This window comes from Gracilinanus agilis, chromosome 3, assembly GCF_016433145.1.
Source record: "Gracilinanus agilis isolate LMUSP501 chromosome 3, AgileGrace, whole genome shotgun sequence".
NCBI classification, from domain to species: Eukaryota; Metazoa; Chordata; class Mammalia; order Didelphimorphia; family Didelphidae; genus Gracilinanus; species Gracilinanus agilis.
The window spans coordinates 206302007-206419506 of NC_058132.1; the positions used below are offsets into that span (position 1 = coordinate 206302007).

General features: G+C 36.9%; 1 protein-coding gene across 1 annotated transcript; it reads left to right on the forward strand.

Moving 5' to 3' along the window:
• The first annotated feature begins 14722 nt into the window (after positions 1-14722).
• ARHGEF12 (Rho guanine nucleotide exchange factor 12) lies at positions 14723-85279 on the forward strand. The gene is made up of 36 exons (XM_044669644.1): positions 14723-14772; positions 15585-15642; positions 21241-21419; positions 21871-21948; positions 22085-22204; positions 25149-25289; positions 28063-28137; positions 36719-36811; positions 40650-40760; positions 41116-41214; positions 51684-51726; positions 52289-52394; positions 52824-52961; positions 53399-53431; positions 53739-53853; positions 55405-55510; positions 55815-56027; positions 56784-56916; positions 59103-59138; positions 59286-59440; positions 62106-62252; positions 63663-63748; positions 65315-65440; positions 66225-66339; positions 68403-68503; positions 68738-68815; positions 69881-69956; positions 70812-70979; positions 71420-71507; positions 72036-72122; positions 72232-72311; positions 72839-73072; positions 81428-81916; positions 82425-82711; positions 84228-84297; positions 84929-85279. Exons 1-36 carry the CDS (start codon positions 14734-14736, stop codon positions 84937-84939), a joined length of 4314 nt encoding a protein of 1437 aa, XP_044525579.1. The 5' UTR covers positions 14723-14733; the 3' UTR covers positions 84940-85279.
• The last annotated feature ends 32221 nt before the right edge of the window (positions 85280-117500 follow it).

Sequence of the window (117500 nt, forward strand, 5' to 3'; positions counted from 1 at the left end):
TGAATCCATCAGGCCCTGGCGATTTTTTCTTAGGGAGTTCTTTAATGGCTTGTTCAATTTCTATTTCTGATATGGGATTATTTAGGTATTCTATTTCTTCTGCTGTTAATCTAGGCAGTTTATATTTTTGTAAATATTCATCCATATCTCCTAAATTGTTATATTTGTTGCCATATAATTGGGCGAAATAGTTCTTAATGATTGCCTTAATTTCCCCTTCATTAGAGGTGAGGTCTCCCTTTTCATCTCTTATACTGTCAATTTGATTTTCTTCTTTCCTTTTTCTTATTAGATTGACTAGTACTTTGTCTATTTTATCTGTTTTTTCAAAGTACCAGCTTCTAGTCTTATAGTCTTATATTGAATTAATAAAATTCAATAGTTCTTTTACTTTCGATTTTATTAATTTCTCCCTTAATTTTTAGTATTTCTAATTTAGTTTTCATCTGGGGGTTTTTTATTTGTTCGCTTTCTAATTTTTTGAGTTGCATGCCCAATTCGTTAATCTCTGCCCTCCTTAATTTGTTAATATATGCACTCAAGGATATAAATTTCCCCCTGAGTACTGCCTTGGCTGCATCCCACATAGTTTGGTAGGATGTCTCATCATTGTCATTCTCTTCAATGAAATTGTTGATTGTTTCTATGATTTCTTCTTTGACAATTTGGTTTTGAAGAATCATATTGTTTAATTTCCAATTGGTTTTTGACTTGCCTGTCCAGGTGCCCTTACTGATTATTATTTTTATCGCATTATGATCTGAGAAGGTTACATTTATTATATCTGCTCTTTTGCATTTGTTTGCCATGATTCTATGCCCTATTACATGGTCAATCTTTGTAAATGTACCATGTGCAGCTGAAAAGAAGGTGTATTCCTTTTTGTCCCTATTTATTTTTCTCCACATATCAATTAGATCTAATTTTTCTAGGACTTCATTTATCTCTCTTACCTCTTTCTTATTTATTTTTTGGTTTGATTTATCTAGATCTGAAAGAGGAATGTTTAGATCTCCCACTATTATGGTTTTACTATCTATTTCCTTCTTGAGCTCTGCCAGTTTCTCCTTTAAGAATTTGGATGCTATACCACTTGGTGCATATATATTGAGCAGTGTTATTTCCTCATTGTTTATACTGCCTTTAATCAGGATGTAATGACCTTCCCTGTCTTTTTTAATCATACCTATTTTTACTTTGGCTTTGTCAGAGATCATGATAGCCACTCCTGCCTTCTTTTTCTCATTTGATGCCCAAAAGATTTTGCTCATACCCTTAACCTTGAACTTGTGTGTGTCTACCCGCCTCATATGTGTTTCTTGTAGACAACCTATGGTAGGATTTTGGTTTCTGAACCACTCTGCTATTTGCTTCCGTTTTATGAGTGAGTTCATCCCGTTCACATTCAGAGTTACAATTGTTAGTTGTGTATTCACTGACATTTTTTGTATCCTCCCCTAGACCCACTCCTTCTTATTGCACTATTTTCTTTTACACCAGTGGTTTGCTTTCAGCCAGTATCCCTTATCCCCTCCCTTGATTGACTTCCCTTTCTGTCCCCTCCCTTGTTGTTCCCTTATTTTTGTTTTTTTTTAAAAAGACCAAATGAATTCCCTCCCCCTTCTTCTTCCCTCCCTTTTTGGCCTCCCCACTCCCCTGCTCCCTTTGGTTTATCCCTTCTGACTTTCTCAGTAGGGTTAGATGGAGTTTTTTATCCAGATGGATAATAAAGCTACTCTTCCTTCTCCGGGTTGATTATACTGAGAGTAAGGTTTGATTATTACCTCTTAATGCTCTCTTCCTCTCCTTCTTATGGTAGTATTTATCCCCTCCCCTTCCCATGCCCTCTTTGTTTGTAATAGAATATCTTATTTTTCTTATTTACTCGGATTTTTCTTGGTGTCCCCTACTCTTCCTCCCCTCTTTCCCACCCCCCATGTCATCTTAGACCATTTAGTATCCTGTCCTCTCCCTATGCATTATTCTTCTGGTTGCTATAATAGTGAATATTATAATAGTGTATAGAGTTCACTACAGAGAATTATACATAGCATTTCTCCACCTAGTAATACAGATACTTAGATCTTATTAATGCCCTTAAAGAGTCAAGCTTAAAAGACTATGAGTTTTCTTTCTTTTCCCTCTGTTTCTTATTTACCTTTTCATCATCTTTCTCTTGATATCTGTGTTTGAGTGTCAAACTTTCCAATTAGTCCCGGTCTCTTTTGTGCAAAAACTTGGAATTCTTCAATTTTGTTGAATGCCCATACTTTCCCCTGAAAGTATATGGTTAGTTTCACTGGGTAGTTGATCCGTGGTTGCAGGCCCAGCTCTCTTGCCTTTCTGAATATTGTATTCCAAGCCTTGCGTTCTTTTAGTGTTGAGGCTGCCAGATCCTGTGTGATCCTTATTGGTGCTCCTTGATATTTGAATTGTCTCTTTCTGGCTTCTTGTAAGATTTTTTCTTTGACTCGAAAGCTCTTCAATTTCGCTATTATATTTCTGGGTGTTGACTTTTCTGGGTCCAGTTTAGAGGGTGTTCTATGGATCCTTTCAATGTCTATATTGCCCTCTTGTTGTAGAACTTCAGGGCAATTTTGCTGAATAATTTCTTTGAGTATGGAGTCCATGTTTTTATTAATTTCTGCCTTTTCTGGAATACCAATGATTCTCAAGTTGTCTCTTCTAGACCGGTTTTCTTGGTCTGTCACTCTCTCCTTGAGATATTTCATGTTTCCTTCTATTTTATCAGTCTTTTGACTTTGTTTTATTTGTTCTTCTTGTCTTGAGAGATCATTGGTTTCTAAATGTTCGATTCTAGCCTTTAAGGACTGGTTTTCCTTTTCAATCTGGTCATTTTTGGTCTTCAGTTGTCTTGTCTCACTTTCCAATTGCGAAATTCTGCCTTTTAAACTGTTATTTTCTTGCCAGATTTCTTCCATCTTCCTCAGCATTTCATTTTTAAACTCTTCCATAACTTGTGACCAGCTTTCATTTTTTTGGGGAGGTTTGGATTTTTGTTTTCCCTCCTCTGTTGTCTGGATTTTCTCTGTGTAGAAGTTGTCCAGTGTTCCAGAGTGTCTCTTGATGGTCTTTTTCTTCTGGATTTCCTTATTGCTGGCCATTGTTAGCCCCGCCCCTTTTCCGCTTTGTCTTTGCACTCTGGGTCTGCCTGGGCCTTGCAAGCTTGGGGGGGGGGGCCTCCGGTCTCCTTGTCCTCGGGGTCAGGCCTCCTGGTAGTTCCCGGTCTGCCCCTCTGCCTGAGGTTCCTTCAGCAGTCTTTGGGGCTGCTTCCACAGCCATGCTCAGGTCTGCACTGGGTCCTCTCTGGAGGTCCAAGCCTGGGCTGGAGATCGTTATTCAAGCCTAGGGCACTGCCTTTGCCTGTGCTGATGCTCTTAGGGCCCTGCTTTCACCCCGGCAGAAGGTAGTGAAAGTCCGTGGGCTGGAGATCTTTATTCGCCCCTGAGGCGATGCCTTCAGAGCTTGGGAAAGGCTGAGTTTTAGGGGCCTTTGTCCCTGCGGGAGGCGGTGCCTTCACCCACGTGGGCGCTCAGGGAGAGTCCCAGCCACCTGGGGTCCCTTGTCTTGCAGCGCACAGGTACAGGCTCAGGGGCTGCCAGTGATTTTCTGGTTGCCCCAGTCCTGTTTACCCGCTTGTGCGGTGTGGGGGGTGGGGGAGGGGCTTCTTCCTCTCGTGTTTTAGTGAGAGCTGTTTCACCCCTTTAAAGTGTGGAAATGCCCCGATTCTGCGTACCTTCAATGCTGCGCCCTGTTGTGGGGTTCCTTCGTTCCTCTGGACTCGTTTTTATTTCCCCTTGAGGGGTCCTGTGTGGTTCGGTCAGGAGAGATCGAGCAGCTGCTCCTTACTCTGCCGCCATCTTAACCGCCATTCCATTTTTTGACAGCTATAATTATTAGTAAGTTTTTTACTGAGCCTAGATTTGTCTGTTTTGCAACTTCTCCCTATTCCTTTTGAGTGCTGCTTTCTGGCATCAAGCAGAAAATGTTTAATCCCTGATCCAGCTGGTAACCCCTTTAGATCCTTGAAGATCACTATCATAAATTTCTTATATATCTTCCTAAATCTCCCAAATGTGTGTTAAATACCTTCATTTCAAAATCTTTAGTATCTTTTAATTTCCTTAGAGAGCATAATTCAAAACTGTTAAGATTTACCCTTCTCTAAATGTTCTCTGATTTCATGTTATGTGATGTCCATAGCCAATTGAATACTACAGATGTGCTCTGATCATTGAACTAGATTGTGACTCTCAGCTCTGAGGACCTAGATTGTTCTTTTTTTATCCTAATGCAATATAATACAATACAATACAATACAATACAATACAATACAATACAATATAATATAATATAATATAATATAATATAATATAATATAATATAATATAAAACTTTTTTGATTGCTATATTGTACTGTTGATGCATAATGATTTTGAAGTTTACTAAAACCCCTTCAACTTTTTCAGACTAATACTGTCTTCCTCATATTAAACTTGTTGAATTTTTGAAACCAAATGTAAAAACTTACTTTAATCCTTTTAATTTCAGCGTATTAAATTTAACTTGGTCTTTTAGCCCATCATGATCTTTTTGAATCCTATTTCTGTTACCCAACATATTAGCTATCCTTCTTAGCCTTGTGTCCTCTGAAGAATTTCATAAACATTCTATGTCTTTATTCAAATCCTTTATTTAAAAAAAAGATAAAGGATCAGCTAGGTGACTGAGTGGATTGAGAGCCAGGCCCAGAGATAGGAGATCCTGGGTTCAGACGTAGCCTCAGATACTTCCTAGCTATGTAACCCTGGGCAAGCCACTTAACCTCCATTGCCTAACCCTTACAGCTCTTTTGCCTTGGAACCAATACACAGTATTGATTCTAAGATAGAAGGTAAGGATTAAAAAAAAATTTTTTTTAAACCATTGGATCTGTGACTGATCCCTGTGACATACTACTGAAGACCTCCTTCCAAGTTGATATAGAATCATTAATGACTAGGAACTGCATTGGACATCTGCTGATAGTGACACACACTTTTTATAAGCAAAGCATGCTTTGCTTCATTATGTATTACTTGATATTAGTATCTGAGGGTCATAAGAACTTAGCTTTTTTCTGTTTCTTTTTAAAATAACTTTTAAACATCTGGTAATTAATTTGATTACTTAAGACTTGATAATTACTTATTCATCTTTCTTTTGTATATGGCATGTGTATAAATGTACAAATACCTCTATTTTGGTTAATGCCTATACTTTTCATTGATGAGTAGGTTCAGATTTGTGAGCAATGTTGTTTTGGGTTGCAAAATGACACATGAGTTTAAACTCCTTTGGTTTTTAGAGTATTACAATTGTTACCAAAATTTTTAGAGCAATTAGCTTAAAATTGCACCAAGTCTTTTGGAACACCTTGTACTATTCCTTTCCACTTTATGCTTTTAAGTGGTTTCCAGGATACTCTTGTGCTACTTGACATTTTTTTCCTTTGTATTTGAAGGCCTCCTGTTTACTTGCAGAATTTGGTGTTTGTTAAATATAATCACTGTGAAAGCAATGTGTATTCTTTCAGTTGGTGCTTTCTTTTCTATATTAATGAGTTATGGATAGTTTCCATGTATTCTTGCATTATGATATTCACAGGGGCTTTTTTGGTCATGCTATTTTAAGAGAAGCATAATCTATAAATTGTTTCTATCCAACTTGTCTTTGAGATTTTGGTTTGTACAGTGATAATTAGTTCTAAAAAAGAACATTTTGTTTGTTTTCTTCCCATTTTAATTACACTTTGATATTTTATATTTTAAGCCAATTCATCTCTTTGTTGTTTCTTTGAAAAACTTTTTGAGACTGCTTATGGAATTTTAAAAAATGACTACATTTAGATCTTTATCTTATGAAATTTTCTACTTTAATTTTCTTCTTATGTATTTATTTTCCTTTTCAACTACTCTAGAATTTTTTTTTCTGTGCTCTCTTGGATTCTACAAGCTTGTTTAACCAGACATTAATACTTTCCTTTGTAATCTTTTGGATGGCTTAATGGTCATCCTTCTAATTTTATTAAGATCTTCTTTTATAAGTAATCTGCTGGTGCTCCTGGATTTTAGTTTTTTTTCTTCTTGAAAATTTTGGTGTTTCAGCATTTTTACCTTATATTGCCCAGTCACTTGTTTCTTTTGTCCCCTCTTTGCTAGTGGATAGACAGACCATGTGAATAGAAGTAGATAAGAGAGTTGGACTGCAAAGGTTGTTTATTTAGCCTCCTACCACATTGTGGAATTTAGATTTCATTAGCCCTTGGTCCTTAGTAAACTGGATAAAAGAAATAATATTGGTTCTAGCTGGGATTTGGTTTCCTTCCTAAATTCTTTTGTAGGTATTCAGACTAGATCCCTCTAGTTTGTCACCTGGTTCACTTCCTTTCCTTCTCTGGCTATACAAAATCAACATCAACCTTTTTTTTTTTTTTTTTTTTTTTTTTTGCTGGCTTACAAGAAAGAAGGGAGGGTATTTTATAAAGATCTCTATACCTAGCCTAGGGACTTCCCTGGGCAAAAGTTAGCATACTTCTCTGTTTTTCTTCTTCCTCACTCTTAGAATCAATGTCTCTTGATTTTTTGTAGGGACAAGGAATCAGTAGTTAGAGGTAAGTGTCAACAAAGCCGGCAGTTGGAAAGTATGGGCCTGGGTAGTAGGTCTGAGGTTATTTTCTTCACCCCCTGTGGGAGTATGGTGGGAGAGAAATGCTTTGTAAGGATTAATATTCTTCAGTGTTAATTCATAAGGATTTTCTCATATTTGGGTTCTCTCTTTTGTCCAGTATATACTGTTGTAATTGTTCTTTTTAATGCATCTGGTGGAGGGAGGGGATCAGTGTTTTGTGCTGAAAATGAATGAGAGTTGGGGAAAGTATCTAATATATTATCTAATGAATGACTTAGAAGTCCCAAATAATGTTATCTCAAAATGTTATATCTTTGAAAGAGATTTATAGTTTTCACTTCTGCATGAGGAATTGAAATATAAATGTATAGTAAGTGTCAAATTAAAAAATCTAACAGGAAGATATTTTTATTAATTAAAAAGATGACAGTTGAATTTCAGGGATTTAAGATTCGTTAGCCTTTTGAGACCACTTTTTGTTTCTTCCCTATTACTTTCAATGATACTTTTTGACTGATATTTATTTTTAATACTTAATTATTTATTTTTATATTATTTAATTCTTTCCCATGTGTTAGCTTTTCTAACAGTTCATATTGATTATAGAATTTTATCAGAAATCAGATAATAAATAAAATAATCAGATAATAAAATAAAATCAGAATTTTAGGGTTGGAAGGGACTCCAGCGTTCATCTATTCCTACTGATATCTGTCAAGTCAACAAGCATTTATTAAGCACTTATGCACCAAGAACCATGCTAAGGAATGTAACATTGTCATATAGTCTTTGCAGGAATACCTCCAAGGTAGGGAAACTCAGTACCTGATTAGGTACTCATTTTCAGGCTTAGACTGCTCTAATCATTAAGAAGTTCTTCCTGGCATCACACCTAAATTTACCTCTGCATCTTCTACCCTTTGGACCTGGTATTTGAAGACTGATTCCATATCTCTCTCCCCGCTTCCCTTCCCTGTTTCTTCTCTTCCCTTGGCTTAACATCCCTAATTCTTTCAACCAGTTTGTATATGACATGCTCAAGACTCTTTATTATCCTAGTTGTACTCCTCTGGAATTTCTCCAACCTTTTAATATCTTCCTTAATCCAAAGTGCTTGAACACAGTACACTCACTGAGGTCTGGCAAAACAGAATGTAGTGAGTCTAATCACTTCTATATTCCTGGTAGCTTTGCCTCTCAATATACCCTAAGATTGTAAAAGCTTTTTTGGCTGTCACAACATACTACTGAGTCATTGAATTTGCAATCCACTTAAAACTCCCAGCTCTTTTTCATAGCAACCAGTGTCTAACTTGTGAAATTCATTTTTTGTTTCCCCGAGGTAAGACTTTTACATTTATAGCTATTGAATTTCATTTTATTAAATATTCATCCTTATACTCTAGACTAAATTTAGATTCTTTTGGTCCTGTCTTTGCCATCTGCTCTGTTATCTATCCTTTCCAATATTATGTCCTATGTAAATTTGATTAATATGCCATGTATACCATTATCCAAGGTACTAATAAAAATATAAAATAACATAGGGCCAAGCACAGATCTCTGGAATACTGCATTGGAGATTCACCATATTGATAACAGAGCACTAACAACTGTTCTTTTAATCTGGCCATCTATCCAGTCCTGAATCCATTGTATTTGTTTAATCTATATCTCTCTTCTTCTTGAACATGGCATGAGGTACTTTATCAGAATCTAGATAAGATATCTATAACATTACTCTTATCTACTAATTAAAAAAATCCTGTCAAAAAGAGGAAGTATATTATTCTGGCATGACCCCTTCTTCCCTTCCTCTCTCCTTCCTTCTGTGTATTAGTTCTAAAGCAGAAGAGTGGTAAGGGTTAGGCAATGGGAGTTAAGTAGCTTAACCAGAGTCACACAGCTAGGAAGTATCTGAGAGCAGATTTGAACCCAGGACCTCCCATCTTTAGACCAGATTTTCAATCCACTAAGCCACTCACCTGCCCCTTGACCTATTCTTGATAAAGCCATTTGTAACACTTTCCCTTCCTAAGTTGTTCATCAACCTCTTCTTTAATGATGCATCCTAGAATTTTCAATTTTTAAAGTCAAGTTTACTGGCCTATAATTTACAGACTTTGATAAATTCTTTGACAGCAGTACCACACAAAACACTGCTTTTTTCTGTGTTATACAGCACCTACTGGCATAGTGGATTTAGTTTTTTTTGGGGGGGGGGCTGAACCTCTGTTTACATTGGTATAGGGCATTCCTAGTGAGAAAACAACCTCTACCAATGTAAATCAGTCTCTGCTCTGTGATCTTGGGACACTGAAAAGTGAAGGGATTTGCTCAGGGTCATATAAACAGTATAGGTGGTAGGCAAAAGTAAAATTCATGTCTTTCTGACTAAGAGAACAGCTTCTCTCCCTTACCATATTACCTCTTGGCATACTTAGTATAGTGTCGGCAATAAGTCAATAAAAACTGTTAAAAAAAGAAATGAAAATGATTATTTAGTTGAATTAAGTGGTACACTGGATTAGGAATCAAATGACCTGAATTCAGATCCATATTCCAACACTTTAGCAATGTAGTCTAGGGTCCATCAATTAATCCATCTATGCCTCAGTTTCCTTGTTTATGAAAAAGTTAGGCTATGTTAGATAATTTCATTAATTCCTTCTAGTGCTAACATTCTGAATTTTTAGGATTCAAAAAAGAACTTTTACATTTTAGAAAACAGTATTGGGATGTGAGAGAGGTAGGGCTAACAGAAGTAAATTGTCATCTTTTATATATTGAAGAATAATTAAGAATAACTTGATAGTTTATAAACCAATATGAAAACAGAAAGTTGCTTTTGAAGGAAAAGGAAAGATTTTTTACATTTTAAATGTTAAGGAACATAACATTTTTTAATCTGCAAGATGTATTTTCAGTTGTAAAAATGTGTTTTCAGGTAAAGTGTATGATAAAAAAATGACTTAATTTAGAAAAAGTGTAAATAATTCTAACAAATATATTTTGTATGTGCAACTATATATACATATTGTCCTCTTGATATAATTTTATTTTCTTAAGAGCAAGGACTATTTTTAACCCTTACTTTCCATCTTGGAATTAATACTGTGTAGTGATTTTAAGGCAGAAGAGTGGTAAGGGCTAAGCAGTGGGGGTTAAATGACTTGCCCAGGGTCACACAGTTAGGAAGTGTCTGAGGCAATATTTGAACCCAAGACCTCCCATCTCTGGGCCTGGTACTCAATCCACTGAGCTACCGAGGTGCCCCCTATTTAATTTTTGTCTTTTCATCCCAAATACCTAACACTTTCCTGTCATATAGCAGGTACCTTATTAGAACTTGTTAATTGGTGAAACCCTCACTAAAATTGAATCCCATAGAATTAGAAATTACTCTAAGACATGGCATAAAAATATTTCAAATGCTTAAAATATTATACTTTCCCAACTAGATGTAGCAATTTTTGAATTTTGAATTTTTGAGAATGTAGCTCACTGATTGGAGGATGAGAAGACTAATTAAATAATAAAAGGAAGACAGGATATAGGTGGGGAACATTTGAATACTCCTCTCTTGTTTTTCTTTTTGGTTTTCATTCCCAAGGTCACATAGAGTTAAGGATCTAGCTGGTTGAAATGAAAAATTAAACCAGGAAGGCTGAGCTAAGATTTAGACTAATAAAGACAGAGCTAAGAATAGATTTAGAATCTCCAGACTAGAAAGATGGAATTGAATTAGAGAAAGAAGAGGTTTAGAACATTCAAAATTAGTCTTGATGTCTTAGCTTAGACATACTAGAACGAATTGAAAAGTAGTTATTGTTTGTCTTTTGTTGTTCTACTTTCTTTTCTGAATATCTTTCCTAATTAGTCTCCTCTACCTAAACCTGATGTCTTGATTGTCTAAAGCCTATCCTTCAAGATTCTCTTCCTTTTTCATGAGTATTTCAATAAAATCCTGGTGCCATGCTACCCAATATTTTGATATTATTATCTAACTCAATTCATACCAATGTGTGACTGATTTAACTTTCTAAGGATTTTTTTTAGTTTGTTAATCTCAAATTTCTGAAATGCAAATCAAAACAACTTCAGGTACCACCTTACACCTAGCAGATTGACCAGTATGATAATAAAGGAAAATACTAAATGTTGGAGAGGATGTGGCAAAATTGGGATTGCTGATGGAGTTGTGAATTGATCCAACCATTCTGGAAGGCAATTTGGGATTATGCCCAAAGAGCTTTTAAAGAATGCATACTTTTTGATCCATTAATACCACTACTGGGTTTGTACCCCAAAGAGATAAAGAAAAATGGGGATGGACCTGTTTCTACAAAAACACTTTTAACTACACTTTTTGTGGTGGCAAAAAATTGAAAACCGAGGGGATGTTCTTTGATTAGGGAATGGCTGAAAAAATTGTGGCATATGATGGTGATGGAATACTATTATGCTGTAAGGAATGATGAACTGGATGATTTCAGAAAGAGCTGGAAAGACCTACATGAACTGATATGGAGTGAAGTGAGCAGAACTGGGAGAACATGATAAACAGTAACTGAAACATGTGGGACGATCAAATGTAATAGACTTTGCTACTAACAGCAATACAATGATCCAGGACAATCCTTTTTTTTATCTTTTAAATATAACCCTTGCCTTCTGTCTTGGAGTCACTACTGTGTATTGGTTCCAAGGCGGAAGAGTGGTAAGGGCGGCAATGGGGGTCAAGTGACTTGCCCAGGGTCACACAGCTGAGAAGTGGCTGAGACCAGATTTGAACCTAGGACCTCCTGTCTCTAGGCCTGACTCTCATTCCACTGACCTACCCAGCTGCCCCTGATCCAGGACAGTTCTGAGGGACTCATGAGAAAGAATGCAATCCATATCTAGAGAAAGAACTGTCAGGATAGAAATGCAGAAGAAAATATGATTTATTACTTGCTTATTGTGATAATTAGAATTAGTCTACACTGCCCATCTTTAGATTTAATCACCAAAGGTGAGAACACCTTCCAGTTCTGGGAGGTCCTAACCTATGGGTGCTAGAGTGAGTAACAAATCAGAATCAATGGACCACACCCGTTTGGTTTTAAAAGATTACTCTATTACAAAAATGAATAATATGGAAATAGATTTTGAGTGATAATGCATATATTACCCAGTGGAATGCTTACCATCTCTGAGAGTAGGGAGAGAGACAACATGTAACCATGGAAAACTTATGTGTAAATTTGTTACTGGAATAAAAGGAAGAAAAAATTTTAAAAATATGTAGAATGGAGATGAACAAGGGCCTTTGCATTATTCCTTACTGCACTTGTCTGCTCCCAACATCACAAACAAGCAAACAAACTAAGAACTCTTAAAACAGCAGTTTATTTTTATTGGAAAAGCATCCTTCCCACTTATCTTAGTTAGATACCTTGTACTTTACAGGGTTTAATAAAACAGAGTGGTTCCTTGGGTTAACAGTTGAGTTAGGAACATTGAATCAAAATTTATATTCATCATAATCTTTGCTCATAGTGATTTTAGGTTTGTAAAACATATTCTGTTTAACTCTTTAGGGTAGTATTCTTATATTATAAGGAAATCCTACTAGGGAAGGATTAATAATAATGTGACTTGCTCAAGGTCTTACACCTAGTTATTACAGCTAGGATTCTAACCTAGGCTTTCAGTTCCAAGTCTGGAATTTTTTCCATTGCTTCACAATTCCAGTTTTTTCCCCTTTAATTTTCCTCCTATTTTTTCCTCTTATTTTTCTTTATACTTTTCCTTTAATATTTTGTTACGCATGAACTTATTTTGAAATTTTTGTTACCTGATTTGACTTATTGGCACTTATCTCCATCTTTATCTTTGTGTGCTAAATTGTTAGAGTTGGAAGGAATCTTGAAGATAATTTTGCCCCACCTCCCTCATTTTATAGACAAGGATATTAAGATCTAAAGAAGGGATACTGAGATAGTGGCAGAGTAGGACTAAAACCCAGGTTTCTCCATTTATAGTCCAGTTCCCTTTCTAGAGTACCACATACTTTGAGCCAATGTTTGTTATCTTTGCTTTGGTTTTAGATCAGACTGAGTTGAAATGTTTCTCTTTTGAGCTTTAAAACTTAATTTAGAAAGAGATGCTTTCAACTTCCCACTCTCACCCCTACCCCCACCCCCATATGCTCCATTTTATTTGTGCTATTTTATGTGCTTGACTTTGGTGAGGTTTTTATACAAATATCCCTATCATAAAAGAGTATACAATGATAAGTAAAGATAATGATTGCTCTATTCATATTTTGTAGGTCCATTATTCTAGTTAATGGGTGTTATTTAAGTGTGTGCTCCCACCCCAATTTCTTCTCCTTAGCCATGGGTTATCTATATATATGACTCACCTTTCCTTGTTAGCTTTTCTTTGTTGCATTAAGGACCTAAACTGTCTCCCAAGATTCATTTAAATTTTGGATGAATGAGAAAGAGATTATAGCCCAGCCCTTAGCTTTTCTCCACCTTCTTTTATTAGCCTGTTTTATTTATGTTCTTGAATGTACTGTGGAAGCTTGGTCTTTCATATAATTTCAGTCCTTTCTCTCTGCACACCCCACCTCACCCCTACATATGTGTGTGTGCATATGTACACATATTCACACAGTACTTTACTCCAAAATTATGTTTTCCTCTAAAGTCCCTTAACCTCTCTAGGCTTTGGTTTCCTCCTCAGAAAATGAGAGAGTTAGAGTAGATCTTCTCTGAAGGCTGTTTTAGCCCTAGATCTTTTTTGCAGGACAGGAAGAATTTAACAATCTTTCTTTCCTAAAGTGTTTGATTTTGTTATTAAAAAATACATAAAGTTATAATGTAAGATAAAAAATGTTGGCATATTTTGTTAAGTCTGTCATTTTAAATACTTTATCTCAGTCAGGTTTCCACAATTGTTTTGTTTTTTAGAATCTATTCTGCTCTAACCTTGTATTGAGAAATGATCATTGTCTAGGTGTGATCCTTCTGTTTATTTTGGTTCCTACATTCCTCCCCCGCCATTTACATTGATTTTATATAACACTTTTCAGTTCTTTCAGGATATGATTTTTTACTGATATTTGATAACTATTTCTGTATTTTTCTTTTTTCTTATATTGTGTCTTCCTTTCCTCATTCCATATTTTGTATAGGTCTTGTTCAGCGCTGTGTGGTTATCCAGAAAGATGACAATGGATATGGGCTGACAGTCAGTGGAGACAATCCAGTCTTCGTACAGTCTGTTAAAGAAGGCAAGCAGTTCTTTGTACACATGTTGATAACAGCATTTTGCTTCTTAGGAAGTAAAAGGGTAAGATTAGAAAAGCTTGATTCATGACCCACACTTTCTCTTTTTTGTTTTTAAGTAGACTAGCTTGTATCTATTATAAGCTACATTATAAAGGTAAAGTATGGACTTACTTTGCTTTTATACATTTGATTGAAATTATCACATAGTGCTTGTTTAGTGTTTTATAGGAAATAAGTAGTTTTTATTTATTATAAAAATGTGTATGTACATTTAAATGTACATACATATATGTTTATATGTATATATGTATATCTATGTATATACATGTAATCTATGCATAAATGTATGCCTGTCCATTTCACATCTCAGAATGCAATGTATTTGTCATAGGCTACTTCAGTAAGAAAACTCTCTGGATCAACACAGATTAACACCTGTTTTGTAGCTTGTGATTCCTTGGGGTTATTAAGAGGTTAAATGACTTGCTCAGGGTTATACAGATAATATATGTGAGAGGCTGGACTTGAACTTCTTGATAGTGAGGTCTGCTCTCTGTCCACAGTGTGTGTATGTGTTTCCTGTGGCAGAAAAACTGGATTCCTGACATTTCATTTATTTGTAGCATTAGGGAGTTGTTTTTTACAAAGATCTTGAATAAAGCATAGGCTCAAGAATAACTAAGATAATTTTAATATTCATTGAAGCCAAAGAAACAAATTTAATTTTATGTAACCAAATTTTTCTTTAGATGGAGCAGCCATGCGGGCTGGAGTACAAACAGGTGATCGAATCATCAAGGTCAGGAAGAATTTTTTTCTTTCATTGATATTCTGTAGAATGATATTGATGTACTTCTTGACCAATGCTTTCTTAAATAGCAACCCAGTGGCATGTCATGCATATGTTATAAGTAAAAAAAAAAGATTGATTATATTTGAGTTCAGATTGACTAATGTTTGTCAAAATTTTACTCATAGAAAAGGACATTGTGTTAGGAGCTAATAATATGAAGATTAAACTAGACATTGTGCCTGTCGTCAAATAGTTTATATAACCTAGTTGGGATTTGTCAAAAAATGGTCTATTAGATAAAAATGTGAAGTCTCTTAAGTTTTAGAGGCCTGGTTAATACATACATTCATAATATTTGAAAATGAACTTGTTAAAATGTTTATAAATTAGACTGGGGGAATGTAATATTTTTCTAAAAACGTTAATTACTCCTTTATCTTTTTATTTGGGTATTCTACATCTTGGCTGCAGAGTTTGTTCATAAGAAAAAACAAAAATGTCTCATATTTCCAAGTACTCTTCACAGTGGAGGATTTGAAAGGTCATAGTGTGATAATGTCATCATTTGAATAGGATATAATGTGCTTCATTTCAAAAGACCATATCTTATGCTCATATACCTTATAGTGTTAAATGTACATTAATTACCAATATTAATAATGATGAAGAAGGAAAATGGGGTCAAATGTATACAAATTTTCTTATATCTCCAATATATCATATCATAGATATTTTGTATTGTTTGTACGAGTTTGTAGATTTGTATCCTTTACATTGTTATCATGAATCAGATAAAACCAATTCCCTTTGTCTTATAGGTAAATGGAACTCTAGTGACTCATTCAAACCATTTGGAAGTGGTAAAGCTTATCAAATGTAAGTGTTTATGACATTTTTAATTTGACATTTCCTGAAATATTTAAGAAATATCTGTGCCTGAATCAAAACTACTAATTCACTGATTTCTTTTTGTATTATGGACTCAATTTGTAGAGTTCTCTATATTCATAATATTGGAAACATCTGAAAGAAATACACTGTACTTTAGGGAATTTCTTAGGGATGGAGAGAGAGGGGATGAAAGGAAATGAAAGGTTGTACTGCATGATAAATTAGAAGGGATCTGAGAGATCATCTCATTTAGCTACAGTTTTCCCCAAATAGATCTAGGAATCATCAATGTAGAGATAACAGTTAAAGCAGATGGCAGTTGATGAGGTTACAAAGAGACTCTAAAGTATGGGTTCTTAACCTAGAATGGTCCGGGACTTCAAAGAGTATGTGGATAGATTTGGGGGGTGGGTCTTATGAACTAGGAACTTTTAATATTTTGATAATTGCATTTCAACATAATTGTTTTCCTTTGTAACTTTATGTACATACTTTGTTTTAATGTCACCACCCTGTTAAAGGGTCTATAACCCATGAAAAGTTAATCTTAGATATATATAGAGAAGACAAGGGCCCTGGAAGAATATTTGCAGTGAGAGGGGTTGATGTTTGGATATTGAGCCAGTAGAGGAGACTGGAAAAGAATAGTCAGACAGATGGGAGGTAAACTGGAAGAGTGTAATATGAAAACTCAGAGAGGAAAAAGTGTCCAGGAGGAAGAAAGTGGTCAACAGATTCATATATACAAGTCAAGAAGTGTCAGGACTGAGAAAAGACTATTAGATTTGATGGTTAAGCAATCATTGATAACTTCAGAGAGAGCCATTTCAGTTGTGTTCTTGGCTTAAAAGCCAAATTGAAAAGAGTTGAGTCAGTGAGGGGAAATAGACAAATTTTTCAAGGATTTCTTTTTTTCCTAATCCTTACCTTCTGCCTTGGAACCAATACTAAGTACTTGGAACTACTAAGTACTTGGAATACTAAGTATTGGTTCCTAGGCAGAAGAGTGGTAAGGGCTAAGCAGTGGAGGTTCAGTGATTTGCCCAGCATCACACAGCTAGGAAGTGTCTGAGGCCAGATTTGAACCCAGAACCTCCCATCTCTAGGCCTAATTCTCAATCCACTGACTACTTAGCTGCCCCTTTTTCAAGGATTTTGTCTGAGAAAAGGAAGAGAGATATAGAATGATATCTTGGAGATTTTTTTTAGGAAGAGAGAGATTTGGAAATGGTGGAAAACAGTAGGAAATTAACCAATTGACCAGAAGAGCTTGAAGAATCATTGGTGATGTAATCTGCTGGAGAAGTTGAGAAATATAATCAAGTATGCATTTTGAGGAGTTGACCGTAGCAAGGAGAAGAGCTACCTCATTGTCAAAGACTGTTTTGAAGATAACATCAAAGAGTTTTGAAGTAAAGAAAATGGGAAAAGAGGAGGCTCAAGTTGAATGATTACTAAAATAAGCTACAAGATATATGGGGAGCTGCAGGAGGGAAAAGAAGATATAAAATAGCTTTTATGGAGATTTAGATAGGAAATTATGTAGGATTAGGCACTGACTTGTTCCAATATTTTTTGTTCCAATGAGAGTCCAATTGAGGTTGGATAACATGAGATTATAATGTACCCAGTCTGCACAATTGTAGGATTTCTTCCAGGTTCATTTAGTAGCTACTAAATAGGAACAGAAATAGGTGGTGGGAGTTACCCAGGATTGAAGTTTTATAAAAGAGTGTAGCAGGACAAAGGGGTCAAGGGATTCAAGAGATGAAGACAGTGAAGGGTTGAAATGGCTATTCATTGAGTTGAAGTTGGAGATTGAAGGTGAGTAAAAATCAGATCAAGGTTAATGACTTGAAAGAACTGAGGAGTAAGGAGAGTAGAAGTCCTCCTTTCATTGAGATTGAAGAATAGATGTAGGGAGAGGGAAGAGGGATAGATGGATTGATAGTTGGTTGTTCAGATAGTAGAATGTCAGTTTCTAATTTGAGAAGTGGAATACTTGCAAGTAATGGCAATACATATTGTGTAATCCCATGGTATATGACTGAAGGAGGTTGAAGAAATGGGAGGTGAGAGAGTTTGAGGAAGCATTTATATCAGTATTAAAAGTTCATTAGTATAAAGGAGGGGGTTAGGGAGTATAGAAAAAGATGGAGAGTCAAGTGCTGAATTCCTTAAGAAAGGGGGAGAGGGGCAGCTAAGTAGCACAGTAGATAGAGCAGCACCAGACCTGGAATTGGGATGACCTGGGTTCAAATCTGGCCTCAGACACTTTCTAGTCATGTGATCCAAGGCATTGCTGTTCATCTGTCTTGGAATTGTGTTCATCTGTCTTGGAATTGATACTAAGACAGAAGGTAAGGGTTTTTTGGAAGAGAAAAAGAGAAAGAAAGGAGGGAGAATGAACTAGGCATCAATATTTTACAAATCCCATAATTTTGGCTGGGTGGAAAAATTTTTTTAAATTATGTCAACAGAGTTAGTCTAGAAGAGTTTAAGAAGAGCAAGGAGTATTCCAACTCCTCTCTTCTACCCTGGTCAGAAGTTAAGGGCTACAGTAGGAATGAGAGAAGGTACAGCCCCTACTAGAGAGAATAGCCTTGAATTCTGTGTTGTTACACAAAGAGAGGGCTTTGTGAGAGCTAATAGATGGAAAAAGTGTAAAAAGGAAGTCCAGGATGAAGGGGAGTTTGGTTCCTGTGGAACAGAAATTCCAGAATGCACCATGGAAGAGGCATGCCAGTTTGGGTTGGAACATGGATGGAGTTTGATTGAGGAGGATGAGGACAAAAGAACATGACAAGGGAGCAGGGCACAGTATTAATTATTAGAAGATAAGAGAAAATGAAGAGGCCATATGAGTAATAGTGACTATTAGATGGGGAAAGAAGCTGTCATTCTCCAAAGGGTGTTGCATAGATAGCTGGGACAGGTCTGGCTCTATATCTATAAGGAGGCTAGAAGAGTAGAAGCCTAAGTATTTTGTGGGAGATGGGAAGATGACCCTCAGGGCTAGCAGAAGATACTGGTCAGTAGTCAAACCTGAATTTGGGTTTGGCCAAGACTTACCTAGAATCCTTGCTTTTTTTCTGGGTGCCTGGTATAGAGGAATGGAGTGTGGCATTGGTTGGTAATAAGCCATGGTACCCCAACAGGCAACCACAACTACTTCAGTTTAATTCCATTTTTTCCTGTTAGTGGGCATGGTTAGCACTACCTATCTAACTGTAAGGCATAAATTGAAAATGTAGATTCTTCATCTGCTTATTTTCTCCTGTATGGAATATCACAAGAGGGCAGAAATATCTTTCAAGAAGCTCTATGTAATGATCCATGGCTTGATATAATTAATGCAATGTCATCTGTGAATGGGCAGTTAGGTGGCTCAGTGGATTAAGTATCAGGCGTGGAGTCAGAAAAACTGCTTCCTGAATTGAAATGTGGCCCCAGACTCTAGCTGTGTGATCCTGGGCAAATCACTTAACCCTTTTAGCCTCCATTTCCTCATCTGTAAAATGAGCTGGAGAAGGAAATGGCAAACCACTTCAGTATCTTTGCCAAGAAAACCCCAAAAGAGGTCTCAAAATGTCAAATACAACTGAAACAAACATCTGTGAATACTAGTATCTAGAGAACTGTTATATATAGAAAAGCTCTTGCATTTGGATTTTATATAGGACATTTTCCATGATAACAACTAATGATATTTATGGGCATATGTGTTTATAAGATAAGCACTATTTGATATTGAGAAACAGAATCATGCAGGATTGTTATATGCATAGGAGACAGTCTTTTTCAGGAAAGCCTTTAGGGCTGAATTTTATTCTACTAAGACAGTGTTTTTGGCAATCTGGTCTTGTATTCTGTACAGTAATTTGAGAGGCAGTGTTGAAAATGAAAAGAGTTCTGGCCTTGGAGTTAAGAGAAAACTAGCTTCTAATCCCTCCTCTAGCATTTAGTAGTGTGATCATGGGTAAGTCCCTTAACCTCTTGGAGCCTAATTCAAAGGAATTGAGAAGCAATGTAGTAGTAGAAATAATATTTGCTTTGGAGTCAGAGGACCTAAATTTGAATCCTAGCTTAGATTTTTATTACCAGTAAAACTTTAAGCAAGTTATTTAATCTCTCTAGTTCTCAGTTTCCTTTTCTGTAAAAGGGCAGATTTATACCACATAGGTCATTTCCAGTTCTAAATCTGTAGTCTTCACATCTCACAGATTTTAAAATTAACAGCTTTTTATCCAGTTCAAGATGTTGTAATTGCACACAGTACACATCTTTATTTTTTATTTTCTTAGTATACCACTTTGTATTTCTAATTTATTGTGTATCAGTTTTATAAGACCACTTTTTTACTTTTCTTCTGATTTGGTATTAATTTTGGCCATAGCTTAAGCCAGCTGATCTGATTGTAGACACAGTTGAATCTTAAATGACTCCTGCAGTGGTATCCAGGTATAAACTACCCATTAAGAAATAAATGACTTTTTTTGGGCAATATTTTAAAAGTGTAATATATTTATATCTGAAAGAGACCTCAGAGGGTCTCAGATGAGATAATTGAAGCCCAGAAAGTTATTAAGTGAATTGCCCAAAGTCCCATATAGTTAGTGTCAAAAATGGGATTTGAACACAAGTTCTCTGACTCCATCTTCAGTAATTTTTCTACCATACCAATAATTTAATGTTAAAAGAAGGCAAAAAAGCCAGATAGATGATCCTTGGTCTATTGTGTCCCCTTATCACTGATGTATTCACTCTAGAAACTGAAGAGGACTTTGTTTCCTTCATGGGTTCCCATGGTCAAATTTTTCATCAGCTTCTTGTTATCCTTCTGGTGAAAAGCCCCATACTTAGCTGGGCTGGTCCTCAGCACACAGTCCATTTCCAGGACTATTTTCAAAGTCTCTTTAGTTTGATTGAACCTGCTGAAGCTTCTGCTTTGATGACATAGCTTTCAAGAACCATAGCTTCCAAGAACCCAGAGAAACTTCTATAACCTAAAATATCAGAATAAGACTTTTGTGAAGTCTGAAGTTCTCTAATACCTTATTCTTTGAACAGAAAATAATATATTTGAAATTCCCTAACTACTATGTGTGATATTTATAGTCTCTTGATTTCAGCTGGTCTTAGTATTAAACTTATTGTCTAGAACATGCCATTATTCTTTAAGATCCTCCCTTTTTAGAGATGATTAATAAATGATAATATCTTCTGTAGTAGCCAGTTTTTTTTAGACCTGAGAAATAAAGATTTTAATTTTTCAGTTTAATTTTTTACTTAAAAATGTAATAAAATAAAGCACTAAACTGGGAGGCAAGAGTTCTAGATTTTAATTTCTGCATTGCCACTACTTAATTGTGTGATATTGGATCATTCACTTAATTTCAATAAGCTTCCTCAATGTTTTTCTCCTCTAGAAAATAAGAGATTTGGGCAAGATGACTTAAGCATTCCTTTCAGTTCTTAATTCTTTAAATGTAAAGCTTCTGTAACCATAAAATATCCATATCAGTGCTATTTTCTTCCTTTTCTTTCTCCTTTCCAACTTCTGTTCCCCTTTTTCCTCCTTAGCGGGTTCCTATGTAGCTCTCACTGTTCAGGGACGCCCACCTGGGTCGCCCCAGATTCCATTAGCTGATTCTGAAGTGGAGCCAGCAGCCTTTGGACATATGTCTCCCATCATGACATCCCCCCATTCACCTGGAACATCTGGAAATACAGAGAGAATCACCAGTCCAGTGTTGATGGGGGTAAGTATAGTTAAAAAGTCTTGGAAAGATCCTACCTATATAATTATGTCTAGAGTTGAAAGCATATGTGTACATTAAAAATTATATGATCTGTTTTATAGTCCAAGAAATGAGAAAATATTAGGGTAACAGGTGATTAAAATGTACCAGGCAAATTGAGTAAGGGAAATATTTTACATTCTCTGCCTAGATAGCTTCCTTTTTTCAGTCAGTGCTATTAATGTCTAATATTTCTAAGAACCAAATTTAGTATAAGTTACATTAACTCAGAAATCCCCTTCTAATCATTTTGCTTTAAAAGGGTCATAGCTATGGGTCCTTGTAAATGGCCATCCTTAAAACAGTCTAGAATAGAGGAAATTCTTATTACTTATAAATTGAACAGAGGCACAGAGTTGTCCTTTTTAAATTTGTTTTTTGCTAACTTTTCTTCTTTTACTTTGTTTTTCAGGAAGAAAACAATGTGGTTCACAGCCAGAAAGTAGAAATTCTGAGAAAGATGCTACAGAAAGAGCAGGAACGGCTACAGGTACCAAATTAGAAATGGGACCAGTCTCAGTCAGTACCATATTAATAGTGTTCACTAATATCCTCACAGGAACAATAAGTAGCCTTTGCTGTATTAGGCTTTGGTGATTGACAAAATATCTTTCATAATTCTTCAGTTGTTGCAAGAAGATTACAGCCGCACACCTGCTCAGCGATTGCTTAAGGAGATCCAGGAGGCCAAGAAACACATCCCTCAGTTGCAGGAGCAGTTATCCAAAGCAACAGGCTCTGCTCAGGTAATACCACTATTTGAATGCTTTTCAGTCTTTCAGGTTTCTCTTCAAGAAATTTTTCAAAGAAGCTGACAAATGACTAAAGAAAGTCATGTATTTCATGTGTGGGAAATTGCAGAAATTTTGATCAACTAAAAGAAACTATGTCTTTGGTTAACTTAAATACTTAGGATTTCCCATTTTTATGCCTTTTAAAAAATAATAATTAAAAAAAATAATGTGGGCAGCTGGGTTGCTCAGTGGATTGAGAGTCAGGCCTAGAGATGGGAGGTCCTAGGTTCAAATTTGGCCTCTGATACTTCCCAGCTGTGTGACCCTGGGCAAGTCACTCGACCCCCATTGCCCACCCTTACCACTCTTCCATCTAGGAGCCTATACCCAGAAGTTAAGGGTCTTAAAAAATAATAATAATAATAATTTTCAAAGAAGTTATGTAAGTTTGATCTTATTTGATATATTATTATTATTTTTTTAACCCTTACCTTCTGTCAATACTGTGTATTGGTTCCAAGGCAGAAGAGTGGTATGGGTAGGCAATGGGGATCAAGTGACTTGCCCAGGGTCACACAGCTGAGAAGTGTCTGAGGCTAGATTTGAACCTAGGACTTCCCGTCTCTAGGCCTGACTCTCAATCCACTGAGCTACCTAGCTGCCCCCAATTTGATATATTATTAAAGAGTACTAAGAAATGCTACTCTGTGTTCATTGTGCCCCCTCAAAACAAGATGATATATCTTCTGTGGTTTTAATGGATTCCATTTAAAGGTTATATTATTGGTAGAAGTGATAGAGATAATGTCTTACTGGAAAAAATGACTATGCATTTGCTGTGGCAAAATTTTTTAAGTAAGTTCTACAGGATTAAAATCTAAACAATAATAGTTAACATTTATATTATACTTATTATGTGCCAGGCACTGTGGTAAGTGCTTTACCATTATTATCTCATTTTGTCTTCCCAGCAACTCTGAGAGATAGATGCCATTATTATCCCATTTTAGAAGTGGAGAAATTGAGTCAGACAGAAGTTAAGTTACTTGCCCAGGTTATACAGAAAAATCAGTGTTTGAGTCCAGATTTGAGCTCAGGTTTTCTTGACTCAAGGCCTGGCATTCTATCCACACTGCACCACTTTGCTGCCTATTTCAAGCTTCCATCTTAAAGCAGACCATTGTATGTAACATTTACATGAGGTTTAAAAAACAAAAACAAAAAACCTGTTCCTATGTCCATATTAGCTTATTTGTGATGGTTATCACTTGACACTGAATATTTCTATGTCGAAATCTCTGTCAGAGTTAGGATAGAGCATCTAGTTTAACAACTGTATTTTACAGATAGATAAAATAAGGCCTGAAGGAGCTATTCCTTGTTCAAGGTCAAACAACTGCTTAACAAAGGTTTAGATCCTCTGGTAGTGTGAATTGAATGAATTCCCCAAATCATAGAATTTCAAATTAGAAGGAATCTTCAAATTCCAACTCACTTATGTTATATATAGGGAAACTGAGGTCTAGAGAGGTTAAATGATGTGCCCAAGTTCACACAGGTAATAAGTGGATGATCCAAGATTTGTACCCAAGTCTACTGATTCCAATTCCATTGTTCTTTCTCCAAATTTCTCCAAAGCCTTGAGAATTTAATCAATCAAGCAATTAATTAATTTAAAATTCTATTTTTTATTGTTCTGTAAAAAATGCCTCCATACTGGTCATTGTTGTAATTGCACACTCATACATAACCAAAACCCCAAAATAAAAACATAAATACACTAATGCGAAAGATGACTCCAACAGTTCTTCTCTGGAGGTGGATAGCATTCCCCATCATAAGTCTTTCAGGATTGTTCCAGATCACTGCATTGCTGAGAGGAGCCAAGTTTTCAGTTGATCACTGTTCAGTATTGCTATTACTGTGTACAGTATTCCTCCTAGTTCTGCTTATTTCACTCTGCATCAGTTCTTCCAGATCTTTCTAAAATCATCTTGCTTATCATTTCTTAAAGCACAATACTATTCCATCACCAACATGTACCATATTTAGTTCAGTCATCCCCCAGTTGATGAACATGCCCTCCTCTTGAGAATGTTACCTCAATTCTATTGATAACATTATATTTTCTGTAATTTAGAGGTAATAGACAACATATGTTGTGCTTATATATCTGTATTAGAATGTAGTCCCCTTTTTCTGATGGTTATTTGTGTTTACTTTATAGCATAGTGTCTCAGTCTGTGACTCATTGAAATTATAAAGGGGAAAGGAAAGGTAATGAGCATTTTTTTGGTACTTACTGTGTGACAGGTACAGTGCTAAGTGCTTTACAAATGAGTTGGTTGACTAGAAGCTACAATGGAGTCATTTGGACCCTGAGGGACAAAAACTAGTAGACAAGAAAAGTAAATTACATGCTATTTTCACAGATTTATACTTTTCTAGCTTCAACCTACAATCACTTTAAGTGAGGTGATAGTTTCCTCTTTCTCATAGACCTAAAATCACAGTAGTCATTATAAGGTTTTTCCTTTTTAAAGTCTACCATTGTGTCATGTATGTTTATGTGTATAATAACCACTACCACAAACATTTGTTGAATGTTCGCCATTTGCTAGCTAGGTGCTGGCTCAGCTTCTGACCTGTAATGTAATCCTTTACTTTTGGATAGTCCCTGGTCCTTTGTCTTCTTGTTAATGGTTTGTTTTTGCTTTTTAAACCCTTAACTTCTGTGTATTGGCTCCTAGGTGGAAGAGTGGTAAGGGTGGGCAATGGGAGTCAAGTGACTTGCCCAGGGTCACACAGCTGGGAAGTGTCTGAGGCCGGATTTGAACCTAGGACCTCCCATCTCTAGGCCTGACTCTCAATCCACTGAACTACCCAGGTGCCCCCATTGTTAATGGTTTTTTATGCACATATACATGACATAAATGTATATTAAAATCTGTTTTAGGATGGATCTGTAGTTCTACCTAGCAAATCTTCTGGTGACTCCTTTCTACTCAATGAAGTAGAAGCAGACAGTGGTGATGGGTTGGGCAGAATTGATTGTAGCACTGGAGATGGTTCTCGACTCAATAGTGACATTGCAGATGTAAGTATTAAATATTTCAAACTTTAATCATTATTTGTTCTTCCCCATATTTACTTTTTTGTTTTGCTTTTAAAATTGTCTTTAGTTATTTGATCGATAATAGTAGATTGACAATGAAAATCATGAGAATCACAGGATTTTAGATATCATTTAGTCCAATATTTGTTTTATAGGTGTAGAAAATAATGCCCATAAAGGCTAAGTAATTTGCCCAAAGTTATGAGAAACCTACAGTTTTGGAGGCAGAGGATCTGTGTTTTCCAAGTACCCCTCTCCTCTTTGGCAAGTCATTTTCCCTTTATAGGCCTGCATCAGTTCCTCATCTGTAAAAAGTGAGCATTGAACTACATGACCACTAAGGTCCCTTCAACTCTAAATCTATGGTCTCCTCTGACTCTAAGTTTCCTAGCCCTGAGTCCAGTCCTTTCTACATTCTCATCTGAAAATTTATGCAATTATTTATTTCTTATTAACACCACCATTATCTTCTAACAAAGCAATATTATGAGCAAAAATGCTAAGTGCAATATTATATTACAACTTCCAGTTTGGGCCCCCCCCCCATTTCCATGTATACCCCAAACCTATTTTATTCCTTTAAAGAGAATGGAATTTCCCAATAAGCATCTTGTTACTACATAGCGAGGTTAATAATGTCATTGCTTTCTTACTGAACCAAGAGGTCATTTGCTGATATCTTTAAAAGCATGTTAATATTCCATTTGTGGTCAGAGTGACTCAGACCTGAATCATAGGGCAGACTGCCATTGCTGAGAGGAAAAGTTCCAGTCTTATTAGATATACTTCAGTTATTAGGCTATGATTATCACTAGGAATTTCTTCATTAATCCTTTACTTGCCAACAACATGAATACTTACCAGATTTTTAAAAGAGGCAATTAGTTGAATTTTAAATCCCTTCTATCAATATATTTATAATTATCTGTTAAAATTTTGTGATCTCAATGAGTTAGTCAAACCTGAATTCTTTTTAAGGAATAGAGGGAAGAAATTGACTAACCAGTTATTCAGTTCATCCTTTGAGGGCATTTCAAGTTTTGTAACTCAAGAAGAATATAGATAAAATTACAGTGATAGTCACTGTAATTAATTATTCTATATGATGAAATTATTTTCATGTCCAGCTATGACAGTACATGCATTCTTGGTCTATAATTGTTAATTCATTTAAATACATTTTTTAAAATCCTTTATAATAGTTACTGTATTTAGCATCATATTCCCTATATCATCCCTTTCCCCCCCCAAAACAATATAGGATCATAGGGTTACCAATGTAGAACTGAAAAGGGCCTTAGAAGCCATCTAGTTCAATCCTCCTATGTTAGAAATGAGGAAACTCAGGCTACAAGATTAAAGATCACAAAGTCATAGAGGTAGTTAAATATCAATGGTGATATTGATCTTCTGGACTGCTAAGTACTAGCACTTAATTCTTTACAGTTTTTGGAGCATTTCATACTCATTAATTCATGTTCAAAGGAAATGAAGAAAGTTCCAGATTCTTCTGCTTAATTTACAGTTACCTTTTTATCTCTTCTTATTCTTCTCTTGCCAGACATTTGAACCACCTAACTTCCCATAAGCAAATTAACAAAAAATCAAAATGCTTTATCTTCCCAAGCAAAAGATCTTAAGAGTTTGGAGAAGATAGAGCCTCCAGGTGTGTGAATGACACCCACCTTCTTTCCTCTTCTTTTTTTAGAGCACTGTTCATAGGTAGATTCAATCTGACTTAAGGAATTATGTTTTTGATTTTCAAAGAATTTAAAGGTAGAAAAGACTTAGAGATCATGTTATTTTATAGATGAGGAAACCCAGTGACTTTTCCATAATTAAAGAACAATCTACTGGAAAATGTAGGATGAAAACTGAGCCTGCAGATTTTTCATCTAGTGTCCATTTCTCTACACGTTATTGCTATGATATTGCTATTCTCATAGTGACTCAGGTGTGAAAATAATATGACTTATTTCATGGATTCAATAAGATGAGATTTCACTAAGACTTTTTTAATGATATTTCAATTATTTGTCATTTTTATATTTTTTTCCCCAAAAAGCAGTAGATTAAAGCTAGGTGTTGATAGATGGCCTTTTTTTTTTTTTGGTAAAAAAGAGATAACTTTAATAATTAGTAAGCCTGTAATATTAATCATATTTTAAAAGACTCAATATTAATAGCTAGTTTTCTTTCAAATGTTTTCCCATCTAAAAACATTGATTTAGATAGCTATTTTGGCTGGAAGTCATTAAATATAAACTTCAAGTGTTTAAGAGGCTTTAATAAGGATCATCATGACTTTTGAAAACTATGTAAATGAAATTTGAACATATTTTGGGCAAAAATGGATAAAACTCTTGAGACATTTGAATTTGACAAAGTTAATTTTATACTTTATGAAATGGAAAAAATAATACCTCCTCCTTATTGAAATTTAATTGTTATATTAGCTTGGAAAGTGAAAACTGCAAAAAGCTTTCATTGCTACTGAAGTCTCCTGATGTTTTATCAAATTGTTTTACTGGTTTTACATACATGTTCTAAAACTTTAGTTCTTCTTGTGCTCACTTGCACAGTAGTTTTTTCTTCATGCATCTTGCCACATGTTTTCCTTTTTCTTTTAGAGTAATTCAGTAATTCTGAAGTAGGTAGAAGATTTACTTTGGTTATGACTCAAGTTTTTTTCCCCCCGATTTCCTTTTTGGTGGACCTATTGAAACTCAGTGATTGATTTATTTATTTATGGTAGAGCCCCAGAGGTGGCTTGAAGGAAAGAATTTATCTAGAAGAAAGCCCAGAGAAAAATGAGATGGTGCAAGATAATGTGAGTATGTTACCCATACTATATTAGTGCTTTCTGTTGGTGTTTTCTATGCCTAAGTGAAATATACTCTGAGATTTACATAAAATATACAAATGAAGATTTAAAAATATTTTTAAGTTAGATTTGATTAGTGTTTTGAAATAAAGAATTATAACCAAGAATATTGTATAAAAATATTAAATGACTGGCAATATGAGAACTATTCACTCTAGTCAACAGTAAAATCAAGAAAGTCGAATAGCTAAAACTGCATAATATTTCTATTCTTTCAGTTTTCTTTGGAAATATTAGAGGCTAAAGGTAGTTAAAACATTAACTGATGTTTTAGGATGGGTTAATGAATGCTGTTATAGAATACCTAGAGGAATAACAAATTGCATCTACTTTTCAATTATTCACAAGTGAATCCACTTCTGTAGTTTCAGCTACAATCTCTGGGCTGATGACACCCATATTCTTGCCTTTGGTCTTGACCTCTCTTCACTACTCTAGTACACTGGTTTAGCTGACTGCTAGATATTTTCACTGGATTATAGTATCAATACCTGAAACTAATAATATAAAAAACTGAAATCATTACCCATTCACCCACCCAGTAAACTACTCAGTCAACTAGAAGCATTTCTTTTCTCACTTATATCAATGACACCATCATTCTTTTAGCCATTTAGACTCAAGATTTTTTTTACTTCTCTTATTTTCCCATCAGATCAATAACCAATTGGCTATTTATTCTTCTTTTATATTAATCTTTTTTTTTTTTACCTTTTCTGCTACAGAATAACCAATTTCAGGCTCTTACCTCGCTACTAGTTTTTGGGCAAAATTTATACACCCTTTTCTACCTCCTCTCCCTCAAACAACAACAGTCTACTTCACACTAGATTATAAGTTCTTTGAGGGCAGGAAATATACCTTATTCATTTGTATTTCTCCTAATTGAAAATGGAAATAGGAGCCATAGAATGTAAAATATAGTTAAGTTAATGTATATGAAATCACTTTATGTTTTATTGTTATTTCCAAAGATCACATATAAAAATAGTGATTAAATAAAAAGCGTGAAAAAATAAATGATCATTTTGAAATTTGCCACTACCTCCTTTCAAACTCTTACTACTTTTAGCCTGAATGATTATAATAGCCTCCCAAATAATATTTATCCCAACCAACTCACTTTCTTCTTTCTAATCTATCTTTCACCAGAAGAATTGTCCTAAGGCATATGTCTGACATGTCTGGCAGCTAGATGACAGTAGAGATAAAATACAAAAATATAGATATGTGGGGGCAGCTGGGTAGCTCAGTGGATTGAGAGCCAGGCCTAGAGACAGGAGGTCCTAGGTTCAAATCCGGCCTCAGACATTTCCCAGCTGTGTGACCCTGGGCAAGTCACTTGACCCCCATTGCCTACCCTTACCAATCTTCCACCTTTAAGTCAATACACAGAAGTTAAGGGTTTAAAATTAAAAAAATATATATAGATATGTTAGCTTATCATTATCCTAACTAACCTTGTACTGTATGACTACAAACTACTTGCCCAACTTTATTTCACATTTTTCCCCTCTACATACACTATATTTCAGCCAAATCAGGTGAATATTCCTTAAATTAAATGCATTATTTTCTACATTTACATAGACTGTATTCCACCTGTCTGTAATATACCCCTTCCTCATGTCTGCAGAATATTTCCTCCATAAATTTAATAGGTGTTTAATGCTTAATTAAGTCATGTTGTTCTTCTCAGAAATATTTTAGTTCCTCATTCTGTTTGATAGCCTCAGTCTTACATTTGAGGGCTCTACTTCTCCACCATTTCTAACCTTATCTTCTGTTTATAGTACAGTAGGAAGAACTCTAGCTTTGGCTTCAAAGGATTTGAGTTTGAATCTAGTTCAGTCATCTGACTGTGTGACCTTAGGCAGTTTTCCTCATCTATAAAAGCAGGATTTGACTGTATGAAATGTAGACTAATACTATAGAATAAATGATACTATAGAATATTCCTATATAATACTATTGTCTTGATATTCCTTAAATTTATCTTGATCCTTCCCTGTTCCACATTTTTGAATATGTTGTTTTTTTCTACCTATAACAAGTCTACTTATATGTCAGGGCCTAATTCAGATATGTTTGCCTTCATAGAACATTATCCAATCAGTACACTATCATCATTATCATCGTGATTATTAACAACAAACAAGCATGTTTAAAAAACCCTTACCTTCTATCCTAGATTCAATACTGAGTATTGGTTCCAAGGTAGAAGAGCAATAAGGGCTGGGCAATTGGGATCACATGGCTTGCCTAGGGTCACATATCTAAAACAAGTATCTTAGGTCAGATTTGAACCAAGGACCTCCTGTCTCTAGGCCTGGCTCTCTTTCTACTAATTCACGAACATTTTAAAGTGCATGTTATGTACCAAGGCCTGGGGATACATAGGTAAAAAAATTGTCCTTGCCTTCACAGAGCTTATAGTCTAATGAGGGAGATAACATATAGATAACTATGTACATACTACACATATGTATATGTGTATAATATATACATACACATACTGTAAATGGAAGATATTCTCAAGGAAAGGTATTAGAAGGGGAAGTGCTAGGGAAGAAAAGGCTTCTTGTAGAACATGGAATTTGACTGGAGTCTTGGAGGAAGCTGGGAGGTAGAAATGAGGAAGGAAAGCATGCTAGGCTTAAGGAAAAGCCAATGAACAGGCAATGAGTTGGGAAGTGAGTTATGTGTGGAACCAGGCCATTGTTGATAGATTGATGAGTATATTGTAGGGAATAAAAAAAAAGATAGGACAGGGCCAATTTGTGAAGTATTTTAAAAGCCCAAAATAGGACCAAAAATGTTTGATCCTAGGAATAATAGAAAACCACTAGAATTTATTGTCTGTAGAGTGATCTAGTCAGACTTGTACTTTAAGGAGATCATTTTGCCAGCTGAGTGGAGTGTTGGGAAAGTAGATTGGGAAAGATTTGAGGTAGGAAGCTTCATACACTGAAGTAAGCCATTGCAATAGTTTGGGCAGGAAGCAACAAGCGCCTCCATCAGGGTGGTAGCTGTGTGAGTGTAGTGACAGGGATATAAATGAGATGTTGTGAAGATAGAAACAGTAAGACTTTGTCAATAGCTTGAATATGTGGGGTGAGTGTGAAAGAGTCAAAGTATATGCCAAAGTTTCAGGCCTGGATCACTAGGAGATGGTATTCTCCCCATATCAGTGGCATCAATAATAGTATTCTTGATAGTAATAAGGGAGTTTGAAAGAGATTTTGGTGAAATATAACAATTTTAGTTTTGGACATATTGAATTTTAACATGTCTATATATCCATTTTGAGATGTCCCAAAGGCAGTTGGTAATATAAGACTGGATCTGACTGGATCTAGGCTGGTTCTGCCTAGAGATACTAATTGAAGAGCTGATATGATATCAGCAAGTGAGATAGTATAGAAGGATGAGAGAAGAGGATCCAGAAAGGAGCTTGGGAAATAACCAGTTGTAGTTGTGACTTGGAAAAAATATAGTGAAGGAGACTGAAAAGTGTGATCAGAAAGATAAGCGAGTAAACAGTATTGCGAAACTCCTGAAAAGGAGAGAGAATATCCAGGAGAAATGGATGATAGCCTTAAAGCTTGCAGAATGGTTGACAAAGATACGGAGTGAGAAAAGGCTATTAGATTTGGCAATTAAGAGACGGTGGGCAACTCTGGAGAGCAGTTTCAATTGAATGATGAGATTGGATGCCAGACTATAGAGGTTTTAGAAGAGCAAGAGAAGAAGTGGAGACAGATTATAGATGACTTTTTCAGAGTTTAGCCATGAAAGGGGTGGTGCATCTCTGCAGTAAGGGTTTTTTGAATTTCTTTAAGAGGATGAAGGAAGCATAGGTGTATTTGTAGACAGGCTTCTCATAGTTGATCAAATTTTAGTTGAGATTTAAAAGAAACCAGGAAGGTCAGTAAGCAGAGCAGAGGAAAATATTCCAGCCATGAGCAACAGTTAGAAAGAATGCCTGTAGCAGAGAGACAGAGTATTTTGTTTGTAGATCAAAGAGTACTTGCTGGTGAGTAAGGTATAAGAAAACTAGAATGATAGGAGGTTAGGTTTTGAAAGGACTTTGAATTGCAAGCAAAGAATTTCTCATTTACTCTTGGAGGCAATAGGAAGCTATTGAAGTTTATTGAATGGGGGAGGTGATACACTTTAGGAAAATCACTTTGTCAGCTAAATGAAAGATGGGGTAGGGTGGAGAGAGACTCAGTATGAGGTGATGAAGGCCAGTCCCATAGTGGTAGCAGTATCAGAAGAGAAGGGGACACATTTGAGAGATGTTGCAAAAGTGGAAACCACAGGCCTTGGCAACATATGGATATGGGAGGGTGAGACATAGTGAGGCATCCAGGATGACTCTTAGGTTGTGAGCCTGGGGAGGATGGGGTCATCCTCTACAGTAATAGGGAAGATAGGAGGCCCAGAGGGTTTCAGGGGGAAAGTTTTTGGACTCTGAGTTTAAAATGCCTATGGACATTGTAAAAGGGAAAAATGGGAAGATTATGGTTGGACTGGATATTTAAAGTTTGGTTGCCAAGGATCAATTACTCAATTCCAAAATAAAATAGACCCAAGCCAGGATGACTTTTATGGTGGTTTATTCGGAAGGTTGAAGGTAGGGAAGAGAGAAACTCTGGCCTGGACCAGAGGCTTGGACCAGGGAGGCTTTGGAGGCCCCAGCAGAGGGGGCACAGAGGTTAATTAAACAAGGCTTCTAGCCACAAGGCCTCCTCTAAGAAGAGAGGCCTCCTTGAGACTAGAGCCTCCAGAAACACCAAAGGAAAAAGGAAAGAGATTCGCCTAACTTACCCATGTGACAATTCAAAGGGAAGCAGTCTGAGATCTCACCCGAGCTTCTCCAATGCCAAGTTCAAAGCGCCAAAAACCCTTTCACAGGAAGTTATTTATTATTATCATATTTAAAAGATAGCAGCTTTTGTCACTTCTTGAGTCAACCTCACATGGACAAATGGCAGCCCCAACACTTGTTTTGGACTGCCCAGGGGGCAGTCACTTGTTTTTGATTTGTCACTTACTATCACATGCGGGTCATAGATCTCCCCTTCCCCACTTAATTCTAAGTTGGGCAGGATGACATTATTCCTGGTGGCTAAAGTCTGAAGAATGAATGAGGATGAGCTAATTCCATTTATACAACATTTAGTTCAAAATGTCTGAAAAACAGTTGATGATTAAGACTGGAAAACAGGAGAGAAATTGAGACAGGAAAGGTAGATTTGAGAATCATTAGCATATAGAAATGGTAATTAAATCCATGGGAATTGATGAGATTACCAAGTGAAGTAACTAGTATATAGGTCAATATGAGATGAGGGCCTAGGATATAAGTCTGAGGGACACCTAAGGCTAAAGGGTGTGATATGTAGGGAAATTCTGCAAAAGGGACAGAGAAGAAGCAGTCAGAGAGATAGGAAGAGAACCAAGAAAGTGGTGACCTAAAAACCTGGAGTAAAGAGGAGTAAGAGATCAGCAATGTCAAGAGACTGCAGAGTCAGGGAGAATGAGGAATGAGAAAAAGCCATTGAGTTTGGCAATTAAGAGATCCTTGGGAACTTTGGAGAGAGCACTTAGACTTTCTGCCCTTCCACTGCTTATTGTTGTCTTCATATACTTCAAAACACCTTCACAAAGTACTTTCCAAACAACAAAGAGTGCTCAGCAAATTATCTATAGCATGTTTTTATTCCAGGAATCTCAGATACCTTCTCAGGTAGTATATAGGAAGGCAGAGTAGTCTAACTGTAATAAGATTTGGCAAGATATAATTAGACGTAATAAATGCTGCAAAAATCATACAAGTGCAAAATCATTGTGAAACAGGTAAATAATCAACCTTTCTGAGTCTCAACTTTTCACCTATTAAATGAGGTTAGGCTAGATGATCTGAGCTCTTTCTATCTTTTAGATTCCATAATTCTAAATTATTTGGTAATTTGGTTTATTTTTGCTATTGCTTGCCTCTTCTGTAATGCCATATTCTTTGAAAATATTCTCCAGGACAAAAAGAAAAGAAAATATTTTCCGATGTATACTTAAAATATTCTTTTAATTTGTCCTTCCCACTTAAAGTGTATGTAACCGATCCTATTCATTCTTTTCATCTAGCTAATGCTTCATTATTTGTGGTGTGAGGACCTCTGCTAACAAATTGGCTATGTGGTAGTATCTCATGTTGGATAATTTTGTTTAATTTCAATATGATTCAAAAAATACCTAAAAGAAACTAGATCCAAACATTTTAAGTGAAACCATTTTTTAAATGGTTTATGTTTTGGTTTTTTTTTGATGTTTAGAGGGTTCCACTGATTTAAAGATTTTGTTTAAAGTTGATTTCAGCCCTAAGGTGGGAAATGAATTATGCTTAGCTCCCATAGGAAAAAGGTATGATTGTCATAAGAAACTACAATATTTATAATATTTATGAATCAAATTAAAATATAACTTCTTAATTTCTTTTAATTTGAAAATAAGTATATTAGAAATTATAATTTAGAATATAATACAATACACATTTATTAGCACCCACTATGTGCCAAGAACTGTGCTAAGTGCTGATGATAACAAATAAAAAAAAAGAAAGACAGTCCCTACTCTTAAGGAGCTTACAATTTAATAAGGGAAGACAATACTCATAAGGAAACTAAAAAGTAGAGGGAGAATGGAGACAGCCTACCTGTGTATGTGGAGGTGAAGGGTGGAGTGATAATGATGTTCTGTGCAATCCAAACCTAGTAGAACTGCTGATAGAAAGTTACCTGGAAAGTTCAGATCCCAGCCCTTTGTAAAGAAGAGCTTTGGGAAGAGTTCAGTACTCCACCTTCCAGCTCTCCAGTTATAGGGGAGAGGAGGCTAAGAGAGTTGGAAAGGTGTTCAAGAGGGATTCCAAGTGGTATCAGACATGTCAAGACACAGGGATGCTTCATTTATCTCTAAGCCTAATTAGTAATTACTAAAAGTATTTTGGTGGTCTCCATTAGATAATTTGCTGATATTAAATTGGTCTCAAATGAAAGTGTTACCATAGCATGGTTCATTTACCCAATACTGTAACCTGGATGATACATTTAATGAGACAAATGATGATAGGAGATTTAGTTTCCATAGCTCATTTGTTGACACTTTGTTAGCTAAAGTGTTTATATGATTAAGTAAATATTGTCTAAATTTTCATTGCTCAAATAGCACTATAGGTGAGAATCTCACTTATTTTCCCTCCTTTCAAGTTATCTATTGCCTTCAATATCAGATCCCTCAATATACAGACTGCACTCCTTAAATGAGAGATCTTTAAAAGGAAAAAAAAAACATGTGAACCATAATGCCAATTATTTTATTTAAACTACCTCTAATTACTTTAAAAGAGTAGTTCTTAAAGTGTTATCTGATGATAGGATTCATGGATTAATCTAAAGTTCTATAGAATTTGGCATTTGGATAAAGTTTCTTAGCCAAAATGGGAGAAAGAAGAGAAAAGAACAATTAGTCACTTGATTGGTTAAGGCTTGTGACTTTAGAATATTTTAAAGATTAGAATATGACTTCAACCCTTTTTCCTACCATATATCATGGGAGGCAGCTCAGCATAATGGAAAGCTAACTACACTGGGATTAGTGTGGCCTTGACAAAGCTCCTTAACTTCTCTGGAGCTACTTTCTCAACTGTTTTATGAGAGATTTGGACCAACTCCTCCCTTCCCGTTTTAAATACTTTGACTTCCATAAAAAGAATGAATGAATTCTGTCCTGCTTATGTGAGGAGGGCTGCCTGCAGGCATGTTGAATGTATAAGTATACAATAAATATACAAAATCTTAGGTTACATATGATAGTGTGGTCCAATGCTGAAGCACAGTGCCTTGAAAAAAAAAAGGAGCACAATAAAAATATTTCCTCCCCCTTCCTTCTCTTCCTCATTCCTGGCCCTGCTCCTTTCTCCCATTCTTTTTCCTTTGTGTTCTCTTGCCCGATAGTATAAAATAACAAGGATTTAGTAGCCAAGAGTGTAGTAAACCAAAGGATTCCCTCTTTAGAGAAGGTTTCTGGGGGATTCTGTAGAGACAGAAGAGGGTTGGGTCAGTGTTTTGGGTGTTTTTTCCCCTGTGGCAAAGTGGACTCTGTTTTGAAGTATTTGAGGGCTTCTAATGGAAAAAAATTCCCTCTCAAGTTACCCAAGCCAAGTCTTTTAAATCTGAGAATGATTTTCCATCTCTTTCCTGATTCCTCTTAATTCTAATGCTTCTCATTACTGAGGAGCCCCACTTAATTCTATATAAATATTGTCCATACATAATTGTTTTTCACACTATTTCTCCCATTAGATTGTGAGCTCTTTGAGAGCTGTTTTTTGCCTTTCTTTTTATCCCTAGCATTTAGCATAGTGCTTCACACATAGTAGGCTTTTACTAAATGCTTATTGCCATGACTTTTGACTCGCCTTCTCTGAAATGTTAACAGTTGGTATTTATATATTATTCTTTCTCAGGACACTCAGTCAAATATTGGGAGCCCCTTAATTCGAACAGCACCTCAGATCATTGGCGCAGAGGATGATGACTTTGGCACTGAACATGAACAGGTGATGTTTTTTCTGAAGCAGGAACTATCAGTTTTTAAGATATTGCCCAAACACCTTCCTGAAGTCATGAAATAGCAGTTGCCAGGAATCGATGCTAAGTTTTCAAGCAGACAGTCTCTTGAGTAAATTGCTATTTTTATACTTGCACTTCTTCCTAATAGTAAAGACTGGTGTTAATGCTGGTATGATTTGGGGCACTGAGTGCAGTCCATAATTACCCACTCCAATTTTTTTTTTTACAATTTTAAACCCTTAACTTCTGTGTATTGACTTACAGGTGGAAGATTGGTAAGGGTAGGCAATGGGGGTCAAGTGACTTGGCCAGGGTCACACAGCTGGGAAGTGTCTGAGGCCGGATTTGAACCCAGGACCTCCCGTCTCTAGGCCTGGCTCTCAATCCACTGAGCTACTCAGCTGCCCCCTTGAATATTCTTTTTTTTAAAAAGATGTGAACTCAAATTTGTCCTTATCTTGCCTATACTCTTGTTGACTTTTTCCTCATTCTTAAATTCCCTCCAATTTGAATTGATATAGGATAATAAGTTAGTCTAGACTTTTTTGATCATGTACCTCATTAATAAGATAGTTTTGAATTGGTTCTTCCCAAATATTTATTTTATTATTTACTTAATTATAAATTACATATATGTAAGTCTATATTAGAAATTATATGCATCTTTAAACTTTGACAAAAAAAATTAAAAAGAGTAAGATGAAGAGAAATGATATTTGACCCTAGAGTCAGAGTTTAGTATGTAGCAGAATGACACTGTCAGATCTGCACTTTGGAAAAACACTTTGGCAACTACATGTAGGAAAGATTGAAGAAAGAGGAGAGATTTGAGGCTGAGAGAACAGTTAGAAAACTATTATGGTAGTTTAAGCAATGAACAACCAAACTGGTGTGGTACCTCTGTGAGTAGAGAGAAGGGGACAGATGTGAGATATTGTGGAAGTAAAAAGCAACATAATTCATCAACTGATTAGCTGTATGAAATAAGGAAAAATGAAGCATCAAGCATAAGCCCAAGTTTGTAAAACTCATTCAAAAATATGCTCTGCAGAAATAAGGGAGTTTCGAAGAGGAAAGTGGGTTTGGTGGGAAAAATAATGCTGTTATAGAATTGTTCAGTTTGAGATATTTATAGGAATCAGGTTTGAAATAACCAGTTGGTAAGATGAAGTCTGGTGCTCAGATAGGGATTTGTCTTGTGTGTATACATACCTACATATATACATATGCATACACATACTACAAGAGGTTAAGAAGGCTGAGGAGAAAATGTCATCATATTAGCAGTAATTAGATTATTCATTATTTATTAGATTAGATTACTGGTAACTTTGAAGAGAGAAGCTTCAATTGAATTGAGTCAAGGAGAATGAAGTAGTTGAAATTCTGAAAAGCTAGTGATACACTTTACAGATGTAGGGAAGTTTGAAAGATGGTAGAGTTTGGGGAAAAGGTAATATAATTGCAACTTATCCATGCCTGCTCATTCTATGCCACTTAGTCTTTCTCACTGAAAAAACACTAGTGGAGGCTTACTCATAGGTCATTGCACATGATTAGGGATGCTGAGGGTGGGGAACAGGAAATTTTGCCTATCAAGCTGTTTGGGATGGGTTAGATTTTAACCTTTGAGGGGCTCTCACCATAGGTGGCCAGCAGTGGGAGGGAGTGGAGTTGGGATGAATATTGAAGGAGGAGTAGGGTAAATGTGCTGGAGACAGGCCATCAGTTGCCTGTGGAAGGTGGAATACAGCTTTTCTTCCCACTTTCCAACGAGTTGATCTCCCATTCACCTTCAGGTCAAGCACTTTGGTATCCTCTGCTTTGTTACCCTTTTTTGGCATATTAAACTCAACATGCCCTGAATAGAATTCATTATTTTTTTCCCCAAACCTACCTTCCTTCTGAACATCTTCATTTCTGTTGAGGGTATCATCATTCTACTTGCCCAGGTTTTCTACCTTATTTTTTTTAAACCCTTAACTTCTGTGTATTGGCTCCTAGGTGGAAGAGTGGTAAGGGTGGGCAATGGGGGTCAAGTGACTTGCCCAGGGTCACACAGCTGGGAAGTGTCTGAGGCCGGATTTGAACCTAGGACCTCTCGTCTCTAGGCCTGACTCTCAATCCTCTGAGCTACCCAGCTGCCCCCCAGGTTTTCTACCTTAATAAAATCTTCAATAGTTCTCTCTCCCTTAATCTATATGCCTAGTCAGTTGTCTGGTTTTACTGTTTCTCTCTCCAAGATATCTCTCTCATCTATCATTCTTTTTGCACAAATGGCCACCCCACTTAGTTCAATACCTCTCTCGTTGTGGTTACCCTGCTTATTGGTCTCTTCTCCTCTCCAAGCTGTCCTAACATAGCTGCCAAAGTGATTTTCTAAAACACCGGTCAGATCTATGCAACTCTAGTCCTACTCAGTAAACTCCAGTATCTTCTATTATGCTGGCATTAAAAAAACCCTACTCAACTTGGCTCTTGCCTATCTTTCCAGGCTTACTCACTACATATTCCTCTTTATGCAGTCTGGAGTGTGTCTAGATTATGCTTCTTGCTGTTTCTCGTACAAGACCCTCTTCCTCCTTTCTTAGTGTCTTTGCACATTGTCTTTCGTATCTGGAATGCCTTCACTCCTCACCACCTCTCCTTGGAATCTTAGTGTCTTTCAGAACTTAGTTCAGATGCTATTTTTATGTGTGAGGCCTTTCCTTGAATTCCTTAGCTGCTAGTGCTGCTCTCCCCCTCCCATTACCCTGTATTTATTTAATATATATTTTGAGTATATTTAAATATGTCTATGTTATCTACACACAAAAGAAGGTAAGCCTTGAGGGCAAGGACTGTTTCACTTCTGTCTTTGTATCACTAGTGCATCATCATCATCATCATCATCATCATCATCATCATCATTATCACTATTAACATTTATGCTTTTAAGATTTATAAAACACTTTACAATTATTATCTTATTCTATCCTCAGAAAAACCCTGGAGAGTAGGTACTATTATTATCTTCATTTTATAGATCTAGGAATCAGAGACAAACAGAGATTAAGTCACTTGCTATGGTCAGAAAGTTAGTAAGTATTTGAGGCTGGATTTGAACTTTGCTCTTCCTGACTCCAGATTGCAATCTTCTATTCATTGCATTACTTTAATAAGTGTTATTGTTACTGACTGATGTGTGCAAAAGGGGGGAAAAATCCATTGCTGAGTTAAAAGGTGTATACTTTGTAATGCAGCTATTAATTAGTACAAGTAGTACCACATTTTCACTTTGAGTAAAATTAGTTTTTATAATTTTTTGACTCCCCACATTGTTAAAGCCAACCCATCTAATCTAACTTATTCCTTTACCATCAAAGGTCTGTTCTGATCACTCTGAAATTACTAATCTCCAGAGATAAAGACTCTATAGTTTAATTTGCTAGTGAATTCTTACAACTCTTTTTTTTTTAAAACCCTTACCTTCCATTTTAATCAATACTATATATTGATTCCAAGGCAGAAGAGCGGTAAGGGCTAGGAAATGGGGGTTAAGTGACTTGCCTAGGTTCATACAACTAGGAAGTGCCTGAGGTCAGATTTGAACCCAGCACTTCCCATTTCTGGGCCTGGCTCTCAATCCACTGAGCAATCCAGCTGCCACATATAACTTCTCTTAATAGCCTTGAATTTTTTCTTCCTAGTTAACTGAACTTCCTTCTACCTAATTAAAAAAAAAGTGGGATTTAAATAGCTAGGTCAGTTAGGGCTTTCTTCACACAACCCTCTGTGTGGACACACATGCATATAATCTCTTATTGTATTAATTCTTCTTTATAGATTAATGGACAATGCAGCTGCTTCCAAAGTATTGAACTGCTAAGATCCCGCCCTGCTCACCTAGCTGTGTTCTTACACCATGTCGTTTCACAGTTCGACCCTGCAACATTGGTGAAATATCATTGTTTGACATATTATTTTTATTTACAAGTAAACCTTATTCCTTGCAAAGCTTAAAGTTCAAGTGTTCACATTTATAGGGCAATTGGATGTTGAAAGTGGGGAGAAATGGGGAAGAACTCTGCCCTAGGGAGTTCAGATTTTTCCTCTTCACTGACATAACAGGACAAATTTAAAGATAAATAAAAGCACCATGAATCTCGTTTTCAGACCAATGCTTTTGATGACTTAGTAATACTATTTCTTGAAATAACTTATCAAAATATATGACTATTCTGTGAGGAAATGAAAAGATTATGATGACCTCTTAAGTGCTCTCTTTTCTTGTTCTTTTCCTCTGTTACAGCTCTGTTATCTTTATTCAGACTTGTACAAACAGACCAATTCCAAGGAGACTCGGCGCATCTTCCTTGAATTTCACCAATTCTTTCTGGACCGAGCAGCAGTGAGTTGCTAATTTAATGTCTTAATCTTTAATATCTATCAATCACATATTAAGCACTTACCATATGCTTAACAGTGTTTGGTGCTGTATGAGGTAAAAAGATAAGGAGGTAAAGTTCTTGTCTTCAAAGTATTTATAATCTAGTAGGAATTGACAAGTACACAGATAAATATGTTATAAATTAGGATATGCATACCTAGAAGAAGTAAAACATATATGAATGTACATAAGTTTATGTCTTGGAATCTGTATTCATATATTTGGGTATATTTATGCACCAACAACCCTTGTAACCTGCCTAATTACGTTGTAAATGGGGTGACTACAGTATGGCACATAACAAATACTTTTAAAAATTATTATATTTATGAAAAAGTGTTCCTTATGAAGAGTTAATGAACTTTTCCCATTAAAAAATATTAACATTTTAAACTATTTGGGAGCCAAGATTTGGTGAATAGCAATTAGAAAATTTGGTAAGACTATATATATATGGGGGGCAACTAGGTGGCTCAGTAGATTGAGAACCAGGCCCAGAGACAGGAGATCCTGGGTTCAAATATGTGTGACCCTGGGCAAATCACTTAACCCCCATTACCTAGCCCTTACCACTCTTCTGCCTTAGAACCAATACACAGTATTAATTCTAAGGTGGAAGGTGAGGCTTAAAAAAAAACAACACTATATTTAGCTATTTTCAAAATTACTTATTTACCCCATTGCCTACCCTTACCACTCTTCTGCCTTGGAGCCAATACACAGTATTGACTCCAAGACGGAAGGTAAGGGTTAAAAAAAAAAAAAAAAACAAAAAAAAAACCTACTACTTATTTAGGGCAGCTGGGTAGCTCAGTGGATTGAGAGCCAGGCCTAGAGACGGGAGGTCCTAGGTTCAAATCTGGCCTCAGACACTTTCCCAGTTGTGTGACCCTGGGCAAGTCACTTGACCCCCATTGCCTACCCATACCACTCTTCCACCAAGGAACTAATAACACAGAAGTTAAGGGTTTAAAAATATAAAAAAAAAAAGTAGAAAAAAAAACTACTTATTTATCTTAAGTAAAATATTCTACCTTTCATTAAAGTTATTAACTTTTTTGAAAATTGTGTTCAATTTTCCCTAGTATATTTGGATTTCATGAGTTTTCATTTTATAACAGAACACAGGATAAATCATCACTATTGACTTTATTTTTTTTCCAGATTTAAATTTTTTTTTTTAGAAAAATTTTCCATGGTTACATGATTCCTGTTTTTACTTTCCCCTTCACCCCTCCCCCCCAATATCCAACACTCATTTCCACTGGTTTTAACATGTGTGATCAATCAAGACTTATTTACATATTATTGATAGTTGCATTGGTGTGGTCATTTAGTGTCTATATCCCCAACCATGTGCCCATCAACCTATGTGTTCAAAGAGTTGTTTTACTTCTGTGTTTCCACTCCTGCAGTTCTTCCTCTGAATGTGGGTAGCGTTCCTTTCCATGAATCCCTCAGAACTGTCCTGGGTCATTGCATTGCTGCCAGTACAGAAGTCTATTACATTCGATTTTACCACAGTGTATCAGTCTCTGTGTAAAATGTTCTTTTGGCTCTGCTCCTTTCACTCTGCATCAATTCCTAGAGGTCTTTCCAGTTCACATGGAATTCCTCCAGTTCATTATTCCTTTGAATACAATAGTATTCCATCACCAGCATATACCACAATTTGTTCAGCCATTCCCCAATTGAAGGCCATACCCTTGTTTTCCAGTTTTTTGCCACCACAAAGAGTGCTGCTATAAATGTTTTTGTGCAAGTCTGTTTATCTATGATCTCTTTGGGGTACAAACCCAGAAATGCTATAGCTGGATCACAAGGCAGGCAGTCTTTTAGAGCTCTTTGGGCATAGTTCCAAATTGCCATCCAGAATGATTGAATCAGTTCACAACTCCATCATCAATGCATTAATGTCCCAATTTTGCCACATCCCCTCCAACATTTATTGCTCTCCCCTGCTATCATTTTAGCCAATCTGCTAGTTGTGAGTTGTTTTGATTTGCATTTCTCTAATTATTAGAGATTTAGAACATTTTCTCATGTGCTTATTGATAGTTTTGATTTCTTTATCTGAAAATTGCCTATTCATGTCCTTTGCCCATTTATCAATTGGGGAATGGCTTGATTTTTTTATACAATTGATTTAGCTCCTTGTATATTTGAGTAATTAGACCTCTGTCAGAGTTTTTTGTTATAAAGATTGTTTCCCAGTTTATTGTTTCCCTTCTGATTTTTGTTGCATTGTTTTTGTTTGTATAAAACCTTTTTAATTTAATATAATCAAAATATTTATTTTACATTTTGTAATTTTTTCTAACTCTTGCTTGGTTTTTTTTTTTAATTTTTTTTTTAAACCCTTGTACTTCGGTGTATTGTCTCATAGGTGGATGATTGGTAAGGGTGGGCAATGGGGGTCAAGTGACTTGCCCAGGGTCACACAGCTGGGAAGTGGCTGAGGCCGGGTTTGAACCTAGGACCTCCTGTCTCTAGGCCTAACTCTCACTGCACTGAACTACCCAGCTGCCCCCTTCTTGCTTGGTTTTAAAATTTTCACTTTCCCATAAATCTGACAGGTATACTATTCTATGTTCACTTAATTTTCTTATAGTTTCCTTCTTTATATTCAAGTCATTCACCCATTCTGAATTTATCTTGGTATAGGGTGTGAGATGTTGATCTAAACCTAATCTCTCCCATATTGTTTTCCAATTTTCCCAGCAGTTTTTGTCAAATAGTGGATTTTTGTCCCCAAAGTTGGGCTCTTTGGGTTTATCATACACTGTCTTGCTGACGTCACTTACCCCAAGTCTATTCCACTGATCCTCCCTACTGTCTCTTAGCCAGTACCATATTGTTTTGATGACTGCTGCTTTATAGTACATTTTAAGATCTGGTACTGCTAGGCTTCCATCTTTCACAAATTTTTTTCTTCACTAGTTCCCTTGATATTCTTGATCTTTTGTTCTTCCAAATGAACTTTGTTATAGTTTTTTCTAATTCAGTAAAAAAGTTTTTTTGGTAATTTGATAGGTATGGCACTAAATAGGTAAATTAATTTGGGTAGAATGGTCATTTTTATTATGTTAGCTCGTCCTACCCATGAGCACTCAATGTTTTTCCAACTGGTTAGATCTAGTTTTAATTGTTTGGAAAGTGTTTTGTAGTTGTGTTCATACAATTCCTGTGTTTGTTTTGATAGATAGATTCCTAATTATTTTATATTGTCTAGGGTGATTTTAAATGGTGTTTCTCTTTCTATCTCTTGCTGCTATGATGTATTGGAAATATATAGAAATGCTGATGATTTATGTGCATTTATTTTGTATCCTGCAACTTTGCTGAAGTTGTTGATTATTTCTATTAGCTTTTTAGTTGATTCTCTAGGATTTTTTAAGTAGACCATCATATCATCTGCAAAGAGTGATAGCATAGTCTCCTCATTGCCTATTTTAATACCTTCAATTTCTTTTTCTTCTCTAATTGCTATTACTAGTGTTTCTAGTACAATGTTAAATCATAGAGGTGATAGTGGGCATCCTTGTTTCATGCCTGATCTTATTGGGAAGGCTTCTAATTTATCCCCATTGCAGATGATGTGTGTTGATGGTTTTAGTTATATACTGTTTATTATTTTTAGGAAAGGTCCTTCTATTCCTTTACTTTCCAGTGTTTTCAATAGGAATGGATGTTGTATTTTGTCAAAGGCTTTCTCAGCATCAATTGAGATAATCATGTGGTTTTTGTTGCTTTGCTTGTGATATGGTCAATTATGTGAATGGTTTTCCTGATGTTGAACCATCCTTGCATTCCTAGTATAAATCCCACCTGAACATAATGAATAACCCTTGTGATTACTTGCTGGAGTCTTTTTGCTAGAATTCTGTTTAAGATTTTTGCTTCTATGTTCATTAAGGAGATTGGTCTGTAGTTTTCTTTCTCTGTTTTTTATCTACCTGGCTTTGGGATCAGTACCATATTTGTATCATAAAAGGGGCTTTGTAGAGCTCTTTCTTTGCTTATTATGTCAAATAGTTTGTATATTATTGAAATTAGTTGTTCTTTGAAGGTTTGGTAGAATTCACTTGTGAATCCATCTGGTCCTGGGGATTTTTTCTTAGGGAGTTCTTTGATGGCTTGTTCAATTTCTTTTTCTGATATGGGATTATTTAAGTATTCTATTTCTTCTACTGTTAATCTAGGCAATTTGTATTTTTGTAAATATTCATCTATGTAATCTAGATTGCTATATTTATTGTCATATAATTGTGCAAAATAGTTTTTAATGATTGCCTTGATTTCCTCTTCATTAGGGGGAGGTCTCCCTTTTCATCTTTGATACTGATGATTTGGTTTTCTTCTTTCCTTTTTCTAATTAGATTGACCAGTACTTTGTCAATTTTGTTTGTTTTTTCAAAGTACCAGCTTCTACTCTTATTTATTAATTTAATAGTTCTTTTACTTTCAGTTTTATTGATTTCTCCTTTAATTTTTATAACCTCTAATTTGGTCTTTAGCTGGGAATTTTTAATTTGTTCCCTTTCTAGTTTTTTAATTTGTGTGCCCAGTTCATTGATCTTTGCCCTCTCTAATTTGTTAATACATGCATTAAAGGATATAAATTTCCCCCTGAGAACTGCCTTAGCTGCATCCCACAGAGTTGGGTAGGATGTCTCATCATTGTCATTCTCTTCAATGAAATTATTGATTGTTTCTATGATTTCTTCTTTGATTAGCTGGTTTTGGAGAATCATATTATTTAATTTCCAATTAGTTTTTGATTTGCCTGTCCAGGTGCCCTTACTAATTATTATTTTTATTGCATTATGATCTGAGAAGGTTACATTTATTATTTCTGCTCTTTTGCATTTCTTTGCAATGTTTCTATGCCCTATTACATGTTCAATCTTTGTGAATGTACCATTTGCAGCTGAAAAGAAGGTGTATTCCTTTTTGTCCCTATTTATTTTTCTCCACATATCTATTAAATCTAATTTTTCTAGGATTTCATTCACTTCTCTTATCTCTTTCTTATTTATTTTTTGGTTTGATTTATCTGAATCTGAAAGAGGAATATTTAGATCTCCGACTAGTGTGGTTTTAATATCTATTTCCTTCTTGAGCTCTGCCAGTTTCTCCTTTACAAATTTGGATGCTATACTGTTTGGTGCATACATGTTGAGTACTGTTATTTCCTCATTGTATATACTGCCTTTTATCAGGATGTAATTACCTTCCCTGTCTCTTTTAATCATATCTGTTTTTACTTTGGCTTTGTCAGAAATCATGATCGCCACTCCTGCCTTCTTTTTCTCATTTGAAACCCAAAAGATTTTGCTCCAGCCCTTCACCTTAAACCTGTGTACGTCCACCCACCTCATATGTGTTTTTTGTAGACAACATATTGTAGGATTTTGGTTTCTAATCCACTCTCCTATTTGTTTCCGTTTCTTACCCTATTTCCTTTTAAATCAGTGGTTTGTTTTAGACCAGTCCCTCTTGTCCCGTCCCTTGATTTACTTCCCTTTCCACCCCTCCCTTATTATTCCCGTCTTTTTATTTTTTAAGGCCTAATGAATTCCCTTCCCCCTCTCCTCCCCTCCCTTTTTTGACCTCCCCAGTCCCCTGTTCCCCTTGGTTAATCCCTTCTGACTTTCTCAGTAGGGATAGAGAGAATTCTATATCCCAATGGATATAGCTACTCGTTCCTCAGAGTTAATTCCGCTAAGAGTAAGGTTTAAATATTACCTCTTAATGCTCTCTTCCTCTCCTTCTTATAATAGTATTCATCCCCTCCCCTTCCCATGCTCTCTTTGTGTTGTACAGAATATCCCATTTTTCTTATTCATTCAAGTTTCTCTTGGTGCCATCTACTCTTCACCCCCCCACCCCCCACTTTTTTTCCCCCGCCACGTCTCATCTGAGACCATTTAGTGCTCCAACCTCTCCCAATGAATAATTCTTCTAATTACTATAATAGTGAATACAGTTTTTGAAAATTACACATAAAATTTCTCCATATAGGAATACAAATAATTTGATCTTATTAAGGCCCTTAAAGAGGCAAATTTAAAAATAAGAGTTTTCTTCCTTTCCCCTCTGTTTCTTATTTACCTTTTCATGTTTTCTTGGTTTTTGTGGTTGGATGTCGAACTTTCTATTTCTGTGCAAATACTTGGAAATCTTCTATCTTGTTGAATACCCATACTTTCCCCTGGAAATATATAGTCAGTTTTGATGGGTTTGTTGATCCTTGGTTTTAGACCCAGTTCTCTTGCCTTTCTGAATATCATATTCCAAGCCTTGCGTTCTTTTAGTATGGAGGCTGCCAGATCCTGTGTGATCCTGATTGGTGCTCCTTGATATCTGAATTGTTTCTTTTTGGCTTCTTGTAATATTTTTTCTTTTACTTGGAAGCTCTTGAATTTGGCTATATTCCTGGGGGTTGTCTTTTCAGGGTGTTGTGTAGAGGGTGATCTATGAATCCTTTCAATGTCTATATTGCCCTCTTGTTGTAGAACTTCAGGGCAGTTTTGCTGAATAATTTCTTTTAGTATGGAGTGCAAATTTCTATTAATTTCTGCTTTTTCAGGAAGACCAATGATTCTCAAATGGTCTCTTCTAGACCTGTTTTCTTGATCTGTCAATTTCTCATTGAGATATTTCATGTTTCCTTCTATTTTATTAGTCTTTTGACTTTGTTTTCTTCGTTCTTGCTGTCTTGAGAGATCATTGGCTTCTATTTGCCCAATTGTGGTCTTTAGAGACTGGTTTTCTGTTATAATCTTATGATTTTCCTTTTTGGTTTTGTCTATCCTGTTTTCCAGCTGTTTAATTTTGGTTTCCAATTGGGATTTTCTGTCTTTTAACCTGTGAATTTCCTTTTGAGCTATTTCCCACTTCTCTTGCCAAATCTCTTTTATCTTTCTTATGGTCTCAAATTTGAACTCTTCAAGAGCTTGTGACGAATTTCATTTTTTTGGGAAGGTTTGGATGTGATTACTTGTTTTTTCTCCTCTGCTGTTTGCTCTTTTGTCTGGATTTTTTTCTGTGTAAAAATTGTCAAGTGTTAAAGATTTCTTCTTGCTTTTTCTCTTTTGGGGTCCTTGTGACTGGCTTTCCATTATTATTATTTCTTTCTCAGTCAGAAGTCTGGGTGAGGCAGACAGGCTCTCTGCCTATGGAGCTGTGGAGCAGTTTTCACCTGAGTCACTGAGCCGTGCACCCTCTGAGCTTTATCTTCATGCCCAGGGTTCGTCTGCATTCTCTAGGCTCCTGAGGTCTCAAGGCTAGTTGTTCTCAGGGTCAAGCCTCCTGGTGGTCTCCTTGCTTGCTCCTCTGCCCGAAGCTCCTTTAGTAGTCTCAGGGCGCTACTTCCACAGTAATGCACACCTCTGCACTGGGTCTCCACCCAAGTCCTGTACCTGGGCTCTGAGTCCACTTCCGTACCTGAGCTCAAGGTTTGTGTTCAAAGTCCGGTTCTTTAGCTTCTTGGGGTCGTAAGTCTTGCTGCTCTCAGGAGCAGGCTCTGTTGATACCAGATAGCTGCCAAGAATTTAATGAACTCCCCAAACTTGCTCTATCTTATGTGCTGGCTTTGGCCCTGTAGGAGGTGGGGGGGGGAGGGGATTGTTCAGCTTGCGTTTTATTGAGAAATATTTCGCCCCCTTATAGCATGGAAATGCCCCGATCCCACATACCTTTAATGCTGCACCCTGTTGTGAGGTTCCTTCATTCATCTGGGTTCGTTATTATGTCTTCTTGAGGAGTCCTGTATGTGTGGGTTAGGAGAAGTTAAGCAGCTGCTTTTTACTCTGCCGCTATCTTAACCCGGAAGTCCATATTATTCTCCACTATTGACTTTAAAATGAAAAAAATTTTTTTTTTGTTTTTGTATTTTTTTCAGACTTTAATACTTTTCTTTAATAAAGCCCTGCCCCTCCTCCTCCCAGAAAGCCATCTTATATAATACATAATATTATTTTTGGATTTTAAACTAGCAAATTATTATCTTTCAAGTTATGAATTTAGTATAACCCCAGTGGTCTTACTTGCCATGGATAATACCACACATTGGGGATTTAAAATAAACACACATATGTGTAGTAGATTCCACTTCTTAGAAACACTTTAAGAGATGACTATTTGTTATACTGTCTAATTTAGTCAAATAAAAGCTTTGAAATTCAGTTTTTAAGAACTTCCAAATTATATTTCTTGCTGAAATATTAATAGTGTGTTACAGTGTTCTTCATTTACCCTTTTGTTGAATTTCTAGAACCACAGCCTGCAACTCTTGTGACTTATTACTCAGTTTTAGAGCCATAGACCTTTTTAACTGAAGTGGTTATTATATATAAACCAGGTGTTTTATAGATCCTTGAATATCCTCAAAGGGAGAATACCAAATAGAGTGTAGCTAAAAGTAACTATGCTACAACCCATTCATTATTTTAATTCAATAAGGGAAAATTGCAGAAAGTTAAGCAGCGCTGGTGAGTCTCTAAAATACATATAGCATTTATATCCAATACTTCTTCAAGTGGAAAGTGCTACAAACTTACATAGCCAAGTGACTGTGAGTAAATTCTTTCCAGAGAGTATGCATTTTTGGATCTGTAGAGAAAGCACTTCTGATTTAGCAATCCCAAATTATGAGTCTCACAAAAGGCTTTTAAAAATATATGATAATATATATTTCAGTACTTCAAACTCAAAATGATTTCATTCACGTGAATATTTTTGCTAACGTAGATCAAAGCACATCACTCTCCTTCCTTTAGAGATCATCTTTATGATTAATTGTCAACAAAAATATTCCTTATCTAGTAGCCAGCCTTCTGGCGATTAGCTGTCTAAACTTAATCTGACTCTTAGGTGGTTTGCCATCTGGACCCACACCAAAAGCCTTTCCTGCTATGGAGGAATTGCCAGGACTTGAATCTTGCTGGCATAGTCTTTGAGAACTCAGGTGTAATCTCTGCATGCTGATGTGTTAACTGAGAGGAGCTTGATCTATATAAATTATATTAATTTTACAATATTGCTACAAATAAGCAATCAATTGATTGTAAATTTTTGTGAAATTTACTTCATTTTTTCACTTTTAAAATTCCCTTTGGAATTATCAGTTAAACTCAGTAAATATTAAATGCTTATTCTCTGGAAGGCACTGGGCTAAGCTTTGGAGATATAAATCTGAAAAAGAAAGATCCACTCTGTTCTCAAGGATCTTACATACTAATGGGGAAGGCAGTGCACAGAAGGAAGTAGAAAAGCAAGTGAGTGGGGATTAGGGGATGAGTGATAGAGTCTAAAAGAATGTAATTAGGTGGGAAATGAAGAAATGGCCCTCTTTTAAGTGGTGGCTCTGAGAGGAACTCTGCTCTGCTATCTAGCTCTCAGATCAGTGAGGTATAGAGGGTACTCAGGGTACCTATGAGGAATGAGTTGATGCGTTCTTACAGGATGATTACTTTTCTGATGATTAGAACTGAACAGGGGCAGCTAGGTGGCTTAGTAGATAGAGAGCCGGGCCTGGAGATGGAAGGTCCTGGGTTAAAATCTCATCACATACACTTCCTAGCTGTGTAACCCTGGGAAAATTGCTTAACCCCAGTTGCCTAGTCCTTACCACTTTGGAACTGATACTTGGTTTCGATTCTAAGACAGAAGGTAAGAGTTATTGAAAAATTGAAAAAAGAACTGAATAGAACACAAAATATTTATATGTTAGCAAAATTATTTGGATCCTTCTGAAGCATGAGCTCTGTGAATTTACATAGCAAAATGGCTATGAAAACATACTAACCAAACATAGAATGCTTGTTTTTACTACCTCCAAAACATCTGATTCAAAACCCCCAAAATGAGTTTTTTCCTCTACAGGAAAATATTTGATACAAGGTCAAATATAAAAATATTCTAGATATAACTGATTTGGATAAGTATGGACACAGTCAATGAGGTGGTAAATATTAAAGTAGATTCATAATCTCATCAGTATGAGTATTTCTGGTGGTATAGGCCTTCCACTTTTGAAAGACATCTACATTTCATACTGTGCAACTCTTGCCTGTGGCAGCCACGTTTGCTCCCTAGGCAATCCACTCAGGGTGCTAGACTCCTTTGGGTATTTTAACTTTATGTGAGTAACAGAGAAGCACTTAAGCTATTCTGTTATCCTTCCTTCTTGCTGAGAAAGGAACATATTATCTGCAATAAGCATAGATCAGTGTATATGTTTATAATTCAGTAAATATTAATAAAGTGTTATGTATTATGCTAAGCACTAAGGAGTACATACTTACTCCTTAGAATCTATACTGTATCCTTGGCATTATAGATGTGTATATATGTATGTATGTGTTGAAAAAGACACAATACTTTTTCTTAGCTTTCCCCCTCCCCTTTTTTTTTTCTTTTTAAAGCACCTGAAGGTTTCTGTTCCAGATGAAATATCTTTAGACCTGGGTAAGTAAGTCTACTGGACCACAGATCTCTAAAAATAAAATATATAGAGCAGCTAGGTGGCACATTGGATAGATTGCCAGACCTAGAATGCTAGTCAGCAAGACCCAATTTCAAATCTGGCCTCAGATCCTTACTAGCTTTGTGATCCTGAGTAAATTACTTAACCTCTGTCTCAGTTTCCTCATCTATAAAATGAAGATAATAATATTTATTTCTCAGTGTCATTTCATCATATATAGACCATCTTTATGATGGAATCAAATGAGATAATTTCTGTAAATGTTTTGCAAATGTGAAAGTAATTTATACTATTGATGTTGTGGTGGTTTTTATTATTGAGAGATTTCTAAATAATCTCTTTACAAGGCCTTATTGAGGGGATTTACTTAAATTAACTTGAAGGAGAGACATCATGCTTGTTTCAGAGGTTCAGACCCAGATGAAGCTTTTAATAAATAATTTTAGATTTAGCTTGGTACCAGAGGTAGTATTGATCTTTTTGTCGACTTGTGTATATCGACTCACAAGTAGTACAGATAATTCTTTTCTTATTTTTCTTTAGAGAAGAGAAGGCCAGAACTTATTCCTGAAGATTTACACCGCCATTATGTCCAAACTATGCAAGATAAAGTCTATCCTGAAGTTCAGAAGCACTTGGAAGACTTTAGGTCTGTGCATTGGCAAACTGTAATTAACTTTATTATTAGAGATTGTGTTAAGTAGAGTAAGACTTTAAAACCCCTGAACTTTGTCTTTGGGGCATAGTTCAAATCAGTTGAACTAAGTCCTCTGTGAGTGGAACAGAACTGACATACCATAGTCCATTCTTCTAGTTGCTTGTAGAGTTGCAGAGCTCTGTTTTCTCTGTGAGAAATGTTTCCCCTCAGGAACATAAAATCTGTTCTGATGTATGATTCTCTTCAGAATTTCTTCTCCCTGGCATCCTAGGTGACATGAACTTAGAGCATGCAAATATATATGGCATTTTTCTCCCAAGTAAGAAATGCTTAGCTATAGATACATACAATCTAAACATCCCCCAAAGAAAATACTTCTTCTTTGGTATCCTTCTGAAATATTCATCTTTTTCTCTTTAGGCAGAAACGTAGTATGGGGCTAACCTTAGCTGAAAGTGAGTTGACCAAACTTGATGCAGAGAGAGATCGTGACAGGGTGACCCTGGAGAAAGAACGGGCATGTGCAGAACAGATCATTGTCAAAATTGAAGAAGTGTTGTAAGTAATGGGAGCATATCTGAAAATGAAGCTTGCTTTTACCACAATATAAGAAAGATTGAACTGAATCTGCATAAGAAAACATATATATATGTATATATACATATATACACACACTCACACACACACAAGTGAAATATTAATGATTTCCTGATATTCTGAGGATTTTTGTAACATTTAAAAATCTTTCAACCATGTATTGTCTCTTAATCCAAATTTCATAAATCATCTATAATAAAGCATGTATAGCTGATGAAATAAAGGTGAAAAGATTTTAGCTCTCCTGTGGATAGAGCCTTTGGCACCAAATTCTTTGTGCTAAGAACTTAGTACCATGGCATTGGAATCTACTGCCTTGAGTTATAAGTATCAGTGTTAAGTGATAAAAGGATAGCTTATTAAATTTTAATTTATTGTTTCTAAACTCTTGTTTGTAGGATGACAGCTCAAGCTGTGGAAGAAGATAAGAGGTAATGTATTCATTTTCCTGCATTTTCAGTGGAATAGAAAGAAAATTCTCTCATCCTAATTGGTGATTCCTTCTTTGTGATTATAAGTAACATCACAGTCTCCCTCTAGTGGCATACATTTATTGATGAGATTTCCTTGTCTCTTCATGAATGGAATTTTTTCACTTTGTAGCTGTAGATTATTGTTTATGCTTTACTTGTCTTCTTAGGCATATGGTCCATAGGCCTATAAAGATCACTGATGATGCCTTTACCCTGTTCACTTTTCTTTTTCAAAATTATCAGTTCTTAACCTTTTCTTTTCTAGTTCAACAATGCAATATGTGATCCTCATGTACATGAAGCATTTGGGAGTCAGAGTCAAAGAGCCTCGTAATTTGGAGCATAAGCGAGGTCGCATAGGGTTTCTGCCCAAAATCAAGGTATGAGTTGTATAAAGGAGCACCTCCATGCAGATCCCTACCTTTGTGTTGTTTTGTTCTTCCTCACTGGATATTTGTTATTGATTTGTCCACTCCCTCTCTCCCACCCAATGGAAGTTTTTTATTGGCCATGTATTACATATCATTCTGTGAGAATACTCTCAAGCAAATTTATGCTTAATTCATCAAATTTACCCATTCTGCTTACCTTTCCCCTGCCCCACTTTTATTTATTTTTCCTAAAATTTAATGCATCGCACAATCCTTTTTTTGTCTTCTGAGGCTGTCCTTTAAGGTATTTCTATTCTGAGTGGTATTTTATCTTTGATGCTGGCATATCATTCTATTTGACTCTTAATGTGTGGATTAATTTTATATTTCTCTGTCTAGTCTCTAGATTCAGAATCCTTCTTAATGGTATTCTGCATTATTATTTATTTATTATTGCTGTATTCTTGAAAGCTCTAAATGTGGTTTGAGATAACTTTTTGTTCTTCTGGACAGAAATTGACTCACACTGTTGTATGAGTAATTATCATGGATTTAAATAGATATTATCTCTTAAGTAAAGAATTTGTGGCTTCACTGAGGCCAGATGCAAGTTTTGTTTTCCCACAGTGGAACATATTTTTGTCTGCACAGTAATGTGGTCTTTTGTATAAAAGGGGCTGCATTAGGAGAAATAGAAAAGGGAGCTGGGCTTGTAGTTAGGACACCTAGATTTCAGTCCTCTCTCTTTGCTGCCAAGGGGAAGGTAGTTAACCTCTATGACTACTCATCCAGTCTTCTTATCTATAAAACAGAGTTTAGTGGAATGATCTCAAAGTTACTTTCTAAGTCAAAGTAACATTTTTGAATGTTATTGACCTTCCATGTACTTAGAGTAGTCTGTTTAATAATGGTGATAGACTGAATTCAGATTGATCCATATGTATGTTCTTGCATAGTGCTCATAAGATCAGTAGCATGAATTTGGAAGATAACTTGGGATAGAATGAATAAATTTCCATTTATACTGTTTTTATCTTATATGTACTTAATTGTTTGCATACCATTTGGAATGTGAGTTCATTGAGGGTGAAGCCTGTGTTTTTACATTTCTTTGTATTCCTAGCATTTAACACAGTGCATGGTCTTTTTGATTACTTGTTACTGAAAAAGACATTTATTAACTACTTTGTATGAGGTACTGCTAAAGCATTAAAGTTTTAAATACAAAAAAGAGACGTCCCTACCATCAAGGAGGTTATAATCTAAATAGAGGCATAACACATATGAAGCAAATCTGTTGCATCAAAATATCAATCCTGTGTTTAGAACCATCATAATCAACTCATTTAATCATCAGTAGCTCTTTCTACATTACTCCCTTGATGTATTTAAATACTTTACTCTTAAGTATAAGATGAATAATAACTTAACAAGTAATCCTTTATAGTCATTTTAATTTTTACCTAACTTATGATATTACATTTTTATTTTCAAGGGCCAAGAGAAAATTGTTACTTTAAAATGTTATATGTCTTTTAATTCTTTGCATGTTGACTATAGCAGAGTATAAAGAAAGATAAAGAAGGCGAAGAAAAAGTGAAGAGAAGAGGATTCCCTAGCATTTTAGGACAACCAAGGAGACCAAGTCGTCACGATAGCAGTGCAAGTATGTTGGTTTTGAAAATACTTTATTCTCCATTGTTTGCCACTTGGCAAATCAGATGTTTATTTCATTAGGATGAATTATTATAGATGAGTGATCCCAATCTAAATACATGTATAGGTAAATATGTGGCCACTGAGACATTTTTGCATATAGATTGCATCCCTTCTTAGGGATTCACATAATATATGATATTTATATAAAATTTGTTTTCATTTTTATTGAGGAAATACTTCCTCACATTAGCAAAAATCAGGATTTCACTTATTGACCTTCCTTGATTTCTAATTAGTTTTTATCTCTTCAGTTGGCAGAGCCATGGAATTACAAAAGCAGCGCCATCCCAAGCACTTATCCACACCCTCATCAATGAGTCCTGAACCTCAGGACTCTGTGAAGTTGCGCCAGAGTGGGATTGCCAGTGATGTAGCAGATGTTATGTATATGCCTGCTAATTCCATGTCTTCTTTGACTTCAGGGACTAGTGCCTCCCAAGAGGGAGGGAAAGAGAATGAAATGGGTAAGTTGATGCTCTAGGGTTTTATAAGTAAAATTGATCTGAAGGTTTATTACCAGATTTATAAGCATTTATTAGGAGAGAGAGAGTCAGAGAGATGGCTAAATAGATAAGCTAATGCCTGGTCAGCTAAGAGAGAGCTAACTCCCAAACCCAAACCTCCTCCTCCACTCCCACACACCAAAAACAGGTACTAGTTTTCAAATTGAGCATCCTCCTCCCTCCATGGCCATGTTGTGCTGACTCTGCCATGTTGTCTCTAAGGATTCCCATCCTGATGGGGACCCCAGGATTCCAGCTTTCTGACATGACACATGACTTTGTGACTCCTATTTCCTACCACTAGGATGCACAGGATATAAGCCCTCTAAATTTACTTCACACAAAGGAAACATGCTTATGACTCTTGAGTATTAGGAAGTCTTTTCTGTCAGGTTATAGTGATTAAGAATTAACCCCACCTCAAAATGATTTAGTTTGAATCTTTTGTTCTTTATCACAGAGTGGTAACTTTTGAATTAGATCAAATATGAATTGTTCATTAGTTAGAAAACATTAGAAATTGTTTTCCAAATTACTCAGAGTAGAATTTAATATCTTAAATATTTCTTGGCCCCATTCTTCATATGTTTTTGAAGATTTAATTGGGTTCCTTCCATATTACTTTAAAAGAAATTTGTAATTGACAAAAGTTTTCTTTGGTTAGTACATTTAGTCAGTTAGTAAAATGCCATTTAAATGCTTGACCTTTCTTTTTAGGGTCAAAACCAATTGGAGAAGCACCAGGTTCTGGAGATTCTACAGATGGTACACCTAGAACTCCCAATACAGTCTTTGATTTCCCAGCTCCACCATTAGACCAATTGCAGGAGGAGGAAGGTGAAATAGAAAGGTAATTACTTGACACCTAGTCAGAGGTAATTTAAGGCTTTACTTGGGAAAAGTTTGATCTTTTAATAGCTATAAATATACAAATACAACCACTTTGAAAATTTTTCTCCAAATTGAACTAATACTAAAACTCTGAGAAAAAATACAGTTCAAACTATTTTAATATTTAGAAAAATTCCTTATCTCATTAGTGATTTAGCCTATACCTTAACTGAATGTATAAGATATATTTCTTTTCTTCCATCACTATTTAAAAAAATTTTTATTATAAATTTGGCCAACATCATGACATATTGAACATTTCAGTATACAAAAAAACAGAGAATGAGAATTTCATATAAAATTGTGAACTTCTTATGTAGGTTAAAAAAAAAAGTCTACATTAAATTTAACATGAGTGTAACAAAATAGTCCTGCTTGTCTACTTCCTTCTGAACTTCTTTAGATTTTTTCTTTTTTTTAGTTTTGCATTGATTTCCTTCCTTCCTTCCTTCCTTCCTTCTTTCCTTCCTTCCTTCCTTCCTTCCTTCCTTCCTTCCTTCCTCCCTCCATTCCTCCATTCCTCCCTCCCTCCCTTCCTTCCTTCCTTAACATTTCTACATTTCTTCTCTCCAGGAGAAGCCCTTTTTTTTTCTTCCTTGAATATTTTTTTTCCTTCATGGTTACATGATTTATGTTGTTTCCCTCCTCTCCACCCCTTTTTCCAGGGACAGTTGTCAAGCAGTTATACATGTATTATCACTCAAATCCTGTTTCCATATTATTCATTTTTGTAATAATCTTTTAAAACCAAAACCTCAAATCATATACCCAAATAAATAAATGATAAGTCATATGTTTTCTTCTGCATTTCTATTCTAACAGTTCTTTCTCTAGCTGTGGATAGCAGTCTTTCTCATGAGTCTCCTAGTACTGTCCTGGATCAATGCATTGCCATTAGTAGCAAAGTCTTACGTTTGATCATTCCATAAGATTTCAGTTACTGTGTATAATGTTTTCCTGGTTCTGCTTATTTCACTTCAAATCAGTTCATATAGGTCTTTACAGTTCTTTCTGAAATCATCCAGTTCATCATTCCTTATAGCACAATAGTATTCCATCACCATCCTATGTCCAATTTTTTCAGCCATTCCCTAATCAAAGGATATCCCCTCAGTTTTCAATTTTTTGCCACCACAAAAAGTGCAGCTATAGATATTTTTGTACAAAACATCCTTTCCCATTTTTTTTTATCTCATTGGGGTACTAACCTAATAGTGGTATTGCTGGATCAAAGGGCATGTATCCTTTTTTTTTTTTTTTAAACTCTTTACCTTCTGCCTTGGAACCAATATTGTATTGATTCCAAGGCAGAAGAGTGGTAAGGGCTAGGCAATGGGGGTTAAGTGACTTACCCAGGGTCACACAGCTAGGAAGTGTCTGAAGCCAGATTCAAACCTAGAACCTCCTACCTCTATGCTACTTAATCTGGTTGAGCTACCCAGTAGCCCCCCATGCATTCTTTTACAGCTCTTTGGGCATAATTCTAAATTGCCTTCTAGATTGGTTGGATCAATTCACAATTCTGCCAGCAGTGCATTAGTGTCCCAATTTTGCTACATCCTCTCCAACATTTATTATTTTCCTTTATTGTCATATTGGCCAGTCTCCTAGGTAAAAGGTGGTACTCCAGAGTTGTTTTGATTTGCATTTCTCTAATCCAGAGGGTTTTAGAACATTTTATATGATTATTGATAGTTTTGATTTCTTCATCTGAAAAAAAAATTCATATCCCTTGACAATTTGTCAATTGGGAAATAACTTAGTTTCTTATAGATTTGACTTAGTTCTTTATATATTTGAGAAATTAGACTTTTATCAGAGAAATTTGTTATAAAAATTTTTCCCAGTTTGTGAAGAAGCCCTTTCTTGTAACACATAAATGTATTTAAGCAAAATAATGCCATACGTTCACCATGTCTGAAAATATGTAACTCATTCTACACCTTTAGTCCATTACTTCACTGCTAAAAGGGTGGGAAAGTAATATTGAACTGAAGTCATAATTTAACATTGTATTGATCAGAAACGTTGTCAGATGTTTAAAGGTTATTTCCTTTAAATTGTAGGCATTGTATAAATTGGTTCTACTCATTTCATTTGGTAGTAATCCACTATTTTTCCTCCCCCCCCAACACTGTTTTTTAGGTTACCTGAACATGGAACACCAAAATCTTTTCGAAAGTGAGTGATTTTAAATAGCTTTCAGCAAAGACATGTATAAAGATAGATCTCTTTTATTATCACTAATTGCTGCTGTTTTGTAAATCTGTTTTGTTTCATAAGTTCACTTATTAGATTTTAAATAAGTTTTGCTTTTCTCTTTTCTAGGCTTGATAGTATAGCTTTTGGGGAAAGTCAGAGTGAAGATGAACAGTTTGAAAATGACTTAGAAACAGATCCACCAAATTGGCAGCAGCTTGTTAGCAGAGAGGTGCTACTAGGGCTAAAACCTTGTGAGATCAAACGGCAGGAAGTGATCAATGGTAAGTTCAAACACTTTTCTCCTTAGCCTTTTGTCTAGTTTTTTAGGAATAAGGCAAACTATTCATTTTTAGAGGCTCTGTATCACTCTCCTCTAGCTTCATAAAATAAGATTAGAAGAGATGAATCCTAACAGTTTTGCCTATCTAAACATTTAGTAATCTTCAGTTACTACTCATCTAAAATCAAAAGATACTTGGCCGGGGGCAGCTGGGTAGCTCAGTGGATTGAGAGCCAGGCCTAGAGATGGGAGGTCCTAGGTTCAAATCTGACCTCAGACACTTCCCAGCTGTGGGACCCTGGGCAAGTCACTTGACCCCCATTGCCTACAAAAAAAAAAAAAAAAGATACTTGGCCTTTAGAATACTGTCTTTTGACATTGTAGGTCTTAGAACGGGAAGTGACTTTAAGAGATCATCTTGCCTAGTTCTTTGCTTTGGGTAAAGAATCATCTCCATTTTTATAAATGAAGTAGCTGAGATCTTGGGAGGGACTTACTAATGATCATGTTGCTAATGTGGAAGTGTCTACTAAAAGTCTCCTATATCATACAGTATTTCTTCTCCTAGACTAGTTATTTGTAGCAAGCATACTAATTGGAATAACCTGACATAACTGGAATAAGCCAGACTTTGTACTTCACGTGAAAAAGCTCCTATTAATAACAACATTAATAGCAAGAACTAAAATTCACATAGTGCATACTGTGTGCCAGATAATGTACCAAGTGCTTTATAGTTATTACCTCATTTTATCTTTATGACAAACTGGGGGGTAGGTGCTATTATTATGATCACTTTATAGATCTGGAAACTGGCAAATAGAAGTTAAGTAACTTGTCCAGGGTCATGCAGCTAGTTTCTAAAGTTAAATTTGAACGCAGGTCTTCGTAACTTTAGAATGGTATTCTATCCACTGTATCACCTAGCTGCCCATTTATTACATTATAGAATGTGCAGATAAAAATATCTGAGCAAAAAATATTATTGCTTCTGAATAGGACCCAGTTAAAGCCATAACCCACATCCATTGTCACAATAGCCATACTCCAGTTTTATTATGATGAAGTTGAAGTGACTGGAGAATGCTTAAAGACTTCAGTGCTAGCAAATAACCTCTGGCAGATCCTACTAATCTGGAAACTTTGAATATAGACCTGGTAATAGAGTATTTCTGTTGTCTAAAGATTAGCCTACATAAGTCTAGAGAAACTTCTTACCATAAAAGTGACCATTAGGTAACGACTTCTTCTGTCATGTCAAAGCAATTAATGAAGACCATCTACTTAAGCATGGAAGGATGCTAACATGATAAAATCACAGGTTTTTTTTTGTATTATGATCCTTTAGCCATATTAATCATATGACTTAAATTTGCTGGCAAAACTTAAAAATTTTTGTTGATAAAATTTGACAAACTTCATATTATCCTAAAATTTTAATTATGGCAAGTTTCAGGGATAGTTTTAGTTTTAAAATTTCAAGAGTTTAAAGTGGTACTCTACAAATGATGAATGCTTTCTCATTGTCAGTATGAGAGGCTGAGTAGTGAATTAAAGACCTGACTTCAGAGCCAGGAAAACTGGGGCTCCATCCTGCCTCTCCTCAGATAGTATGTGTGACTCTGGCAAATTACCTTCATGCATGGGGCAGTTCTCTGAGATTATGAGCTGCAGAGAAGGTGCCAACCTCTCTTCATAGAGTTAGCTTCCTCAATTCAGAGTTCCTCAGGACAGTGAAATCACAGATCCAATTTCTCTCCCCAGTTGACATTAGTCAAGTATTATATTTTTTGTTGTTCAGTCATTCCAGTCATGTTCAATTCTTCATGACTCCATTTGGGCATTTATTGGGACAGGTACTGCAGTGATTTGCCCATTTTCTTTTCCAGTTCATTTTATAAATGAGAAACTGAGGCAAAAAAGATTAAGTGACTTGCCAAGGGTCACATAGCTAGGAAGTGTCTGAGGCTGGATTTGAACTTAGGAAGATGAGTCTTTCTCACTCCAGGCCTAGAGCTCTATCCACTGTACCACCTACCTGCCCTTACCTTATATTTACCTTATCTGATAATTATATAATGTAACATGTTTCTTACTTATGCATAATTCCAATTTATTCTTAAAATAATTCAGGGTAGGCAGGAAAGGTATTATAATTTCCATCTTTATATTACAGATTATAATGTTATTGTTGATTTTTAAAAAATTTTACCAAGTTTTTTTATACTATTTAATTTGATACTTATCAGGAAACTGAATCTCAGGAAAGTGAGGGCACTTGTCTAATGTCACATGACTAATAAATGGCAGATCCTGGTTCAAGAACTCTGTGCATCCAAGCTTGTTGATGAAAAGACTGAGGTTAAGAGGTCAAATGGCTTCCCTCTAGTCCTCTAGATCATGGGGGGCAGAGGAAGTACTCAATTCAGGTCTTCTGACTCTTGGCCTGTAACATCAAATAGATGTTTACTTGAGTCTTTGTGTATAAACAGCTGAAACACTTTCATGAAGTTAAGCTGTTGAGTCCAGAGTTAGTAATGTACCCTCTCTAAACTGAATTATATATTCTGTAACTTTGTCCTTCCTGAGCTTTATCTTCTTGTAGTTAGAGACCTTGTTTGGCTTGATAGGTCCTTTTCTTAACTAAAATCACCTCTTCTATTCAGAGTTGTTCTATACTGAGCGAGCTCATGTCCGCACACTGAAGGTTTTGGATCAGGTGTTCTACCAGCGAGTGTCCCGAGAGGGGATTCTGCCATCGTCAGAACTGAGAAGAATCTTCTCCAACCTGGAAGAGATTCTTCAGCTTCACAGTAAGAGAGATTTAGCACTGGATTTCATCATTGGAAACACAGGGCAAAGGATGTGGAACATAGGGAGGTGGTACCTGGGAAAAAAACAAACAAAAAAAACAAGAGCAAATTTATAAAGAGAAACCTTTTGATTTGAACAGTGCCCTTTTGGCAAAATTCCTATCTGTTAACATGACAGTTTCTAGGAATATTTTACTATGGATATACCTAATACCTATATTCCAAAAGGTGCTTTTTAATACCTATGTTCATTAATTTATCCAAGGTGAAATTAATGCTAATATTTTTTCCAAAATTCTGTCTTCAGCCTCTTTTCTCCTATGCTATATCTTTTAGTGATCCATCTTAGTCTAAGGACTTCAACTAATAACTTCTCTGCAAATGATCCCCAAATTTATATTTCAAGCCTTGATCTTTCTCTTGAGCCTTATATCCCAACCTGTAAACAGGGAGTTTCTACCTATATATCCCACTTAGACTATAAACCAATATAGATAAAACTAAGTTTTTGTCCCCTAACATTTGTTTCTTTCATCTTTGTCAGTGGTACCACTTTAGTGGTTTTGGTATCTTTGGCATTTCACCCTTCTCACCCAGCCAATCAGTTGTCAAGTCTCAGTTTACTTTCTTCTCCCTTTGTCTACTCTAGTACAGACCTTTATTACTAATCACTCTTGTCCTTCTGGATTTATCATCTTTGAAATATCATATTTCATTCTGCTGTTTCTATTGCCATCATGTTACTTGTTTTTATTTGCAAACCTGATCATGTCAATCTTCTGCTCAAAATGCTGATTCATAATCTCCTTGTTACCCATACATAAAGTTAAATTTTATCTATGAAGTTAAAACTTCTTAGCCTGGCCCTCCAAAACAAGGCACTACTTCTCTACTATTTCCTTTTTTATATACTACATTTTAGCCAAAATGATTTACTCACCATTTTGCTTACCCATACCATGCTGTGCTGTCCCATTTCTTTTCCTTTATTCATGCTGTTGCCTCTACATGAAATAATGCTATTTTTCTACCTACTTATCTCCCAATCAATGAAATCCTAATCATTCTTTAAGCCCAGTTCCAGTGTTCTGTTTCACAAAGACTTCTGTAATCTCTTCTCCTCAACTCTATAATTGCCATTTCTCACTTCAGACCTCATATAGCACTTGATTTCTTCCTCCCTTATTCATTTCCACATAGATCATAATTTTTTGTTGTAGTTAATTAACATATCTCTCCCCCATGCAAACACACTATCGTATGCTTTATGAGGGAAGATATCTTTCTTATTTAATTCATCCCTCCCAAAGTGTACCTGGGCAGATTCTAGACCATTAATAAATATTTGTTGAAGTTTGAGCTTATGATTAAATTGAGAATTATTTTTGTTTCCTCTTGCTTTTTTTAAAGTTGGGTTGAATGAACAAATGAAGGCTGTTCGAAAGAGGAATGAGACTTCAGTAATTGATGAAATTGGAGAAGATTTATTGATCTGGGTAAAGATTTTTTTCTTTGAATATTCTTAGAACCAATTGTTTGTTAGCAGAATGAAAGTTAAGCAAATATAACCTTTCTTAAAATCTTCAAACTGCCACATTTAATGAACCTGAACTCTGTTGGTTGTATCACAATTAACTACCCAAACCAAATGCTATTTTTCATTTCCTTTAAAGAAATGTTATTTCTTTATATGTTATATATCTTCTAAAGAGTATACTGTAAAATGGAACAGGTTGGCTAAAATTTCTGTATCAGTTGCATGTCTCATATTTGCACTGACTCAATAATTGAAAATTGAAGATAATTCTACCCTATTTAAAATACAGGGGAGGAATTAGCAATATCAGTCAACTAGCTATTTATTAAACATCTCCTGTTTTCAAAGCTGTATACTATGTGGCAAGGATAAAGTGACGATGGGTAGAGATAGAGATGGAGGAAGTAGGCATTTATATTGCACCTATTATGTGCTGGGCCCTGTGCTAAATGGCTTACAAATATTTCATTTGATTCTCACAGTAATCTCATGAGGTAGGTGTTCCTCATGGAACATTTTTATCCACATTTTTACAGTAAGGAAATGGGCACACAGTGTTTAAATGACTTTCTCAGGGTTATACAGCTAAATTTGAACTCAAGTTTTTCAGACTGTCTACAGTACCACCAGCTGCTTCAGTGAGACAAAAACATAAGGGAAGGCAATACTGGGAAGTGAGGAGATGAGGATCAGGAAAGGCTTCATGCAGAAAGTAGCAGTTGAGTGGAATCTAAAAGGAAACCATTTAGGAAAGGGGAGGATTTAAGAGAAAGATAATGTGATCAGGGGAGAGACTGCAGAAGAATTTGTCTGTCTGGGAGTCATCTTCATCGAGATAAAAGTTAATCCTTGTGATCTGATGAGGTTACCAAGAGAAGACCAGAACAGAACTTTGGGGAAGATACAAATTAGGGGATCTGGTTAGGATGATAAGCCAGTGAAGAACACCTGGAATAGTAAGTTTACAAGGAGGATTAGTTTCCAAAGATGTTAACACCTAGGGAAATTAAAACTTGGTCACTTTACATTCATAATCCATTTTCTTCCTTAGACCAACAATGTACTTTGTGACCATTCCTAGTGAAGAACTAGCTTTTTTGTGCATTTTAGTTATGTTATTGACAGGAAGGGAACTGTCAAGCAAGATGTTAGGTCAGTTAAATCACTCTGGACTTGGGTCTCCTTACCTTTAACATGACAAAATTTAGATGGAGACAATCCTTGAAGTCCTTTTCAATCCTTAATAATCTATGAATTTCTATTAATGTTTCTTGGTAAATTGACTTTCTAAAGCCAATATCTTAGAAGATGAAAAAAGACATGAGCATTTTAGTTGAATAGAAAAGTTATTATTTTTAATGGATGAAAGTTTCCCTCCTTCCCCCATCTAAATAATTGGTTAAACTACATCTATTGTCACTTGAAAATAGTTTCACTGAAAAGGGGCTTTTATTATCCATCATCTTGCCTTGTGCTGTGTCGCCTGATTATCCCTCTCCCTGTTTTCCTTACATTCTTGGCACAGTTCAGTGGAGCCGGAGAGGAAAAGTTGAAACATGCAGCTGCCACCTTCTGTAGTAACCAGCCTTTTGCCCTGGAAACGATCAAGACTCGCCAAAAAAAGGACTCTCGATTCCAAACTTTTGTGCAGGTGAATTGAGTTGCTGAGTCATCACTAGAATTAGTGCCAGTTCTGGCTCTTAACAAAGACGGGATAAACTAGGGGGTATAATTAAGATTAAATTACTGACTAGAATTGTGTACAACATTGACCTTATGTCAAGATTCTTTCTAGCCCTTGATTATCTCCATTGAATCATTTTTGGAGAGTAGATGGTTAACATTGAAGTGGTCAGTAATACTTTGTTAAAAAGAATGTTTACTATCAGGATCCCTAGATGTTTAGCAGTGATATTAATGTATGATCAGAGAGAGTTTGCATCTATAAGGACGTGAGGGTGAAAGTAGTAGAATGAAAGTCTGACTCAAGAAAACACAATTTTAGGCATAGAGAATGATGTAGATACTATTCCCATTTCAATAAAAAAAATACCATATTAGTTCACTAATTTGTTTTAAGGAATGCCAAATCTAGTAAAATGTAGTTTGATATTGAAAAATGGCATATGGTTTCTTGATTTTGAAGATAAAAGGGATATTATCCCTAGAAGGCAGTGACATCAGTTTATTACATGTAACATCAGGTGTCTAAAATAGGAAGAAACCTTTTGGTTTAGTGATTTTTGATTAAAGACCCAATGGGTTTGAGAAATATTTGTGATAAAATCTTGGGATTTTTTTGTTTTGTAACTAGTTACTGGAAATATGGAATTATAGATATTTATATTATGAAAAGGCAAATGGTACATGTTCAAGTAATTACAGCTTTAATGTAAATGACAAATGCATTTTAATTTTATAATGTTTAATTTTAGGATGCTGAGAGTAATCCACTATGCCGTCGACTGCAACTAAAGGATATTATTCCTACTCAAATGCAGAGGCTTACTAAATATCCCCTTCTGCTGGATAATATTGCTAAGTATACAGGTATAGTATTACCAGTTAAATGGAGAAAATCATAAAATAACTACTTCCTGCTAGATAATTTCACACAGCAACTCCTTATCTGCTTTCCCTCCCCAAACGTTACTCTTCTTCACACCTCCTCTTCTAATCATTTGACCTCTCAGTTCTCACAGACTGTCTCCCCTGAACTAGCCACTTTCTCTTCTTTTCTCTCTGCTTTCCCTTACCAAGCCCTACTTTTCATCCATACCATGACATAATCCTTTGACCTCTAAATTCTCTCCATCTAAATGCAAATCCAGCAATGTCACCCAAACCCACCCCAGGCCCAATTCAGTGAAGTTCAGTGATTACCTATCAACCTTTAGGATCAATGACAAAATGCTCGTTTGGTTTTCAAAGCCTTTCATAACCTAGCCCCCCTCTTGTATTATTTTGATTCTAAAGCACTCAGCAATTTTGCAGGAATTTGGGAGTGTTATGAGTTTGAAACCTCTGTTCTCCAGGAAACCTTTCTTAGCCCCTTTTTAATTCTAGTACCTTCTTCTCTCTTAATTATTTCCCATTTATCATGAGTCTATCTTGTTTGTACTTACTTGTTTGTTGTCTCCACCATTAGATTGTAAGCTCCTTGAGGGCAGGGACTGTCTTTTGCCTCTTTTTGTATGTCCAGCTCTTAGCAAGTGCCTGGCATGTGGTAAGCACCTAATAAATATTTATTGACTGATTGACCAAATTATATAGCAAGATCATCAATCAAGGTATATTATTTAGTCTACTTTGTGACCTCCTTAAAATGGCATGTGCTAGAATTGTGTAGTACATACTATATCACAATAATTTAGTCTTTGTATATTAGGTTGGGAGGGTTGTAAGAGGTCGTAGGAGACAGCTGGATTAGATCATCATTTCCCAAACTATATATTAGATTGGTGATATGTTTGAATTGTCTATTGAAGACCCTTCCAGATAGCTCAAGAGCAGGGGTTGGAGCCTAGTTGTGGAGAGAAATAGGAGTAGGAAGAGGAAGACAGTGAAAGTTGCTGAAAAGAAGTTAAGATTTTTTTTTAAGCCTTTAAAGTCTATTTTTAAGAAGTAACAGTCTTTTGTTAGTAAATGTTTTATGAATTGGTGGAAATTTGCCAAGCCCTAGTAATTGGGAAACATTGGACTAAATGTTCTTTTTAAAAGTCCTTCTAGGTTCAATTGCTTATGTATGGTTCTTTGATTCTATTTAGCCTTTACATAGATGCATAAAGTACTTACTGTAATACTGACTTTCCTTTGTCGAAAATTGAAACAAAGTCTTGTTTTCTTCTGTTCTCCATTAGGCTCACGTGCTTATGGCTTTTTAAAGAATTTAATGCAACTAGACTTTAGTTCATCTAATATTATACCCCTAAATTTGAATATATACATCAGGAAATTGAAAATTATAGTTCTTCCAAGAAAAAAATAACTTGTTCCTCACTGTATAAATAAGATTTTGTCTTACTAAAAATGCTATTAAATTTTATGGTTTATTGTATTTGTGCAGTGTGACCAAATTATAGTTGTCTGGGGAGTTATAACTTTGATAATTTTTATTTTAGCATCCCTTAAATTCTTAGCAATAGTAAAACATTCACATATCCTTCATTGAATTTGTTTTAATGATGTGGATTTTGTAAACCACTTTTTTCTCTGTTTAAATCTGATTCCAACTCCAGTAAAATAGTTTTTTTGGAGTTATTTGGATTCAGAGCACTCTTCAAACAATAGTACTTCAAAGTTAATATGTCTCCTTGTTTGTGGAGCCCTATACTGTGGCTCTTTATTATTTACAATAGTGATGTTAGCAAAAGTTTTTTGTTGTACTGTTTTAATAGTTTTACTCCTTAGCAAAATGTTTTCAGACCTATTTAGTGACTTGACATTGACACTATCGTGACATTTTTAAACTTATAAATAAATTATATTTAAACTAAATAGAAAAAAGTAATTAAGGTTTTGGAGCATTGATTATGGTTTAGAATTAACTTCCATTTTCCATCTTCTCATCTAATTTCTATTATTTTGCTTTCTTCTATGTTGCCCAATTTCAGAACGGCCAAAGGAAAGAGAGAAGGTGAAGAAAGCAGCAGATCACTGTCGTCAAATCCTAAATTATGTGAATCAAGCTGTCAAGGAGGCAGAGAATAAGCAGGTAAAGAGCAAAAAAATGCCTAGCTCTAGGCAGAAGGGAGAGTAAAAAGTGGAAGAGGTAAAAGGGAAATAGATACTTTTGGAATACTACTTGTTTTCATTATTGGAAAATAAGAGGAAAGAATTTTGTTTATTTAGCTGGTCATCATGCTCTGGTACAGTAACAGGTCATGATGCCATTTGAGCATCACTTTACTAAAGCAATAATCCTTACTCCTTGTTATCTCATTTCCAGCGCTTAGAAGATTATCAGCGTCGCCTTGATACATCTAACTTGAAGCTGTCGGAGTATCCAAATGTTGAAGAGCTCAGGGTGAGAGAAGTCTAATGATCTTTGTAATTTTTGTAGAGTTCAGTTTAACAGGAGATTGATAGGTAGGTAACCAAGTTTTCTTGGAATTTACCATCAAATAAAGAAGATATGACATATTGCCCATGTTTATATTGTTGACGTTCCTTTAAACCTCAGTACCATATTGTGAAGATAGCTAATTTAGAGGAGTATTTATATAATATTCTCTACTCTTTTTACCCCAAGGTAGAAGAAGCTTCCACAAGGCTCAGGAATGGAAATTATAATTGATTTTTAAAAAATTGTTTTTTGGTTGGTACAGAAGTGCTATTTAGTGGGTGGACTTCCCAAATTGTTAGGTTGAGCAAGATATCTTAGTAACCAGTCCTTAAGTTTCTCCTAAAACACAAAAAAGCTCAACTTACATAAATGTGACAATAAAAGATAGCAAAACTTAGACTAAATATTACTTCTAGTAGACAAAATTCTTTCTTCCTGAGCACTTTTGAGTATCCCATAAGATATAATTTCATTAAGTACTGCCCTTACTATGTAGCTAGTTTAGAGAGATCTCTTGAATAGATATTTAAAATAGACTTCATTATGTGGCATAATTCTTCTCAGATAAGCATTTTAATGTCTTTATCCTCTTTTTGTTCTAAGACTCTTTTCTTTCATGGCTAAGTGAATATCAGTACAAAAAGTATTTTTATACTAATATTTGGCAATATTTTTGTAGCCTCATGCTCAGCTACTCTCTTTAACTCAGTATGAGCAATGATCCTTATATGGACTCAGGTATATATATATATATGTATATATATATGTATATATTTATATTCAGGATCTGGTGACTGGCTAATATTGAGAGTCAAGATGAGGAAGTAGTTAGCTCATGGTAGTAATAAGATTGAGAATACAGGTCTTGCAGTTGCTTTAAGTAATGCCTGCTCTATAGAAATAGTTTGATTTCAAATAATGAATATACTTGGTACAATGATGATGATGAAGGTACAAGTTTTGGCAGAATATTACCTCATTCTGGGTTTCAGGAAATCCCTCGTTTTGCTTTTTGCATTTTGACAGAATTTGGATTTAACAAAGAGGAAGATGATTCATGAAGGACCATTGGTTTGGAAAGTGAATAGAGATAAGACTATTGGTAGGTGGGATATCTTTTGTCAATTATTTTTTGCCTTTTTTTTTTCAGTTGGGGAAAAGGGAATGTGGGAATAGGATTGAGAGGAAAGGGAAATTCCCTTGAGGGGAAAGGCTTGTTCAAGATTTCAAGTAATGTCAAATTGTAGTAGCTACTTTGAACAGCTTATAAATGTGTATTGGAATCTGGTTTTTACGGGGAGGGTTTGCTTGTTTGTTTTGGGTTAGATCTGAAATGTTATTTACTGTGTGCCAGGCACTATGAACTAAGCATGTAGCTAATAGCTAACATTTATAGACCATTTACTATGAATATCATTCAAGGATATAGCAGTGGGCTTTGCCATGATTCAATTCCATTTCTATCCCATTAGTACTATTTTAAAAAGCATTTGTAAGCATTTCATTTATAAGCAAGGGAAGTGTGACATAGTGTTAAAGTTCTGGACATGGAGTTAGGAAGACCTAAATTTGAATCCTGCCTCTAACCCTTAATGACTGACTAAGGGCAAGTCATTTAAACTTTCTCCATCTATCAAGTAGGGATAATAAAACCCATACCACTGACTTCTTAGGAATTGTTTTGAGGCTTACATAGAATCGTTAAATTGTGAGTTTCCTTAGAGCAAGAACTGTCTTTTGCCTCTTTTTGTATTCCCAGCACTTAGCACAAGGCCTAGCATGTAATAGGCATTTAATAAACATTTGCTGAGTGAGATAGATACTTTGTATCTTAAAGTGCTATATGGATTTTGGCTATTTATAAAGAAGCACATTGATTATTTGATCTCATACATCATCATACTGCTTTTTTCCCCATGAATTTGGTTATAATTGTGTGGTGCCTTCTCTTTTGTAGATCTGTACACATTGCTGCTGGAAGACATTCTTGTATTGTTACAAAAACAAGATGATAGACTGGTGTTGAGGTGTCATAGTAAAATTCTAGCCTCTACAGCAGATAGCAAACACACCTTCAGCCCTGTCATCAAATTGAATACTGTGTTGGTTCGACAAGTTGCAACAGGCAAGTACTTCCATTGGGTAAACTCATAGTTTATTATAAAGTTACTTTAGAAATACCACGTTGTCTGGTTGGAACAAAGGACTTCAAACGCTATCATTAGGTAAACCTAGAGAAATTTCATGATCTTTGTTTCTCATTTGTAAAATGAAGCAATAGTATATATTTCATAAGAGATTTGAGATACCTAGATTCTCTGAGCTTTTCAAACATGAACCATTATGTTCATGAAAAGTAGTAAACTTTTTTCATCTTAAGTAAAATAAATGAACATTTCAGAGCTTAGAATATCTGAAATTGGAAAACCCACATCTACATTGTAAAATAAATACAATGCATTAATAATATTTGCCTTAATAATATTAGTACATCAGCATCCTCTTAGAGTTCAAAATATTTCTGTTTGATTCATGGTGGAATAACTTTTATTCTCTCTTTTCCAGATAACAAAGCTTTATTTGTCATCTCTATGTCAGACAATGGAGCCCAAATTTATGAATTGGTGGCACAGACAGTTTCTGAAAAGGCAGTGTAAGGAACGGTTTCAACTTGACTTTTCTACCTAACATTTTCTGTTAGTCTTAGAACACAGTATTTCCCAAACCCGAATAATTTTAACGACTAAAATTTGTTGGGCTACAAAAACATTGAATTGAGACTAAATATCTTTCCCTTCAATCTTTGAGGAAGTCTACCCTCTTCTGGGGCAGGGATCTTAGGTTTTGGGTTTTGTTTTTTTTTCTTTGTACTCTTAGTACCTATCACAAACTTACTTAGTGGACCTTTACTAAATGTTTATTGTATTAAACTTAATCTGTTCATAAATTTTCTTTTTTAAAATTGTCTCAATAGTCTCTAGTGGATGCTTTAAATAGATTACTACATTGCTGTTAGTTTTCTTGTTGAAGTTTGATTTGGGCACCTGAACTTTGCTGAAAGCTACTTTCTTTTTCTTATTTGTATTAGATGTGGTTTTTCTCATTTTCCTCCTTTTTTTTTCCTTCTTTTCCTTCCTCTTTTCTGTTCTCCCTTCCCCCAACCCTTTGGAATTTCCTGCAGTTGGCAAGACTTGATTGGCAGGATGGCCCTGTCAGTAAAGGAACAGTCCACAAAGCCTATCCCACTTCCAGAGTCACCCCCCTGCGAGTGAGTTTTGGCTTCGTTTTTCAATGGCTATATTTTATATTTTGTACATTTTGATACCATGATGTTAAGTACCTGATGTTAGTGAAAGATGATTTTTATCTTTCTGCAGAGGGGAGCATGATGAAGAAGAAGCTTCAAAGCTGAAAGAGGAATCACATGGTGTTTCTACCTCTAGTCTTCAAAGTCCAGGTGAATTTACTCCTATTAGCTTAAGAAAGTGTGATCAATATATCTATAAAATTTTTAAGAAATCTATGAAGGGGCAGCTGGGTAGCTCAGTGGAGTGAGAGTCAGGCCTAGAGACAGGAAGTCCTAGGTTCAAACCCGGCCTCAGCTACTTCCCAGCTGTGTGACCCTGGGCAAGTCACTTGACCCCCATTGCCCACCCTTACCAATCTTCCACCTAAGAGATAATACACCGAAGTACAAGGGTTAAAAAAAAAAAAAAAGAAATCTATGAAGACTGGAATACTGATCTAACATGGTAGCGCTATCAGAATAGCCCATGTAGTTGAAATTCCACTTGAAAATTCTTCATGTTAAGAATAAAAACTTTGCTAGGGTTTGCTTTCTTTGCTTTTTTCAAAGTTTCTGTTTAAAATGCTCTATATAAATTATAGAGAATTCTTATTTCATTTGAGAAGCATGCTAAGGGATTACTTTGGTGTTTGGGGCCCTACCACTTGTAAACATTGTACCTTCTCTTCATTGAACAGAAAAACACATGGGAACTGAGACTTCTTTAATGTCAAAACCTCAGTCCCCTTCATCATCCCCAGTTACATCTGGGAAATCAGAGATCAGTGATATATTGACTGAAAGACAGTTTGAAAAGGAACAACAAGCAGAAGAGACTTTGAAAGAGTCTGGAATGGACTATCAGAGTACTGTTCCAGAGCCACATTTCCCTGTGTCTGAAGAGCGATGGGCTTTGGATGCACTGAGGAACTGTAAGTGATTTAGTCAATCAGTTACATACTTTTTTGAGTGCTTTCTTTGTACAAGGAATTGTGCTATAAGGATAAGAAAGAATTTCTCTCAAAGATGATAATGATCTAATTGAAATGATTAGATAGCATAGTATAATTGAAAGTGCTGGATTCAGAGTCAGATACTGGCTCTGCTCTTACAGCCTGGGTGACTTTAGGCTGTTTAGTTCCTCTGGAACTTAACTTTTTTCATCTGCAAACTCAAAGGGTTGGGCTAGATGATTTCTGAAGTCCCTTCTAATAACTAAATCCTGTAGTTCTATATCAGCAATATGCATATGTAAAAACAAAAAAATAAAACTTGATAGTAAGAGATGGTATCTATTATGTATCTAATAAATGGCGACATCATTAACAACTAAAAAGTTTAGAGAAAGCAAGAGTTTGCCCATAGACTGAGATGACCAGGGAAGGTATTTTTGAGTTGTTAGATTTGTGCAGTAGCTTGAAAAATAGGTAGGCATTGATACAAAAAAAGCATAAGTCTTGAGTGGGAGATAGTGAATTAGACTATTCTGATTGAAGTAGAGATTTCATGCAAAGAAGTAATTGGAAAGATAAAGTTGTGACCAGATCATGTAAGGCCTGTAGATAGCAAGAAGCAACAGAAGATGTTTGAACAGGGAAGTAGTATAATGACAGTGGTATTTTAGGAAGATTAAACTGTTGGCAGTCTGCAAGATGTATTTGAGCAAGTAGAGCTATTGGTAGGTAAGCTAACCATTTTCCCTATAAGGGTTAGAAGAGCTTGAGTTTAGATGATAGCAGTGATGGAAATGAAGACTTTAGAAGCAGTATAATAAAAGATTCTACAAAACTTGGTGACTAGATTGAGGTGGGGCAGAGGGAAGGGAAGGCAGGAGTCAAAGATGACAGAGTTTTACTTTTAGATGATGGAAAGAATAAGAGTAATGTTAATGCATCAAGAAACGGGAGGGAAACTTGAGTAACATATTAGACATATTGAGCTTCAGGTTGTGGCTATATAGCCAAATGAAAACCTCCAACAAGAATTTGGAGATATAGGACTGGAGTATATGGGGGAGAAATAGATTTAAGCTTGGGAATCATCCATGAAGCTGTTGTGGTGATGAATCTCTGGAGGAGAATTTCAAGAATAGAAGAGTAGTGCGCTGAGAGCGGATCTTGTAAATAATAAGAATTAGTGCACAGAAGGTTGATTCAAAACTCAAGAACCTTGGAAAATCTGTTAAATCTACTTTGAATATCTCCCACTTTTCTAATTTCTGGATCGTTTTTGCACATTCCTGGTAATTTACTCATCATAAAAGTGATAGCAAGATACTCCTTATAGCTCAAAATTTATATTAATTTTTTTTTATTTACAACAAGCTAAGGAAAATGTCCATTGTCATTGAGAAGGTATTTTTCTCAAATTCTTCAGAACTTACCCTTTAGACTCATTTCTCAGATATAAAGGGAAGTAGGCCAAATTTATAAATATGAACCATTACCTAATTGAAATGTGGTTGAAGCATATGAACAAGAAATTTTCAGAAGAAATTAGTTATCAATTGTCACATGAAATAATGTCCTAACTCACTACTGATTAGAGAAATGAAAATTCAAACAACTCTGAGGTACTACCTCAAACCTATCAGATTAACAAAAAAGGAAAATGACAAATGTTGGAGGTATGTGGAAAAATTGGGATACAAATGCACTGTTAGTGCAACTGTCATCTGGTCCAACCATTCTCGAGAGCAGTTTGGAACTATGCCCCAAAGGGTATAAAACTGTACATACCCTTTGACCTCGCAATACTACCATTAGGCTTGTACCTCAAAGATATCAACAAAAAGGCAAAAGGACCTATTTGTACAAAATATTTATAGCAGCTCTTTATGTGATGGCAAAGAATTAGAAATTGATGGGATGCCCATCAATTGGAGAATGACTAAACAAGTTGTGGTATATGATTAGAATACTCTGTTGTGCTACAAGAAATGACAAGCAGATTGGTTTCAGAAAAACCTGGGAAGATTTTTATGAACTGATACAAAGTGAAGTGAGCAGAACCAGGAGAACATTGTATGTAGTAGCAGCAATATTGTAAAGATGATTAGCTGTGACAAGACAGTGCACAAAGATAGTTCCAAAGGATCCATCATGAAAATTACTCTCCATCTCCAGAGAGAGAACTGATGAACTCTGATTGCAGTTAGAAGCATATTTTCTTTTAAATTTTTATTTTTCCTAGGGTTTTTGTATGTTTTCTTTTGCAACATTTTTTAATACTAGAAACTTTATTATTAATTTTCAATGTTATATAGAACAAAAAAATTTTCAAGATCAAAATAAAATTATCAAAGATTTCACATAGTTGGAAAAAGGGAGGGAAGAGAGAAATAGTAAGAAACTCCACCCTAAAAAGGGCCCCAACAAGTATACTAGTAATAGCAATAGCTTTTTTGAAGGTTTATTTAACATGGTTGCTTAGCCAGAGCAGCCTGTAAGACTACTTCTTTCTGGCCCCAACAAACTCTCAAGTTGTAGAACTGTTTAGTAAGTTGAAGCCAAGTTCTGATATCCAAGCCTCCCATTTTTACATATATTGATAGAACTTGAAAGCCAGCCAGATGAGCAATGAAAATTCCCTACTGTGAGCTACATGTTGCAAAATGTCTAATACAGAAATTTTTAAAAATATTTAAACAAAACAAATTATTATATATGTCCAAAAATATATATTTCAATCTTAAAAAAAAACCCAACATTATCTTTTGGTTCATTTTATTAAATTTTTGGCATAAAAAATAATTGTGGGGCATTTTCATTTTTCTTCCTAACACTCCAGGGCAACTTCTTAGGCTATTTTTTAAAGGACAGAGTAATAACTTACATATTTTGAGTTTGAGTGTATTTAATGAAGTAATTTCTTTGGTATATTTCATTTAAAGGGTTCTTCGCACATTGCAGATGAATATGAAGTGATTAATATTTTCAAAGTTCATTGTGGTGTCAGAATCAGATATTTTTCAGTACTGGCATTAAGAAATTTTTCTTGGAGTCTTTTTAAGATATATATATATATATTTTAAACCCTTTCTTTCTGTCTTAGAATCAATACTATGTATTTGTTTCAAGGAAGGAGAGTGGTAGCAGGTAGGCAGAGGTGGGTTAAGTGACTTGCCCAGGAAGTGTCTATGATCAGATTTGAACCCAGGACCTCTCATTTCCAGGTCTGGCTGTCTATGCACTGTGCCACCTAGCTATCCCCTTTATAATATATTTTTATATGTAAAAATATTCTTGCCTTTCCAAACACAAATCTTGAATTACTCCCTTCATTTGCCTTGACTCCTGTGGCTAAAACTCTTCTGAGTGGGAGGAAATCAGGCGGCCAAGCAGATGATGTCCACTACAGATTTATGATATCTAATTTCAGTTGAACCTTCCTATAAACAAGATAATTGCTTTCCTTCTCCTTACTTGATTCTTTATCCTTATTTCTACAGATGTTGTTCACAACTTGTCTTCTCTGCTTAGTACTCCTGCAGCACCTCTTCCCTAACTCTCTCAGCAGAGAACCTTACCTCAGATTTGGCCAATAAAATTGAGACCATTTTTCATGACCCCACTGTCTCTTCTCTCTTTTCTCTCTGTTGTTATTTTACAACATGATGACATCATGCCTCACTCTCCTCCTTTACTTTAGTTTCTGATAGTTAGGTATTCCTTTTTTCCCAGCCAAAGCTAACCCCTCTGTGTATGACTTGATCCCATCTCCTTATGGTCTTTTTCAATCTGCTCCTTTCAACTGGTTCCTTTTCTGATGTGTACAATATATATTCCAGTCCCCCTCCATTTTGAGAAAATCCCTACTAGAAACTACCATCTCCTTATCGTATCAATCTATATCTTGCCTACCTTTCACAGCTAAGCTTCTAGAAAAAAGCTATTTATAGCTTTCGCATCTACTTTCTCTCTTCTCTCATACTTCTCAGCCTATTGAAGTGTAGCTTTCAACCTCAATCCTCAGACAAAACTTCTCAGTCTAAAATTTGCCAGTGATCTCTTAGTTGCTCAAGATGATAGATTTTTAAAAATTCTTATCCTTCTTTACTTCTCTATAACAATTGACATTTGGCCACACTGACCTGCCTGGATTTTCATGACACTTTTCTCTTGGTTCTTCTCCTACTTAACTCCTCAGGCTCAGACCATCTCTTATAACCCCGAACTGTGAGGTGTACCCCAAGGCTGTGTCCTCTCATTTATCAGCTCCCAAGGATATAATTATCAGTGTGATACAGATAACTCCCACATCTGTCCAGCCCCCATCCTTTTCCTAAGCACCAGCTGTTCATCTGCATCTGCCTCTTGGATATTTCAAACTGGATATCCTATAGGAACTTCATATCAGCATGGCTAAAACTGAACTGTCTCTTTCCCCAAAGGCCATTCTCCTTCTGGATTTCTTTCTTTCTATTGAAGGCATTATCTAGATTCTCAACCTCACTATTGTCACTGACTCCTCACTTCCCCTTGTTCAATATCAGTTGCTAAATTTGATTGATCCTACCTCCTTGACATCTTTTACATCTGTCCCCTTCTCTCTATCCTCTTGTTCACCTGGCTCTTCTCACTTTTTGCCTAAACTTTTACAATAACCTCCCAGAATTAGAGGTGTTCTCACCTTTAGTGATTAAATCTAAAGATGGGCAGTGTAGACTTAATCTAATTATCACATTGGTAATAAATGCATATTGAGGGGCAACCAGGTGACCCAGTAAAAGAGAGTCATGAAATTCTGGGTTCTAGTCTGGTCTTAGACACATCCTACCTGTGTGAACCTGGGCAAGTCACTTAACCCCTCCTGCCTAGCCCTTAGTGCTCTTCTGCCTTGGAACTAATACTTAGTATCTATTCTAACACAGAAGATAAGGATTAAACATTTTTTTTTAATGCATGTTGTTTGATTGGGTGGTATAGGGAGAGTGTAGGAGAGTTAAGTAATGGATGTGAGAAAGCCTTAAGTAAGGTTGTATATACATACATACTTATCCACTCCTGAGGTACCTGAGTAACTGAGAAAGATTTTAAGTCAAAATTTTAAAAAGTACTAGGCCTACACTTATATTATATTGCCAATATTCCTTACAATTGGCTGACTCAAATGTTATGAGAGAAAATATATCATCAACCAAGATCATTGCAGTTATATGCTTATTACTATTATAGGAAATTTTTGGTTCTACCTAAAATTGTTTACTTAAGTTGTTATGGCCCTGTTATCAATTCTTTGACCTTTTGAATGTTCCCTCTTTGTTAAGACACTATACACTTAGCCACAAATTGCCTGTTGTATGCTAGAGACTTGGCAAGGTACTGGGGATACTAAGACATAAATGAAATTTCTATAGGAGAAGAAAATATGGATATATATGTTAGATTAAAATTAATATCTCCAAGTTCTTATTTTCCATAGTGTTTATTAATAATTACTTGAAATAGAAAAAGTAGATATGTAAAGATTTAAACCTAATCTAACCTAACTCTGACCACGTGATCCTCCTTATGGCTGGCTGACTCAGCCATGGTGTTCCGCTGCCACCTCCAAGGGAATAGGACCCCTGCACCCTACCTTTTCCCCCTTTCCCCCTCCCCCTCGGGTCACACCCACAAGTTTTTATTCATGTTCATGGACACAGCGCCAGCACACAAAATGGAATGAACTGGGTAGGCAATCCAGAAGGGGGAGGGGATGAAACTCCCTCTACACACATAGATGTATATGCAATATAGATACAAAAGAAATAGAGTTCAGTAGGGGGAGGAGGCTCTGACCACAGAGGTTTTGGGGAAAAGATTATTAGAAAGGGGCCCCTGAACAGAGTTCCGAAGGACAGTAGGGATTGTGAGAAGCACAGGTAAGGAAGGAACACCTTACATTCCAGGCATAGAGGATCAGCCTGTAGAAAGGAAAAGAAATGCAAGATGGAATGTCATGCGTGTGCAATGGCAGGAGGGTCAGTTTAGCTACATCAGCATTCACAAAGAGGGGTTAATTTATAAGACTGGAAAGATAAGGTGGAACCAGGTTGTAAAAGGCTTTAAATCACAGAAGAATTTTCATTTGGTCTTAGAGGACATAGGGAGCTACTGGTATTCATTGAGCAGAGGCTTTAAAACCTAGAATTAGCACAATATGCTTCCTTATGTTTATATATGTTTACATCTATTTCTGAGTAGCTCAAAGAAGTTCATGCCCTTTTTTAAACCTAATTTTCTCAATTATACCTAGAAAGTAGAGGATGTTAAGTTACTAGTATCTAATAGCTTGCCTAGGTCACATAAGAGATTCTTAAAGGTACCTTAATGCATCTAGGTGATTCCTTCTAGCTCTAAGGCCAAGATTAAATGCACCGTAGGCACATGTGGCAATTTATTTCAGTGTTTTAAATACAAAACATATACAAAGTGACCTTTGGTATTTGCTACTTGTGTTATGAGAAACCCATTTGTGTTTAAGATTTTTAAAAATTTATTTTATTTAGAATATTTTTCCATGGTTACATGATTCATGATTTTTCCCTCCTCTCTTCCCTCCCCCATCCTGGAGCTGACAAGCAGTTCTACTGGGTTATACATGTATCATTGTTCAAAACCTATTTTCATGTTATTCATTTTTGCAGTAGACTGATCTTTTAACATCAAAACCCTAATCATATCCCCATCAAACCAAGTGATTGATCATATGTTTTTCTTCTCTATTTCTGTTCCCACAGTTCTTTCTCTGGATGTGAATAGCATTCTTTCTCATAAGTCCCTCAGAATTGCCCTGGATCATTGCATTGCTGCTAATAAAAAAGCCTATTACATTCAATTGTGCCACAGTGTATCCGTCTCTGTGTATAAGATTCTCCTTGTTCTGTTCCTCTTGCTCTGCACCAATTCCTGGAGGTCTTTCCAGTTCACATGGAATTCCTCCAGTTTATTATTCCTTTTAGCACAATAGTATTCCATTACCATTAGATACCACAATTTGTTCAACCACTCCCCAATCGAAGGGCATCCCATCATTTTCCAATTTTTTGCCACCACAAAGAGTATAGCTATAAATATTTTTGTACAGGTTTTTTCCCTTATTATCTCTTTGGAGCTGTAAGAAAATAAATTAAGGATTTGACTAAAATATATGAGGATTCTAAAATAATCTTGTGGTTGCCAATTTAAAGTATTATAGCTCAAAGTCAAAATGACTTTTAATAGTTTTTATTTACAAAAGAGGTGGAAAGAGTGAAAGTAGAGAAATACAACAAAAAGGGTAGAGAAGATGTCTAGCCTATCACACTAGATATTGCTCTGTCAAGGCTTGTTAACCCTCAATCAGAGGACCAGGTGTTCCACCAATGCCACTTCCTCCAAGAGGGGAATGCCTCTCTGGAACTAATCTCTCTCTAAGAAGCCAGGAAAAGAGAGGCCAGCTACTCACCCAAGAAACAGTCTAAGAGCCAAGGTCCAAGTCAAAGCTGAGGTCCATGTCCTAAGTCACCTTCCAGAGGCAGGTCACCTGCTGAAGCTCCAAGCCCAAGATCCAAGCTGAAATCTCCAGCAAAACTCCCAAGAAGACTACTCCCCAAAGACTACTTCTGAAGACAACTTCAAGAAGACTGCCCCACCCCATGCCCCTCTGCTGAAGAAGTTCAGGGCTTTTATAGTGACTTCTTGTCCCTTCCCCTCTTCACAGGGGCTAAACACAGCTTCCAAATTGCCTAGCACTGCCCAGGGAGGTAGTGTCTGTGGGATCCACTTCTCACCCTCTGAAGCTGTTAACTCTTATCAAAGGATTCACAATTTTCTGACTGATTGAGCTATCACCCATTTTAGCAAATGACTTGCAAACATTCTTACTTAGTGTTCAGTTCTGGAGTTATCACTCATTTTAGCAAGTGACTTGCAAACTCCCTGACTTAGTGTCTGGTGAGGTACTAAGTAGGGGTACTAAAAAAAGTCTGAATCACACTTTACAGGGTACAAACCCAGCAGTGGTATGGCTGGGTCAAAGGGCAGACATTCTTTTAAAACCCTTTGCACATAGTTCCAAATTGCCCCCCAGAATGGTTGGACCAATTCACAACTCCATCAACAGTGTATTAGTGTCTTAATTTGCCACATCCCCTCCAACATTTATCACTTTTCTTTGCTGTCATATTGGCTAATCTGCTAGGTGTGCGGTACTTATAAGATATTAATAAATGATTGTTGATTGATTTGCATTTAGAAATAGCTTGGCCACTCATGAATTCTGATAGAAACCAGTGAATGTCTTTTTTTTCTTTCTTCTTTCAGTGGGTCTGTTGAAGCAGTTATTGGTACAGCAGCTAGATTTGACTGAGAAGACGACTCATGAAGACTGGCAGCATTTCCCCAGGTTTAGGGCAGCCTCTCAAGGGGTACAGGTAGAAAATCCAGATACAATCCAAAATGTCCTGGACCATTCTGAAAATAATAAGACTAGCCAGCCTTGTGAAGGACAAATGTCCCTCCAAACCGGAACTGGTGAAACTGCTGCATGTTACAGCCCAAGGACTTCAATTGAATCCCCAGTTCCACAGGATTATATGGAACTGGCATCTCAAAATAGCAGGGCAAGTAACCTTTTAGTCATGGACCACATGATCATGACCCCAGAGCCATCTAGCACAGAACTAGAAGGGGGTCCTGATGACAGCGGAGAGCACTTTTTTGATGCCCGTGAAGCCCACAGTGATGATAATCCTTCAGAAAGTGATGGGATAGAAAGAAAGGAAGAAGAAGCTGTTCAGTTACGGATCTCAGGCAAGTTCATTATGAACCAATTTTGATCACAGTTATTTACTATCTGGGTGTTCATGCACTGAGAAAACAGGAGAGAAAGTATTGAATTATTTCCTTAACTTGTATGGAATGTGTCATATTTTAAAATGCTAAATTGTACCTGAATTTTTTTTTAAACCCTTACTTTCTGTCTTAGATTCAATACTGTGTATTGGTTTTAAGGCAGAATAGTAGTATGGGATAAGCTGTGGGGATTAAGTGACCCAGGGGCACACAGTTAGGAAGTATCTGAGGTCAGATTTGAACCCAGAACTTCCCGTCTCTGGGCCTGACTCTCAATCCAGTGAGCCACCTAGCTGCCCCCAGGACCTGAAATGTTAAACAGTTCAAAAATGTAAAATCAAAACACAAGCTACAGCCTGACTATATATGGATATTTGGGTATTTATAGACTTCTTGCCCAATATCTACTCTCTGTTTTGCCAGCTGTAGATAGTGATGGTAATTTGTTTTTCTCTTCCATCAACAGGAAATGTTCTGATCCTTGATGGCTATGAAACAGTGCAGGAGAGCTCTACGGAGGAGGAAGTTGTTCCAGGCCTCCCTGCTATGGGCTGGGCTCACCAGCAGCAGCCTCTCCGGGATACCCAGTCTGATGGAGGAGGTTCTCCATTCACCCCTGAATTCCTCATCCAGCGGCGATGGGGACCTGTGGAGGAGTTTGGCTTCAGTGCCCAGAGTCCTTCCTCTGCAGACTCACACAGCCAAATCATGCAGTACATTGGGAAGATAGAGGCTGACCTTGAACACTTAAAGGTATCCACTACTGCTTTTTTAAAGCCTGTTTCAGCCTCCTTATCACTTGCTTCCAAGGAGCAAATGCTGCAGAAAGGAAGCAAAGAAAGAATGAGCCACTGGTTGTCAGTAAACCTGCTAGAATGCAAACTCATATACTTTTCTTATCCATGGAAAGAGCTGCATACAAAGCAGAGGATGGGCAGCCCTACTTCTAAGTGTATAGAATCACAAGAATGGGAAACATGTTTTTTGTGTCTCTGTTTTCCTATTATATTTCAGAGTTAAAGGATATGAATGTATGTGATTTTCTTGGCTGATATTTGAGATGTGAGAAAAATCTGTAACTTGCTGTTGCCTTTTATTTATTTGTATAACACATTGTGGTGGTGATAGTAGTTTTCTGATTCTTGGTGGATATAAGCTTCAGTGACTTTTAGACTGAACCCCAAACCTTTTCCTTTGATAACCCCAGCATTGAAAGAAAATTTTGGAATGTGAACCGCAGTTCCTATAGGTCCTCAGTTCTAGAGGTCAGTTTCATCAAATGTTGAATGACTCCTGGTAGTAAAGGGACAGAGTACGGGATGAATAAGTAGACTGCCATTTTGCTAAATTGACCTCCTTATCCCATATGTTTTTTCATTTACCATTTTAATATGGGCTTTTCCAAGATAAGAGATTCTGCCAACTTTAACTTGTGTTTTTGGAGGGTCATTCATCCCACCTTCATCTGAGATAGAGAGAGATCCTGAGAAGTCTAGATGTATATAATAGATATGCTGTACTTTTATTAGGATAAATAGCTTTGTGGCAGAAGGAAACAGGTAGGAATGTTCTGGCATTCTGGCAGAAATCTAACCTCTCTCACAAATACATTTTTACTTAGTTAGGATATTTTTTCTTGATTTTTATACAATGCTATATTGTGTTGCCCTGCAGTTGATGAAATGCCTGAAATCAATGTGTAAGCAAACTAATTCTGATGGACCTCATGCTAAATGACATAAAACAATAAGGCAGCTTAACCAAAACCCTTGTGGGGACTTTTCAGGTTTGGTTTCCCTTTCTTGTGTACTCAAGTGGATCTGTAATTTTATTGATTCAGGAGTACCCTCTAAATGCACATGATTACCTCTCCAGGCCTGCCTTCCTATTTGACTTCTCTCCATGACTTTTAAAAAAAATTGGCACAGTGTCACCTAGTATACTATAAGATTTTCTCCTGACTTCGTGGAGATACCAGAAACACTTTGGCTGTCCACTTGCTATCTTTATTCTTGCCATATAACTAACTAATGTTAATTATTTTTATTACTTCTAAATTATTCATGGCATAGGAATGTAAGAGAAATGAAAGTTGTCCTTTTTCAAAGGCAAAATTTCTAAACAAGATAATGTGCTTATTCGAAGGCATGTAAGGGAAATATAAGTAAGGACTGAAGCAATGCTGCCCTGAGTTATTGCATAAAAAACCTTTCTTTCCCCCACTCCCTTCCTGAAAACAGATGAAAATCATATGGATTGTGTTTTACAGAAGGTGGAGGAAAGTTACATGACTCTTTGCCAAAGGCTGGCTGGATCAGCCCTCACAGAGGATCACTCAGGTATGTGAAAAGTTAACATGCTCTTATGTGATCATCTATTTTCTTCAGATAGCAGCCCTAGTGTCATTACATGTTCTCTCCTTCTAACCTTTTTCAAGAACCAAGGATTAGGGGATTAGGAAACTGGTTAATTGGAAAATCATGAGTACAGTGGTGAAAGATTTACTAAAGCTTCTCTGATTTCCTAGTGATAGAGAAAATGGATCTCCCTTGTTTTTTATAGCATGAATGTGTTCTTCAAATGAATAAGAAATTTAAAGAAGACTTTCCCTATTCCTTCGTATGGATCTGTACCTAATGTACATATTATAATCTGTTATTTGACATTTCTCCATAAGGTTAATTGGTTCAGCAAAAATACAGCATTATGAAGACAATGTTTATGCCCATTTTTAACATGTTCTTATACCACTAATGGCTGTTTGTTATAGCAAGCTTCATGACATAATATTAGGGTTTAGTTATGTCTAATTGACTTTACTGCACATTGACATCAGAATATACTTGTACTTTCTAAAGAAGCACACACACGTATGTGTGCATTTAAATACAAAAATGCATATTATTAGAGGTCCTGGAAACCATTTCCCTTGAATCACTCTGGTCTTCATATGTCTTTTGTTTTTCCCAGATAAAAGTTAAAGCCACAGCTCTTTTTGGCTGAAGTTTGGATTCTGAGCCTCGGCCTTGCATCACCACATCCTGGCTCCAGGGTGGACTGGGAGAGAGTGTGTGATAGAGGATCTTCCTGTGGATCATCAGAGTGCTAGCCATGTCCCAGTATGCTCAAGTGGGAATTGTTTTTTTCCCAGTATGGCAGCTGCACTTGTTTGTCAGTGAGGGAGTGTCCTTTCTCTCATTTTTTCCCCCTCACTATCAGAAATTAATTTTGCTTTCAGAACAAAAACCAAATGTACAGAGCTTTGGGTGTAGGATATAAAAATGTATTTAGACATTTAAAAAAAAAAGAGAAAAAAGAGAATCAGATGTATTTATTTGACTTCATTCCGCATTTTGAAAGCACATTTTAATTTTAATTTTGCATTTATGGTTTTGTTTTAATTGAATAGCAAGAGTTTTAGCCTTTTGTATTTAGTACACCCAAGGATCAGCTGCTCCTGAAATCACAATTCAGGCCTGGGGGTTGAGGGTGGTTTGGGGAGAGCTACAGGGAATTAGGGTGTTTTGGTTTCACTGGACTGAATTTAGCACTCCCTGCTAGCCCCTACATGGCTTCTTGAAGGGCTGCTTCCCTATGGTTTTCATTTACAGAGTGACCTAGACTCTATTTGAGAGGAATCGAATAGAAGATGGGCTACCTAAGTATGTGGCAAACATACATCCTCTATAGCTAAGGTCACCTCCCATGTCACAAAAATTTTTAATGCACTAAATAGCCAGGCACTTGAAAATTGTTTTATTCCCTTCTCTCCCCTCCTATCCCCCACTCCCACTCCCAATCCACTCTTCTTTCTTTTCCATTGAATCATGGGATCCAATAGGGAGAAGAGAAGCCAAGTTTTATTTTCTTGACTGTAAAATAGTCTAGATATTGTTTAATTTTTGCAATTATAGGGCTTTGGCACTTGTATGAATTACCCCTGCAATTTGAGCAGAAAAAAGAGTGGAAATGCTTCAGAGAGAGGGGAATGATGGGGTGGGGTGGGGGGGATGGGAGGGAGAAAAGGGTAGAGAGATTGGCAAGGGTGTGTGTCAAACTGAATCACTACTGAGCTGAACCATGGCTTCATGAGCCACGGGTACTGCTGATTAAAGGGCCAGTAAGTTTTTAGTACCTGTTGGTTTGACTCTGATTTTTGCACTGATTGTGGCAGAATGCTCTCAACTTGTATTACAAAGAGAGCCAAGGCTGAAATGGAAAGAAATGCAATGGAAAAGACAGGACTGCCCACACAAGCTCTGTAAGCACTTCCTTTGGCTTTACTGCTGTAGCCCTTTCCATCCTGGGAGCAAGACTGACCTTGCAAGTGGAAGCCTGCAGATCAATACCAGAACATACACTGGACCCTCCAGGCTGGTTCTTGATACTGCCTGCACTAGGGTTAGTAGCACCATTGGCAGTACCCTACAGAGGATAGGGGTTTCAGAACTGTCACTTGAAAACATCTTCAGTCACAGTCTTTGAACAATATTCTTTGTACATCAGGTAAACAAGCTTTGGAGTTTTTTGTTTTTGTTTTTTGCCAATTAAAACCATGTGCCAAATCTGCAAAATCCTGTTCCTATACAAAGAATTCATTTCCATACATCTTCCAGTAGTGTCCTCCACTTTCTGTGAATGGTCAGTGTATGAATTTTGCTCCCTTTTTCGCTGTCACAAAGATATCAGATTTTTCTCATCATATATGGCAGGAATTCCCAGCTGTTTTTCAAGCATCATGAAGCTACAACTTAATCAGCTCATCTAGCTGCATCACGTTCCCTGCCTGTGTCTTGTCACCTGAGTTATGCTTTTTGGACATGGCTACAATCACTCATTTGGGGATATGCCTGTAGACTGGAACTGCATCTCAGATTATAAACAAAATGTAATTTAAACTAGAATGGGGTAAGGAGCTTTAAAAGCAGAACCTAAGTTCACAGGATACCAGCCTGGAGTTTTCCCTGATCTCCCAAGAGGAGCCTACAGAAACGAAATGGTTATATTATGTACTGCTCGCAAGAATACTGTGGTCATTGTCAACCCAAAGGGTTATCTCTACATGTGTATCCAGCCATACAGCAGCACCAGCTGTCTGCATCCGTCTGTATCAAAGGAGATGGTGTTAAGTGGGTATTTGAGAAATGTCCACTGACAGTTTAATTTCAGGGTAAGAGCAATATTACACAACTAGAAGTTTGCTCCAAACACCTAAAGAGTAACCACTTAACAATGCATATCTCCTTCAGGAGGTAGGAAAAGTGCAATGCTTTAAATTCTTTCCTAGTTAATTCAGTAAATGGTTTTGAACAAGTTAGTTATCCTGTCCTTCCTTCAGCTTACTACTCTGCATGATGGAGATAAAGTCTAACTGGAAAAAAAAACCCAACAACCCATATAAAATGTAGCCCAGATGCTACAGAATTAATTATTTAGTATCTCCAAAGCATAGTCCAGGAGAGATTCCAAAGCTTCAAGTGCCCTTTCCATCTTAGAACTGCCAGTTAGAGGGAGAAAGTTTCCCTTTAAGTCATTCTATCCACATCCTTCTGTTACTTTAACATCCTATCTGCCCTTCCACTTGAAAGGGTTAGGAAATTGCAGATCACACTCCTTAAACAAAACTGGTCACTAGGAAACCCTTTTCTTAGGGGGAGATAAAAGAGAAGGTGAGATCCTATTTTTCCAGAAGGATACAATAATAGAAAAAGTGATCTACAGAAAACCAATTAGTTGTTTCAGGGGATGTTGAAGGGATTTACTAAATGTATTCTGTTCTGTTGGTTTTAATGGCTTTCTTGATTGTTAAATGGTGAAATACATTTAGAACCTCTCATTCCCTTTCAGAGAACAGAAAGTTAGTCAAGTTATATTGACAATCCCAAAGCATCATGATTTAAAACTGAGTTCCCTGTTCTAGAATCCATATGCTTTGCATACTCTAAAATCAGTTTATATTCAGGACAAATTTGATTTCAAGTTAACTTCCAGGTTCCCCATCTGATCTTGGCTTTTAAAAGCTAAGGGTCTCATTTATTGAGGAATTCTGTATGTGGTTGGTTTCTTTTCCCCAAACACTTTGTTCTGTTTTCCCAATAGAATTAGTCCCTGTTTTGTTTTGTTCTTTGAATGCTTTGTTTATAAGCTAATACAGAAGAAAGCAGATCTTGCTTAAAAATTTTCATTGTTGAGAGCAACACTGCTGCTTCCCATTGCTTTCTTCCTTTGCTCTTTTGGTGATGGTAGATTCAACAGATTGTATGGGGACTGATATATATGTATTTCAAACTGAGATCTATCTCTATGCTCTAAAAAGCAGTATTAATTTGAATTATTGGACTGGTAACCTCAGATATCTCATTGTTGAAAACTGTGTAGGCAATATTCAAAGAGAAACTAATAGGAAAATTCAGTTAATTTTTTGTTCATGTGCTTCCCACCTTCAGCATTGTTTTTGTAAAATATTCTTTAATTCCCACCCCTAATACCTTTCAAAATGCCCTCCCCTGAAGTGTTCCTTTCTCCAAAGAGTTTGTAATTTCCTTACCCAAGTAACCTGTTTCCCTCCACTGGTGTTGGTGGTTTTGTTGATGAATTTGCTGAAGGAATGTGCTTCCCCCTGAATCTCCTCCCTCCCCCCTCCCCCAAAAAAAAGAGGAAAAAAAAAAAAGGAAGCAAATCCCCTCTATTTCCAGGTGCAAACTGACAAGGAGGTGTACTGCAAAAATGGTCACTGTAATGTGCAAATGGTTGGTTATTATTTTTAATAAATCTTTGAATCTCTTCATACTAGAACATCTTATTTTCCTTGTACACCATACAATCATGTACTCTTTTAACAGAGATTACTTTTAAAAATCTGGAAGTATTCTTTAAAGAAAACTTTATTAATAATCCTGTATTTTTACTGATCATGTTTTGAAATGTCTAAAAGACTTTATTGTTCTAATTATCCAGATGTACGTTTGTAAAATAGCTCTTTTATGAACTAGCTGATAAGGTTGTATGTTTCTGGAACAAAATATTGGTCATCTAAAAAGAACTTTGTTTTCTGGGATCTGGGAAAATAGAAAATGAACATTCAAATATCATTAAATAAGTTTAAAGGAACCAAGTATGCTATTTTGGTTTGTTTGTGTGTTGTTAGATTATCTCTAGCTGCCTGTTCTGTAGGGAAAAGTGGTGAGCCAGGCAAGCATTAGTTAATCTTGGTAGGCATGATTTTAAGAAATCTTACTTATCAAGACTTCTTTCCTAGGGAAGGTGGCCAAGTACAGCTGAGTAATATAAAAAATTTTATGAATATTGTTGGATCTAGGGTTCATGAACTCCAAGCATCTGGAGAGAGTTCTTTATAGCTCATACAAAGACATTTTTACTTAAATATTGCCTTAAACTGAAATGTTTTAATGTTTTTATGGTAACTTCTATTACGAGGTGCTGAGGCTTCCTAAGGTGCCCAAATCTCTCTTCTCCTATGGATGCTGGTTTACCCCAGTGAAGCTTCAGGCAGCTCTGTGATTTGCATCTTTTCTTCTTCATGGAAATGAAAGGCTGTGGGACTTGTGGAAATGAGCAGCCTTGTGTCTTTTGATTTTGCATTTTTGTTCTGATTTTTAGTCATCCTCAGGTACACTTGACCACTGGTCCACTTTAAAAGTTTTAACATAAGAATATGCTTAGTACTTTATGGCACTTTTACTAAAGAATGTCCAGATGTACTTTATAGAAGTCAATTCTTTAGTCTTCTCAGTCCTATTACAGTATATATAGTCTGTATAAGTAATAAAGTTTCAGTACTATCCCTTTTGCTTCCAGAAAGCAATCTTATGAGGAAAATAAAAGCAAATTTATTCTCCACATTTGTAAAGCAGTCTTTAGCATTCTCATTCGAGTCTTACTAATGGCAGGCCTATACAGTAGAACCTAAAAGTAATATTATCCTCATTGTCCAGATGAGGAAACTAAAGCCCTGAGAATTGATCCCAGGGCCACTGCTGTGGGAAGTATATCACTCTGCCTCTTAAAGTAGTATATTTAATCTTGTCCCCATTTTTTTTTAGGCCAAGTATTGATGTTATATGATACTTTTTTTTCTTTCTAGACTCATCAATTTAGATAAGAGGTTATCTCTTCTGCCATGCCAGTTGAGTTTTACTTTTTCATGATGCCTAGACAATATGATGGATGTCAGCCACAAATTAACAAGCATCTATTAAGCACTCCTGCATATGCGCCAAGTATGTACTAGATTCTAGGGATACAGAGACGAAAATGAAAGTCCCTGCCTTCAAGGGACTTATATTCTATTGGGGAGACCATGTGTATGCCTTGAATACATGTAAAATAAACAATTGATATTGAGGCACTAGTAGCTAGGAGAAACACAAATGACTTCATGTAGAAGGTGACTTTGGAGGGAATTAGTTCAGTTCAGTGATAAACTTGAATCCAGACTACAAAGGATTTGAGAAATGACTAAAGGGTTGAGAAATGACTAAAGTAGGAGAATGTGGAAGCTGGCAGAGTAGGCAGCTTTTTCTAGAGATTTAACTCTCAAAGGGTGAAGGAAATGATACATCAGTGACATGAGTGGATAGAATTTTTTTTTGAGTGACAGGAAATGAAATTTAATTTAATTAGCATAGAGAACTCTTGAGTGAGAAATTCCTCTTCCAATTAGGATTAGCATCTGCTCTGCAATTTAGAGCCTAAGAGAATTTATATTGGCACATGGGCATGAAAGGACTTGTCTAGGGACACATAGCCAGTAGAGATGGGACATGAACCTTACCTAGAAACCAGCTCTAGTTTTCTTCTATCAGTGAAATCACAGGTTAGGACGAGGGTTAAAAACAATTTAAATTTCTCATTCCCATATTTCTGCTTGTTACATGTGATTCTTACTACTCGAAAACAAAATGCTAAATATTTGGTCTTGAAATCAGGACCCCAGAATTCTGTGCCACCAACTTGCAGTGTAACCATTGTTCAACGAGTCCCTTTACCTCTCTGTGCCTCATTTTCCTCATCTGTAAGCAGAGAGTGTTGTACTAGATTGTCCCTAGGATCCTTCTCAATTCAAAATCTTATGATTAGATGAACTCCAGCCCATTCCACTTGAATTCTATGATATCTTTTGCCATCTGCCTTATTCCCAGCTGGTGGTTGTGACGGGTCATTTATCCTTCCATGCACTTCATCAGTGACCTTATTTTCAAGGTTATTTAAGGTACATAAAATATCCTTTAATCCCTCTTTTCTCTACCTAAACACACTTCAGAAATCCCCCATCCTTAACCCCTTACTGACTTTACCATCCACTTAAGGTATGCTATTATAACTCTCCCTTTTCTCAGACTCCCTATAAAAGCTGTCTACATTACACTTGTCTCTTCTAAATTCTCTGTAATCTGGCTTCCAATACCATCATTCAACTGAAACTATTCTCCAGAATTACCTGTGATCTCTTATTGAAAAATGGCCTGAAAACTCATTCCTCATTCTTGACTTTTCTCTGCAATATTTGACATTCTCAACCACTGAACTCTCTCCTGTATTTTTGTGACATTTCTATCTCTCTGTTCTCCTGCTTCTCTGATGATTACTCATTTTTTAGTAGAGCATCCATATCACAACCCCCGAGTATATGCCAAGCCTCTGTTGTGATGTGGTAGGGAAGTTGGCAAGAAGCCTGTACTTGAAAATCTAGTGATGAGGGGATCTCCCTACCTCTTGAGACAAGCCATTCCATTTTTTTGGACAACTCCACCCAGACATGAATACATAATAGGAAAAGAAGGTATAAATATTTGTCTTGTACCAATGGCAGAAGGTTAGGTACTTAAATAGAGAGGGCAGGGAAGAGAAGGGTAAAAATGGAAAGTTGGAAATATTAAATTTCTTCCTTTCTGGCACTAGAGTAGTCTGCATTTTTAAAGATTCTTCAGCCCTTTCCCCTGCTTAGTTCTAATCTCTGTTTTACATATTTCAAATAAATCACCCACTAGAATTTAGAAAAAGAAAAGCTTTCCATTGATTTACTAAAACTTCAGTTTAAAAGTATCCTAAATATTGCCCATAGGCTGAATATTGCTGTTTTTGAATAGGATTGTAGTGAATGGCAGCTTTTCCATAATCATGGGAAAATTTGGCAATTTTCATCTTGCTAAAAGCCCCATTATGCCATGTCTAAGGCTGCCTGAAAGTTAAAATAAGACTCATTTGAACCCCAGAGAAGCCTTGGCTTTCCCCTGAAGCCACCATCACTCTCTCAGAACTGTTCACTAGCCAGATATGGGAATCAGAGTTCCTGGGGACAGCTTGAGAAGTTGCATGCAGTGGAACAACACAAAGCAAATGTGTACTGAATATTTTATCTTGATGAAAGACTAACCTTTTCTTATGTCTTAGTAGACCTTCTTTATACTTTGATGGTTCTGAATTCTTGCTGATTGTAAGAAACTTCTCTCTAGTGATTCAGATTGCAGCCCCACTCATCTTTCTCTTTCTGTGGAACTCTTATGCATATTCTAGATCTCATTAATAAGGAAGAAATAATCTTATTTGCTATCCAAGCAGAGCTTAGGAGAATTGAAAAATTGCCACAAACAAGAAGTTTTAAGATATTTGCTTTTTCATATTTTGCAATTTGCATGTATAAATGTGAAAACATGTAGGTAATGTAGTTGTATACACATACAATCGAAATTCTGTGCATGCAGTCAAACATATTTTTATCCATGAATGTAATATTCCAGAGAGTAGTCTTCAGCCACGTGAGGAATAAAGAGAGACTTACCAATGAGAGAATGTATGTTTACCAATTAAAGAGCAAAATATTTTGTTGTTTCTGGTTTCTAATCTAGCCTATGGTGGTTGCTTTAACATTTAATTTTATTCCACTGTTCAGATCTTCTTCTCCCTTTAACACCCACTCTATGGAATATATCCCTTTTTATGTAACATTCTAGGTTAGTTAATTAGCAGGTTAGCTGGTTAACTAATTTCTTAGTTCAAGCTAGAACTTGGCAGTTTTGAGAACACTTGGAGTCATGCTTCATATATACCTCATACCTCCCTCCTCTTCCTTTGTTATACATAAAAGACTGCTACACTTATCATTATCAAGGTGCAAGGTGAGTTTTTGTGTGATCTGCTAATGAGGTCGTTACATAGTTCGCTTTGCTAATTGTGTTGGATAAATTTCAGTCATTTTGTGTCAGGTACTATATAATATATAATAATAACTACTGAGATTCAGAGAAAGACAAAATAGTCCATGCACTCAAGGAGCTTACATTCTAATGAAAGAGAACACATAAATGCATTTGTAAATAAATGATCTTCAGATACAAGGGCAGAAAGGTGCTTTAGTGATTTTTTGGTGGGGGAAGCCCTAGAAACCAAACAAGTTCAAAGGCAGAGTAGCTACCTGTTGCTTCACCTGTTTTTTTTTTTTTTTAATTTTTTTTTTTATTTTAAACCCTTAACTTCTGTGTATTGACTTATAGGTGGAAGAGTGGTAAGGGTAGGCAATGGGGGTCAAGTGACTTGCCCAGGGTCACACAGCTGGGAAGTGTCTGAGGTAGATTTGAACCTAGGACCTCCCGTCTCTAGGCCTGGCTCTCAATGCACTGAGCTACCCAGCTGCCCCTTCACCTGTTTTTAATCATCATCATAATTAAACTTGATAGGGTTTTACAATTTAAAAAGCTATTTACAATGGCACTGTGAATAAGGTAATTCATGCATTATTCTCCCCATTTCACATATTGGGAAATTGAAACTCATAGGTAAAATCACTTGCTCTTGGGTCTTAAAGCTAGGTAAATGTTTAAGCCACACTAAAGTCTTCTAACTCTTGAGTTTAGTGGGTTTTCTTTTGTGCTATATTGTCTTTAAAGATTATCTCCATAATTCCTGTTATGCCTTAGAGAGAGAACATGAGTTAAATGAAGACTATTTGGGACATTTTCCCATTTAACTCATCTCTCACCACTAAATCACTGGGTAACCTCAGGCATGTTAATGTCTCCTATACATTCACTCATGAGCAGGTGTGAAACATAAACTTTTGTTTTTAAAAATAATTTATTTTTAATTCAATTTCATCTTATTTTCAGTTCTGAATTTTCTTCCCCTCTTCATCCATTGAGAAAGCAAGCAAAATAAAGCTTATTACAAATATATATAATCAAGCAAAACAAGTTGAGAGAGAGAGAGAGAGGAGACAGGCAAAAGAAAGTTTGCTTCAGTCTGTCCTTGAGTCAGGCTGGAAGATACACAGGCCTGTTTCATCATTAATCCTTTGGAACTGCCCTTGGTCATTGTTTGCAGAGTTCCTAGGTCTTTCAAAGTTGTTTATCTTTATAATATTGTAGTTGTATAATTGTTTGCCTGATTCTTCTCACTTTGCTTTTTTTTTTTTAAAGGCCTTCTAAGGTTTCTTTGAAATCATTCCCTTTGAAAATTCTTATAGCATAATAGATTTCCATCATGTTCATTTACTGTAACTTGTTTAGCCATTCACTAATTAATGGGCACCCCCTCAATTTTCAGTTTTTTGTCACCACAAAAAAGAACCACTATAAATATATTTTTTGTACATGTGTCTTTTTCCTTTTTTTTTTTTTTTTTAATTCTTTGGGACATAAACATAGTAGTTACATCGCTGGATCAAGGGATATGCATAGTTTAATGGTTTTGAGGACTTAATTCCAACTTGCTTACCAGAATGGAAGGATGCAGTTCACAGCTCCAACAACAGTGCACTAAAGTACTAATTTTTTCACAACTCCTCCAACATTTGCTATTTTCCTTATTCGTCAGCTTTACCAATCTGATGGATTATAAGGCGGTGCCTCAGAGTTGCCTCTATTGGTAATTTAGAATTTTGTTTCATATGGCTATCATTTAGATTTCTTCTTCTGAAAACTGTTCAAATCCTTTGATTATTTATCAGTTGGAGAATGTCTCTTATTATAAATTTAACTCAGTTCCCTATATAGCTTAGAAATGAGAAGTTTATTAGAGAAACTTGCTACAAAGGGTATACCTCCCCCTCCCAACTTCTAACACCAGAAAGTTTGAACATCCATAGTAGGAGGGTACTTTGAATAGGAGCAGCACAGTAGTGTCAGGCAAGACTGTCCATGTGTACGTTCTTTCTCCCTTTTTCTTGAGTAGCTTTTGTTTGAAAGAATCCTTAGTCTTATACTTCTCAAGGTAAGGAAGTCAACAAATTAATATTTTTAACTATTTTGAGATCTCATTCCTTTTCTAAGGAAGGTTATTGGTTCAAAGGAGAACCATCTTGACCAGGTCTCTTCTTTAACATTCATGAATGCTGGAGGAATTTTTAAACAATCATTTTGACTCCCTGTAAGATGGTGAAACACATCAAGAGGGAAGTTTGTCCAACCAGCAAAAGCAGATCCCAAAGAACTGGGAAGTTTTCATTCAGCCACTGTAAACAGTTAAAAAATAATAACAATAACTATTAAAAGTCCAGGTGAAAGAGTAAATAAGACCTTTCCTTGGGATTCACCACATGCTGAAGGTGGGGCACCTAGGGTTTCACCTGCCCTTGCTGATAGTCTTTCTTTGAAACCAGTAATATTTGACTCAGCAGATGCTTTTTCATCCATTTGTACATCCTTCCATCTATTCTGAAGACAGTCTCATCTTTGACAATGGGTTGCAGAACATCTGATTGCTACTGTGTACAGTGAGGTTTATGGTCTACATCAGAGTGCTGAAAAGAGATATATATATGAGCTGGGATCAGCTTTTCTTCTCCACTTTTCCTTGAGCCCTCACTGGAGGTGAGCTACCATTGAAGTTGGACATACTCGGGCAAATTCTCAAGCAGAAATTCTTCTAGTTTGGGCGAATTCAGTTTGACAACAAGATTGGAAAGTTTTGGAGGAATTGGAGCAAAGGACAGTGGTGGAGGGTGTAGTGGTTTAGAAGAGGAGTAAGTGCATTATGATATGGCCAGCAACATGTTACAAGTGGGAACAGCCATGGACAAGGGGTAAGAAGATTCCCAAAGGCCCTACCCAATTGCCTGTGACTGAGTTGACACAAACTGGTCCCACTATATCTTTTAGCTTGCCCTGGATACCAGATCATGCTTCAGTTTCAAATCTCATTTAGCATCTACTCAGGCCATCCATCACACTATCAACTTGCCCCTACTTTCTACCTTCCCAGAACAAAATACCCTGTCATGCTTATTTGCATTGTTTTCACCTATTTGAATTTAAGCTCCTTGAGGCTAGGGCTATTCTTTAGAAAATTATTTTAAATATACAGTGCCTGGTTCATAGTAAATACTTAAGTGTTTTACAGGGGGAAAAATCTGACTTTTCTGAGGCTCTGTTTCTTATTCTTTAAATTATAATTTTAATATAATATTTAGCTGACAGGGTTTAGATGTGAATCAAATTAAGATAATATATGAAAATTAAAACAACATTAATTATTAATTAACTCAGAATAATCTGTCACTAATCCTTTTCTTGGATTTGCATTTCCTTCTCCAATCTTGTCACAACTGTCCTAATTCAAACAATCATACCTGATCTGGATCAACTTCCCAACTGGCCAACAAAGTATCAGAATGTGATAAGGCAGTCAAAAAAACCCAATGAACTATAAGAGAAGCATTATAGCAGAACAATCAGGAAAACATGAAGTATTGGGTTCAATTTAGGGTGCTACATTTAGGAAGGTCCTTAAGGAGTTGGGAGTCCAGGGGCAGGTAGGCAGCACAGTGGATAGAGCATCAGGCCTGGAGTTGGGAGGACACGAGTTCAAATTTGACCTCAGACATTTCTTAGCTGTTTGACCCTGGGCAAGTCACTTAACCCCAATTGCTTACCCCTTACTGCTCTTCTGCCTTAGAATCAATACTAAGACAGAAGGTAAGGGTTTTATTAAAAAGGAATTGGGGGTCCATTGAGGGGAGAGCTGCTCAAATGGTGAGGGCACTAGAAACTATGCCATACAGATTGAAGGTATGGGGAATGTTCAAGCCAGAGAAAAGAAGACTCAGAGAAGACATAATAACTGTCTTTAAATTTCGACTGGCAGTCGTGGAGAAATGGAGTTAGACTTGTTCTGTTTGATCCCAGAATGTGGAATCAAGAACAGTGGGCATAAGTAGAGAGGCAGACTAAGAATTAAAGTAAGAAAGAATTTCAATAATGGCTACAAATGGAGCATTTGTCACCTCGCTCTGCTTAGCCCAATTTATCATAATAACTAACATTAATAGAACACTTTCAGATTTGCAAAGCACTTTACAGATGTTGTCTCATTTGATCCTCATGATCCTGTGAAGCAGGTGCGATTCCCATTTTACAGTAAAGAAATTGGTGTTGAGGTTAAGTGATTTCTCAAGTCACACAGCTGTGAAGTGGCCGAGATGGGACTCAGACTCAGGTTTGCCTGACTAAGACTGGTGCTCTAACCACTAGACTTCCTAGCTGCTCTCCACAGCAGCCCAGCCTGCCCGGCCATCCGCCACTTGTCCTCCCTAGGGGCTGGGGATGTGGAATCCCGAAGTCCCAGGAGCCATCCGGGGCTCTTGTTCATTGTGGAAGTTGCTGATGTATGTAGGGAAGAACAAGTCACTTAGAATAAAAGGAGGAAAATGTCTCTGCCTTTTCCTGCTTCAGGAAGGGGTGAGTTTCTCATGGGCAGCCTTCAGGTACACGTTTGGATAGCTACTTGACAAGGAGATCACTGAGGAGATTCTCTAGGTGCTACTACTTAGACTGAATGGCTGCTGAGTTGGGTTGCTTTTAATTCTGAGATTCTGTGGTCTCCCTTCAGATGCTCCTCTTTTCCAATCCTTCATACTTTTGCCAACATCATCTTTTAAAAACATAGCTTTTACCATGTCACTCGTTCACTCTAGAATCTACAATAGGTCCCCTTTGCCTCTTACATTGTTTAAACTTCTCTGCCTGGCTTTCAAGAGTTTTTACATTCATCGAACATTATTTCCTATTTCTACCCAGCACAAAATCTCCATTGTAATAAGGCCAGCCTTGTAAGCATCCTTCCGACCTCCATGCCCTTCCTCGTGCTTCCCCTCCAACCTGGAAGACCTTATTTCATTTCTCCATTTATCCCAATCTGAAACGTGCTTCAAGACTCATATTAAGGCTCACCCTTCTCCCTGCCACACTGCTTGGCAAATTTGTTTACACACATGACACGTATGTTTACAGACAACACACAAACATACACATGTATACTGTGCACGTGTATATGTGTGCACATGCATGTGTGCATGCAGACATGGATATCTCTGTGTCAGTACTTGAGTGGAACTATAATTTATGATGGTAATCCCTTCAACGATTCGAATGATAGACCATGCTTTCTAGTGGTGGGTTTATTGAATTGAATTTTATAACTTTTGTCCATATCTTCCCATAAATACTCCAAAGGGAGTCCATGCAAAAAGCTCAGAGTCTCCCATTAGGTACTTCAACATTGGGTAGATTCTAGTGGTAAACACAGACAATCTATCAATGATTCCTACCTCATACTCTAGGATTTGTCCGCCTTTTTCTAGTAATTCTTTTTTCTGACTTTTAGACTGGAGATGCCAAACGCATTGTCTGCAGGGATCCTTACGTACGGTTTAGTGGTCCCTGTTTCTGTTTGAAAGTCACTATTTTAGACAACCTCCGCACAGTTCTTCATATTCCCCATTTGCATCAATAACATGTTATAGCTTATTCATAGCCACCATGTGTCTCACCACTGTTGTTTGGGCATCTTTAATTCCTTAGAAACTATAATATAACAAAACCTTATATTAAACTATAACATAACCAGCCTTATAGTATAACTAAAAACGATGGCAATAAAAAGGTGATTCTTTTTGGGAAGAAGCTTGGGTCATTAAGAGCACCACATAATATATCAGTTGCACTCCATTTCTGTTCTCTTTGGTTTAGGGACCAGCTCTTTGTCCATCTGCAGTTTCTGCCAACATGTATGTACAGCCAGTCAAACTCTAGAGGTATGGACTAATTGGGCTGCCCATTCAAATGAATATTATAATCTAATGACAATAGGCTTTCTGCAATACATCCATTTGGCAGCTAGTTGGCACAATGGATTGAGTACTGGACTGAGAATCAGGAAGATTCATCTTCTGGAGTCCAAATCCAGCCGCAGAAACTTACTATTTCTGTAGCCCTGGGCAAGTCACTTAACCCTGTTTGTCTTAGTTTCTTCATCTGTCAAGGAAATGACAAACCACTCTAGTATCTTTGCCAAGAAAACCCCAAATAGGTTGATGAAGAGTAGGACATGACTGAATAACAATACATTTACTTACTAAGTAAGATTACTTAGGTCAAACACTTTTGAACAGGCCTCAGTTTCTTCATCTGTAAAATGAAGGAATTGGGTCAGATGACCTCTGAGGAGTCTTCCAACTCTAAATCTGTGATCCTATGATTATGGGTCTCAGAATGCATTTGTTCCATTATCCATAAACACAAATATTTAGAGAACTTGATCTGTAGAGAATTACTCTTCCACTGGACTATCCACTGGGATTACTCCACAACCCGGGCAAACACTGTTGGACTACTTTTTTATATCTTGCTCAATTTTTACAAGCAGATAGTCTTGGAACAAAGTTCTCTGATAGATCTATGAAGATACTTTTATAATCATAACATTTTGGGAACATGTGAGAGAAAATCTTTAAGAATATATTTTGTCCTACGGTGTTAAATGCTTCTTTATAGTTATCACATAATAAATACAATGTGTCTTGTATTCACTGAATCTTTTATAAGACCAAAAATGTGGTTATCTGTAGAATATTATTTGTGAAAGTGTTCTTTTTTCATACTTCCATCACATATGTCTTCAATATTTTTTCAGGTTACTCTCTGAAAGAGTATATAAAGATGGAAAAGTAGGTATATGGGAAATTTTTTATAAAGTATGTATATGGGCCAATGGTTATTAATATCTTCTCAGGTTTAAAAGTAATAATATTCATGATACTATTGGAATCCTCTTTTCCAGATATCTTGAGAGCTAATCCCTCTATACACTCAAAATTGTTTTGCCTCAGTGTGAACCTCTTCTTTATACATTTGGTCTTGTCTTACTGACTATAATGTCAAAATAACCAAATGTGTATCGACTTCCACTCTATTGAAGAAAACTATGTTATAATCTTGTTTTTGCCTATTTGCTGTCCTACTTCCATTTTTATCTTTTATTTTCAGAATGATCAACTTTCTTTCTTGCTAAGCTTTCCATAAACATATTCCTCCATAGCTTCTAGCTGTTATATGATCTTCCCCCATCATCCTCTGGAATATTTTTTAGACAAATGAGTTTCTATTCAAAGTCAATGTTGCCTTTTGCTACTAATATCACTCATCTAACAAAAGATTTTAGGATCATGCCCTCATTTACAATTGAGGAAACTGAAGCCCAGAGAAGTGAAGTAATTTCCTCAAGGTCACTCACTCTGTAATTAACTGAACCAGGGTTTAAACTAAGATCTTTTGTTTCCAAATCCATTACTTTCCCCACTGGCTCATACTGTCCAAGGAGAGCAATTGTTTATTGGCTAAAGTGGTTTCTAGGCTCTTTTGTTCTCCTTATTGGGAATGATTCAAGCTTTTGTCAGAAATGGTAATAATTTATGTCAATGTCTGTTCTTTTATCTATTGTCAGTTTTCAAGGTTAGTAAGTTTAATAGTTCATATAAGAGTTTTAATTATATACTGTAACTACTCATTTTTTATTCTTCAAATATAGTATTGATTGTGAACTCTACTCTAACAAATCCATGGGTTGACTGTCCACAATTATAAGGAAATAAGATTTGCTGAAATAGATGATTGAAATAAGCTTTTTAAATGTAGATGGACAGGAAGAACGAGGCTAATCACTCCTAGATTTTCATTCCCAGTTAAGTCAACCTGCCAGGGATTTCCTTGCTTCTCATGGAAGCACAAATTATATTTCTGGTTGTACTGCTTTTGGATCTCAAGATCCACCTAAAGGGTATATGCAAGGATCCAGTAAGCCCTTGGTTAAGCAAAGTCTTGGATGAATGAATGAATGAATGAATGAATGAATGAATGAATGAATGTAAAGCATTTATTGAGTGCTTACTATGTATCCAACACTAAGCATACAAATATAAAAGGGAGACAGTTCCTGTGCTCAAGGAACTTACATTTTAATGAGGAAGACAACATATTTTGGGGAGTGGTAGCCTAGCAAGGAAAAAACAGTTTGGGAATTTACAAAGATTGTAGATCAAACAATATAGTATATTGGAATATCCTTTCCAGAAGCAATGATTCAATTATACTTTAAAGCAAGAAGTCACATTCACATAGGGGAAGTAAGTATGGCAAGATCTTTGTCTAGCATTTAGCAATAATAAGGTGAAAGACTTTCACTTTCCTAACATCTCCATACTGTTGGTAAATAAATACTATAAGGCTCAGTTTCTGGAGACAGAAATTATATTGGAAAGGTATGTGAAATAATAGCCAAATCTGAATTTGAGATTTCCTAAACTTGAGTCCAGCATGGTATGGGGGGTGGGAGTGGGGGACAGGGAGAAAGCACTGGTTATCTGAAGACCTAGGTTCAAATCTCACCTCTGGTGCTTATTCTCTGTGACTTTGGGTAATTAATTTAGACTCTCCGAACCTCAGTTTCCCTCAACTTTTAAAATCAAGGGGTTAGACTAGAAGGTCTTTGAGACTCCTTCTGTTTACAGGCTTATGAATGATGACTTCCAAGAATTCCAAGATTTAGTGTTTAGAGGTTGTGATGCAGCATGGTACTGAGAAGCTGGGAAAGACATAGTTTATTTGGGTTCAATCATCTAGAAGTCTTGGCAATCTTTTTACAAGCTATTTGTTACATCATGTGTCCAACTCAATCCCATTGTTGGCTGAAGATGTCTCAGTAATCTCCTCTATTGCTTCATAAAACACAGTAGTAATAAACCCAATAGTTTCCTCCCTCAATAGCTTTGCACCAAGAGCCCCTCTCCTTTCCTTCACCATCTGGGGTTGCAGGCCCACAAATGTTTAGTTACTATCCAGAAGAATAAAGCACCCTAAATCTTTCCTTCTGGTTCTTTAGCTGGTTTATGTTTGTTTTCGGATGCTGGCTGCATGAAATATTTTCCCTGATCAATGTTTTAACCTTCTTGTTGATATTTATTCAGCTCCATTGAATACACTGCATTAAACTGAGCTCATGGATGGGAGAGTAAATCCACATTTCTTTCTGCTCTCTGGAGGCTTCATAATATTTCCTATTTTCTGAGGTTATTGTTATACTAGGATATTAATAAGCATTTTCCCTGCTGGAATTTTCATTGCATCTTCCCTCCCATGCCCAAAAGAAGCACAGTTTTGAATTAACATACAACCCAACTTAGAAATTCTTGCCTCATCTCCTCTGGTTCTTAATCCTTCTTTCAGTTTCATGCCATAATACATAATTTGAGGCTCCCATCTGTCCATTTCTTTTGACCTCAATACTGATTATGAGATTAAATCTTCTCCTCTGTTACTTTGCTTTCCTTGTAAATTATTTCTGGAAGTGGTGTGCTTTCTTTCTTCATATCTAAGGTTAATTATTCCTAGGAATGGAGGAAAGAGGAACGAAAGACCAGTGCTGAACTAGATAGCAAATACAAACTTTCTTTGCTCCAGAATGGAGGATGGGCAACCATAATGACTAGCATGTTGACTGGGTTACTAACAGCTCTATTATCTCCTGTACTGGAAAAGAGAAAATCACCTACTTACATGAACCCAGATATGTGACAAAAATTTGTGTGTGTGTGTGTGTGTGTGTGTGTGTGTTACTTTGTACTTAACAAGATTCTTTAGAAGTGGTTGCTTTGAAGGTCATCTTCTATTTTTGTTATCTAACATTTATTAAATGTCAATGTTGTGTTAGGTGCTGTGCCAGAGAGAAAAGATAACATGGTCCCTAGCTGGTGGATTTACAGTCTGGAATACTTTTTCAATGTAGTTTAGGATTGGTGACCCAACTCTCTGTATTGGCCCATACAATTTAAGGCTAAAAGGAGACCTCTGAGACGATCTCTTCTGACTCCCTCGTTTTGTAGATGAGGAAACTAAAGGCTAAAAAGGCAAAACAACTTGTTCTAGGTCACATAGAACATGGGCTTAGAGTTAAAAGAGACCTTTGAAGGTAGTATCAGAATCAGAATTTATTTCTTCATCTTGAGGTGATTTTAAATGTCTTTCCCAGAATATTGTGGGACTTTCCAGAGAACTGATAATGACCTTTGCCTTAATAGTTAATAGCTAACATTTATATAGCACCTTCTGTGTGCCAGGGACTGTGCCAAGCACTTTATGATTATTATCTCATTCGATCCTCACAACAATTCTTTGAAGTAAATGTTATTATTGTCCCATTTTTACATTGAAGAAACTGAGGCAAAAAGAAGTTAAATGGTTTACCCAAGATCACATAGCTAGTAAATATCTGAAGTGAAATTTTAACTTTGGTCATCCTGACCCCAGGCCCAGTGCTTTATCCATTGTGCCACCCAGTTGTCCCTGATTGCTTTAATCAATGCTGAATTAAAACCAAACACTAAATGCCTAATATGTGTCAGATATTAAGGATATAAAAGTGAAGGACTCTATAGCCACTGCTCTCAATTAACTCAAAATCCAGCAGAAGTGTTGATGTGTAGTGGAAAGTATTATAACATAGGAAAGTTCAATCACCTTTCACTCAAAGGAATGAGTAGTAATAATAGCTAAAAGAGCTAGCATCATATAATGTTATCTCATTTGATCTTCACAACAACTATAGGGTGCTGTTGTTCCAGTTTTAGAGATTAGAAAAATGAGACTCAAAGACATTAAGTGACTTGCCCAGAATCACACAGCCAGAGACAATCTGAATCTGAATTTGAACTTAGGTCTTTCAGATTCACTCCAAGTCCAGCATTTGGGATATAGAGATCGAGGAAACCTGCAAATAGAGCTAGAATGACCAGTAAATAAATACTATTGAGTAGAGCCTTTAATGCCAAAGAAATTCTACCACCACACATATATCTATATCTATATCTTCAAATAAATAAACATATATAAATATAGATGTCTTTACATATAGATATACATATTTACCTATCCTCTAGATTCTTTAAAAATCTATATATTTAGTTAAATATTTCCCAACTACATGTAAAAATTAGCATTCATTTAAAAATTGTTCAAGTTTCAAATTCTCTCCCTTCCTATCCTCAATAAGGCAAGCAATACTATATTAATTACATATGTAAAGTCACGCAAAACATTTCCATTTTAGCTATGTTGCACATACATGCACATACCCACAAGAAAAATAAAGTAAAAAAAGCATGCTTTAGTCTGCACTCAGGGTTCATCAGTTTTCTCTCCTGAGGTGGATAGCATTTTTCTTCATCTGACCTCTAGATTCTTAGGGGATTTCTACTCCCTTTGTCCAATTTTGCAGGAAAATACTCTTGATTTTAGGACATCCACTTGTCATAATCAGACTTATTTTTATTAATATTTACACATACGAATATATATATAAAACAGACATATGTCTTTGTGTGTGATTATTGCCTGGATGGAGTAGGGCTTCTGGGAGAAGTTATACCTGTAGCAGCCTTGTTATCTGGGGGCAGACAAAGACCTGGACCCAAAAGGTCATAATGAGGCGGTCCAAAGATGAGCAGATTTCTGCTCATACTCTTGCTGCAGGACTATGTCCATGTGATTTCTGTATGACTTGATAAATCCCTGTCTATAGCTTACAGAGGTTTGTGACAAGAAATCCTTAACACAATGAACATAGCTGCTAGACTCCAGAAGCACTACCTTTGCCCTAAGCTGGAACAACACTGCTTCTGGCTGATGACAACCTGGTGTGTGAGGGGGGTTGTAGGGCCCAAAGGTCGGGGAGGCTTTACCTTAATTTTTCTTTCTTGCATTATTTCATTGCTTTTCTTGGAACATGCCTCCTTTTTCCTTCTCATTATAGGGCTTCTGTTTTTGTTTGTTTGTTTGTTTTTGGGTTTTTTTGCCTCAGAGCAGAGACTTACAGACCTATCCTGGATCAAGTGAAAAAAAAAAAAGACTTGGGATTTTTTTTAAAGAAATAGGAATTTAGATTGTGGTTAATGCCATTTACTTATAACCTTTGCTCACCTACCCACATCATGCCTCAGTTTCGCCATCTATAATAACTCAGGGGCAGTGTGTTTCTCAAGATGTATAATAATATAATAATAATAATGATATAGAAAAGGTGCTTGGGGCAGTGAGATGGTACAGTAGTTAGAGTAGGCCTGGAGTCAGGATGACTCTTCTTCCTGAGTTCAAATCCAGCCCTAGACACTTACTAGCTATGTGACCCTGGGCAAGTCATTTAACCCTGTTTGCTACAGTTTAATGGTCAGTACAATCAGCTGGAGAAGGAAATGCCAGACCACTCCAGTATCTTTGCAAAAAAAACCCTAAAAGGGAACACAAAGAGTCAGATACAACTGAAAAACAACTAAACAAACCTATGTATTATGAGAATAGGAAGTTATTTACTGTGGCAACCTTTTTTTAAAAAAAATTATTCATTTTTAAGTATTTTTTCCAAGGTTACATGATTCATGTTCTCTCCTTCCCCTCTTTCTTCCCACTTCCTGGAGCTAACAAGCAACTCTACTGGTTTATACATGTATTATTCCTTGATACTCATGTCCATATTATTCATTTTTTTTAAATTTTTTTTTATTTTAAACCCTTAACTTCTGTGTATTGACTTATAGGTGGAAGAGTGGTAAGGGTAGGCAATGGGGGTCAAGTGACTTGCCCAGGGTCACACAGCTGGGAAGTGTCTGAGGCCAGATTCGAACCTAGGACCTCCCATCTCTAGGCCTGGCTCTCAATCCACTGAGCTACCCAGCTGCCCCCATATTATTCATTTTTTGTAATAGAGTAATCTTTTAAAACCCAAACCCCAAATCCTATACCCTATAAACAAGTGATGATGAATCATATGTTTTTCTTCTGCATTCTACTCCCCCAGTTCTTTCTCTAGATGTGGATGGCATTCTTTTTCATAAGTTCCATGGGATTCTTCTTGATCACTGCATTGCTATTAGCAGCAAAGTCCATCACATTTGATCATTCCACAATGTTTCCGTTACTGTGTACAGTGTTTTCCTGGTTCTGCTCATTTCACTCTGCATCAGTTCATGGAAGGCCTCTCGGTTTTTAAGAAATCAAGCAGTTTTTCATTCCTTATAGCACAATTTACTGTGGCAATCTTGACTGTATTGCCCTTTGCATATATTTACATAGAATTTGTTCAGAATGTACACTTCCACGCATTTTGACCTCATGAAATAATTTAGTTGCCATCAGTGGTTAAGAATCAGTGATAATAATGTTAGATTGAAGCAGCTGAGAAGAATGGATTTGGACAATTAGCTAATAACAATAATCACCAGCATTTATACAATATTTTAAGTTTGTACAGCACTTTGCACTGGTTGTCTCATTTGATCTTCAAAACGACTTGTGCAATTATGATACCCATTTAATAGATGAGGAAGTTGAGGCAGACAGAGCTTAAGTGACTTGCTCAGGGTCACATGGCTAGTTAGAAATTGAAGCAGGATTCAAATTCAGTTCTAACACTCTATCCACTGCTCTGTCTTGTGGGTTGACAGGAAAACTCCTTTTCTCTCTGCCTCAGTTTCCTACACATGCACTCCATTTGGTTTTATAGTGCATGGAGATAGAGCTGGGGCAGCCTCTCTTGTAGAGTCCAGATTTGTAGTCAGAGAGAACCTGGATTCAGACTTTGTTCTACATATGTGACCTTCAGCAAATCCCTTAACCTATCTCTGTCCTTTAGTCTTGTCTGTAAAATGCTGGGGTTAGACTTTATCCCTCAACCTTCCTTCCCCCATTATGAGGGCATATTAATTAAAACACAATACAAAAACACATATTTCCCTCCCTGTCAATAAGGATTCTCCTAACTGGTCCCTACATTCCCAATCTCTTCCCTTTTCCAATTCTTCCTCTACATATTGTTGTTCCTAAAGTCTGCAGCTGACAAGTCATTCCTTGCTGAAAAAAATTCCCCATTGGCTCTAGGCTAAAAAGTCCTTTCATAGGCATTTAAAGCCCTTTTATCATCTGGCTCCAGCCAGGACTTAATAATTTCACCTTGTTCCCCCTCCTTTGCTCTCTACTTCAGCCAAACTAGACTTCTCTTCCCGGAATGCCCATTCTCCTTGCCTCCACTTTTTGGAACCACCAGACCCTGTCCAGGCTCAGTTCAAATGTCTCCATCTCAAAGAGACTTGTCTTTGTTTCTTGTCTTGATTCTCCCAGTTACTAGAGCTCCCCTCCCCAAGTCACTGTTTATTTTGCATACATCCTGTGTTTACTTATCTATGAACAAGTCTATTCCCTTTCTGTCCCCCTTCTTCTCCCTGGATGTCTACTGTGAGACAAGAATGGTCTCAGTTGTGTCTTTGTATCCCAAGTATCTAGCACAAAGCCTGACACATAATAGGTATTTTTATGTGCTTGTCGATTAATAAACCTTTCCTAGACAATAAAGAGCTCAGACGGGGGAAAGTGGAGACGAGGTTATTGGGATATTGGAAAGAGCACTGATTCTGGAGGAAGAGGAATGGCTTCCAGTGTTGTCTCTGACATAATACTTGAATGATTCTTGGAAGTTTTCTTTTTTTTCTTTTGTACCCTTACCTTCTGTCTTAGAACCTATACTAGGTATCGATTCCAAGATAGAAGAACAGTAAGGGCTAGGCCAGTGATTCCCAAAGTGGGTGCCACCGCCCCCTGGTGGGTGCTGCAGCAATCCAGGAAGGTGGTGATGGCCACAGGTGCATTTATCTTTCCTATTAATTGCTATTAAAATTAAAAAAAAATAATTTCCAGGGGGCTAAGTAATATTTTTTCTGGAAAGGGGGCGGTAGGTCAAAAAAGTTTGGGAACCACTGAACTAGGCAATTGGGGTTAAGTGACTTGCCCAGGTGGCAAAGCTAGAAAGTGTCTGAGGTCAGATTTGAACCCAAGTCATCCTATCTTCAAGCCTGACTCTATCTCCTGAGCGACATGACTGGATCTTGGGCAATTCTTGTAGCACTCCTCAGTTTTCTTGTGTATAAATTGAAGGTTAGTCAGTTATTCTCTTAGTTAATCTCTACAATCTGAATCTCATGGTCTTTATTTTTGTTTCATTAAGCCAGCTGGGTTGTACAGGGGATAGTGCCAAGCTTAGTCATCTTCTTGAGTTCAAATCTGGTTTCAGACACTATCTGTGTGATCTTGGGCGGGTCGCTTCACCCTTTTTGTCCCAGTTTCCTCATCTGTAAAATGAGATGGAGAAAGAAGTAGTAAACCACTTCAATTTGTGTTCCAAGAAAACCTGGTCACAAAGAGTCATACAGGCACTGTAACAACAAGCAACAAAAAGATTTAGGAAGTTTTTTCTTAGGTAAGGATGGGACAACACAGAGGGTCCACTTTTCAGTCCAATCAATCAACAAATTAACTCATCTAACAAATATAACTAACAAGTTACTTAATCCTTTTTGCCCCAGTTTCCTCATCTGTAAACTGAGCTAGAGGAGGAAATGGCAAATCACTCCAGTATCTTTGCCAAGAAAACATCAAATGGGGTTATGAAGAGTCAGACATGACTGAAAAACAACGGAGTGAAAGCCAGCCAGAACAGAATCCCTCCCAGCAGTAATCCATTTCTATTCATAGTATAATAACATTTAGTACTTTTAAGATTTGCAAAGTTTTCCTTGAGATCACCTTGTGAGATTATCAGTGTTTTCATTCCCATTTTACACACGAGGAAACTGAGGCCCAAAGAAGTTAAATTACTTCTTCAGAATTCTTGGAAGATCATAGGATTTTAGGTTCAGAAGGAACCTTGAGATCATTTGGTCTTACCCCTTCATTTTATGGATGAGGAGTCAACCAACCAGCCCACAGTCACACAGAGAGTACATGGGAAAACAAAGATTTGAACCCAGGCTTTGCCTGGCTCCCAAGAGTTTTTTCATTGTCCCAGCAAAGCCTAGTATGACATTAAATGCTGAAAGTAACCATATACCCTTCAAGCTAGGACAAGGAAGGAATTATTTTGGGTAAATAGACAAGCATGCTGGGCTTATTCATTTCACTATTAGTGTATTGCTGGGAGAAACCAAAACCACTAAGAAGACTGCTGTGAGTCAGTAAAGTATGCATTCTTGTTGAAAAACCTTTATTCAGAGAACACAGATTAAATGCTTCTTGTAAATTCTTTTTGTTGCTGTTAAACACACACATGTGTATAACTTGGGTGTCATTTTTGCCAACAGTCCGCTCAAAACTTACACAGAAATGTAAAGCTATAAGATGCCCCCGAACCCTTTCATAATTCATGAGATGATTTTATGCTTGCTTTCAGCTAAGACAGTATTTGGGACAAGTTGTAAATTCCTAAAAAAAAAAACCCTAGGCTGGTAGGAAAAATGCCAGCTAGTTTCCGGTGCTCTTCTGGAAACTATTGTATATCAATAGACCTGCTCGTTCTTTCACTTACAGAGCATCTTAGTATTTATTAGCTGTACCAGATGCAGTGGCCACACTCTTGTAAAGCAGTCTGGGCAGATGGGCTAGACCAGTTGGAGGGTAACCAACGGGCCTCAGACCCGCTGGTGCATTAGGGGGATGTCTACCCCAAGCATGTGAAGACTTCCCCAGCGCAGAGTGGGTGGATGAGAGAAATTTGTTCCAACAGCCCCAAGTGGACTCTGTGGAGTGCTTAGAGCTTGGTCAGCCATCGAAGATGCCAAAGTCAACAGCCGTACCCTGGACCACCCAGTCGTCCTGACTTTTGTCTTGTCATTGGACATGGAGGGCTGGAAGACAGAGGGAGGCTGATGACTTTGTACGACCTTGCCTCACTTCAATCTAACTCGCAGACAAGTCATCTCCCTCGTGATGTCACTGGTCCTCTTCAGAAACGAAGGATGAAAAACATTGATTAGCGCTCCGTTGTTGTCCTTCGTATCAAAGAGGATCCAAATGACATTACTCGGGTGATGCCTTTTGACTGGGGCAGACATTAGATTTGAGTGAGGTAGAGGTGCATAAAGTCATGAGCCTCACTCTTTTCCAGTCACCCAAGTCCAGTGGCAAGACATAAAGCAGGATGACTGGCCATCATCATCAGGATGACTGGGATGCAGTGAATGACGTTGGCCTCTTCCATGTGGTACAAGCTCTAGGAGCTCCGCAGCACCCACTCCAGCCACCTCCACTTGCTTGCGGTAGACATCCTCCTACTCATCAAAGAGTTTGAAGCCCGTTGATGACCCATGATGTGGTCTAGCCCATCTGGGAAGAGGGTTGTAGCAGAGCGTGGCCAGTGGACATGCTATAGCTTCCCAGAGCCCCAGGTGAGAGCTGGGTGGGGGAAGACACCAAAGGGGGACGAGCAGCCCTGAGAAGGACTCAGCAAGCCTTCACACCAGAGGTATTAGTATCCCCTCTACCCCTATTAGCACCTACTCCCTGATCGGTACTGTGCTAGGCATCTGGGCTACAAACACCAAAATAAAAAAGGATCTGCCCTCAAGGATCTTCAGTCTATTGGGAGAAAGGATAGATGAGTCAATACAGTAATTTCAAGCAACCACAGGGAGAGAAGACTGGATTATTTAGAACAAGTTTCATGTAGGTGGCACTTAGGCTGGTCCAGAGACAACTGGGTCTGAAGTCAGGAAGATCTGAATTCAAATCTGGTCTCAGACATGTAGTAGCAGGTTTGGTCCTAAGCAAGTCAACATCTGTTTGCCTCAGTTTCCTCAATGGAAAATGAGGGGGAAAAGTCTCTACCTTCTAGAGCAGTGATTCCCAAAGTGGGCGCCACTGCCCCCTGGTGGGTGCTGCAGCAATCCAGGGAGGTGGTGATGGCCACAGGTGCATTTATCTTTCCTATTAAGTGCTATTAAAATTAAAAAAATAATAATTTCCAGGGGGTTAAGTAATATTTTTTTCTGAAAAGGGGGAAGTAGGCCAAAAAAGTTTGGGAACCACTGATCTAGAGGAACAAACCATGAAAAGTACTTAAGTTCTATATAAAGCTCATTCCCTATTCCCCTTTGGTGGAGGCTAGAGATTTTAAGAGGAAGTGTAATCCTGGCATTTTTATTGTTCAGTTGTTTCATTCATGTCTGACTCTTTATGATCCCATTTGGGATTATCTTAGAAAAGATACTGCCATTTCCTTTTTCAACCCATTTTACAGATAAGGAAACAGGCAAATGGGATTCAGTGACTTACCCAGATCCCACAGCTAGTTAAGTGTCTGAGGCCAGATTTGAACTCAGGAAGACTCTTCTTCCTGACTCCAAGCCCAAAGCACCACCAACATGGGGTATAGCAAGGTATTTGTGAGAGAGATGAATTGATAGGGTCATCTGGCTAGGGCCTACTTCCACATAGACAATGCCAGTTTGAAGGTGTTTCATTAGTACCACACTGACTACTCCTTCCACCATGGCCTTCTGTTTTGTTAGATTCTCTTTCTTGTTACTAAAATTATAGCAAGTGGGGCAGGTTGTGGCTCAATGGATGGAGAGCGAGCCCCACAGGCAGGAGGTCCTGGGTTCAAAGTGACCTCAGGCACTTCCTAGCTGTGTGATCTTGGGTAAGTCAGCTCCCCATTTCCTAGTCCTTTTTACTCTTCTGTCTTAGAACCAATACACAGTATTGAGTGTAAGACAAAAGATAAGGGTTTAAAAAGTGAAATAAAATTGTAGGAAGGAAGTCAGAAAGGGAGGGGAAATGTCTCAGCTTCCATTTCTCTTGCTTAATTGAGGGTGATCCTCCCCTTTTTAAAAATCAAAATAATGTATGCAGGTAGATAGTGTGGTTTAGTTGAAAGTGTAGTGAATTCGAAATGAGATTTGAGTTCCAAGTTCCAGTTTTGTCATTTAATTACTAAGTGACCACAGGCACATCACTCAGCCTATTTTCTCTGTCTGTAAAGCAGAGAGCTGGATCATTATCTGTAATGATCCAGATTTAGTTGTAAGGTTCAAATGAGATAATGGATGTGAACATTATTTGCAAAGTGTACAAAACTAGAGAAATAACTTGTGAATATGCACATTTGTTACAAAGGTTGTTTTTTTGCTTTTGTTTTTCCAAGGGGCTGGGGTGGGCAAGAGGTGAAGGAGAATAGAGGAGAGAAAGGGAGAAAGAAGGGAGGAAGGAAGAAAGAGAAGGAGAAAGGAAGAGAGGAGGGAAGGAACAGAAGGAGAAAAGGAGGAAGGGAAGGAGGAAGGAAGGGAGGAGGGAAGAAAGGAATGAAGGGAAGAGAGAAGGGAGGAAGAGAAAGAAAAAAGAGATAGAAGGAAACATGGTCATTGAGGTATAATTTTTCTTTAAATGCAAAGAAAAGGAAGGCCAGAAAGAAACGCAGACAAACAGAAACAGCTTTGAAAGCTATAGGTTGAGCTTTTTATTTTAAAAGAAAAATAAGCTGTATATAACAGTTCTACATTTTCATGTACAATCCTCTTTTTCTGTTCTATAGAAATGGAAATGTTCATTGTAGTAGGTATTTTCTAAGTTTAGAATCAACCAAAGAAGCAAAAAAGGCGAAGCCTAACTTGGTACCATTATAAAGGAAATATTAACAATATTAATAAATTGCCCTCAGGGAGCAATTTGGTGACTTAACAAAGTTGAATCTCCCGTCTCCTTTTCTGGGTCTGGACCTGTTTGCAAATACGATTGCAATGGCTCCTGGGGAAAACTCAGTTCAGGAGTGATGACAGGGCATAGGAGACAGTCCTACTTCTTGCATTTGGGGAAAGGGGTAAAAGTGGGCACCCAACGAGGGCTCTTAAGGCAATAGGACCCTCAGATGGAAGGGTAGGGGCAATTTTCCAGCCTACTATAAGAGGACTAGGAAATATGGCTTTAGGGACAGTAGAGGCAGGTCATCCCCATAAGTTGTGAGCACATTGCAAATCCCTGTTCCCCCACTTCTGGCTACTTGAATTCATTCAATCTAAGAATTCGCTCTCTCCCCTCCCATCCTTCCTGCACATATGGGGAGAAGTCAGGGCACATGGATGGGATTGAGGACCCAGCAGAGACGGGCGGCAATGGGAGTTAGGTATGAAGAAATAAGTCCTGTCCTGATCAACGAGGATCTGTATTTTCAATTTAATTCCACTGTGACCATCACTCTTTATGCCTGGAATATTAAAGAGGAGATAAGAAAATGTTGGAGGAAGGAGTAGCAGAATACTAAAACTGTTTTTCCGAATGGGAGTGGGAGAGGATGGGAGTCACTAAAGATTAGACTTGATCTTTCTAAGCCAGTAGGGTTGAGCAGTATGAAGGTCTGTGACCTGGCACCCCTGTGTTCACATACCAAATTTATCAGTCAGTCAACAAGCACAAGCCTACTATGTGTCAGGCACTGTGCTAAGTGCTGAGATTACAAAGAAAGAAAGATGACAGTCCCTGTTCTCCGAGGCTAATGGGGAGACAACATGCAAACAAGGGTGTCCAAACAATATATCCAGGATGAACTGGAAATGATCAGCAGAGGGAAGGACCTATATTTGTTCTTTACTAACAATGAGAAGCTGGCCCCGGATACCACGACCGTGGGCCAGAAACTGCTCCTTATGCCGTGATGATCTCAGCTAAAGTTTTGGTTTCATTTGAGACCCTTGGGCATAAGTTCAAATAAAAATGGAAATTATTTTTACAACCTTAATTCGGCCTCTACACTGGCTCCAGTAGGTTAATCCCTTAGGAATGAGTCGTTTATCTCCTAGCGGGTGCTAAGTGCAAGACATTGAGGGGATTATTTTTATTTATTTTTAGAGATTTCCATGGAGTTCTCTAGGGTTGGCCTAACTGCATATACACTGGTATAAGATACAAAAAGCACCAGGTTATCAGTCTTTCCTAAAACCTCTTTGTGATTCTTAGGGCTCTGACTCCCTGAGCTTGCCAGGTTGAAGGAAACAAATGAACTAAAGAGGAAGCTCAATTTCTTGGCTGGCAGCAGCAGGTGGCCCAGTCGACAGAGCACCAGACCTGGAGTCAGAAAGACGAGAGTTCAAATCCAGCTTCAGACACTTGCTAGCCGTGTGAACCTGGGAAAGGCACTCAACTTCTGTCTACCTCACTTTCCTTAACTGAAAATGGGGATAATAAAATCTGCCTCCCAGGGCTGAGATATTTGTAAAGTGCTTATCCCAGTGCCTGATACCTTGTGGCCAATTGATGAATACTTGTTTCCTTCCATGAGAGGCTCCTCTTTTTTCCCCTCTCCCAGCTATCTTTTATAGTACAAAGCTGAGGGAGAACAAGAGAGGGGTTACCCTGTGCCTCAGTTGTTCCATTTCTGTGACGGGAATATCTCATATGTACATCTTGGATCTAGACTGGGACTTGGAAAAGGGATGGGACAATCAGAGATGAAAGGTGTTTATTTGCTTTTCATTTTAAGGGATAGTATTCTGTTCCTGGGGGACAAAGGAGAAAGGCAGTGAGAGAAGTCAATGGATCTGGGATCTCATTCATGTGGAGCCACCCTCCAACAATATAGATTGCCACCCATCCGTGCCTGACTTCTAGGAAGCCAGGAAATAGTTTCACAGGCCATGGGTCATCTCCTGACTAATCTATCTCCAACAGACTGTGCCCTTGCTTGATTGCAAATATATCAAGGCCCCAATTAGTGCAGTGAAAAATGACCACCAGGTAACGTAGAAGGAGACTCCACTGTGTCCAGTACCACAGCACAGTTCTAGGCACTACTGAGCTCTGGTCTCCTTTCTGCCCTACTGTAATGAAGTCGTCCCAGAGGTGGATTGGCCTGCCACTCTTATCTTTCCTCTATGCAGAGTTTAACGTGTGTGTGTGAAATAGGCTCTTTGGCATTCATTTAAAGCCCAAGGACCACTTCTTAGAAAAGTATTTTTAATTACAAAGAAAATCAATTGTATTGAAATACAATTATCAAAATATTTTTTTAAAGTTCAGCAATGCCAGTAATATGGAAATGGATTTTTAAAAAATCCTTACCTTGGTCTTAGAATAATTAAGTTTTGGTTCCAAGGTAGAAGAGCCGTAAGGGTTGGCAATTGGGGTTAAGTGACTTGCCCAGGGTCACACAATTGGGAAGTGCTTGAGGTCCTGTTTGAGCCAGGACCTGACTCAATTCACTGAGCAGCCCAGCTCCAACCCCACCCCTTCTCCCCTTCACTTTCTGTGAGGATCACTCCATGAATGTGTCACTCTCCTTCCAGATATTCTGGGTAAAAAGTCAATCCTTACCCAAGATGGAGCTGAACAGAGGACAGGTTTTCTCTCCGGACCCTGAAAGCAGTGCCCCTCACTACAGAAGGCTTCTCTCCTCACCACCCTACCCTGCTCTCAAAAATGAAAAAGAGCCCTGACCTTAAGGAGCTTTACCATTTTTAATCTACTACCTTCTGTCCATTTTGCTTTCTGGAGAGATGAATTAAATTACATTTGACAAATACCTTTGATGCACAAGATCGTATAAAATGTTGAGGGGATTGATGACAGGAGTGAGTTCTGCCCCAGATAAATCAGAATCATTTTTCTAAAGTTACTACAGAAAACGAATTGAGAAGTTGGGCAATACACAATGAGAAAAGCTCTCCTTTTGAAGTTAGGGGACCTAAATTGGTTGGAATTCTGGCTTACTACCCGAATGACCTTGGGCAAGTCATTTCCTCCTGGGTCTCTATTTCCTCAACTGTAAAATGACAGGATTGGATTAGTTTACCTCTATGGTCCTTCCAGTTTTAACTCTTTGCTTCTAAAAGTCAGCATTCCTGATTCACCATCTGAGGTTCTAGGTTTAGATTGATGTGATGCTTATTGTTGTGGCAAGAGCAAAGGACCAAGAACCAGAATCTCCTGTTTGTTTGTTTTTTAAATCTCAGTCCAAGTAGAAAGCAAAACATTTGACCCATTTGACCCTGTTTCTGAATCTATAAAATAGCATGTTAATATTTGTACTACAGTAATAGCCAGCATTTCTATAACACGTTAAGGTTTATAAAGCATTTAACAAAATCTCATTTTGATGACAAGCCTGGGAGGTAGGTGCCATTACTACCCCCATTTTACAGATGAGGAAAGTAAGGCAGTTGCTTTCTACAAAAAGGACAGCAATGTCTCAGAAGCCCGATTTGAATTCAGGTTTTTCTTTCTCCAGGTTCTACAGTTCCACCTAGCTGTCTCTACTCTTTACCTCACTGACTCCTGGGGAAGCTCCTTTTCTCCCTGAAACCTGATTTATAAAGGAAACCAAGAACATACCCAAGTCTCCTTTCCTTAGTGACTAACAAATTCAATGTGCTTGATTGGAACGGGATCCAGGCTTTCCCCCAAGGTGTCACTCCCAAGTTCAGGATCCAGACTGATGCAGCCTTCTATAGCAGAATGAAAAAAGTTTATAGAACTTCATCCATGAGGCAGGGTAGAAAGCAGGAGGAGTTTGGGCTGGGGAATAGAGATGGGCTGGGAAATAAACGCTGTTGTGTGGGAGGAAGCAGGGATGCAAACCCTCCTCCTCCTCCTCTTCCCCCTTCTCCTCTCCTCCTTTCCTCTTGCTGCCTCCTTATCTCTCCACAAATATTTCCTTTCTTGGCTCTTTCCAAATCATCACCATCTCTCCGGGAACGATTCTTTCCCATTCTCTTTCCTTAAAATTCCTTTTCTTCCCTGTCCTCCCCTCCTCTCTGCCCCATTAGGACCTTTTCCTTCTTGCTTCGCACTCTCCGTCCACCAGGGGGAGCCCTTTGCCTGTAGAAGCACGGCCCATTCTTCAAAGTCTTCCTAGCACAGTGGTCCAGGGTTTGTTTTGACCCATCATTCTTTATTTACCTTGCCGGGCAGAGGTGATTGTTTGCCGCTTTCTCTTCCGTGGTTACTACCCGCGTGGCTTTTGTGCCTCGGCACTGAGTTCAGTAACTCAACACTCCCTCTGCTTAGGTGAGGGTGTCGTTCCCCTGGGTCACCCATCTCCTGCGCTACTTGGGGCACGCCTGCCATCCCCCCGGGGCCTTTCATCCCCCTTTCCAACACCGGTTGGGAGCCGACCTGTTTTTGCACCCTGCTGTTTCCCCCAAGCGCCCACCCGCCCCGGTTTAGTACCCCTCTTGCTTCCTGTGCAGCCACAGGTGTGCTGCCTTTTCCAGCTCACAGACTCTCACCTTTCTTTCATTTTGGGGTATTACGTCCCTTCCACACACACGCACCCCTTTACACACAAAGGGCTCACACATACACAGCCTTTATATACATACCCCTTACACATGTCCTTTACATATGTGCCTTTACACACACACCTTTCACATATACACACCCCCTCTTTACAC

What these genes read in the sequence shown, in the direction of transcription:
- ARHGEF12 (XM_044669644.1), top strand. Translation starts at nt 14,734, where the DNA reads ATGCGGGCTGGAGTACAAACAGGTGATCGAATCATCAAG. An exon ending in GTCAAAATTGAAGAAGTGTT is followed by an intron (nt 52,962 to 53,398) that starts GTAAGTAATGGG and finishes TCTTGTTTGTAG; the next exon opens with GATGACAGCTCAAGCTGTGG. An exon ending in CAAATGTTGAAGAGCTCAGG is followed by an intron (nt 68,816 to 69,880) that starts GTGAGAGAAGTC and finishes GCATTTTGACAG; the next exon opens with AATTTGGATTTAACAAAGAG.